Source organism: Jaculus jaculus, chromosome 14 (assembly GCF_020740685.1).
Source record: "Jaculus jaculus isolate mJacJac1 chromosome 14, mJacJac1.mat.Y.cur, whole genome shotgun sequence".
Lineage (NCBI taxonomy): Eukaryota > Metazoa > Chordata > Mammalia > Rodentia > Dipodidae > Jaculus > Jaculus jaculus.
In genome coordinates, this window is record NC_059115.1 from 32,754,893 (window position 1) to 32,865,371 (window position 110,479).

The window sequence follows — 110,479 nt, forward strand, 5'->3', positions numbered from 1 at the left end:
GATTAAAGGTATGTGTCACCACGCCCGGCGACAATCAGTCTACTTTTGCATCAGCATGAGCCTGAAAAAAATGGTTAATTACTATAGAGATATCTGTAGCTGCATTATGGAGTAAGACAACATGAACAAGATAGGAACCATCTTAAGGTTATAGTGTTTTATTTTTAAAGATATAATAATCTTATTAAATAACAAAAGGTTGGCAAATAGAGGAATATAGCAAACTTGGTTGAGAACTTTAAAGACAGTCTTTAACAACCATTATCATGACCAGATTAATATCAATGAGTTAACTTTTTAAAGTTTACAACCTGAATACCATAACATCCTGTTACCAGCCAAGGCCATCCTTTGTTAGTCTGATATAAGCCCTAGGTTAATAGTCATCTTATATATCTCAAGGAGTTTGTAATCTGATCAAGTCCTTTAAGATTTAATCAACTTTGTCTTTAACTTTCTGTGTAAGTTTACTCATACCTTCATCTACATACTTTACTCATATCTTCATCTATATACTTTTACTTTACAATCTATGTAGCCACTCTGTAACAATCGTTTCCATCAAACATTTATCAACATTTAAAGTTTCCTCTCCAGTTTTCTTCCTTAGTCAGTTCATCTCATAACTATGAACAAAAACTTTCATTGTCCTTACTGTAGACTTTTTTTTTTTGTTTTTTCAAGGTAGGGTGTCACTCTAGCCCAGGTTAACCTGGAATTCACTATGTATTCTCAGGGTGGCCTCGAACTCACAGAGATCCTCCTATCTCTGCCTCTTAAGCACTGAGATTAAAGGTGTGCGCCACCATGCCTGGCACCATAAGACTTTTATTTTTTAAAAATTCTTTTTTTAAGCTTTATTTATTATTAGAGTCCAAGAGGGAAAAAGAGAAAGAGAGAGAGAGACAGACAGAGAGAGAGAGAGACAGAGACAGAGAATGGACACGCCAGGGCCTCTAGCCACTGCAAACAAACTCCAGACACATGTGCCACCATGTGCATCTGGCTTGTGTGGGACCTGGAGAATCAAACCTGGGTCCTTAGGCTACACAGGCATGCTCCTTAACTGCTAAGCCATCTCTCCAGCCCTACCATAAGACTTTTAGTATGACCTTCTAAGTTTTTTTTAACTGCTTTTTATGTTTTTCTTAATCCCTATGATTAATTATAAATAGACTGTCTGGATTCTGATTATCTATCTTCCCATTTCCCTGGGTCAGCAGTCCCCCTGGGCTACCCCTTTTTTTCAATATTTAGAAGGTCAGTTATGTTAATTTCATATTTTTTTTTACTTTTATGTTACATTTAGATAAGGTTTAAATAAACAAACAAAACCTCATTAAAAATGAATCTTGGGCTGGAGAGATGGCTTAGCGGTTAAGTGCTTGCCTGTGAAGCCTAAGGACCCCGGTTAGAGGCTCAGTTCCCCAGGTCCCACGTTAGCCAGATGCACAAGGGGGCCCACGCGTCTGGAGTTCGTTTATAGTGGCTGGAGGCCCTGGTGCGCCCATTCTCTCTCTCTCTCCCTCTGTCTGTCTTTCTCTCTGTGTCTGTTGCTCTCAAATAAATTAATAAAAAATGAACAAAAAAATATTTAAAAAGAAGAATCTTGATTTTGCTAAACATTTAGTATTTTTCAGTAGTCAGAGTTTAACAGTAGAAAATATAGGTATAGCTTAATTTTGATTTGAGACATGACAATATAAATAAATTTATCAACTTATTACAAAGAGTAAAGTCTGAACTACATGAACAATTAAGGTGAGAAAAAAATATGAAAAAATGAAAATGTTTAAGTTAACCCATTTTACCACAGGCATCTCAAACCTTTTTCAGTTTAAGTCTCACAAACTTTCCGTATCATTTTCATATACTTTTAATAACATGCCTCACAACAATCTTTTACTGTATAAAGTCTTTTCTGATCCAAAAGCACATCTCTTTCTGTAGAAGCAAGATTAGAATTTGGTATATAAATAGATCTATTATTGTAGTAAGCATGAACAAGCATGTTGTCAAAAACATAGAGATTAATTATTTTAAATGTATTGCAAACCCTTAGTTTTAATAACTTAACATCATTTAAAAATATATGAGCATCAGAACATCTAATGACCATAAGCATTGGAACAATTAATAGCTATAAATTTAGTCATAAATAAGGAAAGACTACATGAAACATAGTACACATGACATGACATGGTTGGCCAACATTAGACATGACAACATGAAACATGAAGTGACATGATTTTAAAATTTTAGTTATGTTTTAAATTGGTAAGGACTTAATTTTAACAGGGAAATAGCCAGTGGTTTGAATTTAAAGTTGACACTTTTTCTTTGGTAGCTTATAATGAAAAGAAGGGGGAAAGGGAAAAGAAAGGAAAAAAACCCTACAGGCCGAATAGTGATTTTAATTTTTAACAAAGAGAGAAAATTAGATATCTATATGTAGAAGAATTTAAAGAGGCCCAGTAAAGACAGGAGTTTCTATAGAGCAATGTTTGTATTTGAATTAGTGAGATGGCTTGAATTTGGTGTGAGAGGGAGAGACCCTGGCAAGTCATAGCCAGGTGGCAGAACTGTGTTGTGAGAGATAGAGTTTTAGAAGGGCTTTGGTGACAGAGGAGAGTTTGGCAGGTAGAACAAGAAGTACAAAAAGGAACAGAGGGCAAAGAAGCCCTGAAGGTAAGGAACCTCGGACCACGTGCCACGTCTTCTGAGGAAGTTATCAAAATCAATAAGAATATTAAAGTCAAAAGTACCAAATTCAAGCCAGTGGTGGCCAATAAGGAATATTGTGACCAAATTTGAACAGAGAGCCAGAGTAAGTTGGCAGGCAAATGCTCAGGAAGTTTGAGTTTCTTTAAATTAGCCTTGAGACATGCCAATGGAGTGTCTTTTGGAACAGATAGTTTAGAGCCCATTTTGGAGGACAAGGATTAGAGTGGACAATCCTGCCACCAGGGACGTCTCCCACTCTTAGGGAGGGCCAATGAAAGCCAAGAATTAGGATGGAGCATCCCCACACTCATAATGCTTGGGGTATGGAACAATACGTGGGAGGCTCCAATTGGCCAGACTGGAAAGTGAGAAACACTTTTGGTTTCTAAGGTTTGGAGTGGGGTGCCTCCACCAAAGACTGAGAATGAATACCTTGTCCTGAAGTTGTGATTTGATGAAGGTGTGGATGCAACAGATCACATGGTGAGAGGTCTCTCGTCTGGAGTTCAAAAGTCTTGTGGGAGAGGGTGGAAAGAAGAAAAGAAAGAAACCTCCAGGCATTAAGTTGGAAAGGCTGGAGGTTTTAGGTCACAGGTGGCTGTTTAGTTCAGAGTAGTGAGAACAGTGAGTTTTTGTGTTCCTAAGGGAGTGACACATTGGCAGGGCGGTAGAAAGGAAAGAGAAAGAAAAGGGAGAGCACAGTCTGAAAGAACTAGAGGATCCCAATCTGAGTCATGGCACCAAAATGTAAGGAAAGTGTAAGGAAAAAAGCACTGGACTTGATCTCTACAGGCAGACTGTGTTTTGAGAGAAAAAGTGAGGAGCAACAGCTTTCCCATGGGATGAAGGCTGAAGCACGGAGCCAGGCTAGGGTGCAAATTTATAAGGAGGATCCTAATTAAAACATTCTATACCAGGTGCAGTAGATAAGGAACTTGTGGCTGTTTGTGTCCTTGTTCAGAATAGGCTTCTTCAGCCAGGATTGTCTAAGGGAGGATACCCAGATGATTTCTGGTCCTTCAAGGCCATCTGAGCTAAGGGGAGTACATCAATCAGGGGAGCTGGGCAGAACTCCTCTCTTATTTCTTTTATGGCCTTCTAGCCTTAAGGATAGTTATTAACTTTTTAGTTCCCTCTGGTTTTCAGGGAAAGCTATTAACCCTTCACATACCCATATATTAAAGCTACTCTCAATTTTGGTTAGAGAAGCTTCTCTTTAAGATGGTGGTGACTTTGGGATGATTCAGAAGGCATCATAGTGCTGAGAAGAAGTGACAGAAGCTTCTCTTTAAGATGGTGGTGACTTTGGGATGATTCAGAAGGCATCATAGTGCTGAGAAGAAGTGACAGAGGAGTGCCCAATACTGAAATATCTCTATCAGACCTTACAAGGCTCAGGGCCCATTGCAGAAGAGGTGGTGGAAACAATGTAAGGCCAAAGAAGGGTAGGTCTCCTTAGAATGCACTCTTAATTTTTTTTTAATTTTTCCCGGTGGGAAACCAAGGGCATTGGCTATGGCCTACAATGTTTTGGGGGTCATCAGGGACCTCCCTGGCCAATAACTCACTGGAAGGTATCCCATCCCTGGCACTGAAATTTTTCTAGCAACAATCTACGGTTCCTGAGTATTCCATTGTCCAAAAAAGTAGGATTCCATATGATTTATTTCTGTCCTCTTAGATTTTGATTAGCCCTCCCTCCACCTTTCATTTACTCAATCTCTTCCCCTGACCTCACTTTGGGCCTTTTCACCCCCATTAATCTATTCTTCTACTTACATATATACAATACCATCCTATTAAGTACTTATATAATTTATATATTTATAAATTTATAGCACTTAAAGCTATAAATTTACCTCTTAGGACTACCTTCATTGTGTTCCAAAGGTTTTGGTATGTTGCGTTCTCATTATTATTTAGCTCCATAGCCCATTTTTTTTGATTGGCCTGTTTGATTCCTTATTAGTTAACTTTTTAAATTCTTTGTATAGAAGGATCCTGCTTTTTAACCCAGTCTGCAAAACTGTCTTTTGGCTGGGGCATTGAGGCCATTGATATTAAGAGATATTATTGAAAGGTGTGTATTTATTTTTGCCATTTTTTGTAGTTCTTCCCATTTTACCTTTGTTTTCTTGTATTAACTAGTATTTGAGTATGGCTTGCTTTTCTAGGTTCCTTGTATGTGTGCTTTTCTTTCTCTTCAGCATGGAGAACTCTTTCAAGTATTTTCTGTAGAGCTGGTTTTGTCTTCAAATATTCCTTTAGCCTGCTTTTGTTGTGGAATGTTCTTATTTCTATGTCTATTTGAATGGATAGGTTTGCAGGATAAAGTAACCTTGGTTGACAGTTGTTATCTTTCAGACAAGCCCTTCTGGCTTTTAAAGTTTGTGTTGAGTAATCTTCTGTGATCCTGATGGACTTGCAACTTGATTTTTCTAACTGCTTGAATAGTTCTTTTTGTTGTGGTGGTGGTTTTTTTTTTTTAAATTATTTATTTATTTATTTGAGAGTGACAGACACAGAGAGAAAGACAGATAGAGGGAGAGAGAGAGAGAATGGGCGTGCCAGGGCTTCCAGCCTCTGCAAACGAACTCCAGATGTGTGCGCCCCCTTGTGCATCTGGCTAACGTGGGACCTGGGGAACTGAGCCTCGAACCGGGGTCCTTAGGCTTCACAGGCAAGCGCTTAACCGCTAAGCCATCTCTCCAGCCCGTTGGTGGTTTTTTATATATATAGTATATAAATATATAAGTATATAAATAAATATATATATATATATGTATATATATATATATATATATATATATATATATATATATATATATATATATAAATGGACAACTTCTATACTTACAGACAATAAATCATGGTATTGCCCTCTCCTCCCCTGCTTTCCCCTTAACTCTGCTCTCCATCATATCCCCTCCCTCTCTCCATTAGTCTCCTTTTATGTTTTTTTAAATTTTAATTTTTATTTATTTATTTGAGAGTGACAGAGAACAGGAGGAGCAGAGAGAGAGAGAGAGAGAGAGAGAGAGAGAGAGAGAGGGAGAGGGAGAGAGAGAGAGAGAGGGAGAGAGAGAGAGAATGGGCATGCCATGGCTTCCAGCCACTGCAAACGAACTCCAGATGTGTGCTCCCCCTTGTGCATCTGGCTAACGTGGGTCCTGGGGAATTGAGCCTCAAACCGGGGTCCTTAGGCTTCATAGGCAAGCACTTAACCGCTAAGCCATCTCTCCAGCTCATCTCTCTTTTATTTTGATGTCATCATCTTTTTCTCTTATTATGAGGGTCTTGTGTAGGTATTGCTAGGCACTGTGAGATCTAGGATATCAAGGCAAATTTCTGTATGGACGGTTGTATGTAAGGAGTGCTACCCTTCCTTTGGATCTTACATTATTTTTGCCACCTCTTCCGTAATATACCCTGAGCTTGGAGGGTGTGAGATGTTTCAGTGCTGGACAGTCCTCCGTCCTTCTTCTCAGCACTATGTTGTCTTTTGGGTCATCCCAGTGGTCATTGCCATCTGAAAGAGAAGCTTCTCTAACCAAATGTGAGAGTAGCATTAATATATGAATATGAACATTTAAGTGTAGTGCTTTCAGGGCAATTTGGTGAGATTAATATATGCATTGATCCAGACAAGAGCAGGCTTTATATCCCTAAGGCTCATGACCTCCCCTGCCCTAGGCTTTTGATTAATTTTTCAGTACTAGGCATGTATTCCCTCCCTTGAAAAGTTCTTAATAATAAATAAACCTGTTTGCATACTTTGGTGCAATGGTTTCTGTCTAGCCTGGGACAATGGTTCCTGAGCAGAATGTGACTTATCAGGCTGCAGTTTGTAAAGTTATTTACCACCCCAATGAATTTCCCCTGCATTAAGGCCTGTTCCTGGGCCAGTATGCCCCAGTAACTTCTGTGTCTCATTCACTGCTCATGGGGACCCCCCCAACCCCGTTTCCTAACTCTTACACTGCTTAAATCTCAACCAATCCAAAAGCCACAGCCCCTCTCCTTGTGATGGCTGGCCAGTCCATCTTCGTGTCATCCAACTTTTTGCTTGAGTGTGCTGTGATACTTGCTTCTGTTCACGCCTGCACAGCCCCTCACGCTCATCTGCATGGCAGGAGAGGAAAGTCAGGGGTCTTGCTTCATTGTTTGTCCAGCAGTTCTTCTTTAGGGTCACTCAAGCCCTCTGCTCACCTGCAATTTACTGTATTGTCCCAGGCTGGCCTTGAACTCAGCCATCCTCCTACCTCTGCCTCCTGAGTGCTGGGATTAAAGGCTTGTGCCACCATATGTGGCCTCACCAGTTCTTTTTATTTTTCAAAAATTTCTTACTTGTGGGCTGGGAAGATGGCTTAGAGGTTGGATGCTTGCCTGAAGGACTGGGGCCAGGGGGCAAGGTTCAGCTCCCCAGGACCCATGTAGGCTAAGTGTACAAGGTGGTGGATGCATCTGGAGTTCATTTGCAGTGGCTGGATGCCCTAGCATGTCCACTCTCTTTCTTTCTTTCTCTTTCCCTCTGTAAAATAAATAAATAAAATAAAAATAAAATATTTTTAAAAATTTATCTTATTTAGCTGGGTGTGGTGGCACATGCCTTTAATCCCAGCACTCAAGAGGCAGAGGTAGGAGGATCTCTGTGAGTTCAAGGCCAACTTGGGACTACAGTGTAAGTAAGATCTAGGCCAGTGTGGTCTAGAGGGAGACCGTACCTCAAAAAGCAATAATAATTATCTATTTATTTATTTATTGTTTTTTTGAGGTAGGGTCTCACTCTAGCCCAGGCTGACCTGGAATTCACTATGGAGTCTCAGGGTGCCCACCATTTTATGCACCACCATGCCTGGCAGCTCTTTTTTTTAAATGTTTTAAATTGATTTTTATTTGAGACAGAAAGAGAGGGAGAGAGAACGAGTGCACCAGGGCCTCTAGCCACTGCAAAAGAACACATGTGCCACCTTGCACATCTGGCTTATGTGGGACCTGGAGAATCTAACCTGGGTCCTCAGGCTTTGCTTTGCAGGCAAGTGCCTTACCCACTAACCCATCTCTCCAGGCAGCCCATCAGTTTTTTTTAAGTCAAGGTCTGTTATTGATCCCAGAAGTTGCTATTTTTTTCTTGTGAGCTCTGATGATTCCAGCTCTCTCCTCTACTGACTGGGTTATAGATGTGTGGACATTTTTCAACTACTGTCTATCCTGACCACTAGGAATTGTAAAACTCTTTACCAGGAACTTGTGTGTATGTGGCTAGCATCTACAACAGTTTAACAAACACTTTTATTTCAGAGATGCTTTCAAGAGTTTTGGCTTAACATTTTTCATGAGGATACTCAACTGACTCAAAGAAGTTTTTTGAAAAAGTGTCACCTTTGTATTAAATCAAAGGTTATATGTGGCCACAGTGGCCATATATGGAAGTAAAATGTCATCACACAGGGACTTCCTTCCAATCCAGATTCAAACAAAGAGTTTGGGGCTGGAGAGATAGCTTAGTATTTAACGTGATTGTCTGTGAAGCCTAGGAACCCAGGTTTGATTCCCTCATAGCCAAATAAGCCAGGTGCACAAGGTGGCACATGTGTATTGAGTTAATTTGCAGTGGCTAGAGGCCCTGGTATGCCTATTCTATCTCTCTATGTGCCTCTCCCTCTCTCCCATCCATCCATCCATCCGTCCACCCATCCATCCATCCATCCATACGTACATACATGCATACATAAATCAGGCATGGTGATGCACGACTTTAATCCCAGCACTCAAGAGGCAGATGTATGAGGATTATCACGAGTTCAAGGCCACCCTGAGGCTACACAGTGAATTCCAAGTCAGCCTGGGGCAGAGTGAGACTGTCCTTACCTGAACCCCCGCCCCCAAAAAAAAAAGAAAACACAAAGATCTGGGCATGGTGTCTCACACATATAATCCCAACACTTGAGATGGAGAGGCAGAAGAGTGCTGTGAGTTTAAGGCCAGCTTTGGCTAGGGTGAGACCCTGTCTCAAATGAAATGAAACCAAATAAAGCTTTTATGCCAGTTTAGGCCTTGGATCCTGTATCCGTGGTGGTTTGAATGCATGTCCCTCAACAGATTCAGGAGTTTATAAAAGTTTGTACTTTAGATCTCCAGCCACTGGCTGGGCCCAGCTCTAAGGTATGGTTGTAGATTTGAATTTTAGCCAAAGGTGTGCAAAGTGTTGGAGCTTTGTCTGGAGTTCCTGAAGTGTGCTTGCTTGTAACACTGCTGGTAGTATTTCTCTCTGCCTGGACATGTACAAACAGGTCAACTTTTTCTGCCATATGAAAGTTCCCCTCTATCTGTAAGCTTCAATAAATCCCTTCCTCTCATAAACCATGTCTGCTCTGGAGGTTCATCCCAGCAATGTGAAGCTGACTGTGACACCATCAATAACAAGGTTGACATCAATAAATTCCTTTTTGCATGTGTAGTAGGTATGGTGTGTGGTATGTGTGGTGCATACGCTCGTATGTGCTGACGTAACACCTGGGTAATTGCCTGTGGTGTGCTATGTGAGAGACTATAGGAGCTAAGTAGTTTTTTTTTTTTCTAGGTAGACACTCAGAGAAAAGGGCCCTTAGTAGACATATATTCTGTTTCTGAAGTGTTTCAAAGATGGTGGAAAGAACAGCTCACTTCCCTGTTCTTCTTACCTGGGAATGAAGGGCAAATGGGAACAGGCTCCCTGAGGTGGGCTCACCTGGCAGGATTGTCTGGAGGACATACACAGCTGAATGCTGCAGCATGGTGGACCAACCAATGTCTTGTCTGTTTACTGACAAATCATAGACTCTGGATAGAATGGGAGAGATGTAGGGAGGGAGGGACGGAGGAAGGAGGGAAAGAATGGCCATACGAGGGCCAGTGCAAATAAACTCCAAATGCATGCACCACTTTGTGCATCTGGCTTTACATGGGTACTGGGGAATTGAACCCAGGTCGTTTGGTTTTGCAGGCAAGTGCATTAACCTCTGAGCTATTTCTTTAACCCAAACCAGAATAATAAAATCTTTCTAAACTTCACCCTTTGTCTGTAGATTTCATTTGTTGAAATTCATAAGACCCCAGAGGCCACTGCTCAGTAAATGTTCTTATGTGTTTGTGAGCTTTGGGCACCCTAGCTCCCACCCAAGAGCTGAGAAAAGCTCTGTTGCTCTCAAAGGCACCACACATCCCCATAGCTTATGGACTTGCCTGCAAAAGTCCCCCTCTATCATTTACCCACCTATTTTTCCTTGTGAGGGGAGTCTCTTACTGATTCCAGAGCTTGCTGTTTATGAGCCCTGGTGACTCTGACTCTGTCTCTGTTCCCTGTAATGTCTGTGAATGACCAGACCATACAAGGGCACTCTGAGGCAAGAAAAAAAAACTTTTTATTGGGGGCTTGAGCTGCTGGGCTCTCTCATGGGAGGGAGAGAGAGAGAATAGCTGGTGTGAGTCTGAAAGGTTGGAGTTTTTAATAGTTTTTCTTTTTTTTTTTTAAATTATTTATTTATTTATTTGAGAGCGACAGACACAGAGAGAAAGACAGGTAGAGGGAGAGAGAGAGAATGGGCGCGCCAGGGCTTCCATCCTCTGCAAACGAACTCCAGACGCGTGCGCCCCCTTGTGCATCTGGCTAACGTGGGACTTGGGGAACCGAGCCTCGAACCGGGGTCCTTAGGCTTCACATGCAAGCGCTTAACCGCTAAGCCATCCCTCCAGCCCAATAGTTTTTCTTTTTGAGAGGGGGATACAGAAGACAAAAGGACTGAGGAATTCAGGGGAGGACAGGGACCAAACTGAGGCAGTGTGGTGGTTTGAATAGAATAGATGGCCCCCAATATATTCAGTTGTTCATTTGTTTATAGTTTGCATCTGTAGCCACCTGGCTGGAGGCAATGTCACTGGGTGATCTTAAGGTGTGGTGGTGGGTTTCAGATTTCAATCTAAAGAAATGCAAAGTGTGCCTAGCTAGAGTTCCTCAAGTGTGCTGTGGCTTTTGGCCTTTAGGCTTGTACTTCTCTCTCTCTCTCTCTCTCTCTCCCTCTCTGTTTGGTCCTGTGAAGGCAGGCCAGCTTCTTCTGCCATTATGGAACTTCCCCTGGATCTGTAAGCTTCAATAAATGTTTCTTCCTCCATAACTGTGCCTGGTCTGGAAGTTCATCTCAGTGAACCTGCATCTGTCTCCTACAGGTGGTAATCTATCAGAGAATGGATTGCCATCAGAAGAGGAGCCAGGAACACTGTGGCCGAGGGCATTGCTAGGTCAGGGGAGTAAGGGTTAGGCAATGTCAACATCTGATGTTGCATCAGTCAGGCCGTTGCATTGTCCTCCTTCATCTTGACTTCATCTTGGGGCTCTCGTCCTACTGAATGCTTCCCACAGGACTGAGGTTACAGACATATGTGGTCATGCTCAGCTGTCTAATAGGTTTTGGATATTACAACTCAGGCAGTCTCAGGATTCCTCAGGCCTCACATTTGTGCAGGAGCACACTTAGCTGCCCTCCCATCTCTCGAGCCTGACCTTTATGAACCTTTTAGAGAAGGACTGATGGTAGCAAAGATGGTTGTCATACCTGGAGGTAGAAGACAAGAGTACTTCAGCCTTCAAGCCTTGAAGCTTGCTTAGGGAAGCCACAGAAATCTTACAGAGAGAGTGCTCTGCTGAGGCTGGGACTGAGCACCAGCCAAATTTCAGTTTAGAGGTGTACTTCATGATGGACATGACACATGCTTTGAAAACTTCGAGGGATTATTTTGTATCAAATAAACCTGTATACAGAAAAAAAGGGTTTAAAGTTTTTAAAAATTGTTTGAAATATTTTTATTTGGGCTGGAGAGATGGCTCATGTGTAACCTTGCACATGTGTCACCTGGGTTACTCAAAATCTGGGGAGTAGAACATGGGTCCTAAGCCATCTCTCCAGCCATCTCTTAAATACATAAATAAATAAAAATAAAATATTTTAAATAGGGATTATTTATTTGAGGGGGAGAGAGAGAGAGAGAGAGAGAATGGGTGCACTAGGGCCATAGCCATTGCAAATGAGTTCCAGATGAGTGTGCCCACTTGTGCATCTGGCTTTACATGGGTACTGGGGAATTGAGCCTAGCTCCTTTGGTTTTGCCAGCAAGCACTTTAACCACTAAGCAATCTCTCCAGCCCAATAGGAGATAATTTATTATAATCCAAATATGAATGAACATGTCCCAGGTACATGGATTCAGGTTACTCCCAATACATGTTCCAGCGTGGAAGCAGTTATATGAGCTTTCACAACCACTGAACAAGAAAGGTCATAAATCAAAGCATTTAAAAACATGGGTGGGTACACGCCTTTAATCCTAGCACTAGGGAGGTAGAGGAAGGAGGATCTCTGTGAGTTCAAGGACACCCTGTGACTACATAGAGAATTCCAGGTCATCCTGGATTACAGTGAGACAGTACCTCAAAAACAAAACAACAAAAACACATTGGTGGGAATTTCAGGTAGCTTGCTTATAAAAAATTAGAAGACTCTATTGTAGATTTTATTTTAAATTTTAAAAAGTAATGGAATTTTAAAAGTACTTATTCATCTACTTTGTGTGCATGTGTGTGTTCATGTGCATAAGTGCAAGTGTTTGTGAGGCATGTGTGAAGATTAGAGGAAAAATTTTGGGTTCATCCTTGTCTCCTACCTCTTTGAAGCAAAGTCTCTCATTGTTCCCACTTCCATCCATGAGTTTCTGGATTTTACATGTTCAGAGAATCTAGGGATCTGAACTCAAGTGCTCGGAGTTATGTGATAAACTTTTTACCCAATGACACATCTCCCTAGTCCTTGTTAGAGTTTTTCAATGTCTTGTGACTAAATCTCAGCTCTTGTGTTAGTAGAAGGTAGTCATTTGTTAATATAATCCAAAGTTTTGCCTGCTTGTTGAAGGATGTTTGTCAGACACAGAGGTGGTCAATGAATGGCTACTGAGAGGGCCTATATTAATTTGGCACTGGATTTGTAACATTGCAACTCCCCACAATCATGACATTCTAATCAGCCAATCAGACTTGTAGAATTTTTTTCAAATTTTTATTAACAACTTCCATAATTATAAAAAATATCCCATGGTAAAACCCTCCCTCCTTCCACTTTCCCCTTTGAAACTCCATTCTCCATCTTATCCCCTCCCCATCCAAGTCAGTCTCTTTTTTATTTTGATGTCATGATCTTTTCCTTCTGTTATGATGGTCTTGTGTAGGTAGTGTCAGGCACTGTGAGGTCATGGATATCCAGGCCATTTTGTGTCTGGGGGTAGCACGTTGTAAGGAGTCCTACCCTTCCTTTGTATATTACATTCTTTCTGCCACCTCACCCACAATAGACTCTGAGCCTTGGAAGGTATGATAGAGATATTGCAGTACTGAATACTCTGGTCACTTCTTTCTAGCACCATGATGCCTTCTGAGTCATCCCAAGGTCACTGCCATCTGAAAAGAGAAGGTTCTCTACCAAAAAAAGTGAGAGTAGCATTAATATAAGGGTGTGAACATTAAGAGAAGTGCTTACTGGGCTGTTTGACAAGCATAGCATATACATGTAGCCAGACACCAGCAGACATTACGCCCCTAGGGCTCATGACTACCCCATCTTAAGGTTTCAGTATCAGGGATGTATTCCCCCCCCCCCCATGGAGCAGGCCTCCAGTTCAATTAGAGGGCAGTGGGTCTCCCCCATGACAGACATGCCACTATTGAGATTTGTAGAATTTTTTTAAAATTTATTTATTTATTTATTTGAGAGAGACAGACACAGAGAGAAAGACAGATAGAGGGAGAGAGAATGGGCATGCCAGGGCTTCCAGCCTCTGCAAACGAACTCCAGACGCGTGCGCCCCCTTGTGCATCTGGCTAACGTGGGAACCTGGGGAACCGAGCCTCGAACCGGGGTCCTTAGGCTTCACAGGCAAGCCCTTAACCGCTAAGCCATCTCTCCAGCCCAAGACTTGTAGAATTTTTAACACAGGTGTTTTAAAGCATATTTTATTTATTTGAGAGAGAGAGAAAGAGGGAGGAACAGAGAGAGAGAGAGAAAGAATGGACACGCCAGGGCCTCCAGCCACTGCAAATGAACTCCACGTGCAAATGCCACCTTGTGCATCTGGCTTACATGGGTACTAGGGAATTGAACCTGGGTACTTAGGCTTCACAGGTGAATTCCTTAACCACTAAGCCATCTCTCCAGCCCAAGTACAGCCAGTCTTGATGGGGTTCAAAAGCCTGCACACTTACCAGATATTCTAGGGGATTGTTGCACAATAAAATTTAGAAGATGTCTCGTCCGCCTCGACCAGCAAGGAAGACACAACCACCAGTTCTTCTTACAGCAGTTTATTCAGGCAACTTCAAGCTTCATCTTCCTGGAGCCTCGGTGGGGCTTCCTTATAAGCGCTCTCACTCCGCCCAATCACCCCAGGCAACGCAACCTCTCCGGTAAACAAGCATCAGAAGCCAATGAGCAGCGGTGAGGGCGAGCTCCTCCAAATATGGAAGCATCAGAAGCCAATGAGCAGCGGTGAGGGCAAGCTCCTCCAAATATGGACTTGTTTGTCCCAAGCATAGAACTTTCCGTCAGGCGCCATCTTTAGGGCTTGGCCCGAGGGGCTCTCCACAAGAAGAAACCCAGAGGCTACAACACCTCCACTGGAGATTACCTTGCTCATTAAGTCAGGGAGTTAGTATAATCAGGGTAAAAAGGGCAAGGCAAGATTATCAGCTTTTCCAGGCACAAGACCATACCAAGTACCCAGATGGGCCTCAATTTTAAAAAATTTTTTATTCTAGCTGGATGTGGTCACTTGTGCCTTTAATCCCAGCACTCAGAAGGCAGAGGTAGGAGGATCACCATAAATTCGAGGCTACCCTGAAACTACATAGTGAATTCCAGATCAGCCTGGGCTAGATTGCGATCCTACCTTGAAAAACAGAAGCGCACGCATGTGCACACACACACATGTATGTATGTATGTATGTATGTATGTATTTGCCAGCAGAGAGAGAGAGAGAGAGAAAATGAGAATGAGAGAGGGGGGCATGAGAGTGTCAGGGCCTCCTGTTACTGCAAATAAATTACAGATGCAAGTACTGAAAGGCCCAAGAATTCAGAAGCTCAGAAATACTATCACGCTCCAAAGGGAGCTTAAGCGGGCCACCTGCATACCTCAAACTCCAGGTTTTACTCTCTGTTAGAAGCAAGTAAAGAATCCCTCTTCTCATTGTATCAGAGCCCACTCCTAATATAAAACTAGGTAAAAAGGGCATGAGATAGCCCTCAGGGATGGGAAATGAGTAATAAAGTAGACCACTTATTTAGTTTCTGTAAATAGCCTGCACCATAAGCCTTAATAGCCCACACTGTAAGCCTTAATAGCCCACACTGTTAGCCTTAGTAGCTCGCACCATAAGCTGTAGCAGCCTGCCTCAGACCACCAAGGTCATAGGAGGCTGATACCATACTCTGCTACCCCCACCTAAGGAATTACACAAGTGCTGACCTCCAAGGTCATAGGAGACTGGAACCACACTCTGCTACTCCCACCCAAGGACCTGCGCAAACGCTGACCACCAAGGTCATAGTCATAAGAGAGTAATTGGTCCATGAGGGGCTTGAGCAAAGTAAACTAATTGGCTTAGAAACTGTGGGGTGGCACAAACTGACTGGCTAACACCCTGCAGGGGCTCCTGATATTAAATAATGATTGGTCTAATACACAGGCTTTGTTAGAAACCCTATAAAAACTACCCCATTCCTGCATTCGGGGCTCTGCAGTCCTCTACCCCTGTGCGGTGTACGACTGTGGGCCCCAGCGCGCTTGGAATAAAATCCTCTTGCAGTTTGCATCAAGACCGCTTCTCGTGAGTGAGTGATTTGGGGTGTCGCCTTATCCGGGCAGAGCGTGGGGGACCCCCTGCGGGGGTTTTTTCCTACAGTACCACTGTTTGCATCTGGCCTTATGTAGACACTAGGAAATTGAACCTAGGCCCTCAGGCTTTGCAAGAAAGTACCTTTAACCACTGAGTCATTGCTCTAATCCTGTTTTTGTTTTTTTCAAGGTAGGGGCTCAGTCTTGCCCAGGCTGACCTGGAACTTACTCCTAGTTCCAGGCTGGCTTTGAATTCACATTGATCCTCCTACCTCTGCCTCCCAAGTGTTATGATAAAGACATGTCCCCCGACACCTGGGCAGCCCTGTTTTTTTTCTTTGTTGTTGCTTGTTTGTTTGAAATTATTTTTATGTATTTATTATTATTTATTAATTTGCAAGGGGAGAGAGGGGAGAAAAAGAATGGACATGCCAGGGTCTTTAGCCACTGCAAACAAACTCCAGATGCATGCGCCCCCTTGTAAGTCTGGCTTACATGGGTACTGGAGAATTGAACCTGGATCCTTTGGCTTTGCAGGCAAGCGCCTTAACTGCTAAGCCATCCCTCTAGCCCTTATGTATGTATGTATGTATGTATGTATGTATGTATTTCAGAGAGTAAAACAGGGAAAGAGGCAGACACACACACACACACACACACACACAGAGAGAGAGAGAGAGAGAGAGAGAGAGAGAGAGAGAGAGAGAGAGAGGGAGAGAGAGAGAGAGAACAGGTGTGTCAGGGTCTCCAGCCACTGCAAATGAACTCCAGACGCATGTGCCCCCTTGTACATCTAGTTTACATTGGTCCTGAGGAATCAAACTATGTGAGTTCCTGGGTTCTTGCTCTGGGGCCAGCTACGGTCCTCCCCTGAAGGCACCCAGGCAACTGGGGTGCATGAGCACACAAAAGTAAAAAGACTTTCAGGAGATAGTTGACCAGCTCTCTCAGTTTATTGTCAGGGAAATGGGTTTATAAGTATCTGAGGGTGGGGGAAGGGTCCTGAGGGGATTGGAACATTCATTCTAGCATGTAGGCAATGGCAGAGGGGGTCAGGTGATCTAAGATCTCAGGGGGATGGGCTATGTGAAGGTATTGGCTGATAAGGAGTTTCCTAGGCAACTGGCCAAAGGTTACAGGGCTGTGGGCAGAGCCTAAGTTCAGGTGTGCTGGGCTTGAAGAGGGCGTGGCCTCCTGTAGCACGAGAGTCCACAGCCACGCCTGGAAGCTCAGGCCCCTCTCCTAAGGCTCCAGCCTATGCCTGGCAGTGCCTGACAGAACTGGGATCCTTTAACTTTGCAGGCAAGTGCCTTAACCACTAAGCCATCCCTCCAGTCCCCTCTTTCTCTGAAAATCCACATGTTTAAACTTATTCAAAGGCTTCCAACATGATGATAATGTTTCCTCATATGACCACCATTCTAATATTATTCTGCTGCCTACTAGTTGCCATTTACACACATTTATTGATCACAAGATTTATGAAGGGATCAAATTCCCACATATCTTGGACATATGGACATATCTTCCCCCAATTAACTTCAGTGATAACTTCTTGTCCCTAAATGTCTTCAGCTGGGGAGGGGGGGCCTTGCTTATGACATCTCATTAGTGGGCTCAGCTCTTTCTCCAGATCTTTTTATATATTTAAAAAAAAACTTTTTTATTGACAGCTTCCATATTTATAGGCAATTAACCATGATAACTCCCTCCCTTCCCCCTTTCCCCTGCACAAATCTACACTCCATCATATCCCCTCCCTCTCTCCATTAGTCTCTATTTTATTTTGATGTCATCATCTTTTCCTCCTGTTATGAGGGTCTTGTGAAGGTAGTGCTAGGCACTGCAAGGTCATGGATATCAAGGCCAGTTTCTCTATGGATGATTGCACTGTAAGCAGTCCTACCCTTCCTTTGGCTCTTACATTCTTTCCTCCACCTCTTCCATAATGGACCCTGTGTCTTGGAAGGTGTGTTTGAGGCAGAGTCTCTTGCCCAGGCTGACCTGGAACTTACTTTGTAGCCAGGCTGGCCTTAAACTCACAGCAATCCTCTTATAGGCACATTCAGATTCAGTTATTTTAGCTCAAATAGAATGCGATCATGCTTTCCATTGCTGTAACCAAAAATCTGACATATCAATTGAAAAAGATGAAAGGTTGAAAAGCAGATGTGGTGTCTAATGGCTGTAATCCCAGTAGTTTTGGATGCTGAAGAAGGACGATTGGGAGTTTTAAGCCAGCTTGGGCTACACAGTGAAAAAAAGCCTGCCTCATAGAAATAAATAAATAAAATAAGGCCGGGCATGGTGGTGCATGCCTTTAATCCCAACATTTGGGAGGCCAGGGTAGGAGGATCACTGCAAATTCCAGGCCAGCCTGGGACTGCAGAGTGAATTCCAGGTCATCTTGGGCTAGAGTGAGACCCTACCTTGACCATCCCCCCAGAAAAAAAAAAGTGCTGGAAAAATGTCTCCGTGGTTAAGACCACTTCCTGCACACGCATGAGGGCCAGAGGGGACCTGAGACAAATGAGTTCCATTCCCAGAGCCCAGGTAAATACCTGGGCATGGCCATGACGTCTGCAACTCCAGTCGTGGGCAAAGGAGCAGTGACTGGAGAATCGCTGGGTCCTGGGAAATCACCAAAGCTCTGGAATCAGTGGGGAGAGTCTGTCTCAAAGAAGCAAGTGGGTGAACAATACAGGGGATGCCCAACATTCTCCCCTGGCCTCTGCGTGCACATGGAGTGCCACATCTGCACACACACATGCATACTCCACACATATATACACCACGTCACAGCAACCATATCCATTCAGAGACAAAACACCAGCAACAAGCTAGACATGGGGGCTCACACCTTTAATCCTTGCATTTGGGAGGCAGGAGTCAGAGAATTACTGAAGTTTAAGGCCAGCCTGGGCTAGAATGCGATCTTCCTGGTGATGCGTTCCTGGTGGGCTCCCTGTGTTGGAGCTTTCAGTTCTTGGCTGGTTGACTCATTGCTTCCAGTACTGGGTGAAGCGGCATGTTGTGGGAAGAAGCACGAAGCAGAGGAGGCCCTCACCTAGCCTGGCCAGAAACAGGAAAGCAAAAAATGTGACATTTAAAGGACATGCCCTCGACGACCTAAGACCTCCTATGAGCCCTTGCCACCTCAGGTTGAGCTAATTTCAATAGTGCTAAACTGAAGACAAAGTCTTTAACATGTGGCCCTTGGAATACACTTACTCAAACCCTAGCAGATCTGGACATGCAGCTACTGGAAGGGTTGTGTTTTCTTTTGACAAGGCTGAGTCCAGCTCTCTCTCCCAGGCCATGGTCTCCTCTGATCACTCTATTCAACCCCCTTCCTACAAACTCATTCTACCATCTTTTTAAACTTTTTTTTTTTTAATTTTATTTATTTGAGAGCAACAGACACAGAGAGAAAGACAGAGAGAGGGAGAGAGAGAGAATGGGCGCGCCAGGGCTCCCAGCCTCTGCAAACGAACTCCAGACGCGTGCGCCCCCTTGTGCATCTGGCTAACGTGGGACCTGGGGAACCGAGCCTCGAACCGGGGTCCTTAGGCTTCACAGGCAAGCGCTTAACCGCTAAGCCATCTCTCCAGCCCCTTTTTAAACTTTTTATTGACAACTTTCATAAACATAAACATTATAGCATAATCATAATCCCTTCTCGCCACTTTCTCTTTTCCCTCTCCCAGCTGACCTGAAACTCACTCTGTAGTCCCAGGCTGGACTAGAACTCCTCCTACTGAAGGAGGATAGGAGAAAGCTAGTGGTTTTAGGCAATTTCAGTTATGGATTAAGGCCCAAGGAGAACCAGGAAATGCCACCCCATGTGCCACCCCCTTGTACAAGAACAGAACTTTTTTTTTTTTTAAGGTAAGCCCAATAGATGTCCTTTTTTTATGTGTGTGTATGTGAGAGAGAATTGGCACACCAGGCCATCCAGCCACTGCAATTGAACTCCAGATGCATGCACCCCCTGTGTGCATGTGCAACCTTGCATGCTTGCATCACTGTGCATCTGGCTTATGTGGGACCTGGAGAGTTAAACATGAGTCCTTAGGCTTCAAAGGCAAGTGCCTTAACCACTAAGCCATGTCTCCAGGCCAGAACCCTTAAAAAAAAACTTTTTATTTTTATTTATTTATTTGAGAGAGGTAAAGAGAAAGAGGGAGAAAGAGATAGAGAGGGCACACTAGGGCCTTCATCCACTGCAAACAAGCTCCAGATACATGTGCCACTTTGTACATCTGGCTTATGTGGGTCCTAGGGAATCAAACCTGGGTCCTTTGGTTTCTCAGGCAAGTGCCTTAACCATTAAGCCATGTCTCCAGCCCAAGATCAGAACTCTTCACAGAAATGGAACTAGTGTCTGATGGAGAGTGATCTGTCCACTGCACCCCTGCTGCCACAGTCTGACACACCATCTGGATGGGCTGGCTCTGGGATGCACCCATCAAATTTATGAACCAATCAGGTCTTCCCCTTGTACACCTGAATCTAATGCTATAAAGGCTGTGGCCTTCCCGCCCCTCCTCTTTTGAAGCAAGTGTGTGTGTGCGTGCAGTCGTGCGTGTGTGCATGCTTGTGTGTGTACATGTGAGTGACTTCCCCTCTCACCTAACCTTGCTGGGGGAGCAGGGGAACATAATAGTTTTTTGGTCTTGATGGTTTTTCTACTTGCCTCTGCTGTATAGCTTGGGGTAAGTTCTCATTTCGATTACTTGTAAGATTTTCCTCCATCTCTGATCTACCTTGTTGATGCCCTCAGTAACGCCAGGCCTGCTACTTATGTAGTTTCCTTAAACTTGGAGTAACTGTGAGTGTAACTCTCTTCATTCCTCATTTCTTCTCTGAAGCTCTTGGTCTTTGCTTTGATACTTTCCCTCTTCAGGAAAGCACATGGCAGATTTCATGTGTGTTTTCAGTCTCTGTACATATACATCTAAGTTCTATGCTCCACGTGCTTACAGCTCTGCTCCAGTTTTCCCCAGAAACCTCAATTTCTCTTCTGCTTTGATAGTTTACCTCTTCAGAAAAGCACATGATGTCATGTGTGTTTTCAGTCTGCCTACATATACATCTAAGTTCTATCCTCCACATGCTTACTACTCTACTCCAGCTTTCCCCAAATACCTTAATTTCTCCTCAGACAACCTTAGAAATGATACAGTGTTTCCTAAATCCCACAATTTATGATTTCTCCCTCAAATAAATTCCACAATTTGTGATTTCCTATTAAATAACCTTAATAATTCTTAATTTATCCTTCTTGAACCCAGTCTTTATTAATTCTTTATTAAAGGTAGGAAAGCACCCAAAACATGGGGTTCATAAATTCTGGGAAACCCCTCTTGAACCCCAAAATCCTGCATCACTACCTTTGCTTTTACAGTGTTAGGATTAAAGGCATTAAAGGTCACCATACAGGGCCCATGGTCTTAAAAAATGAGCTGGGATTACAGATGTGCATCCCCTGCCCAGTTTGAATAATTTATTAATCAATCAACTAGTTAATCAAGCTTGTATGGAGGACCTGGAAGTCCCAGGTATGGGAGATCTTTGAACTTGCTGCTCATGCTTCCAGGAAAATTTGAAGTTGACCTGTAAGTCTAAGGGGAAGAACAGCATGCAGGTGGTGTAGGACTCTTCGGTGTGACTCTTCTGGAACCTTACCCACAGAAAATGAAAACAAAAGGCTGAATTCCCCAAGGGACATCTCTCAGGACAATTGGTTGCCTCCTCCAGAGGGAATTGACTCTATCCAGACTGATTTATGTTCACAATTTAATTTTGGAGCTGACATTCCCCAGAAAGAGTGGTGCAGTTTCACTCGTGTTGCAAATCAGCATGTGTCTGCAGGATTATTTAACACCAAGCCCAACTCTGATTATTGCTGAGCCCAGGATGAATGTTTTAGGTCCAGGTGAAGTCCAGAAAATTACTTTCCTGATACTAAGAAATGAAGAGACAAGCTGGGTGTGATGCCACATACTTGCAATCCCAGCACTTAGGAAGTGAAGGTAGGAGGATACTCAGCCACACAGTGAGTTTGAGACCAGCCTGGGCTACATGAGACCCTGTCTCAACAAAACAAGGGCTGGAGAGATAGCTTAGCCTAAGGAGCCAGGTGATGCATCCATCTGGAGTTCGTTTGCAGTGGCTACAAGTCTCTGATGCACCCATTCTCTCTCTACCTGCCTTTTTATCTCTCAAATAAATAACATAAAACAAAATAAAATAAAAACCAACCCAGTCAACTAACCAACAACAACAGCAGCAAAAACAAAAAACTAGGAGAGGGAAAAAGATGCTGAGTGATCCAAAGAAAAGAGTATTGATCACAGTATTGATTACAGAGTTGGACATACCTGGCAGTGTAGGCTTCCAGCCTGGGGCTTCTAGCAAGGCACCTTGGTTCTCTGAGCCTCAGCTTAGTCAGTCATCGGTAAAATGGGGCATTGGCATGGCATTCTACTGGGTCCTTGAAAGAGTGAAGGGCAGGCTGAGAATATGGCTTAGCAGTTAAAGGTGCTTACTTGGAAAGCCTGTTGGTCCAGGGTTTGATTCCCCAGTAGCCACATAAAACCATACACAAAGTGGCACATGTGTCTGGAGTTTGTTTGCAGTGGTAAGAGGCTCTGGTATAACCATACTCACTCTTTCTGTCTGCCTCTTTCTCTCTCAAATAATAAATAAAATATTAAAAGTATTATATATGGAGGCTGGGGAAATGGCTTAGCAGTTAAGGTGTTTGTTTGTGAAGACTAAAGACCCCAGTTTGATTCCCCAGGACCCACATAAGCCAGATACACAAGGTGGCACATTTGTCTGGAGTTCATTTGCGGTGGCTGAAGGCCCTGGTGTGCTCATTCTCTCTCTGTCTCTGTGTCTTCCTCCCTCTCTCTCTCAAATAAATAAATAAATAAATAAAATATTTTAATTAGAAACTTATATATTATACATGCATTATTTATTTATTTTCAGGGAGTCACCATGCCCAGTCAGCCCGATATGTATGTATGTATGTATATATATATACATATATATATATATATATATATATATATATATATATATATATACATACATATATATATTTTTATTTTTTTGAGGTAGGGTCTTGCTCTAGCCCAGGCTTACCTGGAATTCACTGTCTAGTCTCAGGGTGGCCTTGAACTCACAGCAATTCTCCTATATCTGCCTCCCAAGGGCTGGGATTAAAGGTGTGTGTCACCTAAGATTTTTTTTTATCTTTTCAATTTCTTTTTTTTTTTTTTTTTTTTTGGTTTTTCGAGGTAGGGTCTCACTCTGGTCCAGGCTGACCTGGAATTAACTCTGTCATCTCAGGGAGGCCTTGAACTCATGGCAATCCTCCTACCTCTGCCTCCCGAGTGCTGGGATTAAAGGTGTGCGCCACCACGCCCGGCAACAATCTTTTCAAATTTTTTTTATTAACAACTTCCATGATTGTAAATTATATCCCCTGGTTATGCCCTCCCTCCCCCCACCTTCCCCTTTGAAACTCCACTCTCCATCATATCCCCTCCCCCTCTCAATCAGTCTCTCTTTTATTTTAATGTCATCATCTCTTCCTCCTATTATGATGGTCTTGTGTAGGTGGTGTCAGGCACTGTGAGGCCATGGATATCCAGGCCTTTTTGTGTCAAGGTATTTTTAATGAAAGAATGGATGCAGTTGGAGAGATGGCTGAGCTGTTAAAGGGGCTTGCTTGCAGAGCCTGACAGCCCAGGTTTGATTCCCCAATACCCACATAAAGTCAGAGGCACAAAGTGATGCATTCATCTAGCATTTGCTTGCAGTGGCAAGAGGCCCTAGAACATCCATCCTCTCTCTGTGCCCCTATCTCCAAGGTCACAAATGTATACAAGGTGGCTCACACATCTGGAGTTTGATTTCAGTGGTTGGAGGCCCTGGTGTGCCAATTCTTTCTCTCTCACACACTCTCTCACTCTAGCATAAATAGGTAGTCTATTGGGCTTGCCTCAAAAAAATAAAATAGTAAAAAAAGTCAGGAGTTTTATCCAAGCTTATAGTAGCATCTCCAGCTACCTGGCTGAAGGAGGTGTCACTGTGGACAGATCCTAGGGTCCAGCCCCAAGGTATGTTTGGAAGCAGATCTGTTTCCAGACAAAAGACATGCAGAATTCCTGGAGTGAGTTTGTGTTGGTGGAGATTGTTTTTTTCTGTCGGCATGGACCTGTGAATGCAGGCCAGTCACCTCTCCTTCCTTCCTGGGTGTGATGGTTTATAATGATTATAAATTTGGCAGGACCTAGAATCATCTGTGAGGGATTATGTAAATTAGGTTAGTCTCTGTGCATCCCAGGCAGGAATTCTCTTGAGGTGGAAGACCCACTATAACTATGAGTGACACTATTCCATGGGTGAGCTCTGGATTGTTTAGAGGAGATAAACCTCCATCTCTAGTTCCTCCCTGCTGATATGACAATATGACATTGGCATTCTGCTGCTGCCATGCTCTCCCTGCCATGATAGACACTTAAACTATTCTTCCCTAACCTCCCTCTGGTTAAGTATTTTGTCCCAGTATCTAGAAAGTAACTGATCCACTTGGCTTGAATGTGGCTATTGCAGCCATTTCTAGACCATAATGAGGACATACATAGGTTATGGAGTGGATAGATGAGAGGTTCTTAGGTACTTGATGTGATTAGTGAGTTACAAAATTAACCAAAGAATATATGTATATGTTTTTGAGGTAGGGTCTTTCTCTAGCCCAGGCTGACCTGGAATTAGTCTCAGGTTGGCCTTGAACTCACAGTAATCCTTTTACCTCAGCCTCCCAAGTGCTGAAGTTAAAGGCATGCTACCATGCCTGGCTAAGAATCTTACATCTTTACTACACAGGTAAACATGTAAAGAGGAGCCAGATATGGTGGCACACACCTTTAATCCCAGCACTTGGGAGGCAGAAGTAGGAGGATCACCATGAGTTTGAAGCCACTCTGAGATTACATAGAGAATTCCAGGTTTGCCTGGACTAGAGTGAAACCCTACCTCAAAAAACAAAAAACAAAACAAAACAAAAAAAGCAAAGAGGAGCTGGTGCACGCCTTTGATCCTAGCACTCCAGAGGCAGAGGTAGGAGGATTGCCATGAGTTCGAGGCCCCTCTGAAACAAAATAGTGAATTCCAAGTCAGCCTGAGCTAGACCTACGTCAGAAAAAAAAAAAAAAGCAAACAGGGTCAGAATGCATTTTATCACAAAAGGAGAATCATGCTAAATAAAGTGATTAAGAAGTCTCTCTAGAGCCAGGCATGGTGGTGCATATCTGCAATCCTTGGGAGACTGAAGCAGGAGGATCATGAGTTCAATGTCATCTTGACTACATGATAAGATAGATTACTGTCTGTCTGGGCTCCATGACCACCTACCTCAAATAAATAAAAGAATTGTTCTAGAAGTTATGTTATCTGAAGCTTCTCCAAGGGAAAGTTTATATATCTCTGGAGACCATTCTTGTAATCTAAGGCACTTCTGCAACACAATCCATGAATTCCTGTTGAAGGAGGCCTATCTGAAGACAAGTTCATGGGAAAAATTACTAAGTGCACATGGAATTAACCATTTTTGGACAGATAAAACATATCACAAATGAGTGAATACTTTTTACTTTTCTTTTAGATTTTTAAATTATTTATTTGACACACACACACACACACACACACACACACACGAGAGAGAGAGAGAGAGAGAGAGAGAGAGAGAGAGAGAGAGGGAGAGAGAGAGAGAGAGAGAGAATGAGGACTCCAGGGCCTCTAGCCACTGCCAAAGAACTCTAGACATATGTGCTACCTTGTGTATCTGGTTTACATGGGTCCTGAGGAATTGAATCTGGGTCCTTTGGCCACTTGCAGGCAAGTGCCTTAACCACTAAGCCTTCTCTTCAGCCCACAAATGAGCGACTTCTTTTTTAAATGGGTGCCCCAGTGCCTCCAGCCACTGCAAAGAACTCCAGCTGCATGTGTCACTTTGTACATCTGGCTTACTGAGTCCTGGGGAATCGAGTCTTGGACTGGGGTCCTTAGGCTTCACAAGCAAGCACTTAACTGTTAAGCCATCTCTCCAGCCCAATTTTTTTTATCCAAAGAAACAATTATTTAAAATCTAAAAGTTGGGCTGGAGAGATTGCTCAGTGGTTAAGAGCTTGCTTATAAAGTCTGGTAGCCCAGGTTTTATTTCCCCAGTACCCACATAATGCATAAAGTGGCACATTATCTGGCATTCATTTGCAGCAGCAGGAGGTTCTCGAATATACACTACTCTCTCTCAAAAAAGTAAATATATACATATACATATACATATACATATACATATACATATATTCCTTGTTTTTTTTTTTTGCTGTCCTCAAATATGTAATCTTAGCCAGGCGTGGCATCACATGTCTTTAATCCCAGCACTCAGGAGACAGAGGTAGGAGGATCATTTGAGGCCACTGTGAGACAACATAGTGAATTCCAGGTCAGCCTGAGCTAGTGTGAGATCCTACCTCAAAAAACCAGAAAAAAAAAAAAGACTGGGATTAAGATAATTTTTGCTGGGTGTGGTGGTGTATGCCTTTAATCCCAGCACTCAGAAGGCAGGAAGATAGCCTACCTCTTGACCCTACCTTGAACCCCCCCCCCCCGCCAAAAAAGAAAGAAGATCCTTTTCAGGCTGGAGAGATGGCTTAGAAGCTAAGGCATTTGCCTGCAAAGCCAAAGGACCCAAGTTCAATTCCTTAGGACCCATTTAAGCCAGATGCACAAGGTGACACATAGAGTTCGTCGACAGTGGTTAAAGGCCCTGGCATGCCTATTCTCTCTGACTCTCTCTTCTCACATAAATAAATAAATTAATTAAAAATTTTTTTAAAAAAAGAAGAAGGTTGTTCTTGGAGATTATAGAGATGGCTCAGCAGTTCAGGCACCTGCTGGCAAGGCCTGATGACCTGGTTCAATTCCCCAGTGCCCACGTAAGCCAGATGCACAAAGTGGTGCATGCAATCTGAAATTTGTTTGCAGTGGCCAGAAGCCCATTCTCTCTTTGTGTGTGTGTATATATCTGCTTGCAAATAAGTAAAATATTTAAATTTAAATTTTTTATTTATTAACAAAAAAACAAAACAAATTTTTATTTGCAAGGAGAGAGAGAGAGAAGAGAAGCAGATGGAGAGAGAATGGGTGCACCATGGCCTTCTGCTACTGCAAATGAACTCCAGATGCATGTGCCACCTTGTGAATCTGGCTTATGTGGGTGCTGGGGAATTGAACTTGGATCCTTTGGCTTCATGGGCAAATGCCTTAACCATTAAGCCATTTCTCCAGCCCTAAATAAAATATTTTTAAAAGCCAGGTATGGCTGTGCATGTCTTTAATCCCAGCACTCAGGAACCAGAGGTATGAGGATTGGCATGAGTTTGGGGCCACCCTGAGACTGAATACATAGTGAATTCCAGGTCAGCCTGAGTTAGAGTGAGACCATACCTCAGAAAACAAACAAAAAAAGGGCTTGAGAGATGGCTTAGTGGTTAAGGCACTTGCCTGCAAAGCAAAAAGACCCAGGTTCGACTCCCCAGGACCCTTGTAAGCCAGATGCACAAGGGTGTGCATGCATCTGGAGTTCATTTTCAGTGGCTGGAGGCCCTGATGTGCCCATTCTCTCTCTCTCTCTCTGCCTATTTCTCTGTCTGTTGCTCTCAAATAAATAAATAAATAAATAAAAATAAACAAAAAAATTTAAATAAATAAAAATAAATTTAGAAAACAAAACAAAAAGAAAAAATGATCATTCTCCCAAGACACATATGGTGAAATCTTGATACACAGCCTTTGGTATGAATGGGAAGTGGTAGAAAGGAAGCTATGTCAACAGGAGTGTGCCTTTGAAGGGAGTATTGGAACCCCTACCCCTTCTTGTCTCTCTCACAATGGGCCACTAACAAGTGAGCAGCCCACCTCACATGTTCACATCATGAGGTTTTGTGCCAGTACAAGCCCCAAGCAACAAGGCCAAGCGACCATGGACTGAAAGTTCTGAAACATGAGCAAAAATAAACCCCTTCCTTTATTAAGTTCACTATCAGGTGTTTTTCTTTTTCTTTTTTAATAGTAACTGTCGTTCCCTCCACATTGCTGGAACAAAACAGCAGATCACAAGCAGCTGCTGGGAGAGGGGAATTTCATAATGGCAGAAAAAGGATGGTAGAGAAGAGGTCCTGCCATAGCCGGTGGAAGAAAGCAGAAGAGTGAGCTGAGCTCTGTCAAGGGGGAAGTTGCATTATAACATCCCAAAGCCCATTCCCAGCAAGGCTATCAGCTGGGGACCAAGTCTTGAAACCACACGAGATTATGGGAATTATCTGATTCAAACCACCACATTCTGCCCCTGTCTCCCATGGGCTCATGACTATCTCATGATGTAAAAATTTATTCAGACCAACTTTACAGGTCTCCATAATTTGTGTGTGTGTGGGGGGGGGGGGTTGAGGTAACCCTAGACTCTAGCCCCAGACTGACCTGGAATTCACTATGCAGTCTCAGGGTGGCCTTGAACTTGTGGTGATCCTATCTCTGCCTCTCAAGTGCTGGGATTAAAGGCATGCGCCACCATGCCCAGCTTCATTTGTTCATTTTGAGGTAGGTTCTCACTCTAGCCCAGGCTGACTTGGAATTCACTATGTAGCCTCAGGGTGGCCTCAAACTTGTAGCAATCCTCCTACCTCTGCCTCCCAAGTGCTGGGATTAATGGCATGCACCACAATGTCTGGCCCCATAGTTTAAAAAAATATTTTATTAATTATAAGTTATTTACTTAATGGAGAGAGAGAGGAAGAGGCAGATAGAGAAAGAGAGAATGGGTGCACAAGGGCCTTCAACCACTGCAAATGAACTCCAGATGCATATGCCACCTTGTGCATCTGGCTTACATGGGTACTAGGGAATTAAACCTGAGTCCTTAGGCTTCTCAGGCAAGTGCCTTAACTGCTGAGGCATATTTACAGACCCATAGTTCATTTTTAACAATCTCAACTCTTCTCTTTTTAAAATATATTTTTTGTTTGTGAGCAGAGTAATAGAGAGAATGGGTATATCATGGCCTCCAGCCAATGCAAATGAATTCCAGATGCATGTACCACTTTGTGAGGCTGGGTTTTGGTGGGTACTGGGGAGTCAAACCCAGGTCATTAGGTTTTGCAGGTAAGCATCTTAACCACTGAGCAATCTCTCCAGCCCCCCCAACACTTTTCTAGAAATCCAAACTCTCATAGGAAATTGAAAACAGTCTCTTAACTATGAGCCTCTAAAATCAAAACACAAGTTAAATGGTTTCAACACATAATGGCACAGAATGAACATTCCCACTGCAAAACAAGGTACTTGGCAAAGTAAGGAAAGATCGAATCAAAGCAAGATTGAAAATAAGCAGGACAGATATCAAATTTTGCAGTTCCATGTCTGGCATCTGGAACCCATAATGAAATGCTCCACCAGCTTCAATTTCTACCCCTCCACCTGTGCTGCTTGCTTTCAAACTTGATCCACCCAAGCCAGCTTTCTTTGGAAGCCATCCCATAGTCCTGGCATCTTCAAATTCTTGGGGTCTCCACTACAACCCATGGTTCCATGCAGTGGTCTTTCATGGCCTCTATTCAGAGACTATGTCCTTTCTCCACACTGCCTAGAGCCATCTCCAAAACACTGCATTGCAAAGCCAATGACCCTCTGTTTCCTGCATTTGTCATACTTCCAAAACCAGTACCAGATGGGTGAAGCTGCCAAATTTGTTAATCCGGGAGTGAATGAAGCTTATTTAGACGTATAGGAAAACTCTTTCAGCATTCTTTCGTTAGGCCCCCTCTTTCCAAAAGAAAATCAGCACTCCTTTCTACTGTCCTAATGCAGAACAGCTGGCCCAATCTCAATGACTGTGACCTCTTAAACAACTGCAGCTGAACCATGCTGCAGTTTCCAGCCTCAGACTTTCATTTCTTTCTCTGACAACTCTATCTTTCATATGTTTCCTTTCTGTCAAACCCTCAAGTCCAGTGCTTTTAAATTCAATTTTGCTCAGGTTCTCAAGACATGGGCAGAACCCAGCCAGCCTCTTCCACAAACTGCCTCTAGACCAGTCTCAACAAACTTTTTCTTCCCCTAATAAGCCTAGCCTCTGTCATCTACAGATTTTTCTACATCTTTCAAACTTTCACCAGATGGAACAACAAACTTTGCTTATAGCATCGTAAGGGATCTCTTAGTCCAAATTTTTTAAACCCAGGCTGGAGAGATGGCTTAGCAGATAAGGGACTTTCCTGTAAAGCCAAAGGACTCAAGTTTGATTCCCCAGTGCCCATGCAAAGCCACATGCACAATGTGGTGCATGCGTCTGGAGTTCGTTTGCAATGGCTGGAGGCCCTGGTGCACCCATATACAGTCCCTCTTTCTCAAAATAAATAAATAAATAATAAATAAATAAATAAATAAATAAATAAAACAGAGCTTCTTCAATCCTTCTACATTCCTCTTACAACTCAGTTCCAAAACATCAAAAGTCACAGTCAGATTTCTAGCATCAATGACCCCAATTCCTCTAGTAACAATTTTCTGCTGTAGCTACTTGAATGTTACTAGGATAAAACAGCCAACCAAAAGCAGCCAATGGGAGGGGAGGGTTTGTTTTGGCCTATAGTCTTAAGGGGAAGCTTTACTATGGCAGGGAAGGATGGTAGAGCACATTCTAGGTATTACATCTTGCCATAGCAGGTGGAGGGAAGCAAGAGTGAGCTAAACTCTGGCATGGGGGAAGCTGGGTTATATCATCCCAAAATCTGTCCCCAGCAACACACCTCCTCCAGCAAGGCTCCACCTTCCAAGTTGCCACCAGCTAGGGAAAAGCATTGAAAACACACAAGTTTAGAGGGGACAGGGGACATCTGATTCAAACCACTACATTAACAGAAGTTTACTAACACAGAAGAATAAGAAAAAAATGAAGCTGGATATGGTGGGTATTGAGGTAGGCTCTCATTCTAGCCCAGGCTTACCAGGAATTCACTATGTAGTCTCAGGATAGCCTCAAACTCATAGTAATCCTCCTACCCCTGCTTCCTGAGTGTTGGTATTAAAGGTGTGCACCCATGCCCAGGTGCAACCCCAGTTTTGTTGGGTATAGGGCAGAGACCAGAGAATGGCTACAGCTCACTGGTCTACCAGAAAATAAATAAATAAATAAATAAATAAAACAAAAACAACAAACCCTGGCAGTTTCAGTTTCAATGAGAGACATGTTTCTCAAGGAAACAAGACCAGACAGCAATAGAGGTTACCCAATATTTTCTTCTGGCTTATGTACAAGTGTGTATGGAGTGCACACATATAAATACATACACCCATACACTGCACATTCACTAACATCTTATACACACTTATGAAAAAAAGATCCCAGAGCTGGAGATATAGCTCAGCAATTAAAGGCCTGGCAACCCAGCTTTGATTGCCCAGTATCCACATAAAACCACATGCACAAAGTGGTACATGTGTCTGGAGTTTGTTTGCAATGGCAGGAGGCCCTGGTGTGCCCATTGTCTGTCTATCTCTCCCTCTTTCTCAAATAATTTTTTTAAAAATTGTTTTTATTTATGAGACAGAGAGGATGACCATGCCAGGGCCTTTAGCCACTACAAATGAATTCCAGACACATGTATCACCTTGTGCATCTGGATCACTGGGTCCTGGGGAATCAGACCTAGGTTCTTAGGCTTCACAGGCTAGTACGTTAACTGCTAAGCTATCTCTCCAGCCCAAACAAATAATTTTTTAAAAGATCCCAGCTGAGCTGGGCATGGTGGCGCATGCCTGTAATCCCAGCACTCGGGAGGTAGAGATAGGAGGATCTCCATGAGTTCGAGGCCACCCTGAGACTACACAGTGAATTCCAGGTCAGCCAGAACTAGAGTGAGACTACCTCGAAAAATTAAAAAAAAAAAAAATCACAGCTGTAGCTAAGTGTGGTGGCACATGCCTTTAATCCCAGCACTTGGGGGAAGAGGTAGGAGAATCACTGTGAATTTGAGAACACCCTGAGACTACACAATGAGTTCCAGGTCAGCCTGGGCTAGAGTGAAACCCTACCTCCCCCCCTCAAAAAAATTCCCAGCTGAAAGACTTACTCAAAAATGTACTTCAGCAAGAAGAAAATTAAATTGGCAGGTACGCACTCAGGCAGCAGACGCAGGAGGATCACCATGAGTTCAAGGCGATCCTGAGACTATACATAGTGAATTTCAGGTTAGCCTGGGCTAGAGTGAGCCCCTACCTGGCAAAGCCAAAAAAAAAAAAAAATGTCAGGCATAGTGGCGCATGCCTTTAATCCCAGCACTTGGGAGGCAGAGGTAGGAGGATCACCATGAGTTTGAGGCCACCCTGAGACTCCATAGTGAATTCCAGGTCAGCTTGGGCTAGAGTGAGACCCTACCTCGAAAAACAAAAAGAAAGAAAGAAAGAAAGAAAGAAAGAAGGAAGGAAGGAAGGAAGGAAGGAAGGAAGGAAGGAAGGAAGGAAAGAAAAGAAAAGAAAAGAAAAGAAAAGAAAAGAAAAGAAAAGAAAAGAAAAGAAAAGAAAAGAAAAGAAAAGAAAAGAAAAGAAAAGAAAAGAAAAGAAAAGAAAAGAAAAAGAAATGTAGCCCAGTTGCAGGATCTGAACTTTGAATAGTTACATTATGGGGTGTGGTGACAGTTGCCTGTAATCCCTTGGCAGGTGGAGGCAGGAGGATTAACATATGTGTGAGGCCAGCCTGTGCTACATAATTAGTACCTGCACATAAACTTTCCTGGAAAATAAAAGGGGAAGGATACTTCCTAAACCATTTTAATTTTTTTTAAATTTTTTTTGTTTTATTTTTATTTATTTGATAGTGACAGAGAGAGAAAGAGGCAGATAGGGAGAGAAGAGAGAGAGAATGGGCGCGCCAGGGCCTCCAGCCACTGCAAACAAACTCCAGACGCTTGCGCCCTCATGTGCATCTGGCTAACGTGGGACCTGGGAAATCGAGCCTCGAACCGGGATCCTTAGGCTTCACAGGCAAGCGCTTAACCGCTAAGCCATCTCTCCAGCCCTTAATTTTTTCTTTTTTTGTACTAAGGACTGAACCCATGGCCTTATGTTTGCTAAGCACTCATCCACTGAGCTAAATCCCCAACCCCTCATTTTAATTTTTATTTAAATTACCCTGATACTGGAGAGAGAACTATGCACTATAATCCTTATTAACATAGATTCAAAATAAACTCACCAATAAATACAAGGGGTAATAATTTTGCTTGAGTTTATCCTTGCTTCTTAAAATACTTTGTTCTGAGTAATTTATAAATTACAGACATTTACTTCTCATAGCTCTGAAAGGTGGGAAGTTGTAGATGAAGGCATTAGCAGACTTGGTGTCTGGCAGGGCTTTCTGAGCCATTGGTAGAACCTTACTGCTATGTTTCTACCTGCTAGAAGGGACGTAGAGATTCCTTCACTCATATCCATGGGAGTGCTAATCCCATTCATTGAGGAAGAGTCTTGATGCACTAATTGCTTTGCAAAGGCTCATCTCTTGTTTGTTTATTTTATTTTACTTTAAAAATATTTTATTTATTTATTTGAAAGAGAGAGAAAGAGGCAGATAGGAAGAGAGAGGGAATGGGCACAACAGGGCCTCTAGCCACTGCAAACAAACTGCAGATGCATGCAATACCTTGTGCATCTTGGGCTTATGTGGGTACTGGGGAATTGAACCTAGGTCTTTAGGTTTCTCAGGCAAGTGCCTTAACTGCTAAGCCATCTCTCCAGCCTTTTTTTTATATCTTTCTTTCTTGTTTTTCGAGGTAGGGTCTTGTAGGGTCTTGCTCTTGTTGTAAGGAGTCCTACCCTTCCTTTGGCTCTTCCACTCTTTCCACCACCTCTTCCGCAATGGACCCTGAGCCTTGGAAGGTGTGATAGAGATATTTCAGTACTGAACACTCTGGTCACTTCTTTCCAGCACCATGATGCCTTCTGAGTCATTCCAAGGTCACTGCCATCTGAAGAGAAGGTTCTCTACCAAAAGTGAGAGTAGCATTAATATAAGGGTATGAATATTAAGAGAAGTGCTTATTGGGCAGTTTGGTGAGCACAGTATACATTTGGCCAGACTATTTTGTTTGTTTTTTGAGGTAGGGTCTCACTCTAGCCCAGGCTGACCACTGTAGTCTCAGGGTAGCCTAGAATTTAGTAGGATCCTCCTACCTCTGTCTCCTAGGTGCTGGGATTAAAGGCGTGTACCCATCTTTTATTTATTGCTTCCTTGTTTGTTTGTTTGAAACAAGGTCTTGCTATATAGGTTTGGTTGGCCTGAAGCTCATTATTTAAACAAGAATTGCCTCCAATTTGTGGTAATCCTCCAAAAAATCAATTTTGTGGCTGGCGAGATGGCTTAACAGTTAGGGTGCTTGCCTACAAAACCTAACAACTGAGTTTGATTCCTCAGTACCCACATAAAGCCAGATGCACAAAGTGATGCATGCAACTGGAGTTTGTCTGCTGCATCTGGAGGCCCTAGTGTACCCATTCTGTCTCTATCTCTCTATCTCTCTCTGCTTGCAAATAAATAATGAAATTAAATATTTCTAAATATTTTATTTTTATTTATTCATTTGAGAGAGGGAAAGAGACAGAGTGAGAGAAAGAGAGAGAGAATGAGTGTGCCAGGACTTCCAGCCACTGCAAATAAACTCCAGACACATGTGCCACCTGTGCATCTGGCTTATGTGGGCCCTGGGGAATCGAACCTGGTTCTTTAGCTTTGCAGGCAAGCACCTTCACCGCAAAGCCATCTCTCCAGCCCAAAAATCAAATATTCAAAACAAATCAATTTGAGGGCTGGAGAGATGGCTTTGCGGTGAAGGTGCTTGCCTGCAAAGCTAAAGGACCTTGGTTCATTCCCCAGGACCCACATAAGCCAGATGCACATGGTGGCACATGTGTCTGGAGTTTGTTTGCAGAGGCTGGATGTCCTGGCACACCCATATTCATTCTCTCTCTCTCTCTTAAAATAGATAAATACTTTCATTAATTTTAACTTTTTTCTCAATTTTTACTAACATTTTCCATGATTATAAAAAGTACCCCAGGGTAATACCCACCCTCCCCTCCCCCACTTTCCCCTTTGAAATTGCCTTCTCCATCATATCCCCTCCCCATCTCAATCAGTCTCTCTTTTATTTTGATTTTATGGTCTTTTCCTCCTCTTATGATGGTCTTGTGTAGGTAGTGTCAGGCACTGTGAGGTCATGGATATCTAGGCCATTTTATGTCTGGAGGGAGCACATTATAAGGAGTCCTACCCTTCCTTTGGCTCTTATATGCTTTCCGCCACCTCTTCCTCATTAGACCCTGAGCCTTGGAAGGTGTGGTCGAAATGTTAGTCAGTACTCCAGTCACTTCTTTCCAGCACTATGATACTTTCTGAGTCATCCCAAAGTCACTGCCATCTGAAAAGAGAAGATTCTCTACCCAAAGTGAGAGTAGCATTAATATAAGGGTATAAATATTAAGAGAAGTGCTTATTGGGCAGTTTGATAAGCATAGTGTATACATTTTTCCAGACATCAGCAGATGTTACACCCCTAAGGCTTATGACTACCCCTGTTTTAAGTTTTCATTATCAGGGATGTATTTCCTCCCATGGAGCAGGCCTCCAGTCCAATTGGAGGGCAGTTGGTTTCCACCATGACAGACGTGCTACTATTGCACCCATTGGCTCATTTGGCCTGGCTGGCCAATTATAAGGTTTGCAGTGTCCACTGTTGAGTATCTTCACTGGTGGTATCTCTTTCTCCCATTGAACCACATATAGAATGGCTTCTTCCAGCTTTCTGTCAGCTGGTCTACATGGAGGAGGTTATCAGCTCAGTTTCAGCAGGATTTCTAAGGGCCTTGTGGTCCAAGTATGTGGAGTCTTCAGCAATAGGGTCTTACCATCTACTCCTGGTGGGAAACCAAGGGCCTTGGCAATGGCTTATAATGTTTTGGGGGCATCAGGGACCTCCCTGGCCAACAACTCACTGGAGTAATCCCATCCCTGGCACTGAAAATTTTCTAACAACTATCTATGGCTCCTGAGTGTTCCATTGTCCGAAACCAGAGGATTCCATATGATTTATTTGCATCCATTTGCATCCTCTTAGATTTTGATTAGCTCTCCCTCTACCTTTCCTTTACTCAGTCTCTTCCCCTGACTTCACTTTGGGCCTTTTCACCATCGTTAATCTATTCTTCTACTTGCATATATACAATACCAACCTATTAAGTACCCTCCTCCCTTCCTTTCTCTTCCCTTTATGTCTCCTTTTTAACTTACTGGGCTCTGCTACTGAGTTTTTTCCTTCTCACACAGAAGCCCAATCATCTGTAGCTAGGATCCACGTATGAGGGAGAACATGTGGCGCTTGGCTTTCTGGGCCTGGGTTACCTCACTTAGTATAATCTTTTCCAGATCCATCCATTTTCCTGCAAATTTCATAACTTCATTTTTCTTTACCGATGAGTAGAACTCCATTGTAAAATGTGCCACATCTTCATTATCCACTCATCAGTTGAGGGATATCTAGGCTGGTTCCATTTCCCAGCTAAACATGGTTGAGCATGTACTTCTAAGGAAATGGGATGAGTCCTTAGGATATATGCCTAGGAGTGCTATAGCTGGGTCATATAGTAAATCAATTTTTAGCTGTCTTAGGAACCTCCACACTGATCTCCACAATGGCTGGACCAGATTGCATTCCCACCAACAGTGTAGAAGAGTTTCTCATTTCCACATCCCTGCCAGCATTTATGATCATTTGTTTTAATGATGGTGGCCAATCTGACAGGAGTGAGATGGAATCTCAATGTAGTTTTAATCTGCATTTCCCTGATGACTAGTGACATAAAACATTTTTTTAGATGCTTATATGCCATTCGTATTTCTGCCTTTGAGAACTCTCTATTTATCTCCATAGCCCATTTTTTTTTTCATTTATTTATTTGAGAGCAACAGACACAGAGAGAAAGATAGATAGAGGGAGAGAGAGAGAATGGGCGCGCCAGGGCCTCCAGCCACTGCAAACGAACTCCAGACGCGTGCACCCCCTTGTGCATCTGGCTAACGTGGGACCTGGGGAACGGAGCCTCGAACCGGGGTCCTTAGGCTTCACAGGCAAGCACTTAACCGCTAAGCCATCTCTCCAGCCCATAGCCCATTTTTTAATTGGCTTGTTTGACTTCTTATTATTTAATGTTTTGAGTTCTTTGTATATCCTAGATATTAATCCTCTATCAGATATATAGCTGGCAAAGATTTTTTCCCATTATGTAGGTTGCCTCTTTGCTTTATTCAGTGTCCTTTGCAGTACAAAATCTTTGTAATTTCATGAGGTCCCAGTAGTTAATCTGTGGTTTTATTGCCTGAGCAATTGGAGCTATATTCAGAAAGTCCCTGCCAAGACCAATATGTTGAATGGTTTCCCCTACTTTTTCCTCTAGCAGTTTCAGAGTTTCAGGTCTGATGTTAAGGTCTTTAGTCCATTTGGATTTTGGTCAGATTTGCTAAGGGTTTATCAATCTTGTTTATCTTTTCAAAGAACCAACTCTTTGTTTCATTAATTCTTTGGATTTTTTTTTTTTGTTTCTATTTCATTAATTTCTGTCCTAATCTTTATTTCTTCCCGCCTACTGATTTTTGGTTTGCCTTGTTCTTCTTTTTCCAAGGCTTTAAGGTGAAGCATTAGGTCGTTTACTTGTGACCTTTCTAATTTCTTAATATAGGCACTTAAGGCTACAAATTTACCTCTTAGAACTGCCTTCATTGTGTCCCAGAGATTTTGATATGTTGTTTTCTCATTATCGTTTGACTCTATAAATTTTTTGATTTCCTTCTTGATTTCTTCATTGACCCATTCATCATTTAGTAGTGTATTGTTTAATTCCCATGATTTTGTGTATGCTCTATAGCCTTTCTTGCCACTGATTTGTAGTTTAATTCCATTGTGGTCAGATAGAATGCAGGGAATTATTTCAATTTTCCTGAATTTGCTAAGATTTGCTTTGTGACCTAATATATGGTCTATTTTAGAGAATGTTCCATGTGCTGCTGAAAAGAATGTATATTCTGCAGCCTTTGGATGAAATGTCCTGTATATATCTGTTAGGTCCATTCCTTCTATGACCTCATTTAGTCCAGATGCCTCTCTGTTTATTTTTTCCCTGGATGACCTGTCAATTGATGAGAGTGGGGTGTTAAAGTCACCCATCACCACTGTGTTTGGTGTTATCTGTGACCTTAGTTGTAATAGTGTTTGTTTGACAAATTTGGGAGCCCCCATGTTAGGTGCATATATGTTTAGGATTGTAATGTCCTCCTGTTGGAGAGTGCCCTTAATCAATATAAAGTGACCTTCCTTATCTTTCTTGACTAACGTTGGACTGAAGTCTACCTTGTCAGATATTAGGATAGCAACCCCTGCTTGTTTTCTAGGCCCATTTGCTTGAAACACTGTTTTCCAACCTTTCACCCTAAGATAATGTCTATCCTTTGTAGAAAGGTGAGTTTCTTGGAGACAACAAATTGTAGGACCCTGCTTTTTAACCCAATCTGCAAACCTATGTGTTTTCGTTGGGGCATTGAGGTCGTTTATATTAAGAGATATTATTGAAAGGTGTGTATTTGTTTGCCACTTTTTTTGTGGTTCCGGTTCTACCTGTGCTCTCTTGTATTAACTAGTATTTCAGTATTGCTTGTTTTTTCTAGGTTCCTTATATGTGTGCTTTTCCTTTTCTTCAGCATGGAGGATTCTACCAAATATTTTCTGTAGAGCTGGTTTTGTCTTCAAATACTCCATTAACTTACTTTTTTCGTGGAATGTCCTTATTTCCCCATCTATTTGAATGGATAGCTTTGCAGGATAAAGTAACCTTGGTTGACAGTTGTTATCTTTCAGAACTTGGAATATATCACTCCAAGCCCTTCTGGCTTTTAAAGTTTGTGTTGAATAATCTGCTGTAACCCTGATGGGCTTGCCTTTGTAGTAACTTGATTTTTCTCTCTAACTGCTTTCAATATTTTTTCTTTGGTGTGTGTGTTTGGAACTTTGATTATAATATGGCGAGGAGAAGTTCTTTCCAGGTTTTGTCTGGCTGGGGTTCTAAAGGCTTCCTGTATCTGCATTGGCACCTCTTTCCCAATTTGGGGGAAATTTTCTCGTACGATTTCGTTGAAGATGCCTACTATGCCTTTGGAGTGGAATTCTCCTTCTACTATGCCCTGAATTCTTATATTTGATCTTTTCAGTGTCCCCAATATCTTGAAATTCCCACTCATACTTTTCTATAAGTTTGTCTTTCTCTTTGTTGGACTGTATTAAATCTGCCACCTGGTCTTCTAGCTTAGATATTCTGTCCTCTCCCTCATTCATCCTACTGGTGAGATTTTCTACAGAGTTTTTTATTTCATTAACTGTGTTCTTCATTGCTAGTAATTCTGACTGGTTTTTCTTTATTATTTCTATTTCCTTATTTATGTCTTGTATTACCTTCTTTATTTCATTAAATTGGTGTCCTGCGTCTTCTTTGATTCCTTTGATTTCCTCTTTGGTTTCTTCTTTGATTCTTTTGATTTGTTCTTTGACCTCTTTGAACATATTTACAATCATTCTTTTGAACTCTTTCTCAGGCATTTCCTTTAACTCATTCTCACTGGAGGACATTTCTGATGCATTAATACTTTTAGGTGGATTTATATCATCTTGCTTTTTAGTGTTTCTTGTGTTATAATGTATATATTTTTGCACCTTGGATTAAATTAAAGCTTGGATTTTTCCAGCTAGCTGGGTATTCTTAGCTGTATCAATTGATTTGATGTTATATATTTTCAGGGTTTGAGCTTAAGGTGTTAGGTGTGGCTCTTCAGACTCTCAGAGTATCTACAAAGGTGTTCCTAGGGGTTGAGTTTCCCTGCTATGGGAGTATTCAAGCAGGCTGAGTGGAATAAAATACAGGTAGATTCTAAAATTTAACTAAACACTGTACACATTCAGTCAAAAACAGCCCCAAGTATGTATGCAAGAGTAGTTATTATAACAACCAGATCCTCTATCAACAAAGAGGTTAAGATTTCTGGTCTGTTGAGGGATCCAAGTCAGCTTGTGACCAAGTGAGACCCTTCCCTGGTGCAATCCCAGTTACCTTGGATGATTTTGGTCTCAGTCAAGTTGCTGCCTGGGTCGTCGGGCTGCTGTTCTGATTTCTGGTGGTGGGCACTGGCTTTTCCTGCAGGGCAAACCGAGCCTGGCAAGTGTGGCCCTGCAGATCAGCACCCCTGCTGCTGGAACTGCTGCTGCTAAAGCTGCTGCTCTGGGTCTGTAGCTGCTGCTGCTGAAGCTGCTGCTGGGCCCACCACTGCTGCTGCCTCTGCTGCTGCTGCTGCTGTAGCTGCCACTGCTGGAGCCACCGCTGCTGCTGAAGCTGCTGCTGCTGGGTCCACCACTCCTGCTGCCACTGAAGCTGCTGCTGCGGGATCTGCCGCTGCTGCCACTCCTGGGTCTGCTGCTGCTGGATCTGCTACTGCTGGGGCCACTGTTACCAGTGCTGGAGCCACTGATGTTACTGCCGGACTCTGTTCCTGCTTGGGTCCTGCTGTCGGCCCAAGTTGGCGTGGCCGGGTCCCAGGACCGCTGCTCTGTTCGCTGGAGCTGGGCTCAGGTGGTGGGAGAGGGGAAGGAGCAGCAGCTGCTCTGCTTCTTTCGCTGCTCCACGTGTTCTTCTACCTCGCGGTCTGCTCCTCCGCTGCTCGCTGCCGCTCTCCCTTCACGTGTCCTGAGTTGCGGAGAACGGGGTGTGAGGGGAAGCTCCGGCACCTGGCTTTTCCTGCGGCTGGAGCCGAGCCTGGAGGCTTTCTGGCCGCTGCTGCAGTTGGCAGCTCCGCTGGGGCTGCTTTTGCCGGCCTATGCGGGCTCTGGATGCTCTGGAACTCTTCTACTTCTCCGCTGCCGCTTCAACTTCCTATACACCTCACTTTTTAGTAGAAGTGTGTATTTTGCTGAGTTTTTTTGGTCTTTTTCCCCCCTAGGCTGCTTTGGTGTGGTACCTACACCGCCATCTTAACTGGAAGTCTCATTTGGATTTAATTCTTGTGCATGGAGAGAAAGAAGAATCTATTTTCATCCTTCTACAGATACACATCCAGTTTTCCCTGCACTGTTTGCTGAAGAGGCTGTCTTTTCTCCAATGAGTATTTTTGGCATTTTTATCGAACATCAGGTGGCTATAGCTACCTGGACTTATATCTGGGTCCTCTATTCTGTTCCATTGATCTTCATACCTGCTTTTGTGCCAGTACCATGCTGTTTTTGTTACTATGGCTTTATAGTATAGGTTAAAATCAGGTATGGTGATACCTCCTGACTTATTTTTGTTGCTCAGTATTATTTTAGATATTCGAGGTTTTTTGTGATTCCAAATGAATTTTTGGATTGTTTTTTCTATTTCCGTGAAGAATGCCTTTGGAACTTTGATGGGGATTGCATTAAATGTGTAGATTGCTTTTGGTAAGATCCAGCTGTGCTTTTTTTAAAAAAAAATTTGATTTATTTATTTGAGAGCGACAGACACAGAGAGAAAGACAGATAGAGGGAGAGAGAGAGAGAATGGGCAAGCCAGGGCTTCCAGCCTCTGCAAACGAACTCCAGACGCATGCGCCCCCTTGTGCATCTGGCTAACGTGGGACTTGGGGAACCAAGCCTCGAACCGGGGTCCTTAGGCTTTATAGGCAAGCACTTAACCGCTAAACCATCTCTCCAGCCCCAGCAGTGCTTTTTATATGAAGTCTGGGGAATCAAACTGGGGTTCTCCAGCTTGAGTGGCTCTATCCACTGAGCAATCTCCCCAGTTCTGGATTTTTTTATGAGAAAGAGTTTCATGGTTGTCACAAAATCTGGGCTACATATTGAGAACCTGTATCAAAAACAGTAACAGAAACAAAAACAAAAAAATAACAATAAAAGCAGAGACCCTATTTCCAAAATCCCAGTGGTTCTCACTCAAATTAAAAAACAAAACAGCCGGGCGTGGTGGCGCACGCCTTTAATCCCAGCACTTGGGAGGCAGAGGTAGGAGGATTGCTGAGAGTTCGAGGCCACCCTGAGACTACATAGTTAATTCCAGGTCAGCCTGGACCAGAGTGAGACCCTACTTTGAAAACCCCCCCCAAAAAAAAAAAAACCAAAAAAAAAAAAAACATAGGACTGGCAAGATTGCTCAGTGGTTGCAAGTACTTGCCTGCAAAGTCTGCCAGTCCAGGTTCAATTCTCAAGCTACCCACACAAAAAATGGCACAAGTGGCTGGGCATGGTGGTGCACACCTTTAATCCCAGCACTTGGGAGGCAGAGATAGGGGAATTGCCATGAATTTGAGGCCATCCTGACACTACATAGTGAATTCCAGGTCAGTCTGGGCTAGAGCAAGATCCTACCTAGGAATTTTTTTTTTCTATTCATCGTGATCTATGCCTGTATTTCTGGCACTCAGGATGTAGAGGCAGACAAATCAGTAGTTCAAGATCATCTGCTATAGTGTAAGGCCAACCTGGACTCAAACAAAAACAAGCCTAGAGAGATGGTTCAGCAGTTTAGAGTCCTTCCTGCACAAACATGAGGGCTTTAGACCACACCAGTTCAAATCTGCAGAACCCACATAAATAGCTGGGTTGTGAACATGTGCGCCTGTGACCATAGCCTGACAAGGGGGAGCAGGGACCAGAGAATCATCTGGGCTTTCAAAAAGCAGCAAGCTCTGGTATTAGTAAGAGATTCTAGGTCAAAATAAGAACTGACAGGCTAGAGACATGGCTTAGCAGTTAAGGATCTTGCCTGCAAAGCCATAGACCCAGGTTTGATTTCCTAGAACTCATATAAGCAGATGCACAAGGTGGCGTATACATCTGGAGTTTGTCTGCAGAAGCTGGAGGCCCTGGTGCCCCCATTCATTCTCTCTCTTAAATAAATAACATAACATAAAATATTTAAAAAAACATATAAGGGAATTTCAAATGGGAAAGTGTGGGGGTGGGGAGGGAGGGAATTACCATGGGATATATTTTATAATCATGGAAAATGTTAATAAAAATTTTTAAAAAAACATATAAGGGCTGAAGAGATAGCTTAGCAGCTAAGGCAATTAATTATTGGTAAAGCCAAAGGACCCAGGTTTGATACCCCAGTACCCACATAAATCCATCAAATGCACAAGGTGGCACATGCATCTGGAGTTTGTCTGCAGTTGATAGAGGCCCTGGTGTGCCTGTTCTCTCTATTTGCCTCTTTCTCTCTCAAATTAAAAAAAAAAAAAATAGTGCACGATGTGTTGGCTCACGCCTTTACTCCCAGCACTCGGGATGCAAAGGTTGGAGGATGGCCATGATTTCAAGGCCACCCTGAGACTACATAGTGAATTGCAGGTCAGCCTGGGCTACAGTGAGACCCAACCTCAAAAAAAAAAAAAAAAAAAGCCGGGTGTGGTGGCACACGCCTTTAATCTCAGCACTTGGGAGGCAGAGGTAGGAGGATCACCATGAGTTCGAGGCCACCCTGAGACTACAGAGTAAATTCCAGTTCAGCCTGGGCTAGAGTGAGACACTACCTCAAAAAACCAAAATAAATAAATAAATAAATTGAATAAGTAAAAAAGGTAAAATAAAATAAGAACTGTCACAAACGGTAATGGAGAAGGACACCCAATGTTTTGCTCTGGCCACCACAGACAAGAGCCTCCATCCTCCGCACCACAGGTGAGCCCATGAGACCCTACAAGTGTCCATATGCACATACATGTGTATACCACACACACCACATTAAAAACACACATATACACAAACAAAACAAAAAAGCAGAGACTTTTAAAATGGCTCAGCAGTTAAAGGCACTTGCTTGCAAAGCCTGTTGGGCCAGGGGTTTAATTCTCCAGACACCCACGTAAACTGGACACAAAAAGTGGTACAAGCATCTGGTATTTGTTTAGAGTGGCAAGAGGCCACCGGTGTGTATGTACATATAAACAAACAAACAAATGAATGAATGAATAGATAAATAAATGAATATATAATAAACCAAAACAGAAAATGAAGTACAACCAGGTGTGGTGGCACATGCCTTTCATTCCAGCGCTCAGGAGGCAGAGGTAGGAGGATCACTGTGAGTTCAGGCCAGCTTGGGACTACAGAGTGAGTTCCAGATCAGTGTGGACTAGAATGAAACCCTACCTAAAAAACAAAACAAAACACAAAAAGGGCAAAATTAAGAGTGAGAGAAAACAAATAAATGACTTCCCAGGGTTTGAATATGCAACATCAGTAGGTAATTTTGGGAGTAAGTACTGTTCAGTATCCTTGGTTGTGGTAGTGTTTATGCAACTATATGTTTTTTCTTCTTATTTATTTATTTGAGTGACAGAATATATGAATGGGTGTTCCAGGGCCTCCAGCCACTACAAATGAACTCCAGATGCATGGGCTCTCTTGTGAATCTGGCTTCACATGGGTACTGGGGAATCGAACTTGAGTCCTTTAGCTTAGCTGGCAAGTGCCTTAACCACTAAGACATCTCTCCAGCCCCAATTATATGTTTTGTTTATATATACTAAAGAGTGTGAATGTTACTTAAATTATATCTCAGTAAACCTGACTTGAAAATGTTACACTTGGGGAGCAGCACTCCCAGCACTTAGGAGGCAGAGGCAGGAAGATCACTGTGAGTTCAAGGTCAGCCTGTGAAACCCTGCCTCAAAAAAAAAAAAAAAAAGTTACACTTGGAAGGCTGAGAGTGGTGACACATGCCTTTGATCCCAGCTGATATAGGAGGATCACCATGAGTTTGAAGTCTGTCTTGGACTACAGAGTGAGCTTCAGGTCAGCCTGGGCTAGAGGGAGACTCTGCCTTGAAAAACCAACAACAAGGTTATCCTCGTAGGAGTGTCACATAGGAATGCAGCTAAAAATACATAGCAATCATAACAATGAAAAGGAAAGAGTATGGTTCTAAGTTAGAAAAGTCTCAGATCTATTCTGTGTAGGAGGAGAACAAAAATCTTAATTTACTTTAGTTATTCTGTTAACTGGGTGTGCATTTTAAAATGCAAAGAAAAACAATAGAGGGTAAAAGTAAAATACAGACATCTATTGCTTACTAACAGTAATTTGTGTTAGAAATAAAATGTTCCATGTAGAAACAGAGGAAGGAAGTCTAGTCTCATCTTCTTTTTGAGGGGGTGGTTTCGAAGTAGGGTCTCGCTCTGACCAGGCTGACCTAGAATTAACAATGTAAGTCTTAGTTGGCCTTGAACTCACAGCATTCCTTCTACTTCTGCCTCCTGAGTGCCGGGATTAAAGGCATGCACCACTACAACTGGCACAAGTGTAATTTTTTTTTTTTCGAGGTAGGTTCTCACTCTAGCCCAGGCTGACCTGGAATTCACTGTTGTCTCAGGGTGGCCTGGAACTCACAGTGATCCTTCTACCTCTGCCTCCTGAGTGCTGGGATTAAAGGTGCGTGCCACCACATCCGGCTACAAGTGTAATATTTTATATTTTATTTATTGAGGGAGGGAAGAGAGAGAGAGAGAGAGAGAGAGAGAGAGAAAGAGAGAGAGAGAGAGAGAATGGGTAGTATGCCAGGGCCTCTAGTCACTGCAAATGAACTCCAGACACATGCACCACTATGGGCATCTAGCTCTACATGGGCACTGGGGAATCAAACCTGGGTTATTAGGCTTTGCAGGCAAGCACCTTAACCACTGAACCAACTCTCCAGCCCCCAGACTTTTTTTCTTTTCAAGGTAGAGTCACGCTCTAGCCTAGGCTGATGTGGAATTTACTATGTAGTCTCAGGGTGGCCTCTAACTCACAACAATCCTCCTACCTCTGCCTCCTAAGTGCTGGGATTAAAGGCCTATGCAACCATGCCCCACTTTTTTTCTTTTATTTTTATTTATTTATTAGAGACAGTGGGGGAGAGGGGGGCGGAGAATGGGCATGCCAGGGCCTCTAGCCACTGCAAATGAACTCCAGACGCATGTGCCACCATATGCATCTGGCTTACATGGGACCTGGAGAATTGAACCTGGATCCTTAGGCTTTGCAGACAAGTGCCTTAACCACTAAACCATCTCTCAGGCCCCCAAAACTTATTTGTTAATTTTAATTAATTTATTTATTTGAGAGGGAGAGAGAGACAAAGAAGAGGCAGATAGAAAAAGAGAGGGCTGGAGAGATGGCTTAGTGGTTAAGGCACTTGCTGCAAAGCCAAAGGAGCCAGGTTCAATTCCTCAGTACCCATATAAGCCAGATGTACAAGGTGGTGCATGTGTCTGGAGTTCATTTGAAGTACCTGAAGGTCCTGGTGCTCCCGTTCTCTCTATCTGCCTCTTTCCCTCTCTCTCTTTATCTCTCTCAAATAAAAAATAAAATTAAAAAAAAAAAGTTGGGTGTGGTGGCGCACACCTTTAATCAGAGCACTTGGGAGGCAGAGGTAGGAGGATTGTCATGAGTTTGAGGCCACTCTGAGATTACATAATGAATTCCTGGTCAGCCTGGGCTAGAGTGAGACCCTACCTCAAAAAAACAAAAACAAACAACAAAAATTTTAAAAAGGGAGAAAGAAAATGGGCTTACCAGGGCCTCCAACCACTCCAAGTAAACTCCAGACACATGTGCCACCTTGTACATCTGGCTTACATGGGTACTGGGGAATCAAAACTGGGTCCTTAGGCTTGGCAGACACTACCTTATTTGCTAAGCCATCTCTCTAGCCCCAAACTAATTTTTAAAAATGTATTTATTAGTGAGAAGAGAATGGATGCACCAAGGTCTCTTACCACTTCAAATGAACTCCAGACATATGTGCCACTTTGTGTATCTGGCTTTACGTGGGCACTGGGGGATCTAACCCAGGGTGGCAGGCTTTGCAAACATGTACCTTTAACTGCTAAGTCATTTCCCTAACCGAATAAAAAGGTTATTTATTTATTTATTTTTTGATTTTCGAGGTAAGGTCTCACTCTAGTCCAGGCTGACCTGGAATTCACTATGTAGTCTCAGGGTGGCCTCCAACTCATGGTGATCCTCCTACCTCTGCCTCCCGAGTGCTGGGATTAAAGGCATGCGCCACCACACTCGGCTTATAAAAGTTTTTTTTCCAAAGGAAGCAAGGGCTGGCAGGATGGCTTAGCAGTAAAGGTACTTGCCTGCAAAGCCTAAGGACCCAAGTTCAATTCTCCAGTACCCAAGTCTGAAGTTTGTTTGCAGTGGCTTAAGGCCGTGACATACCTATTCTCTCTCTCTCAAATAAATAAAATATTTAAAACAAGGAAGCAGAGAGTGAAGAACAAACTGGGAAACAGATATAACATTCAAAGGCACATTCCTACCACAAGGCCTCATTTCCTAAAGTTTCTACAATCTCCTCAAATGGCGCCCCCTGAAGTGTTTAACACATGAACTTATGGGGGTCGTATCACATACAAACAAGTACAAAAGAATTAGCTCGAAACAGATCAGAGGCTTAAATATAAGAACTAAAACTATAAAATTCTTAGAAGAAAACATAAGGCAAAAAGCTTTAGTACACTGGGTTTGACAATGATTGAGTATGATATGAAAAATACAGGTGACAACTGGAAAAGAGATAAAATGGACTTTACCAAGATTAAAAATATCAGCACACCAAAGGAGACTATAAAAAGGATGAAAGCCCAAGGTAGTGGTGCATGCCTGTGATCCCAGCACTAGGGAAGCTGAGGTAGAAGGATTATGAGTTTGAGGCTAGCTTTAACTACACAGTGATAATGAGTTCAAGGCCAGACCGGGTTGTATGGTGAGACTTAATCTCAAAAAACAGTTAATAATAGCCAATACAATGTTAAAAATATGATGAGGGGGCTGGAGAGATGGCTTAGTGGTTAAGTGCTTGCCTGTGAAGCCTAAGGACCCCAGTTTGAGGCTCAGTTCCCCAGGACCCACGTTAGCCAGATGCACAAGGGGGCGCACATGTCTGGAATTCGTCTGCAGTGGCTGGAAGCCCTGGCGTGCCCATTGTCTCTCTCTGCCTCTTTCTCTGTCTGTCGCTCTCAAATAAATAAATAAAAATAAACCAAAAAAAATTTTTTTTAAAAATATGACGAGGGCCAGGCATGGTGGCGCACGCCTTTAATCCCAGCACTCGGGAGGCAGAGGTAGGAGGATCACCGCGAGTTGGAGGCCACCCTGAGACTACATAGTGAATTCCAGGTCAGCCTGGGCTACAGTGAGACCCTACCTCGAAAAAACAAAAACAAAAGTAATGTGAATAAGGGCTGGAGAGATGGCTTAGCACTTAAGGCACTTGCCTGCAAAGCCTAATGATCCAGGTTCGATTTTACAGGTCCCATGTAAACCAGATACACATGATGGTGCACACATCTGGAGTTCGTTTGCAGTGGCTAGAGGCCCTGGCACACCCATTCTCTCTCTTTCTCTCTGTCTCTAATAAATAAATAAAAATAAATATTTAAAAAATATGATGAATAAGAATAAGCTAACAGAGAATCAAAAAGTATTCTTTGATGGGCATGGTGGTGCATGCCTTTAATCCCAGCACTCAGAGGCATAGGTAGGAGGATTGCTGTGAGTTCAAGGCCACCCTGAGACTGCATAGTGATTTCCAGGTCAGCCTGGACTACAGTGAGACCCTACCTCAAAAATACAAAATAATAATAATAAGCATTATTCCCCATTACAGAGCATATATTCTTTTGTTGTTGCTGCTGTTTTCAAGAGAGGAGTTTTCTCTAGCCCAGGCTAATCTGGAGCTCACTCTCTAGCCCAGGCTGGCCTTGAACTCATGGTGATCTTCTTATCTCAGCCTCTCAAGTGTTGGGATTAAAGATGTGTGCTACTATGTCAAGCTTAGAGTATGTATCTTTTAAAGGCACATAAGAACATGTGTGAAAATGGGCCATATAAGTAGCTCTAGATCTCAAAGGGATATTCCAGGAATTCAAGCACGTGAGTTTTGCACAGACCATATTCTCTGACAACACTGTTAGCAAATCCAGCTTTCTATAGGTTGAGAAGATCTTATCTGAGCTGGGGACCAATGATGGACAGGATAAGAGGGTCTGTTAGAAGGATTGGATTCCTATTCCCATCATATGAACTGAATCTGGCTAGAATGTCTTTTTGCTAACATCAGATTTTTTTTTTAATTTATTTGAGAGAAACAGAGAAAGAGGCAGAGAGAATGAAACAGAATGGGTGCACCAGGGCCTCCAGCCACTGCAAATGAACTCCAGATGCATGCACCACTTTGTGCATCTGGCTTATATGGATACTGGGGAATTGAACCTTGGTCCTCAGGCTTCGCAGGCAAGCTCCACAACTGCTGAGCCATCTCTCCAGTGCTAATGTCAGTTTTTACTGGGTCTCTGTCACTTGCAACTCAAAAGTCCTAGCTAACATAGATGCTCATAAGCAAAGGCAGATAGTTATTCAGGTATCTTGTTATTGTATGAATAACTCTTATTTTCTTTAAAGTATGAGCCATGTTATTTTATGTAGCTATCATGGAATGATATTTCTGTGGAGTGCTAGGTCCTGAGCCCTAACTCACCCATACTAAGCATGATCTCTATCACTGAGCCACAGTTCCTCCCCCTGACACTAGAAGTTTTGATTCTTCCTTTAGCCTGTTTCAGTTTTCTTGCTTGGTTATTTAAGTAGCACAGGATGGTTATATGCCCAAAATCCTGCTCATTTTATCTTGTGAACAATCGAGGACTTTTTACTTCATTTTCTTCTCTTTTTTCTCTAGGCAGGGCCTTACTCTAGCCTAGGCTGACCTAGGATTTACTTTGGGATTACACATGTGCCACCATGTAGGGCCCTCTTCCTAACTTTCTGGAGACAATTCTATTATATTCCAGGCTGGCCTGGAACATGCTGTGTGGCCTAGGCTGGCCTCAAGATCACAGCAATCCTCACCACCATGCATGGAAGGCCTTTTTTTTTTTTTTTTTTTGAGGAGTTTACTCTAGTCCAGGCTGATATAGAACTCACTCTGTAATTCAGGTTTAGCCTCAAATTCATGGCAATCCTTCTACCCCAGCCACCAGAGTGCTGGGATTATAGGTGTGAACCACCATGCTTGGGATCTTTTTCAAGGATAATTTGTACCATATTTCTCTCTAATTGTTTTGTCTTTATTTTATTTATTTATTATTATTTTTTGATTTTTCAAGGTAGGGTCTCACTCTAGCCCAGGCTGACCTGGAATTCACTATGTAGTCTAAGAGTGGCCTTGAACTCACTGCAATCCAAGTACTGGAATTAAAGGTGTGTGCCACCATTCCCGGTTTGTTTTTCTTTAGAATCTAAACTCTCACAGGAGACAAAATGTCTATGTCAATGTTAATGGAGTGTCCATAGTGTGGCCACTGTACATATTTTACCTTATTTAAGTGGTGTGATGATAATGCGTTGTTCATGGGTTGGTTTTTTTTTACTGGGGGTGTGTATGTGTATATGAGTGCAGACATGAATGTGCTCCAGCACATGAATGGAGGTCAGAGGCAGAGGATAACTTCCAGGTGTCAGTCCTTGCCTTCTACCTTGTGTGAGGCAGTGTCTCTAATTTGCTCACTGCTGTATTTGCCAGGTTAGTTGGTCTGCAAGCTTCTGGCAATTGCCTACCTCTGCTTCCTTTCTCGCCCTAGGTATGTTGGGATTACAGATGCTAATGCTTCAGGGTTTGTCTTTTTATTTTGATTTTATTATTTTATATTTTATTTTATTTTATTTTTTGAGGTAGGTCTCTGTTGCAGTTAGCTTCCTGGTGCTGGCAGAAAGCACCCAACCAAGAGCAGCTTATGGGAGGAAAGGGGTTATTTTGATTTATGGACTTGAGGGAAAGCTCTATGATGACAGGGAAAAACAATGGCTTGAACAGAGGCTGGACATCACCTCCTGGCCAACATGATGTGGACAAAAGCAGCAGGAGAGTGTGCCAAACACTGGCCAGGGGAAGCTGGCTATAATACCCATAAGCCTGCCCCCAGCAATGTACTACCTCCAGGAGGCTCCAATTCCCAAATTGCCACCAGCTGGGGATCAGCATTCAGAACACATAAGTTTATGAGGGACACTAGAATCAAGCCACCACAGTCTCCCTCTAGCCTAGGCTGACCTGTAGAACTCTCTCTGTAGTTCCAGGCTGACCTTGAATTCACAGTGTTCTGCCAATCTTTGTCTCTCAAGTACAGGGACTAAAGCATGTGCCACCATACCCAGCTGGTGTCTGTCTTTTGTTGGTATTGTTTTATTTTTTATATTTTACTTATTTATTTGAGAAGGTGATCGAGAGAGAATGGGTACACCATGGCCTCTAACCACTACAAATGTGTGTGTCTCCTTGTACATCTGATTTTATGTGGGTACTGGAGAATCAAACCAGGGTCCTTTGGCTTTGCCTACAGTGCCTTAACCACTAAGCAATCTCTCTAGCCCATTGCTGTTGTTTTAGGTAGGGTATTGTTCTAATCCAATCTGACCTGGAATTCACTATATCGTCTCAAACTGGCGATCCTCCTACCTCTACCTCCCAAGTACTAAGACTAAAGCTTGTGTCACCACGGCCATCCAGGGTCTTTCTTTTAAGCAGGGGTCTGGGGATCTGAACTCAGGTACTCATGTTTGTATAGTAAACTTTACTCATTGAGTCATGTTTGTAGCCCCATAGTTCAGTTTTTGAGACAGGATCTCACTCTGCAGCCTAGTTTGGCTTATATTTCCTACTGAGTTATTTAATTATATTTCTGCTTTCTGTAACAATATGCCTGACAAAACAATATAAGGGAGGAAGGGCTTGTTTTGACTCACAGTTTGAGGGGATACAGTCTGGCATGGCAGCTGTGGTGGCAGGAGCTTGAGGTTGTTGGTCAGATTGCATCCACAGTCAGAAAACAGCAGAGATGAATGCTGGTGCTAAGCTCACTTCCTTACTTTTTCCACCCCTTTTCTTTTTTGAAGCAGGGTCTCATTCTAGCCTAGGCTGACATTGAACTCACTCTGCAGTCCCAGGCTGGCCACAAATATAGCAGTCCTCCTGGATTAAAGGCATGTGCCACCATGCAAGACTCTTTTCTTTTTTCCTTTTTTGTTTGTTTGTTTGTTTTGTGTTTCGAGGTAGGGTTTCACTCTAGCTTAGGCTGACCTGGAATTCACTATGTAATCTCAGGGTGGTCTCAAATGCTTAGTGATCCTCCTACCTCTGCTTCCCAAGTGCTGGGATTAAAGGTTTGCACTACCACATTTGGCTTTTTTTTTTTTTTTTGGTTTTTCATGGTAGGGTCTCACTCTAGCCCAGACTGACCTGAATTCACTATGGAGTCTCAGGGTGGCCTCAAACTCATGGTGATCCTCCTACCTCTGCCTCCCGAGTGCTGGGATTAAAGGCATGCATCGCCATGCTCAGCTTCTTCTTTTTTTATTTTTAATGTTTTTATTTATTTGAGAAAGAGAGGCAGATAGAGACAGTGAGAGAATGGGTGCACCAGGGCCTCCAGCCACTGCATACAAACTCCAGATACATATGTCATCTTGGGCATCTGGCTTATGTGGGCCCTAGGGAATGGAACCTGGGTCCTTAGGCTTTCCAGGCAAGTGCCTTAACTGTTAAGCCGTCTCTCCAGCCCTCTTTTTATTTCCTTTTTATTCAGCCCAGGATCTCAGCCCATAGGATGGTGCCACCACATTCGGGGTATGTCCTCCCTTCTCAGCTTGACCTTTCAGAAACACCCTCACAGACACACCAGAGATTGGCTTCTCTGGGTGACTCTAACTCTAGTCAAGTTGACAATGAAGGTTAACTATCACAAGTTTACCCTTTGTCAACTTGACATCCAAACATATCACTTTAAATCATAGCATTCTACCTCTGGCCTAAAAGTCTCATTTTAATATTGTAATACAAAATGCATTCAGTAAATCTCTAAAGCAGTCCTGACACTGTTCAAATGGCCAAAGTCTGTCCTGAGACAAGCTCTTAACAACAAACCCTGAAAGTGTAATATCAAAGGGCAAATTATGTACTTCCCATATACGGTGGCATAGGGAAACATTTCCTTTCTGAAAGGGAGAAATGGGGGCATTGCAAGGGAAGATCAGGTCAAAGCAAGACCCAACCCAACAGAGCAAACAAACCTTGCAGGTCCATGTCCTGCATCTGGGGCTCTTGGTGGTAACATCATAGGTGGTCCCACCCTCCAGTTCTTCTGCTTGCAGCACATCCCTCTCTTGGATCCATTCCATTCTGTGCCTACAACTTTCCCTTATGGGTGTTCTGACAGCTCCAATATCCTAGGGTGTTACTGTGACCGAGGCTTCACCTTCACAGCATCACACAAAGAACCCCAGCAGCTTCTTGTGCTACACAATGCCTTAGCTTCTGTAGCTTTCTAGAACCTCTATGACACTATAACTCTTGTGAGTTTCTTCAAAACCAGTACCTTGTAAGTGAGTCTGCCAAGTTCTGCTGCCAGCTGGAGATGTGGCCCATTCCTCTTCTACCACAGCTCTAGTGGCCTTTCTGAAGCTAAGTAGATCAATCTGAGAAGACACTTCCCCAGGTGGCTGTTGGAGAGGAAACCCTTTCAGTGGCTTTTTCTCTTCAGGACCAGTCTTTTGTATTAGTTTATCTTTTTCATTGCTGTGAGAAAACACTTTACAAAACTAACTCAAAGTGCTTTCTTTTGTTTATTTATATTTATTTATTTGAGAGTGACAGAGAGAGAGAGAAAGAGGGAGGGAGGGAGAGAGAGAGAGAGAGAGAGAGAGAGAGAGAGAGAGAGAGAGAGAGAGAGAATGGGCACGCCAGGCCTCCAGTCACTACAAATGAACTCCAGACGCTTGAGCCCCCTTTTGCATCTGGCTAATGTGGGTCCTGGGGAATTGAGTCTCGAACTGGGGTCCTTAGGCTTCACAGGCAACTGCTAAGCCATCTCTCTAGCCCAAGAAGTATTTATTTTCATCCTTGGTTTGAGGGGATAAAATCCATCAGGCAGAAAAGGTATGTCAAGGACCACAGACAGCTTTAGCTGTAGTTTTCTACTTGCTACAGGTATGACTTTGACTTTTTTTTTTAATTTATTTTATTTATTTATTTATTTGAGAGTGACAGACACACAGAGAAAGACAGATAGAGGAAGAGAGAGAGAGAATGGGTGCGCCAGGGCTTCCAGCCTCTGCAAATGAACTCCAGACGCGTGCGCCCCCTTGTGCATCTGGCTAACATGGGACCTGGGGAACCGAGCCTCGAACCAGGGTCCTTAGGCTTCACAGGCAAGCGCTTAACCACTAAGCCATCTCTCCAGCCCGACTTTGACTTTTCATATCTTCATCTGTAAAATGGGCATACACAAGGCCCTTGGTTTCCCATGAGAAAGAGTGGGTAAGACCCTATTGCTGAAGACATCACATGCCTGAGCAGCAAAATCACTGAAAAATCAAGCTGTTGCTGAGCAGAAAACCTTCTCCCTGTAGCCCAGCCAACTGAAAGCTGGAAAAAGCTGCACTGTTCCTTATGGGAAACAGAAGTCATCAGTGGTGAAAACAGTGAACATTGGAAACCTCAAGTTTGGTCAGATAGGCCAAATGACTGAACGAGTGCAATAGTGGCATGTCTGCTCTGGGGGAAACCAACTGCTCTCTAATTGGACTGAAGGCCCACTCTATGGGAGGAAATATGTGCCTGGTACTGAAAACCTAATCAAAAGCTTATGGCAAGGGAGGTCATGAGCCTTAGGGGTATAAAGCCTGCTCTTGTTTGGATAAATACATATATTATTCTCACCAAATTGCCCTAAAAGCACTACACTTAATGTTCATATTCACATATTACTGCTACTCTCACTTCTGGTTGGAGAAGCTTCTCTTTTCAGATGGTGATGACCACCAGGATGACCTGAAAGGCAACATAGTGCTGAGAAGAAGGGACGGAGGAGTGTCCAGCACTGAAACATCTCACACCCTCCAAGGCTCAGGGTCCATTGTAGAAGAGGGGGCGGAAAGAATTTAAGGGCCAAAGGAAGGGTACCACTCCTTCCATACAACAGTCTGGACAGAATTTGACCTCAATACAAGTCCTTGCAGTGCCTACCAGTACCCACACAAGACCCTCATAATAGGAGAAAAAGATGATGGCATCAAATTAAAAGAGAGACTAATGGAGAGAGGGAGGGGATATGACGGAGAGTAGAATTATGAAGGGGAAAGTGGGGGAGGGGAGGGAAGTGAAATTCCATGGTTTGTTGTCTGTAAGTATAGAAGTTGTCAATAAAAATATATACATATTTTGCTGGGGGCATATGCCCAGCCCCTGCACCACCCCTGCTGCTGCCTGGGCAGGGAGAGGGGGGCACGGTGCCTGTAATTATTAAACATGTATTCAATTAAGCTTATATATATATATATATATATATATATATATATATATATATATATATATAGTAAAATGGGCATACAGTGACAATGGTTTGCTAGTGCTGACATAACTAAATACACTGAATATCTTAAGCAGATATGATCTGCTTTCGTTTAAGTTTTTTAAATGCCTTTATTTTTATTTATTCATTTGAGAGAAAGAGGCAGAGAGAGGGGGAGAGAGAGGAAGAGAGAGAATGGGCATGCTAGAGCATCCAGCTACTGCAAATGAACTCCAGATGCATGTACCATCTTGTGCATTTGGTTTACATGGGTCCTTGGGAATTAAACCTGGGTCCTTTGGCTTTGCAGGCAAGTGCCTTAAATGCCAAGCCATCTCTCCAGCCCTTAATTTTTATTTTTCAAGATAGGGTCTCACTCTAGCCCCGGCTGACTGGAATTCATTCTGTAATCTCAGGTTGGCATGGAACTCACGATGATTCTCCTACCTGCTCTGATTACAAACCCAAACCATGTCTTGATCCCATGATACTTCCTTCCTGGTTTGATTCCTCTCTGGGCCCAACAAGATGCTCTTCCTATAGAGAAGTCTCCCATTTTCTTTCTGAAACTACTCCAAGTTTGCTTTTAAAATGAGGACACATCCTGTCCTGGCTCCTCACAGCTCAGCAAGTATATTTCCAAGACTGCTGCTAGTCTCTTCTTTGGATAAGTCACTTATTAAAATTTAATGATAATCACTTATATTTATAGCCTTTTCCCATTTACAAAGCTCTTTTCTATCCATTATCTTTTTTAATCCTTACAGCATCTGTGAGGAGGAAGTATGTTTTTCTCTACTTTGCAAATGAAGAAAGTAAGACTCTTAAGAGTGGCATTAGAAGCTGGATGGAGTTGGGCATGGTGGCATATGTCTTTAATCCCAGCCCTCAGAAGAAGCTGGATGTGGTGGCTGATGCCTGTAATCCCAGCTTGGAAGGCTAAGGTAGGAGAATACAGAATGCAAAGCTTCCTATGCCTCTATAGAGAGCTCAAGGCCAGCCTGGGCTACATGAAATTCTGTCCACCACCCCTCCCCGCAAAAACATCAGTGTCCAGGGCCACATAGATCATATGTGGTAGAGATGCACCTCAAACTCAGGTCTATATGTTTTGATGTGTTGGAAGTAACTTGTATATTCAGATATTTGTTAAAATTTAATTTTTTTAATTTAAGCCAGGCATGGTGGTACACGCCTTTAATCCCAGCACTTGGGAGGCAGAGGTAAGAGGATCACCATGAGTTCAAGGCCATCCTGAGACTATACAATGAATTCCATGTCAGCCTGAACTAGCATGAGACCCTACCTTGAAAAACCCCCTAAAATAAAAATAAAATAAATTATTTGCAAGATAAAATAAAATAAAACAAACTATTTGCAAGAGAGAGAGAAAGAATGGGTATGCCAGGGCCTCCATCTACTACAAACAAACATACAGTGTGTGTGTATACACTATATATATAGTGTGTGTATGTATGTGTGTATATACACTATATATCTGTATATAGATAGGTAGGTAGATAGATAGATAGATAGTTTTTAAAATATTTTTATTTATTTAACAGAGAAAGAGGGAGAGAGAGAGAGAATGGGCATGTCAGGGCTTCCGGCTACTGCAAACAAACTCCAGACGCGTGCGTCCCCCTGTACATCTGGCTAACATGGGTCCTAGGGAATCAAACCTGGGTTCTTTGGCTTTGCAGGCAAACACCTTAACCCCTAAGCCATCCCTCCAGCCCTATACATATAGATTTTTTTGAGGTACGGTCTCACTCTAGCCCAGGTTGACCTGGAATTCACTATGTTGTTTCAGGGTGGCCTTGAACTCACAGCAAACTTCCTACTTCTGCCTCCCAAGTGCTGGGATTAAAGGTGTATGTCACCACACCTGGCTTACTTTTTTTTTTTTTGGAATTTTTTTTTGTTTTTCAAGGTAGGGTCTCACTCTGGCCCAGACTGACTTAGAATTAACTATGCGGTATCAGGGTGGCCTTGAACTCATGGCAATCCTCCTACCTCTGCCTCTCAAGTGATGGGATTAAAAGCATGAACCACAACACCTGGCCTGGCTTAATTTTTAAAAATTTTATTTATTTATTTATTTGAGAGCGACAGACACAGAGAGAAAGACAGATAGAGGGAGAGAGAGAGAATGGGCGCGCCAGGGCTTCCAGCCTCTGCAAACGAACTCCAGGCGCATGCGCCCCCTTGTGCATCTGGCTAACGTGGGACCTGGGGAACCGAGCCTCGAACCAGGGTCCTTAGGCTTTACAAGCAAGCCCTTAACCGCTAAGCCATCTCTCCAGCCCTTAAAATTTTTTTTATTGACAACTTCTATAATTATAAACAATATCCCATGGTAATTCCCTCCCTCCCCCCATTTCCCCTCGGAAACTCCACTCTCCAGCATATCCCATACCCCTATTATTTAAAAAAAATACTATTATAGGTTGATATTGTATATATGTAAGGACATTGATTGTGATGGGGAGGTAATATGATGGAGAATGGAATTTCAAAGGGGAAAGTGTGTGGGGGGGGAGGGAATTACCATGGGATTTTTTTTATAATTGTGGAAAATGCTAATAAAAATTTTAAAAAAATACTATTTATTGGCCTGGAGAGTTGGCTTAGTGGTTAAGGCATTTGCCTGCAAAGCCTGCAAACCCAGGTTTGATGCCCCAGTACCCACGTGAGCCAGATGCACAAAGTGGCATTTGTGTCTGGAACTCATTTGCAATGGCTGGAGGCCCTGATATACCCATTCTCTCTCCCCCACCCCCCCCGCCTCAAATAAATAAAATAAAAATTTAAAACTATATATTGACAAAGTCCATAAATAGACAATATATCATGATCATAATCCTCTCTCACCCACCTCCCTTTTCCCCCTCCCAGTCCCCTCTCCACTGGATCCCTTCTTTCCAACTAGTCTCTCTTCTATTTTGATGCCATCATTTTTTTCCCCTCCTATTATGCAGCTCTTGTGTAGGTAGCTTCAGCCACTGTGAGGTCATAAATATCAAGGCCACTTTGTGTCTAGATGACAACATTGTAAGCACTCCTTCCTTTGGTTCTTACATTCTTTCTGCCACCTCTTCTACAATGGACCCTGAGCCTTGAAGGGTGTGATAGAGAAGTCTCAGTGCTGAACACAAGGGCAGATCTTGGTGATGATGAGTCCAGCCCTACTGTGTGTTAGCACTGGCTTCCATTAGCTGTTTTCTCTGGATGTGTGATGTGAGCCAGTTGCTTTTCTTCACCATGCTGAAGCTTCCCCTCAAAAGTGAAAGCCTGAAATAAATCTTTTCCTTCCATAAGCTGCTTCTGGTTGGGTGTTTTGTCCTAGCAACAAGAAGCTAACTGCACCAGGAAGAATGTAGGTAATCTATGACTAGTTAGATTAGAAATTACAACAACAAGGGGCTGGAGAGATGGCTTAGTGGTTAAGGCATTTGCTGGAAAAATCAAAGGACCCAGGTTCAATTCCCCAGTGTCCACATAAAGCCAGCTGCACAAGGTGGAGAATGTGTCTGGCATTTGTTTGCAGTGATTGGAGGCCCTGGCACACCCATTCTCTCTATTTGCCTCTTTCTGTCTCTCTTAAATAAATAAATTAATTAATTAATAAAAATAATAACGACAAAAATTAACAGACATTTGGGCTGGAGAGATGGCTCAGGGGTTAAGGAACTTGCCTGCAAAGCCTAATGACCCAAGTTCCATTCCCTGGTACCCATATAAAGTCAGGTGCACAATGGCACACACATCTGGAGTTCATTTGCAGATACTGAAGGCTCTGTTGCAACCATTCTCTCTCTCTGCTTGCAAATAAATAAAAAATATTTAAAAAAAAAAAAACTAACAGAGGGCTGGAGAGATGGCTTAGTAGTTAAGGTGCTTGCCTGCAAAGACTAAGGATCCAGGTTTGATTCTCCAGGTCCCACATAAGCCAGATGCACAAGGTGGCGCATGCATCTAGAGTTTGTTTGCAGTGGCTAGAGGCCCTAGCATGCTCATTCTCTTTCTCTAATAAATAAGTAAAATAAAAATAAATCTTTAAAAAATAAAATAAAAAACGAACAGAAATTGGCTTCAGCAAAAACTGAACTTATTGGCTCATCCTAACAGATCAACACAAGGGCTGAGTGGGGAAGAAAAGAGGGTATGATGAGAGTGTTACCATCAGAAATGGTTTGGGAAGACCTTCACTGGGTGCCTTTGCTTAGCAGAGAGGAAACAACCCATCGCAGCAAGAAGTCCCAGGGGACATTTGATGTACTCGTATCCCAGGACTGCTTAGCTTGGATCAGCAGGCTACACAATTTATGGCACAGTAGTGAGCACAGTAAGGAGAAACTTGGCATGTTCCAAACAGCACCCACACTGGGAGCATCCGGTCTTTGAGAATGGCTTCGCCTCCTTCCTTCCCACCCTTTCCATCTCTGAGACTGCAGGTGTGTGATGGGCCCTCTTTTTCCTGATGCCTGGAATGGTGCCTGTGCAGGGCACGTGGCAGGGGCCTCACTCCTGTTTTTTGGATGGATTTAGGAGAAAGTTTGTGAATCAGGTTGGTCGGTCGGTCAATCTGGTTGGCAGGCTACCTCTCTTCCTTTGTGTGTGTGTTGGGGGGGGTGTCAGATATTTTCATTGGCTCCTGTTCCCATAGGCAAAGTGGTATGGAAGTCTCTTTCCATACTTTGCCAGCCCCTCCAGCTCATGATTCCAGCACTATAGGGTCTTTGGGAAGCGAGTTATGAATCCCTCTCCAATGAGACAACAGAAGGGAAAATTACACACACAGCTCCTCTACTCCTGGCAATCTTACATGATTGCGTTTATTGTAACTAGAGATATTTTAGTGAACTGGATTCCTGTGTGGTCCAGTGTTGGGCCTACACTACACACACACACACACACACACACACACACACACACACACACACACACGTACGTGAAGTAGTGCTTGATCTGTGCACTTTACAGATGAGGAAACAGGTTCAGAAAGCGCAAGGTCACAGTCATAGCTCATAGCCAAAGACATTCGTTCATCAGCCTCCCTCGCAGTCCCTGGGTTGTTCTCTGGCCTAACAACAGCCTTGACTTTGGGGCTGTGTTCACATTCTCATGGTGTGCGCTCTTCACGCCAGGTGCAGAAAAGGGGGTGCAGAGCGAAATCTACTTCCCAGCCTCTCTCTCTCTCTTGTTCTTCGGTACTCACCTGGATCCCGTTCCACAGGCCGGTGTCCTTCTTGCCCTGGCGACCAAGAGATACCCACAGCGGGCGGGGGGCGCACGCAGTTTAGGAGATTCCCTCGCCCAGGGGTGCTGGCAGTTTCCTAGGAGACTCTGGGAACCTTCTACGCCTCCAAGACCCGAAGGACAAGAAGCGTAACGGTGCGACTTCAGGCTCTGTCCCAGGTCGTAGGTGGTAACGTGGAAGCGAGCCAGAGATGCAGCTCCACGCCAAGCAGCCAATGCTTGTTCGGTCCCGCCCCCACCGCCTCGGGCTTCGCGGGGGCCCGGAGCCCCACGGACCCGGCTGTTGTACGGGGTCCTGGGCCACCCGGGAGCCGGGCCGTGACCGCGCTCGTCGCTCCCGCGGGGACGCGCCGCGGCCGCCCCACCCCCGGGCCGCCGCGCTCCGCTCTCACGCCCGCGCGGAGGCGCGCCTGGGCCGCGCGGGCCCGAGCCTGAGCGCGCACCTCGGCGCGGGAGCGCGTCCCGGGGAGAGCCGGAGCAAGATGGAGGCCGCGCCGCGGCCGCCGCCTGGGCCGAGGCAGCCGCTGCCCCGAGCGCCGAGCCCCGGCGCTTGAGCCGCGCCCGCCCCGGACCCGCAGCCCGGACCCGGCCCAGGTGGGTCTCCCCGCACGCGTCCCCGCGGCTGCGGCCCCAGCGCGGGCCAGCCACCCCAGCCCCCGGCCCTACCCGGGCCCAGCCGCTCCCCAGAGCCCGGGGACAGCCCCTGCCCCGCGAGGCCCAGGCTGCTGGCCGGACCCGCCGCCCGGGCTCCCTAGGCCTGGAAAGCCCTTCCCTAACCCTGGCCCGCCAAGCCTAGACTCCCCTCCATCCTCCACCCAGCCCCGGCACCCCCTAGCCCCTGCCACGAGTCCAGACCCTGCAGTCTCGGCGCCCACTCCACGCAGCCTCGTCCCACCACTTTGCCCTCGGAGACGCTCATGCCCGCCACCACCCCCGGCCGGCCCCGCTATAACCTCCCTAACCCTCCAGCACCTGCCCCTTCCAGCCCTGCTCCCTTTCCTCATAAGCGCGTCCTCCGCCTCCTGGAGCCGCTTTCCGGACACTCAGTGCCCGACCTCCTACCCTGACAGCCAGTCCAGAATCCCCCCCGGGCACCCTGCGTTGGGCGCCTTTGCTAATGCTTCAGTATAGACCTCCATCCTCCTGTCCTCCTCCCCACGGCCCCCTCTCACTCTCCAGCACCAGTCCCCAAAGCTCCCTCTTCAACTCCTCTACCAGCACTTTCTAGTCTCCCCTTCTTCCAACTCCCATGTCATCCCAGCCCCCAACTTTCCTTCCCAGGCCCCCCAGGACGAGATCTTCGCCAGCCCTCCAAGACGCCTTCCCAACACTCTCCTGACCCCCTCTCAGCTCCCCCGTTCCAGCCCCCGGGCCCCCAGCTCCGCCCCAGGCCCCGCCCCCGCGAGTTCCTTGACTCAGGGCAGCCTCGCGTGCGTCCCCAGCTCCCGCCCCGCAGCCCCGCGGTCCGTCCCGGGCCGGCGGCCCCCTCTCTCGCCGCCGCCGCCGGCCCCGCCCCCGGGCACCATGCTGCCCTCGCAGGAAGCCTCCAAGCTCTATCACGAGCACTACATGCGGAACTCGCGGGCCATCGGCGTGCTGTGGGCCATCTTCACCATCTGCTTCGCCATCATCAACGTGGTGGTCTTCATCCAGCCCTACTGGGTGGGCGACAGCGTGAGCACCCCCAAGCCTGGCTACTTTGGCCTCTTCCACTACTGCGTGGGCAGCGGGCTGGCGGGCCGCGAGCTCACGTGCCGGGGCTCCTTCACCGACTTCAGCACCATCCCGTCCGGCGCCTTCAAGGCTGCCGCCTTCTTCGTGCTGCTCTCCATGGTGCTGATCCTCGGCTGCATCACCTGCTTTGCGCTCTTCTTCTTCTGCAACACCGCCACGGTCTACAAGATCTGCGCCTGGATGCAGCTGTTGGCAGGTAGGGGAGGGCCGGGCTCGGGACCCCCAGACAAGGTGCCAGAGATGGGGGTTCCTTCTTGGAGGAGTCACAGACAGATCCTCCTGTTCTGTGTACACACTTCCTAGCCAACACTCAACAGTATTGGGGAAGAGATTTCATGACCCAGAGACACTTCAGGGCAGGGGGACAGAGCCCAGGAATTAGTCATTTAGATCTGTGTGCTTGGAAGTGGGTTAGAATTATGACAGTATCTTTTGTCTGCCTTCGTGGAAATGGTTTTCTGAACCACGGGTTATTCTAAATGTGCTCAATTTCTGCATGTGGGGAGAAACAAGGACTAGGGAGTTGAGAGACTTAACTTGGACCTTTGACTCACTGACATTATCAACTTGGCTGTTTCACTTTACTTCTCTGATGGTTGGTTTCCTCACCTATGAATCAGTGGAAAGGATTCCAAGAGGAGAACAGAAGAGCACTTGGTAAACTTTAAAGCCCTGTAATAAGTGTGGGGAGGCTGTCTGTGCTGTCCATACAGTATTGAAGATGCATGTGGCTGGCAGCAGGTCTCCATCCTTCTAATCCCCTCCATCTGCAAGGAGATTGCTGGTGCCACATTCACTGGTAAGGAGTCACTTGAACTCTCAGGAATGTTTGGCTAAAATGCTCATCCTTCCCCAAGAGTCAGTGTAGGGCCTTTGGGGAACAAGAAATGCTGAGACAGTTTTCCCTGATCCATTAGAGTCCCAGTGTCCCTATCCACTTTTTGATCAAAGATAGATTTTGAATACTCAGCAACCTTGGCATTTGCCTAATTGCAAGCAAGGAAGAGAGTTGTTCTGGGGATGGTGGAGCCTGGAGATGGTTGAATGGGGAAGAGGATGGGTAGAGGCTAGAAAAAAATTTGGAGCCCTCCCAGAATACAAAACAGAAGAGAAAATGTGATAATCGTGCATGAGAGATAATAAGATAATAAGACATTAATTGCTCCAGAACATTCAACAAGTTTCCAGCCTGCCACAGTGTCCATACCCTCTGAAGGAGGGGTGATATCACTTGCTGGTGATTCTACTATTAAAAACATTGTAGGGATTTGCTCTATAGTGTGGGGTATGAATAACTCCATTGGAAAACTCTTTTTTTGTTTGTTTGTTTGTTTGTTTATTTCAAGGTAGGGTCTAACTCTAACCCAGCCTGACTTGGAACTCACTTTGTATTCCAAGCTAGGACTCATGGCAATACTCCTACCTCAGCCTCCTAAGTGGCCAGCTAAGGGAACCTTCATCTTTGAGTGGAGAAGTTGATTTTTGGAAATGTCTTGAAGTCACTCAGGGGGTCAGTTGTTGAGAATATGATAGTCTTAAAATTGGGAATTGTCTCAAGGTACAAGTAAAGGAGTGAGGACAACATAGTGATGCTAATTTGCTTCCCCAAGAGGAGCTTTACAAGTGTAGGGGGAATTACTCCTCCTTAAGAACTGCCCAAGTTCCTAAAAAACAAAGGAAGGTGGTGTATATTCTAATGTGAATATTCAAATGTTTTGTTTTGAATCCTCTCATGTCCCTGAGCTTAGGTGGATCTTTAAGAGTTTATTGTTGAAGATAGCAGAAGGAGAAGTTTAGAAAGTGAGGTCTCACTGCAGATTTTTAAGTGGTATCCAGATAGCCGATACATGGGGCTGGAGAGATGGCTTAGCGGTTAAGGCGTTTGCCTACAAAGCCAAAGGACCTCGGTTCGATTCCCCAGGACCCATGTAAGCCAGATGCACAAGGGAGTATATGAATCTGAAGTTCGTTTGTAGTGGCTGGAGGCCCTGGTGTGCCCATTCTCTCTCTCTCTCCCTCCCTCCCTCCTTTTTTTCTCTCTCAAATTAATTAATTAATTAAAAAAAAACCAGAAAGGCAATATGGGTGCTTTCATTCTGTTCTCCTCTGGAAGTCAGACTGGAAAGAATATATGCTCATCAGCTTTAATTTGGAGCCTGCAGATGGATGGCTGACCTCTTGGTCTTCAAATTCTCGTAATCCTATGGGTTTAATCTTGGGATTTGGTAACAGTGGCCCTCATGCAATCACTGGCATTCAGCACTCTTCCATTCCCCTGCCTGAGGAGTCAGTGTAGAGATGTGAAGGGCTTACTCAAAGTCACACTGCCAGCAAGGGAATGAATAGTCTAATGTCCAGGTTGTTTTTGACTCTTGGTTCATGGCGCTTTCCTTGTGTTACCTATGTACCCCAGAGGCCCAAAGGGGCAGAGTTGAGAAGTTGGCTGCATTTTGCTCAGAGATTGTTTTCAAGTACTCTATATAAGTGACTGATGCTCATTGCTAAAGAAAGTGGGTCTAGGATACAGTCCAGGGTTCTGGATCACAAGTCATGGGTTAGGAGTCCTTGGCTGATTTTGTCACATCTCACCATACAATGCTAAGTAAGTCTTTTGAGGTTCAATCTCAGTTTTCTCACCTAAGGACCAAGGGACAGTCAGATTAGTAATTAGTTGATTTGTTTCTGGTTTTATTTCTTTTGGTTTGTTGAGACAGGGTCTCACTCTAGCCCAGACTGACCTAGAACTCTGTAGTAGCCCAGGCTAGCCTCAAACTCATGGTGATCCTCCTACCTGAGCCTCCTGAGTGCTGGGATTAAAGGCATGCACCGCCATGCCCAGTTCTAGTTAGTTGATTTTAAAGTATATTTTCAGCTCCAATGGGTCCCATAATGACTCTTTCACTCAGGTCTCTTCATTCAGAAAGAATGATCATGCATTCCCAGAGGAACTGCTATGCAGCAAAGAGTCTTGTCTGTGCCATATAGGGATTTGATTCTTCTTCTCATGAACTTTTGTTCAGCATTTTTTTTTAAATATTTTATTTATTTATTTGAGAGCGACAGACACAGAGAGAAAGACAGATAGAGGGAGAAAGAGAGAATGGGCGCGCCAGGGCTTCCAGCCTCTGCAAACGAACTCCAGACACGTGCACCCCCTTGTGCATCTGGCTAACGTGGGACCTGGGGAACCGAGCCTCGAACCGGGGTCCTTAGGCTTCACAGGCAAGCGCTTAACCACTAAGCCATCTCTCCAGCCCTTGTTCAGCATTTTAAAGAGCACCATCCCATTGTGAAATACAGAGAGGTTTTTAGTTCCGTATTTATTTCTCACCTGCCCTGTGATAATCTTGTGCCAAATGCTGCAATATGCTGGGGTATGCAAGACATTCCCAACCCTAGGGATCTTAAATGTATGAAGTGCAATTTCTGCTCTCATAATGTATGTTGTTTAATTAAATCTCTGTATTGGCAACAGGCTTGCAGTACCAACTGACAGAAACTCAAATACTAACTTAAATAAGATGAACTAAAGAGTCTTGGGTTTATTGTCTCATATAATTTGAAAGCCAAGAGTTTTTGGCTTTGGACATAGATGGAGGAACCAGATGCTCAAATAATGCCACAAAGACACAAAGAATCAGTTTTATCTCTAGTGTGTGTATGTGTGTGCATAATACATATATATGTAATTATGTATGTGTGTGTGTGTATGTGTGTGTGTGTGTATGTAATTTCTTAGTGACAAATTAAAAAGTGGGAGAGAGAGAGAGAATGGGTGCACTGGGGCCTTCATTCACTACAAATGAACTCCAGATGCATGTGTCACCTTGTGCATTTGGTTTACATGGGTCCTGGGTAATCCTAGGCCCTTTGGCTTTGCAGACAAGCACCTTAACCTGTTAGCCATTCCTCTACCCCCCCCCTTTTGTGATGTAGGGTCTCGCTTTAGCCCAGGCTGACTCACTATGTAGTCTCAGGGTGGCCTTGACCTCACTGTAATCCTCCTACCTCTGCCTCCCAAGTGCTGGGATCAAAGATGTGCGCCACCACTCCCAGATTCTTTCTCTAGTTCTTGGTCCCACTGTTTTAGTTCATTTGTAAGTCCACTTTCTTGTTGAAAAAATGAAGAAATAAGGTTACTGGAAGCTCTGAATTTACATAGATTTAGCTTAGCAGTTCTGTAGAAAGAATGACGCCAGCAAAAGTTCCAGGACAGATGAAGATTGGCCCAGCCTTTGCCAAGTACCTACCTCTTAATGAATCATGGTGACGTTGTCTAAGGCTGGAGCTATGTGCCTATGCCTGGAACAGCATATGAACCAACAGGGAGAAAGGTCAGTTCCCACTGGGGTAAATAATGTATGAGGACTCTAACAAGGGGACAGAAGCTCCTAACTGATGAACAGTTATATATGCTGGCCTGTAAGCATTTGTGGAACCCAAAGCTACAGAGCAGGCTGGTTGTAGCTTAGCCAGGAAGCCAGGCTGGAGCTGGGTAGAATGCTGGCAAGTGTGAGGTGTGGGAGAGAATTCTGAGCAGATGAGACGTGGAGGCAGGGAAACCACACTGGCTTGAGTGTAGCATCCACACAGGGAAGCAGCAAGAGCTTCAGGAGGGAGTAACGAGGACCCTGGGGTGTTGGGCCAAGTAGTTTGGACTTTAATCAGTAGGCAGTTGGAAGCTACTATGCCTGTTACTATCACTCAAGAAAAGTAGTCAACACATTCTGAGCCCTTATTCTGTGGTAGATCATGTGCTGGACAATTGACACGCATAATACTTAATACTCATAATAGTCTTATGGAAAAGGGAGTATTACATTTTTAAACATTTTTATGTATTTAACTTTTTTCTTTTTCGTTGTTTGTCTTTTTTTTTTTTGTTTTTTTTTTAATTTGGTTTTTTGAGGTAAGGTGTCACTCTAGCTCAGTGACCTGGACTTCACTATATAGTCTCAGGGTGGCCCCAAATTCATGGCAATCCTCCTACCTCTGCCTCCCAAGTACTGGGATTAAAGGTGTATGTCACCATGCCTGGCCTTAAATTTTTTTCTTGAGGCTGACCTTAATAATGATCCTCTACCTCTGCCTCCCAAGTGCTAGGATTGTAGGTGTGAACCATCATGCATGGCTATATTTAAAAAAAAGTAATTTCCTTTTGTTTTTTCAAGGTAGGGTCTCACTTTAGCCCAGGCTGACCTGGAACTCACTCTGTAGTTCAGGCTGGCCTTGAACTCATAGCATCCTCCTACCTCTGCCTCCCAAGTCCTGGGATTAAAGGCGTGCATCACTAGCCCGGCTTTCAAAAACTTTTTTTTTTTTTTTTACTTTTCCAAGATGGGGTCTCACTCTAGCTCAGGCTGACCTGGAATTCACTATGTAGTCTCAGAGTGGCCTCAAACTCACAGAAATCCTCCTACTTCTGCCTCCCAAGTGCTAGGATTAAAGGCTTGCACCACCACACCTGCCTTTAAAAATATATATATTTATTTTTTCATTTATTTGAGAGAGAGGTAAGGTGGGTGGGGGGGAGTAGAGAATAGGCATGCCAGGGCCTCCAGCCACTGCAAATGAACTCCAGATGCATAAGCCATCATATATATCTGGCTTATGTGGGTCCTGGGAATCTGGCCTGGGTCCTTTGGCTTTGCAGGTAAATGCCTTAATCACTAAGCCATTTCTCCAGCCCTCAGAAACTTTTATATGTGTATGTGTGAGTGGTAAGTGTGTATGCATGTGTGTAGGTGCACCTGTGTGTGCAGATGCATGTGCATGTGGAATACAAAGATTGACTTTGGGTGGCTTCCTCACTCACTTTCCATCTTACTTTTTTTTTTTTTTTTTTGGTTTTTTCGAGGTAGGGTCTCACTCTGGTCCAGGCTGACCTGGAATTAACTCTGTAGTCTCAGGGTGGCCTTGAACTCACGGCGATCCTCCTACCTCTGCCTCCTGAGTGCTGGGATTAAAGGTATGCGCCACCACGCCCGGCTTCCATCTTACTTTTCTATTTATTTTTTATTTTTTGGTTTTTCAACCAAAAAAGGTAGAGTCTCACTTTAGCCCAGACTGATCTGGCATTCACTCTGTAGTCTCAGGGTGGCCTCAAACTCACAGCAATCTTCCTATTTCTGCTTCCTGAATGCTAGGATTAAAGGCATACACCATCATGCCCAGCTTCCATCTTACTTTCTTTTTGTGTGTTTTTGCTTGTGTGTGGTGTGTGTATGTGGATGGTGTATGCATGTGTGTGTGCCCTCATGGCACCCCATGCACTTGTCTGTAGTGGCTGGAGCACAAAGTCCCGTGTTCCGTTCCATCACTCTTCTACCCATTCTTATTCCCTAAGGGATTAGAGTTACAGGCACGTGTGGCCATGCCCAGATGTATTTAACACGTATGTGTTCTGGAGATTGGAACTTGAGTGGTCTCAGGCCCTCATGCTTGCATAGGAAGCACACTTAACCGCTGAGCCATCTCTGTAACCCTATTTGTATTTTTAGAAATGTATGTTTATTGATTTATAAGGCAGAGAAAGAAAGGGAAAGGGAGAGAAAGAATGGGTGTGCCAGGACCTCTAGCCACCATAAACAAACTCCAGACACATGCCACCTTGTGCCTCTGGCTTATGTGGATACTGGAGAATCAAACATGGGTACTTTGGCTTTGCAGGCAAGCACCTTAACCACTAAGCAAACTCTCCAAACTTTTTATTGATAATTTTATATGTATGTATAACGTATTTCCATCACAATCCTCTCCCATCACCTTCTCCACCCCCCCCCCTCTCTTTAGGACTTATACAAATTTGATTTTTACAAAGCAAGTTCACTATAAGAAATAGCATTACCTTCTCTTGTCACCCCTTCTGCATCCCCTTTACACTGAACCCCTTCTTTTTTTCCAACTAGTCCCTCTACTACTTTGATGACAGAAAGTTGATAGATCCAACATGTTGAGGTCTTGTGTGGGTAATGACATCACTGTGAGGTCATGAATGCAACAGTCACTTCATGTCTCAAAGACAGCATTTCTTTTTTTTCTTTTAAAGTAATGTTTGTTTATTTATTTATTTAGGAGAAAGAGGCAGATGAGAGAGAGAGAGAGAGAGAGAGACGGAGACAGAGAGACAGAGAATGAGTTCATCAGGCCCTCATGCCACTGCAAACAAACTCCAGTCACATCTACCACTTTGTGCTTCTGGCTTTATGTGAGTACTGGGCAATCAAACCTGGGCCATCAGGCTTTGCAAGCAACTGCCTTTAACCACTGAGCTATTTTTCCAGCCCCCTGAAGATAGTGTTTCAAAACTCCTTCACATTCTCTGGCTCTTCTTTCTGTCCACTCTTCTCTGAACTTTTGAGGTGGTGATACAGATATCTCATTTCACCTTATTTTTTGAGACAGGGTCTCTCAGTGGACCTAGAGCTCACTAATTAGGCTAGACTAGTTATCCAGCAAGCCCTACGGATCCTCTTATCTCTGTTTCTCCAGTACTAGAATTACAGGCTTGCATTACCAAGTCTGGCTTTTACATGGGTACTTGGGATTAAACTCAGGTCCTCATGCTTACACAACAAGCATTTTTACCCACTGAGCTATCTCCCAGCCCCTTTATTTATTTATTATTCTGTGATTTCTTTTTTTGTGCTGGGGGACCAAGCCCAAGACCTTGTGCTTACTTGGCAAGCATTCTACCACTGAGCTAAATCCCCAACCCTGAGGATGACTGGGGAGAATGCTCAGTGGTGAAGGGCACTTGCTTGCAAAGCCTAATGGCTCAAGTTTAATTCCTTAGCATCCATGTAAAACCAGATATAAATGGTGCGTGAATCTGCGATCCCAATGTGCCAGTGACAATGGGAGGCAGAGCCAGAAGAATCTGTATCTAGCTTGACATTGATTTACAGGGGCAAGAAATCCTGTTTCAAAGAAGGTGGAGCACAGACACCTGAAAGTTCTCTTCTGACCTCCACATGCACCCCATGGTGCAGATGCCCATACAGCACAACCACACAATAAATCAATACTTATTTTTTAAGGTTTAAAGGGTTAAAAATATTTTTTTGGCTCACAGTTTGAGAAGGAGGGTATGGTGGCTGAGTCTCCATCCATGTGGTGGGAGCTCACAGCCTTGGCTTGTTTTTCATATTTTATGGATGAGAAAACAGTCACCAAGAGGAAAAATGTAGCTGGGCGTGGTGACGCACGCCTTTAATCCCAGCACTTGGGAGGCAGAGGTAGGAGGATCAATTTGAGTTCAAGGCCAGCCTGAGACTAATAGTGAATTCCAGGTCAGCTTGGGCAACAGAGAGACTCTACCTCGAAAAAAAAAAAAAAAAAGAGGAAAAATGCTCATTCCAGATAATGAGGTGGTAAGTCATAGACCCAAGGTCAAAAATTAAATCCTCCTGACTCCAAACCCAGGCTGTGGCCAGAGGAGGATAGATGATGAAGGCAGTGATGGGCTGTGTCTGTCAGAAAGCTATATAGAGAAGCTGGAAGAGCTGAGTAGAATTTAGGCTCAGGTTTTTGGGGCTTCTCAGCAGCTGTTCACCTGGTCATTCCCATATACTGAGAAAATAGTATACTGGTTTCTGTGCTAATGTTTTCATATTGCGTTGTCTAGTCTTCATCTGTTAATACGTCTTGCTTGAAGATCAAACTTCTAGCTGCAAGTGGGACCAAAATTCTGTGCAAATCCAAATGGATCCGGAAGCTGCTCTTGCTGACAAGGGCAGTGCTACCAGTTAGAGATGTAGGTTCCATGTGCCAATATCAGGGGTGCCCTGGCTTTAGAGAGTCCAGAGCAGGGTCCACATATATACACACAGCAGCTGGAGAAGAGACTCAAGCTAAAGACTTCCTGAGGACTGGAGGAGGCAGGCTGGGATAGTAGTTTAAGAACAGAGGCTGAGCACAGTGGCACACGCCTCTAGTCCCAGCACTCAAGAGGCTGAGATAGGAAGATCACTGTGAGCTCAGGCTAGCCTGAGGCTACATAGTGAATTCCAAGTCAGCCTTGGCTAGAGTGAAATCCTACCTCAAAACAACAACCACAATAAAAATCAAACAAAAAAATCTTCAACAGAGCTATGAATGGTGGTGCAAGCCTTTAATCTCAGCACTCTGGAGACAGAGGTAGAGGTAGGAGGATTGCTATGAGTAAAATGTCAGCCTGGGACTACAGAGTGAGTTCCAGGTCAGCCTGGGATACAATAAGATCTTACCTAAAAAAACAAAACATAACATTCTGGGGCTGGAGAGATGGCTTAGCAGTTAAGACACTTGCCTGCAAAGCCTAAGGACCCAGGTTCAATTCCCCAGTACCCACATAAGCCATGCATCTGGTGTTCATTTACAGTGGCTAGAGGCACTGGCATGACCATTTTCTCTCCATCTACCTCTCTTTCAAATAAATCAATAAAAAATAACAAAAAAAGAGCATTCTGAAATTCTTTGGGCTGGAGAGATGGCTTGGCAGTTAAGACACTTGCTTGCAAAACCCAATGACTTGGGTTCGATTTCCCAGTACCCATGTAAAGCCAGATGCACAAAGTAGCATATCCACCTTGAGTTTATTTGCAGTGCCGGAGGCCCTTGGCACACCCATTCTCTCTCTCTTTCTCTCTATCTCTACTTATAAATAACTACTTTGAAATATTTATTTATTTACCATTTTAAAATGTTTTAAAAATATTTAATTATTTATTTACAAACAGAAAGAGACAGAAGAGAGACAGAGAGAATGGATAGAACAGGTCCTCCAGCCACTACAAACAAACTCCAGATGCATTCACCACTTTGTACATCTAGTTTTACATGGGTACTGGGAAATCAAATTCAGGTTTTCAGGCTCTGTAGGCAAGCACCTTAAACACTGAGCCCCCCAGTTTTTTTTTGTTTTTTCAAGGTAGGGTCTTGCTCTTTCCCAGGTTGACCTAGAATTTACTATGTAGTCTCAGGGTTTCCTTGAACTCATGGTGATCCTCCTACCTCTGCCTCCTGAGTGCTGGGATTAAAGGTAAGTGAAACCACAACCAGTTCAAATATATATATTTTTAAAAAACCTTTGGGGCTGGAGAGATGGCTTAGTGGTTAAGGCACTTGCCTGTAAAGCCAAGGGACCTAGGTTCAATTCCCCAGTGCCCATGTAAGCCAGATGCACAAGGGGCATATACATATGGAGTTTGTTTGCTGTGGCTTGAGGGCCTGGCGTGCCCATTCTCTGTCTATCTCTTCTCTCTCTGCTTGCAAATAAATAAATAAAATTTAAACAAAAACCTTTGACAGGGCTGGAGAGATGGCTTAGTGGTTAAGGTGCTTGCCTGCAAAGCTTAAGGACTCATGTTCGACTCTCCAGGTCCCACGTAAGCCAGATGCACAAGCTGACACAAACACGCAGGGTCACACATGTGCACTAGGTGGCGCACACATCTGGAGTTGGACTGCAATAGCTGGAGACCTGGGGCACCAATTCTGTCTCTCTCTCATAAAAAAAAAATAAGAAAAAAAAAAAAAACCCCTTTAATGACTAGCTGCTGCCACTGTACCCTCCTACATGGCTTAGAGGGCCTCATGATGCAGGGCCTGATCAGCCTCACATCCTCTCTCTCCTTGTCCTAAACTGCTTGTGGTCCCCAGAACACCAGACTACCTCTGCCTCCTTGCCTTTGATCATACCATCTCTGTCTCTTTCCTCCTCATCCTTCCATTCAAATGCTCTTGTCCTTTTTGGAAGATTTCCCTGGCTATCTTTAACCACGTTAGAAGTCCTCTTGGTGCCCCCTAGTGCACCCTGCATGATTCAATCATTTTATGTATCATCCCCTATTCTCAGGATCTATCTTCTTTCTTGCCTCTCTTTTTAGACTCTGAGCTTTCTGTGAGCTCACTGTAAACAAACTCCAGTTGCATGCATCACTTTGTGCATCTGGCTTTACATGAGTTTTGGGGACTCAAACCCAGATCATCAGGCTTTGTAGTAAACACTTTTGACTGCTAAGCCATCTCCTAAGCCCTGTTTGTGTGTGTGTGTGTATTTTTTGTTTTGTTTTGTTTTTCGTGGTAGGGTTGCACTCTAGTCCAGGCTGACCTGGAATTCACTTTGTATTCTCAGGGTGGCCTTGAACTCACACCAATCCTCCTACCCCTGCCTCCTGAGTGCTGGGATTAAAGGTATGCACCACCATGCCCAGCCTGTTTTTGTATTTTTTAAAAATATTTTTATTAATTTATTTGTGAGCAACAGATGGAGAAAGAGGCAGATAGAGAGAGGGAGAGAGAATGGGTGCACCAGGGCCTCTAGCCACTGCAAATGAACTCCAGAGGCGTGAGCCCCCTTGTGCATCTGGCTAACGTGGGTCCTGGGGAGTTGAGCCTCCAACCAGGGTCCTTAGGCTTCACAGGCAAGCACTTAACTGCTAAGCCATCTCTCTAGCTCTGTATTTTTTTATATTTATTTTTATTTATTTGAGAGAGAGAAACAGGCAGGGAGAGAGAGAGAAGGAAAGAGAGAGAGAGAGAAACAGGGTGAGAATAGGCATGCCAGGGCCTCTAGCCACTACAAACGAACTCCAGATGCATACGCCCTCTTGTGCATCTGGCTTATGCGGGTCCTGGGTATTGAACCTGGGTCCTTTGGCTTTGCAGGCAAGCGCCTGGACCTCTGAACCATCTCTCCACCCCGTTTTTATATTTTTTAGACAAAGTCTCCTCTGTAGCCCAGTTTGGGCTCTAACTCACCATTCCCCTGCCTCAGCCCCACAGATGATTGAATTATAAGCATGTACCATCATGACCAGATAAATCTTCTGTAATACTACCACTACTACTACTACTACTTCTCCTCCTCCTCTTCCTCCTCCTCCTCCTCCTCCTCCTCCTCCTCCTTCTTCTCTCTCTCTCTCTTTCTCTCTCTATCTCTCTTTTTGAGATAGAGTCTCATTCTAGTCCAGGCTGACCTGGAATTCACTCTGTTGTCTCAGGGTGACCTCAAACTCATGGCAATCCTCCTACCTCTGCCTCCTGAGTTCTGGGATTAATGGTGTGTGCCACCACACCAGGCCCTCTGTTTTTTTTCTTTCAATTGTTTGTTTTTTGAGGTAGGGTCTCTCTGTAGCCAAGGCTGACCTGGAATTCATTTCTGTTTTATTTTTCTGAGACAGGATTTTACTATGTGGCCCAGTCTGCCTCAAACTTGTGATCCTTCTGCATCAGTTTTCTGAGTGCTGAAATTACAAGCATGTGTCACCATGGAGGTTATTTTATTTTATTTTCCAGATTTTCATTAACTTTTTAGAAAACTTAACATATACATGTGATAGGAAATCCAAAAGGTAAAAGGGGGGCCAGAGAGATGGCTCAGCAGTTAAAAGCACTTGCTTGCAAAACCTGAAGGCACAGGTTTGTTTCTTCAGTATCTATATAAAGCCAGATGGTACATGCATCTGAAGTTTGCAGGGACAGGAGGCCCTAGCACCAATTCATTCTCTTACTCTCTCAAATAAATTTTTTAAGTTGTACAGTCAGACAGACCACCTTCCCACAGTCAACTATCATCATTTCTCCCCAAAGTGTCAACTTCTACTTGTTTCCTTTACAGGGACTTCCATAAGTATACAAGCAGAAATAAATGATTCACATAAATGTATACATGTATATTAGTGATAGATATTTAAATGTATCTATTGAGTCCTGGGCCTTTGTTGCTGCCAGTCGGCCACCTTGGGTCTGCACCTGGGCCATTTTCTTACCTGGAGTTCGGGGCTTTGGGTCCTAGGCTCTGTGGCCTGTGCCATCAAGCTGCCAGCAATGGCAGTGTCACATTCTACTGTCAAGATGGACCTGCACTCACTATAAAGCCCAGGCTTGCCTGATGCTTACAGCAATCCTCTGACCTCTGTCTTCCAAGCACTGAGATCTCTACACATGAGCCACCAATCTTCAGCTATGTGTCTTTAAAAATTGTTTTCTTCATCTTATCAGTCTGTGTCTCTCTGCCTTCTGTGGCCTATCTGTAAGACAATAAAAACTACTGTGTAAAAAAAAAATGTATCTATTGCTGTTTAACAAATTAATCCAAATAGTAACTCAAAGCAATATTTATTTAGTATGTCTGCTTCTATGAGTCCCAGGAATTTGGGTGGGTAGTTTGGACCCAGGGTCTCTCATGAGGTTGTAACCAAGATGTGTGCTGGGGCTACAGTTATTTGAAGGTTGACTGGCCAAAGGAGACATGCCTATCATCATTATGTGAGTACTGGCAGGAAACTTTAGAATGAGTGGGAGAGAGAAAGAGAGAGTTTTTCAGACAGAGTCTCATGTCTTGCTCCAAACTTGCTATGTAGCTGAGGATAGCCTTGAACTTCTGATTCTTCTGCTTCTATCGCCCAACCCAAGTGCTGGTATTACACATGTGCACCAACGTGCCCGGCTTCCCTCACATTTTTTTTTTCTCGAGGTAGGTTTTCGCTCTAGCTCAGGCTGACCTGGAACTCACAGCAATCCTCTTACCCCTGCCTCCTGAGTGCTGGGATTAAAGGTGTGTGCCACCATGCCTGGCCCCTCCCATTTTTTAATGACATTTATATTGAGAGATAATTGATATGGCATAGAATTTGTGGGAAAAAAAGTAGACAATGGCAGACATGGTGACACATGCCTTTAATCCTAGCACTCTGGAGGCATAGGTAGGAGAATCGCTATGAGTTCAAGGCCAGCCTAGAACTACAGAGTGACAGCCAGGTCAGCCTGAGCTAGAGTAAGACCCTATCTTGAAAAATGAGATGAAAGCCGGGCGTGGTGGCGCACGCCTTTAATCCCAGCACTCGGGAGGCAGAGGTAGGAGGATTGCCATGAGTTCAAGGCCACCCTGAGATGACAGAGTTAATTCCAGGTCAGCCTGGACCAGAGTGAGACCCTACCTCGAAAAACCAAAAAAAAAAAAAAAAAAAAAATAGAAAAAGAAAAATGAGATGAAACAAAACAAAACAAACAAAAATAGCTGGGCCTGGTGGTGCACGCCTTTAATCCCAGCATTTGAGAGGTAGACGTAGGTGGATTGCTGTGAGTTCAAGGCCACACTGAGACTACATAGAGAAATCCAGGTCAGCCTGGGCTAGAGAGTGAGATCCTACCTCAAAAAACCATGCTATTTCTAAAACATTTTGATTAGGTCAGTGATACTTTAAGACCTTTCTGTAAATTAGGAGAGTTATCTCTTTGAGATAGGAGTTATAAGTATTTCTTCCCAGTTTTTGTTTGTTTCAAGGTAGGGTCTCACTGTAGCCCAGGCTGACCTGGAATTCACTCTGTGGTCCCAGGTTGGCTTGAATGCATAGCGATCCTCCTACCTCTGCCTCCTGAGTGCTGGGATTAAAGGCGTGCACCACCATGCCAGGCCTAGTTTACCTTTTAATTGTTTTTGTTTGTTTGTTTTGTGGGGTTTTTGTTTGCTTTTGTTTTAAGTTTTTAAAAATTTTTTGTTACTTTTTATTTATTTATTTGAGAGTGACCGAGAGAGAAAGAGGCAGATAGAGAGAGAAAGAGAGGATGGGTGTGCCAGGGCCTCCAGCCACTGCAAAGGAACTCCAGATGCATGCACCCTCTTGTGCATCTGGCTAACGTGGGTCCTGGAGAATCAAACCTCGGAGTGGGGTCCTTAGGCTTCACAGGCAAGCGCTTAACTGCTAAGCCATCTCTCCAGCCCTGTTTTAAGTTTTTAAAGGTAAGGTTTCCCTCTAGCCTAAGCTAACCTGGAATTCACTATGTGGTCACTGGGTGCCCTTAAACTCCAGGCAATCCTCCTATCTCTGTTTCCCAAGATCCTGGTTTTAGTGTTATTCTTAGCAAGGCTCTGATGTGTTTAAACTGCTCTGGGATTAAAATAAGGTTAGTAGGGGACTGCAGAGATGGCTCAGCACCTAAAGACACTTGTTTGCAAAGCCTGATGGTCTGGGTTCAATTCCCCAGTTCCCACATAAAGCCAGATGCACAAAGTGGAACATGCATCTGGAGTTTGTTAGCACTGGCAGGAGGCCCTGGTACCCCATTCTCTTTCTCCTTGCACATAAATAAATAAAAATATTAAAATGAGGTTGATAATGATGAATAATATCAAATGGGAAGTGAAAAAAAGAAAGGGCTGGAGAGAAGGCTTAGCTGTTAAGGCATTTGCCTGTGAAGCCTAAGGACTCAGGTTCAATTCCCCAGAACCCACATAAACCGGATGCACTTGGTGGTGCATGTGTCTGGAGTTCCTTTGCAGTGGCTGGAGCCTCTGAAGTGCACATTCCCCACTCCCCGTCTCTCTCTCAAATAAATAAGTAAATGTTTTTTTTTTTTTTTTTTAAAGAAACATTCAGAGTAGGTCAGCCTTGATCCACTTGAGACCTGTAGCCTTCCTCTCTTGTCAGACCAGATACTGGTCTGATATTGTCTGTTTCTGTCATGCATAAGTGACACAGCATCAGGAAGCTGTGCCTACTAAGTATCATTTTTATTTATTTATTTATTTTTGAGACAGAGTCTTCCTATGTAGTCCTGGCTGGACTGGTATTGGCTTTGTAGCCCAAGCTGGCCTCATTCATCATTGCAGCAGTTCCCCTGCCTCAGCCTCCTAAGTGCTGGGATTATAGGCATGGGCCATCACACTGGCATAAATATTTATTGAATGAATGATGACATCCATGTCCTAAGTCTACCACCCACTCCTTTGAAGGCAGCATATTTCAGTGGCAAGACAGTCTGATTTTAAATTCCAATTACAGTATTAATAGCTGAATGTCCTTAGGAACTTTACATGATCCCTGTTTATTCTACAAAATGAGGAAAAGAATACTGTCCTCTTCTGCTTTGTGCTATTGTAACGGTGTTGCAGTCTGGTTCGCATTGCTGGTACAAATCACCCAACCAAGAGTAGCTTCTGGGAAAAAGAGATTTATTTTGGCTTACAGGCTCGAGGGGAAGCTTCACGATGGCAGGGGGAAACAATGGCATGAGCAGAAGGTGGACATCACCCCCTGGCCAACATAAGATGGACCACAGCAACAGTAGGGTGTGCCAAACACTGGCATGGGGAAACTGGCTATAAAGCCCATAAGCCCGCCCCCAACAATACACTCCCTCCAGGAGGCATTAATTCCCAAATATCCATCAGCTGGGAACCTAGCATTCAGAACACCTAAGTTTATGGGGGACACCTGAATCAAACCACCACAAACGGAATACCACAGACTGGGTAATTTGTAATGAGCAGAAATTCACTCATTCATTTTGTTTGTTTGAGACAGTGTCTTACTATGTAGAGAAAGCTGGCCTCAAACTCATGAGCTATCCTCCTGCATCTGCCTCTCTGGTGCTGGGAGTACAAGTGCACCACCATGCTTGGCTAATAAGAATTTATTTTTTGTTTCCTAAAGATCATTGTTGGATCTTATGAGCAACTCTTTCCCCCACCCCCTCTTTCTGTTTTGAGGCAAGCCCAACAGACTGGCTTTTCTTTTTTTTTTTTTTATGTGTGTGTGTGAGAGAAAGAGAGAAAGGGAGGGAAGGAGAGAATTGGTACATCAGGAGTTCCAGTCACTACTATTGAATTTTAGACGCATGACTCTCCTTGTTCACATGTGCAACATTGCATACTTGTGTCACTGTGCATCAGGCTTACATGGGACTGGCGAGTCAAACATGAGTCCTTAGGATTCACAGGCAAGTGCTTTAACTTCTGAGCAATCTCTCTACCCCTCTGTGTCTGTCTTATATCTCTCTCTGCTTGAAAATAAATAAATAAGTAAATATTTTTAAAAAGAATCTGAATGTTGATAAAATTGTCCAAGGGGAGTGTGTGGAAGGAGAAGAGACAGAATCCCAACTTTTACAGGACAGATAGATAAGCCAAAGGAGACAGAGTGAGGAGTCAGAGTATTAGAGGCCAATTAGCATGAGAAGCTGAGATGTAGCCTCTAGGTTGGCCTCCTCCCTGTGGGCTGGAAGGGATGCTGTGGAATCACCTGGAATGTGGGAGGAGCAGCTCAGGCTTTGTGTGTGTGTGTGTGTGTGTGTGTGTGTGTGTGTGTGTGTGTGTGTGTGTGTGTGTTCCAGTACTGGGATTGAATCCAGAACCTCACAGATACCAGGCAGGCACTCTGCTACTTATCTATATTCCCAGACCTAGAATTTTGTAAAATTATCCTTCAAAAATGAAAGCAGGGCTGGGTATGGTGATGTGCAGCTGTAATCTCAGGCACTTTGGAGGCTAAAGCCAGCCAGGGTATCCTCGTGAAAGGAGAAATAAAGTAAGAGTTAAAGGAATTTCTTTTCAATAGATATGGCTTGCAATGAGTTCTTTACAGAAAAAGAACTGCTTTAGGTCAGAAACTCACATGTCTGTAAGAATATTAGAAGAGGAATAAATGAAGATAAAATATAAAATCTTGGTTTGGAGAGATGGCTTTATGGTTAAGGCACTTGCCTGCAAAGCCTAAGGACCCAGATTTGAATCCCCAGTACCCATATAGAGCCAGATGCACATGGTGGTGCTGGCATCTGGTTTGTTTGTAGTGGCTGAAGGCCCTGGCATGCCCATTCTCTCCTTAGAATAAAAATAAAATAAAATAAAATAAAATCTTGGGCTGGGTGTGGTGTTGTACACCTTTAATCCTAGCACTCCAGAGGCAAAGATAGGAGGATCACCATGAGTTTGAGGCCACCCTGAGACTACATAGTGAATTCCAGGTCAACCTGGGCTAGAGTGAGACCCTACCTCAAAAAAAAAAAAAAAATAGGGCTGGGGAAATGGCTTAGTGGTTAAGGCGTTTGCTTGGAAAGTCTAAGGACCTCGGTTTAATACCCCAAAACCCATGTAAGCCAGATGCACAAGGGGGTGCATGCGTCTGGAGTTTGTTTGCAGTGGCTGGAGGCCCTGGTGTGCCCACTCTTTCTTTCTCTCTGCCTCTTCCTCTCTCCTTCTCAAATAAATAAATAAAGAAAATATTAAAAAAAAAACAAAAATAAAATTTTTATTTTCTGTTGGGCATGGTGGTGCACACCTTTAATCCCAGCACTCGAGAGGCAGAGGTAGAAGGATTAATGTGAGTTTGAGGCCACCTTGAAACTGCATAGTGAATTCCAGGTCAGCCTGGGCTAGAGTGAGACCCTACCTCGAAAATTCAAAAAAAATTTTTTCTTATAGTTATAATAGCAGCAATGTATTTAATAACATATATATGCATAAAATGAAGTAAATTACAGCAGTGATACTAGAATTTGTGGGAGGAATTAGGGTTATCTTGTTATAAGATACACATGCTATCTACAAAGTAGCATCATATTACTTGAAATGGACTTATATTAGTTGGAATTATATATTGCAAAACCCCTCATGGTGGATTGCCATGAATTCGAGGCCACACTGGCACTACAGAGTGAGTTCTAGGTCAGCCAGGGCTAGAATGAGACCCTGCCTTGAAAATACCAAAAATAAAAAATCATTAACAAATAAATAAATATGAGTAAATATCAAGGGCAACTAATAGATAACAGTAATAAATACAGTTGATATTAATCCAATCATATCAGTAGTCATTTTGATCCTTTTTAAATTTTGAGTTGTGTGTGTGTGTTTGGCCACACCAGGGCCACTAGCTACTACAAATAAATGCAGGATGCATGTGCTATTTTAGTGCATCTGGCTTTACTTGGGTGCTGGGAAATCGAACTGGTGCTAGCAGTCTTTGCAACAAGTACCTTTATTGGCTGAGCCACCTCCTCAGACTACAGTAATCATTTTGAATGTCAGTGATCTAAGTAAACCAGTTAAAAAGAAGACTGTCAGAATAGGTGAAAAAAATGTGACTCAACTGTGTGTTGTCTTTCAAGATACCCTCTTTTTATTTATTTTTATTATTTTAAAAATATTTATTTAGCTGGGCATGGTGGCGCACGCCTTTAATCCTAGCACTCAGGAGGCAGAGGTAGGAGGATCGCCATGAGTTCAAGGCCACCCTGAGACTACAGAGTTCATTCCGGGTCAGCCTGGACCAGACCCCCCCCCAAAAAAAAATTTATTTATTTGATAGAGAGAAAGAGGGCGGGGAGGGGGAGAGAGAGAGAGAGAGAGAGAGGGAGAAAATAGGTGCACCAAGGCCTCCAGCCACTGCAAACAAACTCCAGATGCATGTGCCACCTTGTGCATCTGGCTTATGTGGGTACTGAGGAATTGAACTAGGTCCTTAGTCTTCGCAGACAAGAGCCTCAACCACTAAACTATCTCTCCAGCCCAAGAAACCCCCTTTTAAAAATATTTATTTATTTGAGAAAGAGGTAGAGGGAGAGAGAAGGCGGGAGGCAGAGAATGGGCACATCAGGACCTCTACCTGCTGCTAACAAACTGCAGACTCATGCGCCACCTTGTGCATCTGGTTCACATGGGTCCTGGGGAATCAAATCTGGGTCATTTGTCTTTACAGGCAAGTGCTTTAACCACTAAGCCATCTCCCCAGCCCAAGAAACCTTTTTTAACCATAAAGAAATCTATGGATTATAAGTAAATGGGGCTGGAGAGATGGCTTAGCGGTTAAGGCATTTGCCTGCAAAGCCTAAGGACCCGGTTCAATTCTCCAGGTCCCACATAAGCCAGATGCACATGAATCTGGAGTTCGTTTGCAGTGGCTAGAGGCCTTGACGCACCCATTTCCCCCCACCTCCCACTCTCTCTTTCTCTTTTTCTCCCTCTCTCTGTCTCTAATAAATAAATAAAAACGTCTTAAAAGTAAATGAAGGGAGGGTTGGGGAGATGGCCCAGCAGTTAAGGCACTTGTCTGCAAAGGCTAAGGACCCAGGTTCAATTCCCCAGTACCCATGTAAAGCCAGATGCACAAAATAGCATATACATTTGGAGTTCTTTTGCAATGGCTGGAGGCTGTGGCACACCCATTCTCTCTCTCTCTGCCTCTTTCTATCTCTCTCAAATAAATAAGTAAATAAATATTTATTTTGTTTTTAAAAAGTAAATGGGGCTGGATGGATGGCTTAGTGGTTACGGCCTTTGCCTGCAAAGCCAAAGGACCCAGGTTTGATTCCCCAGGGCCCACATTAGCCAGATGCACAAGGCAGCACATATGTCTGGAGTTCGTTTGCAGCTGGAGGCTCTGGTGTGCCCATTTTCTCTCTCTCTCTCTCTCTTTCTCCACTCTCTCTCTCTCTCTCTGTCACATAAATAAATAAATAATTTAGGGGAAAGTGTGGGGGGAGAGGGAGGGAATTACCATGGGATGTTTTTTTTATAATCATGGAAAATACTAATAAAAATTAAAAAATAAATAAACAACAACAAACAAACAAACAAACAACAACAAAAAAAAGAAAGTGAATTTTCCTCCTTCCCACAGGGACACCCTTTTCATCTAAGCCTTGGCTACCAGGACTCCAGGTTCTCTGGCCTTTGGGTTCTGGAGCTTATACAGTAGCCTCTGCGTTTCTGAGACCTGCGTCCTTGGGTAATTACACCATGAGCTTGTCTAGTTATGTGGCCTTCGGCTTGGAATGAATGAGATTACCAGTTACCTACCATGTTACCAGTTTCCCAGGTCACCTGCTTTCAGATAGCCTGTCACAGAATTTCTCAGCCTCTATCACTGTGATTGCCAAATCTTATAATAAATGCTTCTGATACATATCTACAATAAGTAAATAAATAAATAATTTTTTAAAAAAAAGTAAAGCCGGTCATGGTGGCACCTGCCTTTAATCCCAGCACTCAGGAGGCAGAGGTAGGAGGATTGCTGTGAGTTCGAGGCTACCCTGAGAATACAGAGTGAATTCCAGGTCTGCCTGGGCTAGAGTGAGACCCTACCTCAAAAAAAAAAAAAAAAGTAAATGAAGGGAGCCAGGCATGGTGGCACATACCTTTAATTCCAGCACTTGGGTGGCAGATGGAGGAGGATTGCTGTGAGTTCAAGGCCACCCTGAGACTACATAGGAATTCCAGGTCAGCCTGGGCTGGAGCAAGACTCTACCTCCAAAAAAAAAAAATAGTAGTAGTAGTAGTAACAGTAGTCGAAGAAAGATTCAACTTGCAGAAAACCAGTCAGGACCTGACGGACTCACATCACTGATTTGGATCCAGGGAGCTACAGACCAGCTCATTCAACTGCAGTGGGAAACATTTCTCACTCAAGCGCACATGGACCGTTCACCAAGACGGACCACGTTCAGGACTAGAAAGTATACCTTACCCTCAGCCCTACCAAATATGAAGCTAAGAATCAACGCTGTCTGTTTCTCAGAACAAACTGAATCAAGTGAGAAGTAACAGAAAGGTAGCTGGAAAATGTGAAAACTTTTGGGTATCAAATAATACTACTTGTAAAAAATAAACCCAGGCGTGGTGGCTCACGCCTTTAATCCTAGCACTTGGGAGGTGGAGGTAGGAGGATTGCTGTGAGTTTGAGTCTCCCCCGAGACTACATAGTGAATTCCAGGTCAGCCTGGACCAGAGTGAAACCGAAAAACCAAAACCAACCAAACAAACAATTTTTAAAAAATCTTATTTGCAAACTGAGAGAGAGAGAGAGAGAATGGCTATGCCAGGATCTCTAACCAGTGCAAACAAACTCCAGACACATGTGCCACTTTGTGCACATGGCTTTATGTGGGCACTAGGGAATCAAACCCAGGTCATTACGCTTTGCAGGCAACACTCCATTACAGACTGACCTGGAACTCACTGTAAACCAAAGTGATCTTCCTATCTCATCTTCTTGAGAGCTGGGATTATAGGCATGGCCTACCACACTTATCTTATTTATATTTGTTTGTTTTGAGGTAGGGTCCCATTCTAGCTCAGGATGACCCTGAAATCACTCTGTAGTCCCATGCTGGCCTTAAACTCACAGTGATCCTCCTACCTGTGCCTCTCAAATGCTGGGATTAAAGGCGTGCACCAATAACTGGCCTCTTATCTATTTTTTAAAGCAGAGGGAACAGAATTGGCATGCTAGGGCCTCTTGAACTCCAGATGCATGTGCTACTTTGTGCATCTGGCTTTATGGGAATTGAACCCAGGTTGGCAGGCTTTGCAAGCAAGCACCTTTAACAAATGAGCCTTCTCCCCAGGTCCCTTTCTGTTTATTTTTGAAACAGGGTCTCACTGTGCAATCCTGCCTGACCTCCTTGATCTATGGAGATCAGGCTCACAGGCTGGCTGGTTTGAATTCACCCAGATATATTTGCCTGTGCCAATTTTTTTGTTTGTTTGTTTTTTCGAGGTAGGATCTCACTCTAGGCCTGGCTGACCTGGAACTCACTATGTAGTCTTAGGGTGGCCTTGCACTCACAGCAATCCTCCTATCTCTGCTTCCCGAGAGCTGGGATTAAAGGCATGAGCCACCATACCCAGCAACAACACAATATGAATCAATACATGGATCAAAGAAAAAATCACAGAAAATTTGAAGTATTTTGAATTAAATGAAAGCAAGATTTGTGGAATATAGTGAAAGCAGTACTAATAGGGAATTTTTTTTGGGGGGTAGGGTCTCTCTATAGGCCAGACTGACCTGGAATTCACTATGGAGTCTCAGGGTAGCCTTGAATTCATGGTGATCCTCCTACTTCTGCCTCCTGAGTGCTGGGATTAAAGGCGTGCACCACCACCAACAGGGAAATTTAATCCTTGAGTGCAAATAATAGAAAAAAATGTATTTATTTTTGTAGTACCAGTAATTGAACACAGAGCCTTGGATTTTCTAGGCAAGCACCCTATCCCCATATCCCCAGACTGAAAAAAAATATCAGTCATTTAAGCCTCTCCTCTAAATATTAAGAAGCAAAAAGGAACAAATTAACTTAGTAATGAATCTGCAGCAAGAATGCACCATAACTTATCTAACAAGTTCCCTCACAATAGACATGTTTCCGATCCTTTGTTAAGATGGGAGTAAAGTAAATCCTGTGTATGCATGGTGTGTGTGTGGGGGGGGGCATATTTTTCATTTATTTATTTGCATGGAGAGAGAGAGAGCTGTAAATGGTGCACGAGGGCCTCTTATCACTGCAAATGAACTCCAGAGGAATGAAACACTCTTGTGTATCTGGCTTTTACATGGGTCATGGAAAAATTGGACCCAGGCCATTAGGCTTTATAAGCAAGCACCTTTAACTTTATTTAACCTTATTTTTTGAGATGGGGTCTCTTACTGAGCCTGTAGCTCATTAGCTAGCCAGCAAACACCAGGAATCTTTGCCGCCTCAGAGCTGGGATTAAAGGCACATGTTCCTGTTCCCCACTTTTTTTAAAATATCTATTTTAATTAATTAATTTATTTATTTGAGACAGAGAGAGGGAGTTGGGGAGAGAGAGAATGGGTGCTCCAGGGCCTCTAGCCACTGCGAGTGAACTCCAGACGCATGCGCCACATGTGCACTGGTTTATGTGGGACCTGGAGAATTAAACCACAGGCGTGCGCCTTAACCACTAAGCCATCTCTTCAGCCTGTTCCCCACTTTTTATGTGCATGCTGGGGATCCAAACTCAGGTTCTCATGCTTGAGTGGTAAGCTCCTCTATACATCTTACATACATGTACAAGTACAGCCAGAAGAGAGCAATGCGTTGACTGGTAAGCACATTTACAGGAGTCACACCACAGGATCAACAAGGTGTCCTGCCGTTACAGTGGAGGATAGGAGGATAGTAACCAAGTGGTCTACCTACTGGCCCTGAGAAGTAGGTACTGTCATTCCTAGTATTACAAAACTGAAGTTCAGACTTCCCCAATGACGCAGGTGAAAACTAATGTTGAAGAGTTAGGAATCCTAGAACTGGTATGATTAGCAACTCTCTGTTCCACCACCCCTAGGGTGGGGTCCTTATCCTCATTGCTGAAAACAGCTGCCAGATCCCTAACCCTTACATTTACATTCTATGGAGGAGGATGGAGCAAAAGATGAAGAAATGCCAGGCGTGGTGGCGCACACCTTTAATCCCAGCACTTAGGAGGTACAGGTAGGATGATTGCCATGAGTTCGAGGCCATCCTGAGACTGCATAGTGAATTCCAGGTCAGCCTGGGCTATAGTGAGTAGGACCCTACCTGAAAAAAACGAAACAAAACAAAAAAAAAAGAAGAAGAAAAAGCAACATGGAACAAAGGAACAAAGAGCATATCCAGCATTCTTGTAAATCCATGTATATAAGGCTGCTCCCTTGAAGCCATGCACGCATTTGTCATGTGGCCACATTCAGTTGCAAGGGAGGTTGGAAATGCTTTCTGTCTCCCCTGCTCTCTTGTTCCGTATAACCCAGGCTGGCCTATATCTCATAGATTCTCCTACCTCAGCTGAATTAATCTTCTGAGTCCAGGAATTACAGGCATGTGCCTGGTTTACAAGCCTGGCTTGGAAAATTTAATTTTGAATTTTTTGGTTTATTTTTATTTGTTATTTCAGAGCGACAGATAGAACGAGGCAGAGAGAAAGAGAGAGAGAGAGGAAGAGAATGGGCACGCCAGGGCTTCCAGCCACTGCAAACAAACTCCAGATGCATGTGCCCCCTTGTGCATCTTGCAAATGTGGGTCCTGGGGAATTGAGCCTCGAACCGGGGTCCTTAGGCTTCACAGGCAAGCATTTAACCCCTAAGCCATCTCTCCAGCCTGGAAAATTTAATTTTGTCTTTAAGATCTTAGCTAAATATTTGAGGTTTGAATAGTAAGGAAAAGGGGCAAACACATATTGTAGTGAAGTCCCAAGTGTGTCCAACCTGCGTTCTACAAAACTGCATGCATCATAGGGTAGCTGTCATGCGGCCCAACTCATTTGTAGATAACAACATCATTTTACAATGTCAAAATGTTAGATACCCTTGTAAGTGAAGTATTTGTTATGATTACATGGTGTATTAGTTACTTTCTTATTGTAGTGACAGGAAGCAACTAAAGACAAAAGGGTTTAATTCTGCTCACAGTGTAAAGGTACAGTCCTTCAAGGCAGTCATGCATGTCTGCAGGAGCTCAAGGCAGTTGGCCACGTTCAGTCCACAGTGAGGAAGCAGAGAAGGATGAATGTTCAGCTGGATTTGTTCTTTTTATCTAGTCTGGGACTCCAGCCTGTGAAATAGTGCTGCTCATAGTTAGGTGGGTCTGCCCACCTCAGTTAACTTAATCAAGATAATACCCTCAGACATGCCCAGAGGCTTGTTTCCCATACAACTTTAGGTCCTGTCCAGTTGATAATCGGTATCAGTCATCACACAAGGTCACAAAGATGAGAAGAAAGGGAGGCATGGTGACTCACTCCTGTAATATCAGCTCTTAAGAGCTAAGGTAGGAGGATGACTGCCTTCAGTTCAAGGCCAACCTGGGCTGCAGAGTAAATTCTAGGTCAGCTGGGTTAGAGTGAGAACCCGCCTCAAAACAAACAAATAAGCTTATCTCCTCCCACCATTGGTATTTCTTGTTTATCTGGAAAAGACTTTGTCTCTTTTGATGAAGATTTCCCCACTCTGTCAAGACTCACCCTGACCACTGACTTCCCTTACTGCTTCTCATCCTCCACTGTGCTTCTCAAGAAAGCTCTGGCCAGACATGGTGGTGCATGCCTTTGAATCTAGCGCTTGGGAGGCAGAGGTAGGATTGCCAAAAGTTCAAGGCCACCCTGAGACTACAGAGTGAATTCCAGGTCAGCCTGGGTTACAGAGAGATTCTACCTTAAAAAACCAAAATAAATAAATAAATAAATAAAATCTAAAAAATGGAGAGGGCAGCTGTTGTGACTGTCATTTTATGGGTGGAAAAACTGGGGCTCAAGCCGGGGGTGGTGGTGCACGCCTTTAATCCCAGCACCCGGGAGGCAGAGGTAGGAGGATCGGTGTGAGTTCAAGGCCACCCTGAGACTACATAGTGAATGCCAGGTAAGCCTGGGCTAGAGTGACACCCTACCTCAAAAAACCAACCAAACAACAACAACAAAATAACCCTGGGGCTCAGAGAAGTAAAGCAGCATTTCCACAATCATTTTGTAAGGATGGAGCTGAGCCTCATTGCAGACAGGACAGGTGGGGTGTGCAGCTGGGCTAGCATATCTGTCCATTTCCAACTTCCCTCCTGACTTCAAGGAGAAAGAGTCAGCTTGGTGTCAGTGTCCCTTTAGCTCTCTTCACACTTTCTTTCATTTATTTATTTATTTAACAGAGAAAGAGGTGGGAAGAGAGAGAGAGAGAGAGAGAATGGGTGCGCCAGGGCCTCCAACCACTGCAAATGAACTCCAGATGCATGCGCCCCTTGTGCATCTAACTAACATGGGTCCTGGGGAATCAAAATGAGGTCCTTTGGCTTTGCAGGCAAGTGCCTTAACTGCTAAGCCGTCCCTCTAGCCTCACACTTACTCATAAGTCTTTTCAACAAAGAGACCAGCCCTCCAGCTCAGGCAGGCAAGGTGTCTAACTAGAATCTGGGGCTGGAGAGATGACTTAGTGGTTAAAACACATGCCTGCAAAGCCTGAGAACCCAGTTTTGATTCTCCAGGTCCTACGTAAGCCAGATGTATATGGTGGTATGTGCATCTGGAGTTCGTTTGCAGTGGCTAGAGGCCCTGGTGTGCCCATTCTCTCTGTCTCTCTCTCTCCCTCTCTGTCTCTAATGAGTAAATAAATAATAGATAAAATAATAACTAGAGGGCTGGAGAGATGGCTTAGCGGTTAAGCGCTTGCCTGTGAAGCCTAAGGACCCCGGTTCAAGGCTCGGTTCCCCAGGTCCCACATTAGCCAGATGCACAAGGGGGCGCACGCGTCTGGAGTTCGTTTGCAGCGGCTGGAAGCCCTGGCGTGCCCATTCTCTCGCTCTCCCTTTATCTGTCTTTCTCTCTATGTCTGTCACTCTCAAATAAATAAATTAATAAAAAATAAATAAAATATTAAAAAAAATAATAATAACTAGAATCTTGGATCACTGTTTTACTTTTGTATTTATAGTCTTTCAGTTTATAATTCTGGTTTCCCTTTCCTTATTTAAAATTTTATGTATTTATTTGAGAATAATAGAGAGAAAGTGGGAGAGAGAAAGAGAGAGAGAGAATGGGTGCACCAGAGCCTCTAGCCACCACAAATGAATTCCAGATGAGTGTACCACCTTGTACATCCTGCTTTATGTGGGTACTGGGGTATCAAACCCAGGGCCTTAGGCTTGCAGGCAAGTACCTTAAATGCTGAGCCATCTCTCCAGTCCTTCTTTCCTTTTTTTTCGAGGTAGGGTCTCATTCTAGCCCAGTCTGATCTGAAACTCACTCTATAGCTCCCAGTTGACCTTGAACTCATGGCAATCATCCTTCCTCTGCCTCTGGTGCTAGGACCTTTAATACATCCTGTCCTATTTCTTTAATTTAAACTTACTTGCCACAATAGATTATGCAGTTAGTAGGTGGAGATACTATACTCCAGGAGCCCTGCTCCTCCACCAGTGGTTCTCAACTAGTGATCCAATCCTCACACTCAGGGGATATTTGCTAATGTCTGGAGACATTTTTTTTCAAGGTAGGGTCTCACTCTAGTCCAGACTGACCTGGAACTCACTCTGCAGCTCCAGGCTGGCCTCTAACTCACAGAAGTCCTCCTCCCTCTGTCTCCTAAGTGCTGGGATTAAAGGCGTGCACCACCATGCACAGGCTTGAAAATTTTTAAATGATTGGGAGGAATGTCCCTGAGACATGATGGGTAGAGACCAGGGACAGTGATAAGCATCTCAGCATATACACAACATGAAGAACTTTCCAGCATGAATATTAAAAACATGGAGGTTAAGGCCACCCTGAGATTACAGAGTGAATTCCAGGTCAGCCTGAGCTAGAGTGAGACACTACCTCAAAAAAAAAACAAAAAAAACCATGGAGGTCGGGCTGGAGAAATGGCTTAGCAGTTAAGGCATTTGCCTGAGAAGCCAAAGGATCCGGGTTCAATTCCCCAGGACTCATGTAAACCAGATGCACAAGGGGCACATACATTGGGAGTTCATTTGCAGTGGCTGGAGGCCCTGGCATGCTTATTCTCTGTCTCTCTTCTCTCTCTCTCTCTCTCTCTCTCTGCTTGCAAATAAATAAACAAAATAAAATAAAAACATGGAGGTCAGCCAGGCTTGGTGACACACTCTTTAATCCCAGCATGCAGGAGGCAGAGGTAGAAGGATCACTGTGAGTTCGAGGCCAGCCTTGAACTACAGAGTGAGTTCCATGTCAGCCTGGGCTACAGTGAGACCCTACCTTGAAAAACAAAACAATCAAACAAAACATGGAGGTCAAGAAACCTTGATACACAGTACACATTGCACCTGGCATCCATCTCAGTGGCAGTCAACTCTTTAGTTAGCTCCTAACTTCCAAAAGAGATTTGAACTTGGTTCATAGTCTTCAACCTCATTGAGAATTCCGAAGCCTGCCTTGTCTATGACAATCCATCCATCTCGCTCTCTCTCTCTCTCTTTGGTTTTTTGAGGTATGGTCTCACTCTAGCCCAGGCTAACCTAGAATTCACTATGTAGTCTTAAACTGGCCTTGATGATGATCCTACTACCTCAGATGAGTGCTGGGATTAAAGACATGTATCACCACACCCAGCTACACTCCCATCTCTTGATGATTGAGCTGCTTGGACTAGGTTGTCTGTTTCTGGTCATTCCCTCTCTTCTTCCAGACTCAAAGACACTCATCTCTGCTTGGCTTTGTTCAAATTTGAGTTCTGGTTTCTCCTGTCCCCAGAGCAGCCTCTGGGGCCCCATAGCTCCCATCTGAAACCCTGCAGAGCAAAGGAGACAGAGAGAATGCCTCAGCCTTTTCTGAATATCCGGTGTATTCTGACCTCCACTTCTAGTCCTTTTATTTGTAGGTGCCCCATGACATGTGTGGTGACTTGATTTTATTCCTCCCACAAGCTGAAGATAGATGCTGTGGTTGCCAGTTACCACAGCAAACTGCACAATACCGAACATACAATAGAAATGTGTAGATGAGGACATACCTTTAATCCTAGCAATGGGGAGGCAGAGGTAGGAGGATTACCATGAGTTCAAGGCCAGCCTGGGACTGCAGAGTAAGTTCTAGATCACCCTGTGGTAGAGTAAGACCCTACCTCAAAATAAAACAAAACAAAAAGGGAAAGCCAGGCATGGTGGCGCATGCCTTTAATCCCAGCATTTGGGAGGCAGAGGTAAGAGAATCGCCCTGAGTTCGAGGCCACTCTGAGACTACATAGTGAATTCCAGGTCAGCCTGAGCTAGAGTGAGACCCTACCTTGAAAAACCAAAACCAAACAAACAAACAAACAACAAAAAGGGAAAAGAAAACTGTACTGATGAAATGTAGAGAGAAAGAGAAAACAGGGTAATGGGGATAGAATAATAAATAGGAGAAAAAAGGGAGGGTTGAAGTTCTGACTTGAGCACAATGAAGGATGGATGGAGAGAGAGAGGATGAAAAGAGAGAAGGAGGGAGGGGAGAGAGGGGGAGAAATGAGAAAATGCACATCCAGCACAGGGAAGGAAATCTCACTGAGGTCTCTGTGTTGCAGAGAGAAGGAGGCTGGGAGCGCAGGAATATGGGAGCAGTTTCCATGGAGATAGGGATGCACCCTGAGCCGGTGGAAATAGACTAAGAGTGGGGCCAGCCACTCTGGCATCTAGGGAGAAGAGGGCTGGAGAGGAGCTGGTATGTTTACCCCTGGTGCAACCTCTTTCCCACCCCTCCGTCTGACTGGAGGTTCTGAGCCCGGGAATGGAGAGGCAGTGTCAGAGGCCCATTGGGAGAGGGTGATCAAGCCTTCTCCACAGGCTCCTCCTCCTCCTCTTTGTGCTGTCATTCTGGAGCGCCCCAGGGCTGGTTGCTCCCTTGGCTCCATACTTGTCTCTCCATCTGTGCGGGGAAGGCAGCGGACATCTTCAGGCTGTCATTCTCTAGTTCCCTTGCAGGTGTGTGCTGCAGCTTTTGCACAAGGCATTTACTTTGCTCTACTCAGGGTGGCGATTTCTACTAGAGGTGGGTATTATCTTGGAGAGAGGGGTGGCAGCTCAGCTAGAATGAGAGATCACAGTAAGTGGGAATCCGAGCTGCATCACTCTGAGGAGGGAGGAGCCTGGGGCCTAGGGAGCACTCCCTTGCACTGGAGGTGGGTAAAAGTGAGCACCGGGGCTGCCATCTAATGTCTAGGCTAAGCTCCCATGGACCTGGCACAGGCTCAGGGGTCGCAGAGGTATAGCTTTTGGGTCTCAGACACCAAGAGAACAGACAGACAAAGGACAACCTCAAACTGCAAGACAGTTTGGTCCAAAAGACCAAGTCTCCAGGGTTGCCTACTGAATCTGATACCTCTGATCGGATCTTACATGGGGAACCAATCATGTATCCAAACACTGGTACCAGAAGAATACTGTGAGCTGATTGGCTTAGCCTTCCCCCAGCCCCCAGCTAGGTTGGTACTGGGAGAGATGGGTCACTGGATTCCACAAGGAAGCCATTTACCAGGCCTTCTGCCTCTGTTTCCATCTCACCACCAACTCCTGCCCATACTTATTTTTGTTTGTTTTTTCAAGGTATGGTCTCACTCTAGTCCAGACTGACCTGGAATTCACTATGTAGTCTCAGGTGGCCTCGAACACACAGAGATCCTCCTATCTCTGTCCACTGAGTGCTGGGATTAAAGGTATGCGCCACCAGACCCAGCTCACACTATTTTTTTTTATTTGTGTAATTATTTGTATTGCTATGGTTAGGTTTCATATTAACAGCTAATTTCTGAGAATTACAGCAAAAGCACTTCCCTGTCCCCTGCAATCTTTACAACCACTTGACTGTACACTCCTGCCACCCCCATTTTACAGATGAGGAAACCGAGGTACAAAAGTGAAGGAATTCAAGCTCACACAATTAGCAGGTGGCTGGGCCAGCATTTGAACCCAGCCTCCTTAACCCACTTCATAGCAGTGTACCTCTCCCCACTACACAGCAGGCTCCAGGAAGCGCGAGTCCAAGTATCTCCCTGAGCCTCGCTCTAGTGCCGGACACCCAGGAGGCCCTCAGAAAGGGCTGCCTGGGCAGGGGCTGTCCCTGTGCTAAGTGTCACAAGGACATTACTCCATTTAACCCTCTTCCAATCTACTCTGTGAGGGGAGTACTGGGGTTCCCATAGTACATAGGAAACAACAGGCCTCAAATCTCTCCAACATCACTGATGTGGAGGAACTGGGGTGAGCCCTACTGTCACTCTCTGAGGCCTGCTTGCTTAGTACAGTGCCCAGTAAATAGGAAAGCTAGTTCCAGCAACTTGAATGAAAGGGAAATAAATGATTCTCAATAAATTATTGAATGACAAAATGAAAAACTAAAACGCATTAAAAACTAAAGCAGGAGCTGGGCGTGGTGGCGCACGCCTTTAACCCCAGCACTCGGGAGGCAGAGGTAAAAGGATCACCGTGAGTTTGAGGCCATCCTGAGACTACATAGATAATTCCAGGTCAGCCTGGGCTAGAGTGAATACACACCTTGGGGGAGGGGGGGGGTGGGAGGAGGGAAAAAAAAACCTAAAGCAGGGCTGGAGGGAAGGCTCAGCAGTTAAGGTGTTTGTCTGCAAAGCCAAAGGACCCAGGTTAGATTCCTCAGAACCCACGTAAGCCAGATGCACAAGGGGCACATATGTTGTTTGCGGTGGCTGGAGCCCTGGTGCACCCATTTTCTCTCTCTTTCTCTTTGTCAAATAAATAAATAAAAATAAAATATTTAAGAAGAACTAAAGCAATGGGGCTGGAGAAATGGCTTAGTGGTAAAGGGGTTGCTTGCAAAGCCTAATGGCCTGGGTTCAATTCCCCAGTAACCATGTAAAGCCAGAAACACAGAAGGGTGTAGCAATTGAGAATGGTGAGGATATTAGAGGGAAGGAAAGGTGGTGGCTTTGGCTGGCTTCCTGGAGGAGAAGTTGGTGGAGTGGGTGAGAAGTCATTGAAAGTTCCAGTTTCTACCTCCCAGGCAGTACAGATGTTGTGTCAGTGTCGGGTTTTCTCTGGATCCACCCGACGTGGTTACCAGCTCAGGGTGCTGGGTGGTGACCCGGCTACAGATGCTTGTACTTGGGTTCAAGGGAGTAACGATGCCTTCTCTTGTCTTCCTTCCTGACGTGACTGACCGCGTTGCACGCCTGGCTTGCCCTGCCCAGCTCTGTGCCTCGTTCTCGGTTGCATGATCTTCCCTGACGGCTGGGACGCTGAGACCATTCGGGACATGTGTGGGACCAAGACAGGGAAGTACTCCCTGGGGGACTGTTCGGTGCGCTGGGCATACATCCTGGCCATCATCGGCATCCTCAACGCACTCATCCTGTCCTTCCTGGCCTTCGTGCTGGGCAACCGGCAAACGGACCTGCTGCAGGAAGAACTCAAGCAGGAGAACAAAGGCAAGTACCCGGAGGGAGGGCGAGGCTCGCTAGCCTGGGGAGGGCCAGTTTCAGAGAAAAGCAATAAAAGTGAAATAAAAATCATACCTTACCCTGTAAACAATTAGATGATGTTCCTTAAATCAGACCAGTTATTTGTACACTCATGACCCAACAAACCCACTCTGAGAAATACCCAAGCATGCAGGCAGCCAGTGCCTAGGCAGATGGCCCCTGGCAGCCTCTGGCAGTGACTGGGGCCTGGATACATCAGAGGCAGTAGGTTCTCATCACCCGGTTCCCTGGCTGTGAAAGTGAATGCCCTTCAGCTACAGGTAGGGGTGGTCACAAATAAGAAACATTTTGGGAGAAAAAAAAAGTCAAGTCAAAAGGTAACAGAGCGATGTCTTTATTAAACTCAAAACCAAGCAATATTTTTTTTAAGGGCAGGGGCTGGGTGTGGTGGTGCATGCCTTTAATCCCAGCATTTGGGGAGGCAAAGGTAGGAGGATTGCTGTGAGTACAAGGCCACCCTGAGACTACGGAGTAAATTCAAGGTCAGTCTGGGCTAGAGTGAGACCCTACCTTGAAAACAAACAAACAAACAAAAGGGCTACAGTGCTGGAGGTATGGCTGAGCAGTTAAAAGTGCTTGCTTGTCGCCAGGCGTGGTGGTGCATGCCTTTAATCCCAGCACTCGGGAGGCAGAGGTGGGAGGATTGTGAGTTCGAGGTCACCCTGAGACTCCATAGTGAATTCCATGTCAGCCTGGGCTACAGCGAGACCCTACCTCGAAAAACAAAACAAAAAAAAAAAAAAAGTGCTTGCTTGTAAAACCTAAGGACCCAGGTTCAATCCCCCAGGACCCATATAAGCCAGATGCACAAGGCAATGCATGCTATAAAGTTCATTTGCAGTGGCTGGAGTCCCTGGCACACCAATTTTTTTCTCTCTCTCACTGCTCCTGCCTCTTTCTCTCAAATACATTTAAAAAAAGGTAAAAATAAAATTAAAAGGCCTGAAGAGAGATGGCTCAGCAGTTAAAGCACTTGCCTGCAGAACCTAATGACCAGGGTTCAGTTCCCCAGTACTCACATAAAGCGAGATGCACAAAGTGTATGTATCTGGAGTTTGTTTGCAGTGACTAGTCATCCTGGTGTGCAAATTTACACACACACACTTTCTTCTCTGCTTGCAAATAAATAAAATTAAAAAAAAGCAAAAGCTGACTTAAATGTAATTCAGTAGCTTTACTATCTTTTTGTTTTGTTTTGTTTTGAGACATGGTTTTACTCTCCCATTCTACTACTAACCAGGCTTGAGCCTACTTAGCTTCTGAGGTCAGAGGTGGGTGTTCAGGGTGTTATGGCCATAGACATATTAGGATTGAAGGTGTCAGCCACCACATCCAGGGCTATTTTTTAAAATATGGAATGCTACACAAATTTGCATGTCATCCTTGTGAAAGGGCCATGCTAATCTTCTCTCTTTCATTCCAATTTTAGTATACGTGCTGCCAAAGCAAGCACTATTTTATATAAAAATATATTTTATTTATTTGCAAGCATACAGAGATAGATATATGGAGGAAGAGGGAAAAGAAGGGATATAGAGAATGGATGTGCCAATGCCTCTTCCCACTGCATATGAACTCCAGATGGTATGCACCACATTGTGCATCTGGCTTTATGTGGGTACTGCAGAATCAAATCCAGGCACACAGACTTTTCAAGCAGTGCCTTTAACCGCTGAGCTATCTCCCAGCCCTATTTTTATTGTTTTGAGACAGGATCTCATGTAGCTTAGGCTGGCCTTGAACTCACTCTGTAGCTGAGGATGTCCTTAAAGTGCTAGGATTCCAAGTGTGTGTCACTACACCTGGCTAAAGAAAGAAAGAAAGAAAGAAAAATACAAAAAAATAGGAGGGTAGTTATTTGTGGTTTGGACTATAAGGGAGGACTCCTGGAGCATGAGATAGGAGCCTTGAGTATATGCAAATTATTGATAGGGTTATAGTTCTTGAATGGTGCTTTTCACTGGTGTTTATTACACACACTATATAATAACATTTTACATACAACTTTTTGTATTTATTAAATGTCAGTAAAATATATCCAAGAGGGGTTGGGGAGGTGGCCCAGCAGTCAAAGGCACTTGCTTACTAAGCATGCTGGCCTGGATTCAATTCCCCAGCTACCCACGTAAAGCTAGATGGGCATTCATTTGCAGTGACAAGAAACCCTAGCACATGTGTATGTATGTGTGTGTGTGTGTGTGTGTGTGCGTGTGCGCACACACACACACACACACACACACACACACATATACACACAGAAATTTACCAAAGAAACAATTATACTAGGTGTGGTGGCACAGACCTGTATAATCCCTGCACTTCAAAGGCCAATACAGGAAGGAGGATTTCCAGTTCAAGGCCACATAGTCCTACCTCAAAACAATAAGAAACAATTCACCATAAGGCCAGAATCCCAGCAATCCTTTTCTTTGTATCTGCTCCCAGTTATCACGTGACTGAACTGTGGCTGAGTTCACCCTTCTTCCAGGGACTGTAGGGAGGCTGTAAGGCTGTCGGTTGTACCACAGAGAACATCTTTTTTCTGCCTTCTTCACACATACTCTTGTGTTTTCTTGGGGCCTCCAGAGGTGAAGTGCAGGGTGTGTCATAACAGTGTCATAACAGATGACAACTCCCCAAAGGGATGAAACAAAAGAGGGTCTTCTGACCCAGAGCCAGTCTGCATGGATACCTGTCTGTCCAGGTGTAGGTGTGCTTTTTTTTTTTTTTTTTTTTTGAGGTAGGGTCTCACTCGAGCCCAGGCTGACCTGGAATAATTTACTATGTAGTATCAGGCTGGCCTCAAAGTCACAGTAATCCTCTTACCTCTGCCTCCTGAGTGCTGGTATTAAGGCGTGTGCTATCATGCCTGGCTAATTAAAAAAAAACCAAAAAACAAACAAACAAACAAACCCCTACTTTTGGGCTGGGGTGACAGCTTAGCAGTTAAGATGCTTGCCTACAAAGCCTAATGACCAGTTTTGATTCCTTTGTACCCATGTAAGCAGATGCACAAGGTTGTGCATTCATCTGGATTTCGTTTGCAGTGGCTGGAGGCCCTGGTGTACCCTTTCTCTGCCTCTTTCTGTGAAAGAGAGAGAGAGAGAGAGAGAAAGGGAGAGAGAGAAAGAAAGAACAGGAAAGGAAAGGAAAAGAAAAGGAAAGAAAAGAATGAAGAAAAATATAAAAAAAATTGGCTCATGCCTTTAATCCTCTTTAATTACTTGGGATGCAGAGGTAGGAGGATTGATATGAGTTCAAGGCTACCCTGAGACTACATAGTAAATTCCAGGTCCCAGCACTTGGGATGCAGAGGTAGGAGGATTAATATGAGTTCAAGGCTACCCTGAGACTACATAGTGAATTCGAGGTCAGCCTGGGCTAGAGCATGACCCTACCTCAAAAAAACCAAAAAAAATTAATTTTTTATCTGTAAGCAGGGAGAGAGAGACAGAGGAGAGACAGACAGATAGAATGGGCATACCATGTCCCCCAGCTGCTGAAAAACAAACTCCAGTTGTATGTGTTACTTTGTACATCTGACTTTATGTGGGTACTAGGGAATCAAAACTGGATCATTAGGTTTTGCAGGCAAGCACCTTAACTGCTTAGCCATCTCTCCTGCTCCCCAAACTTTTATTAAAAAAAACATTTTATTCAGGCTGAAGGGATTGCTTAGTGGTTAAGGCTTTTGCCTGCAAAGCCAAAGGACCTAGGATTGATTCCCTGGGACCCATGTTAGCCAGATGCACAAGGGGGTGCACACGTCTAGAGTTCGTTTGCAGTGGCTGGTGGCCCTGGAGCACCCATTCTCTCTCTCTCTCCCTCTTTCTCTGTCAAATAAATAAAAGTTAAAAAAATTAAAAAAAACTATTTATTTATTTGCAAGAGAGAGAGGAAGAGGGAGAGAGAGAGAGAGAGAGAAAGAAAACGAATGGGTGTACTAGGGCCTCCAGCCACTGCAAAGGAACTCCAGACTCATGTGCCACCTTGTGCATCTGGCTTACACGGGTACTGAAGAATCAAACCTGGGTCTTTAGGCTCTGCAGGCAAATGCCTTAACCACTAAGCTATTTCTTCAGCACCCCAAAACTTTCAATTTTTTTTTTTTTTGAGGTAGGGTTTCACTCTAGCCTAGGCTGACCTGGAATTCACTGTGTAGTCTCAGAATGGCCTTGAACTCACAGCAATCCCCTGCCTCCCGAGTGCTGGGATTAAAGGTGTGTGCCACTCTGCCTGGCTCCCCTAAAACTTTTTTGTTGACAACTTCTATAAATATAAACAATATTCTATGATCATAATCCCCTCCCACTGTCTTCCCTTTTCTCTCTTCCTAATCCCCCTTTTTGGTTTTTCAAGGTAGGATTTTGTTCTAGCTCAGGCTGACCTGGAATTTACTATGTAGTCTCAGGTGGCCCCAAACTCATGGCAATCCTCCTGCCTCTGCCTCCCAAGTGCTGGGATTAAAGGTGTGTGCCACCACACCCAGCTTTAGTCTTCCTATTTAGATGTCATCAGTTTTTTCCCTCCTATTATCCAGGCCTTGTGTAGATAGTATTATTAGCCCCTGAGAGATAGGGTATGCATTCTTTTCTCTGAGGTTGGGAGTAGTAGTTTTCATTTACACCCTTCCTGTAGTCTAATCTATGTCTAGCTCTTTACATTAATTATAGCAATCTCTTGGAGTCTATCTTTACCTGTGCAGTAGGGCTAGTGGCCAGGAAGACTGAATGAAGTCATGTATACACCCTATAACTTATTTGGAAGGGACTAGAGAGATAGCAGTTAAGGCATTTGCCTGCAAAGCCTAAGAACCCAGGTTCAATTCCCCAGTATCCACGTAGGCCAGATGCACAAAGGTAGCACATGCATTTGGAGTTTCTGTGCAGTAGCTGAAGGCCCTGGCATGCCTATAAACCCTCTATCTCTCCTTCTCTCTCATAACTAAATAACTAAATCTCATTTGGAAAGAAGTAATTAGTACTATGGTAGAAGTCTTGGACTGTAAAAGCAGACTTATTGGAAGCAGGTTAAGCTCAGAAATTACTTAGCCTTGAGTTTCAGTTTCCCACACTTCATAGAATGAGTTATTAGAGTAGTTCATTTTCCAGGACTGTTACATGAGGAAAAACGCAAGGGCTTGTACCTGGGGAAGGCTCAAACCTACCCTCACAGCTATCTAGGGGTGAGCATCAGGACTACTAGTTTATTAGTGAGAATGAAAGCCCAGGGTTGGAGAGATCAGAGCCTAGGATCTCCTTAACTGATACAGTTGGAATTGAATGCATGTCCAAAGCCAAAGCTTTCCCCACCATCCCACACTGCCTGTCTCAGTCCAACAGAACTGAAGACTTCTTATTCCCTTAGCATCACCCTGTTGGGACACTGGTCTGATAATCCGTCCCTTTGAGGCATCTTCTGATTTAGCCACTCTGGCCTGGTGTTTTCTGTGGTCTTGGCATTAGGTCTGAAACTGCCCCTAGTGGCATCTTCCAGAAGTACAAGGCCAAGCCTGTTAATGCCATCCTCTGAAGTTGCCTTGGGGTGGATGTGATAGGGTGGGGGAGTGTACTCAGTGTCACTCAGTGTCCTTTCCCCTCTCTCTGTGAAACTCCCTAACAAAACAACTCAATGTTGCTAATTTTTCTTTTTAGATAGAGCTTTGCTGTGTAGCTTAGTCTGCCCTGAAACTCAGTATGTAGCCCAGGTTGGCTTCAAACTTATGGCAATTCTCCTGCTTCAGCCTCCCAAGTGCTCAGAATATAGACATGAGTCACTTCTCCTGGTTACAATACAGTTAAAAAGTGATGTATTCTCTCTCTCTCTCTCTCTTTTTCTTTCTTTCTCCCTTTCCCTTTCAAATAAAGAAATAAAATGAATTAAAAAAAATTAAAGGGCTGGGAGATGGCTTAGGCATTAAGGCATTTGCCTACAAAGCAAAAAAGACACAGGTTTGATTTCCCAAGACCCACGTAAGACAGATGCACAAGGTGGCACATGTGTCTGGAGTTTGTAGTGGCTGAAGGCTCTGGCGTGCCTATATTCTCCGTCCCCCCCCCCCCCCCCGCTTTCTGCTTCTTTCTCTCTCCCTCTCAAATAAAAAAAAAAAATTAAAAATATTTTTAAAGTGATGTAGAAGCCAGGCATGGTGGCACATGTCTTTAATTACAGCACTTGGGAGGCAGAGGTAGGAGGATCACTGTGAGTTTGAAGCCAGGCTGAGACTACAAAAAGTGAATTCCAGGTCAGCCTGGGCTAAAGCAAGACCCAAACCTCCAAAAAAAAAAAAAAAAAAAAAAGAAAAGAAAGAAAAAAAGAAAAAAGTGATAAAGGGGCTGGGGAAATAGCTTAGTGGATAAAATACTTGATATGCAAGCTTAAGGATCTGAGTTTGGATCCCCAGAACCCAGGTAAAGCTGGATGTGAAAGTGTGAGCATCTATGATTCTAGTTCCCCTACTAGGAAATAGATGGCAGAGATGGGATAATCCCTAGAAGCTTGTGGGCCAGCTATCTTGTAAAAAGCAAAAGAACCTGCCTCAAACAAGGTGAAAGTGGAGGACTGACACCTGAGATTGTCAGATTTTTTTTTTTTTCCCAAGGTAGGGTCTCTCTCTGGTCCAGGCTGACCTGGAATTAACTATGTAGTTTCAGGGTGGCCTTGAACTCATGAAAAATCCTCCTACCTCTGCCTCCCAAGTGCTGGGATTAAAGGCGTAAACCACCACGCCTGGCTGTTTTGTATTTTTTTCAAAGTAGGATCTTGTTCTGACTTGGAATTCACTATCTAGTCTCAGGCTGGCTTCAAACTCACAGCCAACCTCCTACCCTCTCCACCCAAGTTCTGGGATTAAAGGTGTGTGCTACCACATCGTGGCAGAGAGAGAAATAATGGAACCAAGTGGGTCTTTTGCCACTGCAAGCAAACTCCAGTTGCATACACCACTTTGAACATCTGGTTTTATGTGGGCACTGGGTAATCGAACTCAGGTCATTTGGCTTTATGGGCAAATGCCTAACTGCTGAGCCTTATCTCCAACCCGATACTGTCTTCACTGACCTACAAGTGCATACTGTGGCACATGTATGTCTACCTTCACACATATAAACATGCACACAGAAAACAAAAAGGATTTTTTTTTTTTTTTGAGATAAGGTCTAACTCTAGACTAGGCCGACCTGGAATTCACTATGTAGTCTCAGGATGGCCTTGAACTCATGGAAATCCTCCTACCTCTGCCTCCCAAGCACTGGGATTAAAGGTGTGTGCCACCACCTGGGCTAATATTTTATTTTTATTTATTTATTTGAGAGAATGAGAGAGCGAGCGCGCATGCGCGAGCGAGCTGGCCAGTGACTCGGCTCTCTGCAATGGGTGTAGGATATTAATTATGGCCACCAGGGTTTTGCTCAGTATTTCCTTCCTTACATATGATTGAAAACTGTGTAAAGAAATAAAATTTAAGAAAACAAAAGAAAGAGAGGTGGGGGGCAGGCAGATATAGACAATGAGTGCATCAGGGCCTTTAGCCAGTGCAAACAAACTCCAGATGCATGTGTCACCATGTGCATCTGGTTTATGTGAGTACTGGGGGAATTGAACCTGGGTTTTTAGGCTTCACAGGCAAGTGCCTTAGCTACTACGCCATCTCTCCAGCCTGATTTTTTAAAAAATTTATTGACAACTTCCATAATCATAAACTATAACCCATAGTAATTCCCTCCTTCCCCCCACTTTCCCCTTTGCAACTCCACTCTCCATCATACCCCTCCCCACTCTCAGTCTCTCTTTTATTTTGATGTCATCTTTTCCTTCTTTTATGATGGTCTTGTGTATATAGTGTCAGGCATTGTGAGGTCATGAATATCCAGGTCATTTTGTGTCTGGAGGAGCATGTTGTAAGGAGTCCTACCCTTCCTTTGGCTCTTACATTCTTTCTTCCAACTCATCCTCAATGGACCCTGAGCCTTGGAAGGTGTGATAGAAATGTTTCAGTGCTGAGCACTCCTGTGTCACTTCTTCTCAGCACTATGGTGCCTTCTGAGTCATCCCAAGGTCACTGCCATCTGAAAAGAGAAGCTTCTCTAATCAAAAGTGAGAGTAGCATTAATATACAGGTATGAACATTAAGAAAAGTGATTACTGGGCAGTTTGGTGAGCATAGTATATACATTTAGCCAGACAACAGCAGATGTTACACCCCTAGGGCTTATAACTTCCCCTGTCATAGATTTTCAGTATCAGACACGTATCCCCTCCCATGGAGCAGAACTCCATTCTAATTAGAGAGCAGTTGGGAAACCCATAACAGACATGCCACTATTGCACCTGTTGGCTCATTTGGCTTGGCTAGCCAAATTTAAGGCTTGCAGTGTCCATTGTTGAGTATCTCCACTATTGATTTCTCTCTCTCCCATTGAATTGCATGCAATGTAACTTTTTCCAGCTTTATGTTAGCTGGTCTGCAGGGAGAAGGTTTTCAGCTCAGCTGCAGCAGGAATTCTCAGTGACCTTGCAGCCCAGGTATGTGGAGTCTTCAGCAATAGGGTCTTACCATCTATTCCTGGTGGGAAACCAAGAGCCTCGGCAATGGCCTGTAATGTTTTGGGGGCATCAGGGACCTCCCTGGCCAACAACTCACTGGAAGGTATCCCATCCCTGGCACTGAAATTTTGCTAGTCACAATCTATAGCTTCTGGGTATTCCATTGTCCAAAAAAGTAGGTTTCCATATGACTTATTTATATCCTCTTTGATTTTGATTAGCCCTCCTCCCACACCTTTCCTTTCCTCAGTCTCTTCCCCTGACCTCACTTAGGCCTTTCCACCCCCATTAATCTATTCTTTTACTTACATATACACAATACCATCCTATTAAGTACCCCCCTTTCTATTCCTTATATCCCCTTTTTAGCTTACTGGCTTCTGCTAGTGAGTTTTAGTCCAACTCACATAGAAGTCCAATCATTTGTAGCTAGGAGGAGAGAAAACATACGATGTTTGGCTTTCTGGGCCTGGGTTACCTCAATAAGTATAACCCGGGCTGGAGAGATGGCTTAGCAGTTAAGCGCTTGCTTGTGAAGCCTGAGGACCCCGGTTCGAGGCTCGATTACCCAGGATCCACGTTAGCCAGATGCACAAGGGGGTGCATGCATCTGGAGTTCATTGACAGTGGCTAGAGGCCCTGACACGCTCATTCTCTCTCTACCCCTTTCTCTCTCTGTTGCTCTCAAATAAAATTTTTTTAAAAATATGAAAAAATAAGTATAATCCTTTCCAGACCCATCCATTTTCCTGCAAATTTCTTTCTTTCTTTTTTAACCACTGAGTAGGACTCCATTGTATAAATGTGCCACATCTTTATTACTCACTGATCAGTTGAGGGACATCTAGGCTGGTTCCATTTTCTAGCTATTATGAATAGAGCAGCAATAAATATGGTTGAGCAAGTATCTCTAAGATAGTGAGATGAGTCCTTAGGAGTGGTGTAGCTGGATCATATGATAGATCTATTTTTAGCTGTCTCAGGAACCTCCACACTGAATTCCACAATGGCTGGACCAGATTGCATTCCTACCAGCAGTGTAGAAGGGGTCCTCTTTTTCCATATCCCCGCCAACATTTATGATCATTTGTTTTCATGATGGTGGCCAATCTGACAGGAGTGAGATGGACTCTCAATGTAGTTTTAAATTTTTTTTTAAACTTTTTATTTGTTTATTTGAGAGCGACAGACACAGAGAGAAAGATAGATAGAGGGAGAGAGAGAGAGAATGGGCGCGCCAGGGCTTCCAGCCTCTGCAAACGAACTCCAGATGCGTGCGCCTCCTTGTGCATCTGGCTAACGTGGGACCTGGGGAACCGAGCCTCGAACCGGGGTTCTTAGGCTTCACAGGCAAGCGCTTAACCGCTAAGCCATCTCTCCAGCCCCTCAATGTAGTTTTAATCTATATTTCCCTGATGGCTAGGGGTGTAGGACATTATTTTTAGATGTTTATATGCCGCCTGTATTCTTTCTTTTAAGAAATCTCTATTTAGTTCCATAGCCCATTTTTAAGTTGGGTTGTTTGATTTGTTTATTTAGTTTTTTGAGTTCTTTGTGTATCCTAGATATTAATCCTCTATCAGATGTATAGCTGGAAAAGATTTTCTCCCATTCTGTAGGTTGTCCCTTTGGTCTATTCAAAGTATCCTTTGCTATTCAAAAGCTTTATAATTTCATGAGGTCCCAGTCGTTGATCAGTGGTTTTATTTCCTGAGCAACCAGGTATATTAAGAAAATCTGTCCCAATACTAGTATGTTGAAGCATGTTCCCTACTTTTTCCTCTAGCAGTGTCAGAGTTTTGGGTCTTATATTAAGGTCTTTGATCCATATGTACTTAATTCTTGTGCATGGAAAGAGAATAAGCATCTATTTTTCAACTTCTACATATATGTCTATCCAGTTTTCCTAGCACTATTTGCTGAAGAGGGTGTCTTTTCTCCAATGAGTATTTTTGGCATTTTTTGTCAAAGATCAGGTGGTTGTAGCTACCTGGACTTACATCTGGGTCTTCTATTCTGTTCCATTGATATACATGTTTGTTTTTGTGCTAGCACCATGCTGTTTTTGTTACTATGGCTCTGTAAAATAGGTTAAAATCAGGTATGGTGATACCATCAGCCTTATTTTTGTTGCTCAGAATTGTTTTAGATATTCGAGATTCTTTGTACGTCCAAATGAATTTTAGGATTTTTTTTTTCTATTTCTGTGAAGAATGCCATTGGAATTTTGATGGAGATTGCATTAACTGTGTAGATTTCTTTTGGTAAGATTGCCATTTTCACAATATTGATTCTTCCAATCCAAGAATATGGGATGTCTCCGTTTCCTAGTGTCCTATTTATTTTATTTTATTTTTTTAGTAATGTGGGGCTGGGTGTGGTGGTTCATGTCTTTAGTCTCAGCACTTGAGAGGCAGGTTATTAGGAGTTCAAGGCCAGCCTGAGACTACAGAGTGAGTTCCCAGTCAGCATAGGCTAGAGTGAGACTCTACCTTGAACACCCCTCCCCCCAAAAAAGAAAAAGAAAATAAATAAAGTGATGTGGGAAGACCAGCAGGGTGGAGTACACTTCTAATTCTAGCACTCAGGAAGGGGAATAGGGATTCAGGAGAATCAGGTCAAGACCAGCTTTGGCTACTTAGTAAATTAGAAATCAGCCTTTGCTACATAAGACCTAGTCTAAAAAAAAAAAAAAAAGTGATGTGGGAGAGTCCCAGTGGGCTTCCTTTTGTGTCAGGGGATCTCCAGAGCTCACTGGGAATTCAAACCACCATTTCCAGCATTTCCAGTGTACCAGGTCATTGGCAGACTATCTCTTTTTCAGAATCACCCTGTGAAAGAGGATGGGAGTCAACTCTCTGCCTACTTCTGTCTTGGGAAGTAGATGAAGGGAGCTCCCAAGCCCAGGTGGTGGGTCTCTGACATTTTCCAATTCTCTCTCTCTTCTCTCTCTCAGATTTTGTGAGCTCTACTGTCAGCTCCGTGTTACGGCCGGGAGGCGATGTCTCAGGATGGGGAGTCCTGCCCTGTCCTGTGGCTCACACACAGGGGCCCTGAAGGCTGGGAGTGCAGCCCAGGAATTGGCCTGACCTCAGTGTTTCCTGTTTGCTGCCCTCTCGTCCCTGCCTTTCGGCTAGAGAGATGACCCTGATCTCTTACTACTCACGGACCTCCAGGCTTTGAGGAGACGGTGGGGCCAGGCTGCGGCAGGGCCAAGGGGAGAAGCCGTGCAGATCCTGGGACAGCCTGATTCTGGCCTTGCTCCATTTGACCTAAGAGAGCCCAGGTTCCCCTCAATCCCTACACACACTCTGGTTCCCTTGGGCTCCTGGCCTATGTAGACCAGCTGGAGGCCTTGAGGACCCTCCAGGACAGAACTGAGGCGATGCTGCTCTATCTTCTAGGCCCTGGGTCTGGAGGGCTGCGTCCTGCTGTGTCCTTACTTCTCCTGTCTCTCCTTGACTTCTATGGAAACTTATTCAAGTTCAAGATACTGCCCCAGGTGGGCCTGACTCTTTCCTACTTTATTTTTATTTGCTGATGATGGTCTCACCACATCTGCCACAGAGCTCCAGGTGCCACCAGCCCCCCTGGGGCCTCCTCTGTCACCCCCCCCCCAATATTCCAGCCTGCTCCCAGCTCTCCCAAAGGGATCTTGAGCTGCACCGAGGGAGAAAGCACAGGGTCTTCTGGTCAACTGCTGGTGGGCACTGATCAGCTCAGAGACTGAGGAAAGACATGGGCTCTGGAGGCAGATGGGCCAAGACAGCTGACCTCTATAGCCAGACAGAGCTTGCAGGCACACCCTGCCCAGGACAAGCCTGGCCTCCTTCCTGCTGGTGTATCTCACCCTTGACTGGACCCTTGACTCTGGTCTGTTTTGTACAGCACAGACTTCTTGGCCCCATTGTCAGGATTGGGGGCTGTGGAAAAGGGACTCAAAAGTGGGGAATTAGGAGGTAACTCCTCTTCTCATATTTCCCATGCCCCCCTCCCCCTGCTGGCATCTGCCAAGGGCAGAGGCTGTCTTGCCTCTTTGATACTTTTCTTCATAACTTGAACTTGCAGGTCACCTCTGAACAGGGTACCCCTGTCCCCACCCCCAGGCCTTGTTACCCTATCCTTGCCCCTTCTTTCTCCTTGCCAACCTCTCGCCTTGTAATATGCCCAGGGTCTGCTGCCTGGTAGGCAGTGCTTAGAGCCCAGGCACGAGTGCGTATGTGTGTGTGAGCGTGTGCACAAGTACATGTTGGGGAGGGGCAGATGCAAAGTCCTCTCCCTTCTCCCACAGTGAGGACTTCTCCCTCCCTCTTGGTAGAGAGCAAGTGAGGAAGACTTTGGTTTGATTTTGTTTTAGTTTTTCTTAGCACCCCTAGTTACCTTGTGGATTTGGGACAGAGCCATCTAGCCTTGGGGGTCCCCCACCCTGGGGTCTGGACAAGCCTTTAGCCCCCAGTGGAGGGGTGCTGGCTAGCTTCATCTAGATTGCCATCTTCTTGGGTATGACCATTGATATGGAATGGGATACTCCCTGCAGGCTTCTTGGGAGGCCTGTCACAATCAGTTTTACTGTGGGGTCTCAGCCAGAAGGGGAGAGCAGCTATACTTACCACCATTGTATTCATTCCCATAGAACCTATGGCTGAGAGTTAGTATTACTGAGAGAGACTCAACAACTAAGGCTAACCCATCTGGGCCATAACTGGAATCAGATGTTGGGGCTTGGTAGGATTCCTTACACCTGGGATGTACCAAATCCTGACTTCACATCTTCAGCTTCTTCCTCTAGGGTCCACACCTCTCCACAAAGCTCTAGCCAGTGCCCTGTGTGCCCCCTTTCTGTCCCAACCCAGACTCTTACCAAGGCCACAGTGCAGTCTTCCCCAGCAGGTGGCTCAGGGGTGAGGATGGAGGGGAGGGAGGGGTGAAGTAGGGACAGGCATGGGAGGGGCTGATGTGAATCCCTGTGTCAGGAAGAGTGATGGAAGGGGCTGTGAGCAAGTGTTTAAAAGGAGGAGCTGAGATAGGAGAACCCAGGGTGGGTGTGGGGAGATAGGCGCAGAAGTGCGCTGCGCTGGATTGGGCAGAGGATAAATGGAGAGAAGGTGAAGAGACATGTGGAAAGATGGTCATTTGCAGGGCCAGAATAAATATAAGGGGAGAGGAGGAAGGGCGAGGAGGCTGGAAAGTATGGGGTGGGGTATGAAGAGCAGCTGCAGTTTGGGCTCTGGGAAAGGAGAGAGCCTAGCCTGCTTCCCTGTGCTCTGCTAGAGAGGTTAAGACTGACTACTCGGAGGCAGAGCAGCTCCATCCTTCTGTGGAGGACTGGGGGTGGGGGGACAACATGTGGGGAACAGCCAGGCAGTGCTAGTAATGGGAGGAGGACCAGTTCTGTTTTGGGATTGTCTGACCATGTTCCCATTCCCCTCTGTCCAGCCAGCTGCTCCCCATCACTGTGAGGTGCCTGGGAATGCACCAAAGAGTTTAGGGCTAGGAAAGCAGGGTTGGGTAGTCTGACATCTGGGTGGGAGGTGCAGGGTAGCATAGGGAAGGTATGGAGTTTGGAGTGGGCATCAAACCATAGTCCTGCCACTGAGGGTTTTGCAGAGGAAAGGACAGAGAGGAAGTGTGCTTCAGCCAAGGGCTCCTGAGAGACAGGATGGCTCTCCATGGCATGCTCAGGGCAGGTGAGCTGGTTGTGACCTTGGACAGGAGACAGGCAGTGGATATCAGCATGTCTGTTGTGGATCCCACAAAGGTATCTTGGGTACCAAGAGCCTTTTAGCTTAGGTCCCTGAAGTCTCTGCCACTTGAAATTGGATTGGGGTGGGGGGAGATCTGCCACTACCCACTTTATCTACCCCTGCCTGTTGAATCTTTCAGGAAAGGAGAAAGTGGCCAAACCTAGCGGTGGTCCAGTCTCTGGCCATGATGCAAGTCAGGCCCAGACCTAGAGGTCTTGGAACAAGGGGTCAGAGCTATAAAGGAGTTTTCCCTAAGGGGTGGGAAGGCTCAGTATCCTTTTCAGCTTGAAGCCACAAGGTAAGAGCTTGCAGACAATGCCCTGGGGAAGGAAGCCCAGGCCTTATGGGACTTCTGCTGGGAATGCTCCCTTCTCCACCCTCCAGTGTGAACTGAGAAAGGGAGACACTCTGGAGAATCTGGGATTGTCCCAGCACAAAGACTTCTGAGGATCCCTGCTTGGCTCAGGGGCAGCTTGTGGGTGGAACTGGAGTTTCCTAAGAAGTGCACAGGTACTGGCGGTTCTGTGCTGGGTGGTTAGGATAGCGTGGTGTTGTCTACACTCCATTAGCAAGTTCTGTCTGGATGTGTCCTTGCTGTTTATCGTTCAATTTGATAATATTTCCTTTGGTCCTAACCCCTTCTGCTGCTGCTGGGTTTGAGCTTCAGTGCAGGTGGAATGACATTCAAATAAAGAAACACTTTATATCACACATGCTGACTGTGCTTCTGGGGTATAACCCACCCCTCATTCAGTTTGGGTGCATATTAACAGCACCTACTATTGTGCCTTAATGAGCTAATTTTTTTTTTTTTACTATAATATTGATAAAAGTGCTGGGATTGGAGCGTACACCTGTAATCCCACACTGAGGTAGGAGGAGTGCAAGTTTAAGCCCAGCCTGGGATATATGGAGAGATCCCATCTCAAAGAAGGGGGAAAAAAGTGTCGATGTTGCCAAAATATGACTATGACCCAGTAATCAGGAGCCCTGCTCCTGTCTTTGCGTTGCCATCTTCAGTCCTTGCTTTCTCCCTCGAGAATGCCTCATGGCCCAACATGGCTGCTGATGTGCCAGTCATCTAGCCTACATATCATCAGAAGGCTTCTGGAAACCCAAACCAGAAATGGACCTAAAAAAAAAAAAAAAAAGACTGAAAATATTAACCAGGCATATTGCCAACCCAGATAAAATTGTTTTTTTTTTTTTTAATTTTTATTTATTTATTTATTTGAGAGCGACAGACACAGAGAGAAACACAGAGAGAGGGAAAGAGAGAGAATGGGCGCGCCAGGGCTTCCAGCCTCTGCAAACGAACTCTAGACGCGTGCGCCCCCTTGTGCATCTGGCTAACGTGGGACCTGGGGAACCGAGCCTCGAACCGAGGTCCTTAGGCTTCACAGGCAAGCACTTAACCGCTAAGCCATCTCTCCAGCCCTGTTTTGTTTTTTTTAATTTTACATTAAAATTTTTTTGGTTTATTTTTACTTAT

General features: G+C 44.3%; 1 protein-coding gene, 1 long non-coding RNA gene and 1 other non-coding gene across 4 annotated transcripts; 1 reads left to right on the forward strand and 2 right to left on the reverse strand.

The window, feature by feature from the left end:
• Positions 1-18,201: 18,201 nt before the first annotated feature.
• Positions 18,202-60,808, reverse strand: LOC123454733. 2 transcript variants are annotated; one of them, XR_006633458.1, is made up of 3 exons: positions 60,456-60,808; positions 18,500-18,711; positions 18,202-18,309 (listed from the first exon to the last, which is right to left on the reverse strand). It is a non-coding gene; the product is annotated as an uncharacterized LOC123454733 (long non-coding RNA). The 2 variants fall into 2 exon arrangements; XR_006633457.1 differs by lacking the exon at positions 18,202-18,309 and having other exon boundaries at positions 18,487-18,711.
• Positions 60,809-61,971: 1,163 nt separating this feature from the next.
• Positions 61,972-109,698, forward strand: Lhfpl4 (LHFPL tetraspan subfamily member 4). Its single transcript, XM_004651474.3, has 3 exons — positions 61,972-62,426; positions 94,409-94,645; positions 106,200-109,698. The coding sequence occupies exons 1-3, from the start codon at positions 62,021-62,023 to the stop codon at positions 106,298-106,300; spliced, it is 744 nt and encodes a 247-aa protein (XP_004651531.1). The 5' UTR covers positions 61,972-62,020; the 3' UTR covers positions 106,301-109,698.
• LOC123454892 lies at positions 96,046-96,152 on the reverse strand. The gene has a single exon (XR_006633547.1). It is a non-coding gene; the product is annotated as a U6 spliceosomal RNA (small nuclear RNA).
• Positions 109,699-110,479: the final 781 nt, after the last annotated feature.

What these genes read in the sequence shown, in the direction of transcription:
- Lhfpl4 (XM_004651474.3), top strand. Translation starts at nt 62,021, where the DNA reads ATGCTGCCCTCGCAGGAAGCCTCCAAGCTCTATCACGAGCACTACATG. An exon ending in CTGGATGCAGCTGTTGGCAG is followed by an intron (nt 62,427 to 94,408) that starts GTAGGGGAGGGC and finishes TGCCCTGCCCAG; the next exon opens with CTCTGTGCCTCGTTCTCGGT. An exon ending in ACTCAAGCAGGAGAACAAAG is followed by an intron (nt 94,646 to 106,199) that starts GCAAGTACCCGG and finishes TCTCTCTCTCAG; the next exon opens with ATTTTGTGAGCTCTACTGTC.